The sequence below is a fragment of the Saccostrea cucullata genome, unplaced genomic scaffold (genome assembly GCF_032062105.1).
Source record: "Saccostrea cucullata isolate Sc308-1 unplaced genomic scaffold, CSIRO_AGI_Scuc_v1 ctg929, whole genome shotgun sequence".
In the NCBI taxonomy this organism is placed as follows: Eukaryota; Metazoa; Mollusca; class Bivalvia; order Ostreida; family Ostreidae; genus Saccostrea; species Saccostrea cuccullata.
In genome coordinates, this window is record NW_026940768.1 from 1 (window position 1) to 124965 (window position 124965).

The 124965-nt window shown below is 33.4% G+C and overlaps 4 protein-coding genes across 11 annotated transcripts; 1 reads left to right on the forward strand and 3 right to left on the reverse strand.

Moving 5' to 3' along the window:
• Positions 1-256: 256 nt before the first annotated feature.
• On the reverse strand, positions 257-6774 carry LOC134256265 (very low-density lipoprotein receptor-like; the record flags this gene model as incomplete). The annotated part of the gene is made up of 4 exons (XM_062738923.1): positions 6607-6774; positions 4001-4231; positions 602-832; positions 257-508 (listed from the first exon to the last, which is right to left on the reverse strand). Coding segments are annotated over exons 1-4 (814 nt in total), but the record flags the coding sequence as incomplete, so codon positions are not given.
• Positions 6775-15616: 8842 nt separating this feature from the next.
• LOC134256263 (receptor-type tyrosine-protein phosphatase F-like) lies at positions 15617-98801 on the reverse strand. Of its 8 annotated transcripts, none has more exons than XM_062738915.1 (36): positions 98241-98801; positions 86627-86737; positions 79360-79432; positions 76446-76561; positions 64160-64468; positions 59938-60120; positions 58296-58406; positions 56578-56838; positions 56040-56057; positions 44045-44145; positions 43686-43884; positions 39273-39560; positions 37572-37883; positions 34364-34675; positions 33612-33806; positions 33024-33116; positions 30995-31288; positions 30378-30665; positions 29992-30095; positions 29691-29907; positions 29187-29356; positions 27926-28114; positions 26808-27034; positions 25456-25574; positions 24792-25090; positions 24488-24586; positions 24064-24183; positions 22531-22685; positions 20985-21270; positions 20769-20862; positions 20598-20674; positions 20338-20472; positions 19979-20104; positions 19595-19749; positions 18526-18661; positions 15617-18115 (listed from the first exon to the last, which is right to left on the reverse strand). In XM_062738915.1, the coding sequence occupies exons 4-36, from the start codon at positions 76516-76518 to the stop codon at positions 18047-18049; spliced, it is 5814 nt and encodes a 1937-aa protein (XP_062594899.1). In that variant the 5' UTR covers positions 76519-76561; positions 79360-79432; positions 86627-86737; positions 98241-98801; the 3' UTR covers positions 15617-18046. The 8 variants fall into 8 exon arrangements, with proteins under 8 accessions (XP_062594899.1, XP_062594900.1, XP_062594902.1 ...); XM_062738916.1 differs by lacking the exon at positions 98241-98801 and adding an exon at positions 87061-87193; XM_062738918.1 differs by lacking the exon at positions 56040-56057 and having other exon boundaries at positions 98241-98800.
• Positions 98802-114245: 15444 nt separating this feature from the next.
• On the forward strand, positions 114246-120907 carry LOC134256262 (PCNA-interacting partner-like). Its single transcript, XM_062738914.1, has 11 exons — positions 114246-114369; positions 114753-114943; positions 115218-115487; positions 116926-117126; positions 117323-117487; positions 117685-117839; positions 118039-118195; positions 118466-118641; positions 119808-119886; positions 120011-120132; positions 120388-120907. Exons 1-11 carry the CDS (start codon positions 114246-114248, stop codon positions 120731-120733), a joined length of 1986 nt encoding a protein of 661 aa, XP_062594898.1. The 3' UTR covers positions 120734-120907.
• A 1285-nt stretch (positions 120908-122192) lies between these two features.
• On the reverse strand, positions 122193-124959 carry LOC134256261 (solute carrier family 2, facilitated glucose transporter member 10-like). Its single transcript, XM_062738913.1, has 4 exons — positions 124587-124959; positions 124217-124339; positions 123816-123948; positions 122193-123636 (listed from the first exon to the last, which is right to left on the reverse strand). Exons 1-4 carry the CDS (start codon positions 124921-124923, stop codon positions 123507-123509), a joined length of 723 nt encoding a protein of 240 aa, XP_062594897.1. The 5' UTR covers positions 124924-124959; the 3' UTR covers positions 122193-123506.
• Positions 124960-124965: the final 6 nt, after the last annotated feature.

The following is a 124965-nucleotide window of genomic DNA, read 5'->3' on the forward strand; positions in this document are numbered from 1 at the left end:
ACAGACATCTGTCTGTATTTGTATACTGCATTGACTTGTGCAGCTGTTTTAAGTCCTTAATCGACTTACTCTCCTGTATTAGAAAAGGTACATATATTTTTTGCTGACGAGTTCTGTGTAGCACATGTCCGTGACAGACGCTGGTGTGACTAAGCGGATTTTGAAAGAGGCCATCAGATATATAGCAAGTGAATAATTGAATATGACGGATAAATTCCTTTTACTTTTCGTTTTCAGCTTTAAGAACCAAACTAACCACATTCAGAACCCTCATCAGATCCGTCCACACAGTCTTTGTCCCCATCACATCTCCATGCTATGTGGATACACTCTCTACCAGTGTGGCACTCCCATTTCGAGTCGTCTGAACAAATAGATACATTTTTGGTTGCACAGTTTATTTCATCGCTTTGGTCGTTACAATCAACCTCGCCATCACACTGCCACAACTTGTCGATGCAATACTTGTTAGAACACTGGAACTCATCAGCAGTACAAGTTACATCAGCTGTCACAAAGAAGGGAAAATAAATCATTTACTTACATCAACTTATGGATATCTTTGATCATTTTTACCAGATTTTAATTAAAAAATACATACGACATGGTTTTTCATCGCTGTTGTCACCGCAGTCATCATCTCCATCACACTTCCATTTGTTGTTTACACACTTGGAATTGTCACATCTGAATTCATCACTATAACAGGTAATGGAGTCACACGTCTCGTCCTCACCATTAGAACAGTCGGGTGAACCATCACAACGCCAGCTAGCTGGTATACACTTTCCATTTCCACAACTGAACTGGTCATTAGCACAAGTTTTGTTCTCTGTAAATAAAGACGTTGTTATCAATATTATGCACCTTTCAATCTCTCAGTGACAAAAACTCAAAACATCCTAAAAAATGAAATAATACTTAATAAAATAAATAAAATTAAAAAGAAAATATATAAAATTTCAAGGCCGGTATACACGATGAGATTTGTAGTATAATACAAGTATTTTAATACTTTTGTATCATAATACTTTCTTGTACACACGCTAATACATATCTTATAAGATTGTAAGTTTGCTGCAACAGTCTCTTTCATACGATCCATCAAGACAGTCTGCTTCATTGTCACAGACCCATCTCATTGGCACACCTGAGCTGAAGGCTATACTTGAGTTTTTCTGATCAGTGTTCGGCGTTCGTCTGTCGTCTGTCGACTTTTTAGCTCTTCTGAGCCAAAGGCTCAAAGAGCTAATGCTATGGCCATTTGTGCGGTGTGCGGTGTGCGTTAACTTTTTAGAATATGGGCTATAACTCAAGAACCCCTTGGCCAATCAGTGTCAAATTTGTCACAGGGTATCCTTGGCCCAAGGGCTACCATTTTTACTAAAATAAGGGTTGGGACCCTAAAACAAGGGGAGATAATCAGGAAAACAAAACCAAAAGTACTGGTTGCTAAAAAATCTTCTTATCCAGAACCACCAGGCAGATTTTCACCAAACTTATATACAAGGATTAAGATATGTTGAAGATTAAAAATTGTTCAAGGCATGACCCTGGGGCAAAGGGCGTGGTCTCAAGGTCACTTCAAAGTTGACCTAAATTTACAATTAATAAAAACGTGTATATTTTCTTTACTATAAGGACTAGGATCATCAAATCTTGCATGTTGATGCATCTTACGACTTCACATCATGTTAACTCAAAAGTAGGTCACGGTGACCTACTTTTTAAATTTTGCGGGGATTTGTTTTCAAATTGATTTGAAGGCATATTTTGGACACTTTAAGGCCTATGATCATCAAACTTTGTCAATTGATGCATCTTGGGTCCTCAAACACTGTCAACTTAAAAGTAGGTCACCATGACCTACTTTTTGAACTTTATGACTTATCCTTTTAAAAACATTAAATCCCATTATTTCAGACACTGTAAGGTTTAGAATCATCAAATCTTGTACTTCGATGCATCTTGGGACTTTAAGACATATTTATGAAAAAGTAGGTCACTGTGACCTACTTTTTGAATTTTGCTGACTTTTGTTTTCAAATTGTTTAAATCGCATATTTTGATTACCTTCAGACCTACAATCATCAAACTTGGTCAGTAGATGCATCTTGGGTCTTTGAAAAATGTCTGCCAAAATATAGGTCACGGTGACCTACTTTCTACATTTTATGGTTATATTTAAGTATCTTAGGTATTTATTGGCTTAGAATCTTCAAACTTTGTGAGTCGATGCATATTTGGTTTTCGGAGAGTGACGACCAAAAAGTAGGTCACGATGACCTACTTTTGACATTTTATGGCTTTATTTATGTATCTCCAGTACTAATTGGCTTAGAATGATCAAAATTTGTGAGTTGATGCATCTTGGGTTTTCGAAGAGTAACGACCAAAAAGTAGGTCATAATGACCTGCTTTTGACCTTTTGTGACTAAAATTAAGTATCTCTGGTACTTATTGACCTAAAATGATCAAATTTTGTCAGTTGATGCATCTTGGGTCTTCAGAAATCGTCGACCAAAAATTAGGTCACAGTGACCTACTTTTGACATTTTATGGCTATATTTAAGTATCTCAGGCACTTATTGGCTAAGAATCATCAAACTTTGTCAGTCGAGGCATCTTGGGTTTTCGGAGAATGTCGACCAAAAAGTAGATCACGGTGACCTACTTTTGATTATCTCAGGTATGTATTAGCTTAGAATCATCAAACTTGGTCAGTTTAGGCACCTTGGGTTTTCAGAGAATGTCGACCAAAAAGTAGGTCACTGTGACCTACTTTTGACATTTTATGGCTACATTTAATTATATCTGGTACTTATTGGCTCGGAATTATCAAACTTTGTCAGTTGAGGCATCTTAGGGTTTCATTGAATGTCCAACAAGCAGTAGGTCACGGTGACCTAATTTTGAATATCTCGAGTACTTATTGGCTTAGAATCTTCAAATTTTGTCAGTTTAGGCATTTTTGGTTTTTGAATAACGTCGACCAAAAAGTAGTTCACCATAACCTACTTTTGACATTTGTTGGCTATATTTAATTATCTCTGGTACTAATTGGCTTAGAATCGTCAAACTTTGTAAGATGATGCATCTTGGGTTTTCAGAGAATGTTGACCAAAAAGTAAGTCATGGTGACCTACTTTTGAATATCTCTGGTACTATTTAATTAGAATCATCAGTCTTTGTCAATTTATGTATCTTGAGTCCTCAGCAAATTTCAATCAAAAGGTAGGTCACTGTGACCTACTTATGGTATTTTATAATTATATTATAATATCTTTAGTCTTAACTGGATAAATATTATCATACTTTGTAAGTTGATGCATTTTGGGTCTTATGATACTAATAGAGTTGGAGGCTCGTAATAGAAGTGATACATCGTACAATTTATCAGAAGAGCGATTCAAGGCCCTTGGGCCTCTTGTTTACATTCGCGACTTCTTCTCAAGAACCACTGGGTCAATTTTAACCAAACATGCCAGAAAGCAGCATTGGATAAAGGGAGTTAAAGTTTGTTTACAGGAAGTGCCGTACCCCTTTTCCAGGGGAGATAATTAAGAATACCTAATATCGCGAGTACCTCACTGTTATTTTACTTAATTAATACCGCTCATCGAGAAAGCTCTAAATCTTTCAATATTTCTGAGCTACAAAACATTATTTACAGTAGTGACAATCGAATGAATCGAACAATTTTATGCCAAAAAATACAATGCAGGACCAAGGATTGAACTCGATCCAAATCGTAGATTGTCAATTAAAGAAAGTTTAGAATATTTCATCAGCTTTAGGGGGGACCTATGTCGTTCTACGTCAAAGCAGCATTATGAGACGTCACAATAGCGACGTTTGTTTTTACCATTTGACTTTTGCAACTGTGATATAGGCTAAACATTGTCAGCTGTCACAAGAAAGGAAAAATAAAGCATTTACTTGCATCAATTTATACATATATTTTATCGTTTTTACCAGATTTGAATTAAAAAATACATACGACATAGTTTCTCATCGCTGTTGTCACCGCAGTCATCTTCTCCATCACACTTCCATTTGTTGATCACACACTTGGAATTGTCACATCTGAATTCACCGCTAGCACAGGTACGGGAGTCACATGTCTCGTCCTCACCATTAGAACAGTCGGGGGAACCATCACAACGCCAGCTAGCTGGTATACACTTTCCATTTCCACAACTGAACTGCTTATTAGCACAAGTTTTGTTCTCTGTAAATAAAAACGTTGTTTATATCAATATTATGCACCCACCTTTTAATCTTTCGGTGACAAAATCTAGGGACTCAAAACATCCTGAAAAAAACCTAATAATGTATATTAAAAAAAAATAAAAAGAATATATATATATAAAATATTAGCTTGCTGCAAAAGTCACTTTCATTCGATCCATCATTCAACTAGTCTGTTTTTTTTTTTGTCACAGACCCTTCTCATTTGCACGCAGTGACCAGATCTACATGTAAATTCATCTTCTTGGCACGTCTTGGAAGCTAAAACCGATTTCAAGACACTTCTTTGTTTCAGTTAAATTAGAAAAACTAAACTCATTCTATTGTCAATTCAAATTCCCAACAAATGTACATTACATATAATAATATGATTCTGATGTGTTTTAGTTCATCTGAGCCGCAGTATAGCCAATTTCAAAGCGATTTACAAAAATAAGAAAAGATATAAAGAACATTTAATAACATCCAAAACTACTAGTATTTCAAAATATGGTGATGCTTGAAAGTCCGATTACAATGGAAACTATCGTCTATCCCCCTTTTTTCAAGAGCTGGAGTTAGAGATAATTTATAATTAAGCGCTGATATCAAGAAAATTAATCTTTTTTTTTTAATTATTCTTTGTATTAAACAAAGAATTTATGGCCAGATTGTCATTTATATTAAATTAAATGGTTGCAAAATGTAGACGGGAATCGAGAGTTAGCGTGCGAATTAATGCATTTTCACTATACATGTATAATCAATAGAGCCCCACCCCAACACCAGAACCCCTGACCCTGGGGCCATAAAATTCACAATTTTGGATAAAGCACTCTTGCTCATCATAACTATGTACTTAGTTAGTTTATTTAATATCAAGGAGCAAAGAAGAAGATTTCCAAAGAATTTATGCATTTTCACTGTATAATCTATACAGCCCCACCCTATAGCTGCACGTCTGTAGCGTTATGGTTTTATGTATTTGTATTTGACCATATATGGTCATAGACAAATATATAAAACCACAACGCTACTGTAGCCCTTTTCACAAAAAATCTTAAGACTAAGACCAAAATTTCCTAATTCTTTTCTACTCAGCTAAATTGCAGCAAGTCACTCATAATCTTATATTTCTATTACTTAACAGTGTATGGTGAACTATTCTTAAAATATAACAAATTTCTTAATAAAACATAGGATTTACAGAGATGTCATATTTTAATCTTAGTCGTAAGATTTTTTGTGAAGCTACCAGAGAAGAAGCTTAAATGTTAAAAAGTTTACGACCGACCAACGACGACGGACGAAAACAGATAGCAATAAGTCACCTGAGTTTACTCAGGTGACCTGATAAAGCTATAATGTAGAATATCATGAATATATCGGAATTGAATTATACTTTAATGTACTTCCGTGAAAAAAAGCTTTACTTACGGTAAAGGGAGGAGTCATTTCAAATGGAATTTAAATAAAAGTAATGAAGAGAGATATCTCTTTGCAATAAAGATATATCTCCTTTGCTTGAGAGATATCTCTGTAAGACACTTTTGAAAGATTTCTCTTTCACTTTGAGAGATGTCTCTTAAGATAAACCATGAGAGATATCCCTTTGACTCTAAGAGATATCTCTAGAAGTACAAGATATATCTCTCTAGGTGAAAGAGATATCTCTTTAACGTTCAGATATATATCTTTTCACGAAAGAGATATCCCTCAAGGAGAAAGAGATATCTGTTCATATTGGAAGAAAAATTTCTGTTATAATACTGTAAAAGCACAAATATTCGTGGGGGATTAAATTTCGTTTATTTCGTTGTTAACAATATTCAACGAAATTAAATCCCACACGAAATTTTATATTATATTACTTTCTAAATGACCACAAAACTTTTTTTGAAGACAAAACAACGAAATTTTATGCCCACGAAAATTTGTGCTTCTACAGTAGATATATCTCTCTAAGTTGAAGAGATATCTTTTTCTCGTAGAGATGTCTCTTTAAGTTGCAAGATATCTCTATTTTCAAAGAGATATCTCTCTAAAATGAGAGAGACACCATTATAAATTATAAGATAAATTTTGTTTTCCGAATAAATAGCAAAAGGGATTGCCATACTTCCTCACCTCCTGACCTTCACTTGGGGAATTGACCTTTAAAAAGTTATCCCAGAGAAAACAAATGGAAATATTTTATCCTCCTAGGCACCTGATCCCACCTCTGAAATTCGAGAGGTTCGTGTTTTACACCCTGATTACAGATTTCTATTGTTTGTAGGATGATTGAGGTCGATCAGTATTCGCTATCTTCACCTTTTTCATAGAAATCTTCGAAAATAGATATTTTATATAGACGCCTCTAATTTTGAGACCAACCTGTAGGTCCATCCGGTACACTCTGACCAATAACTCCACTCAGAAATACCAATATAATAACACAATACGATAAGCAAAACTTCCTAGAAACAAATTCCATATTGTTTGACAAGTTTTCATCAAATATCAGAAATCCCAATCCTTCCCAGAATAAGAGAACAATGATCTCGATAGTTTGCTGCTACAACCTAGATAAGTTCACTGATATTATGATATCATTAATAGGATAATTGATTTGACTTATTATATTTCATTTGTCATTTGTATTCAAAGCAAGTCCTATGGATTTTTTTTTTTTTGTTTTGTATATATCATATTTTGAACAAAATGATTCAGAAAACCCTACGAGAAGAGGAGGCACAATTTTATCACCGGGATGCTTTGGAATCCGGATAGGGGTATGCAGTTTACTATATCGCATCATCAGGTGCACCATCGGGGTTTGGGTCCATATATAGTGCAATGATACGCTAATACTATATACGATGCTGCGATCGTCATCACATTGTCGTGGTATTGCTTCATCATGCCATCGGTCGACGCTCGATGGTGCGATAGTGAACTCCCTGGCCCAACCCTGATTTCATATTTTTTCTATCTACTATATAGAAACATGCTCTTTCGCTTTTTGAAAAGAATTTATCTAATTATACACGGAAATCTTATTATATCTGCAGATGAGCATTTCAAGTTGACCTTTTCTGCAACCCTCAAATTACCAGCAGGTTTCATTATTTTTGGAATAATCACCATTTACAAGAACCCATAACCTTTAATCAGCATAATGGTTTTACATTGAAAATGAAATGAAAATGTCAAATAGAAATTCTGTTTGGTGGAACCCTGATGAAGAAAATTCAATAAATCATAGAAACACTGTACCTTCATTCTGAAGAAAGAGTGGTTGAATATTCAAGGGACTTTGCGATAGTAAAATACTAGTACCCACTGCACGCCCGTCTGTTTGTACAAAAATCTACTCCTTGTACAGTTTTTGTCTCATTTTATTGATTGTATATTGTTAACGTCACACCGAGAATTTTTCACTCATATGGAGGCATCGCCGTAAGCGTATGCCTGTGAAGGGCTTCAAATTTAGACCTCTAATCCGGCCCTGAGGGCCATTGAGCAGTGAGGGTTCTTTATCGTGCCAACGCCTAGAACAGTCACTACCTATGTTACGTCTTAGGTTTGACGCAGCGCCGCAAATGAGAATCAGTCGGGCCTCCCGATCACGAAGCGAACGCTCTACCTGTCCCATTTGAATATAACCTGGTACACACGTATATTAAACTAAGATGCATAATTCTTCGGAGTTACAGTAGTTACTTGAATGATTGCTTAAAATAACATTTTCTTTGAAGTACTTTTAAAATCTCTCTTTCTTTTTTTTTTTTAAAATCTAGTTTTGTTCTAGTACATATGATTTTTGTTTTCTTTATCCTTAAAGTGTCATTTTAAATGGCTTGATTTAAATCATCTTTTGTTTTACTAACATTGTATATTTTTTACTAATATTTATCTTTCTGTATATATGTTAAAGTCGGCTAAAGAGCTCACCACAGCTCATGTTATTTTGTTGAATCGTATATATGTACCGACTATAAATAAAAATTACTTGACTTGACTTGACTTGAAAATGCTATTCCTCGTGCGATATATGGAAAATTTCAATATAACTTGGAAAAAGAAGTAGACTACATACACTAAGATGCATGATACATATTCAATGTGGTGTAGCGGTATGATTTCAATGAAAGGGGTTGTCATGGTCACTGAAAGTAGAAATGTCTAGAAGATTCTTTTCAAAATGCTACTTCTCCCACAGTTTATTTTCCAATTTCAAATGGTTTTCTTGTATCATCAACTTATTTGCCAATAGGTTGCCTCGTTCTGGAACATTGTTGTACGTAGAGCATGCTCCTTTGTATCGAATCGAACTTCTTATACAGGTGATAAGAGTTGGCTATATATGTAAGGAAAGTTGACAATTTTTATCTTCTTCTCAAGAGCCACTGGGCCAATTTCAACCAAACTTGCCAAAGTATCCCTGGGTAAAGAGAATCCAAGTTTGTTCAAATGATGGGCCACACCCTCTTCCAAGGGGAGATACTTATGAATTATTGATAAATTAATGGTATTTTTTCAAAATCTTCCTCTTCAAAAAGCATTGGGCAAGGAAAAATGAAACTCATTTGGAGGCATCATCATGTAGTGTAAATTCAAGGTTGTTCAAATCATGAGCCCCTGGGTAGGGTGGGCCACAATGGGGTATCAAAGTTTAAAATAGGAATACATATAGGAAAAAAATCTTTAAAAGTCGTCTCAAGAATCACTGGACTGGGAAAGATGAAACTTGTGTAGAAATATCCTCTGGTAGTATAGATTCAAGTTTGTGAAAACCATTACCTCAAGGGGTAGGGTTGAGCCACAATGGGATATCAAAGTTTAACATCAAGTACACGTAATTATTTTTCTGTCCAATCAGACAACAGCATTTTTACACACCCCAAAACATATTTTAAAAGAACAGAAAGAAAACACGTGCTTTTTTTCCTCAAAAAGATTTTTTAAACAAAAAATCTGTAGAAGTAAGATGAAAACTTTTGAAGAATAAGGTATTCCCCACATTTTTACCGTGAACAACCTTGACATTTTTATCTCCGTAAAGAAAAAAAAATAATGCACGATAGAATGTAATCGTTTACAGAGGTATGGAACGCACCAGCAAGTTTTTATCAAGTTTAATTATAACATTTAACAGAATATATCAGGCCTACATGATGGTAAAAATAATTTTGCTTAACCGTTCGATTTTCATCGATAATGCTTAAATTCCATGTGTAAAGATCAACTCACACAAGTGTTTATCGTATGGAGTACTAAGTATACACATATAGTTTTGCATTATCACGGGTTTCATGAGCGTCGAATACTTAGCTATGCAGACTGTAAATGGGCATAAGGAAAGGCGTTTAACGTGGAGAAAAGAGAATCCTGTAATTATACATGAATGCGTTCTATCCCAATATCTTACCTCGCATATCAGAAACTGCATGGACTACTAGTATTCTGTAATAAACATTCAAAAATAATAAAGACTGTTATCTTTTCGATAAGATTTTTATGTCAGGCTCTAAAAACTGAAAAATTAATGTATTTATATCAATTTTTTAACGTGAGTAAACTTTTGGGATTGCTAATTCCGAGAGACAGATTTTTTTTTATCCCACTTAAAACGTATTCCAAGCTTTCAAGTCGTGTTTGTTCACGGTAGAATTGTCATCAATATTATATTATTCCCAAATGCATATGAAGTTTACAAAAATTTTGTTCTAAAAAAAATCTTTTGAGCAAAAAACTTAAAAAACCACGTGTTTTATTTATTCTCTCATGGGTTTGTCTGAATGCTGTTATCTGATTGGTCAGAAGGATTAGTGCCTTGTTTATTCTGTGTATTAATGGCAATTCACGGTTATCGTTCTTGACTTCCATATTTAGAAATCGTCCAGACCTGTTCAAACTTTTGGTTTTCACTAGGATATGTACACCAATGTGGATTTTAACAATTATGTTTTCATTGTTATACCCGCACTTTCTAAAGAAAGTTCGGGTATATTGTTGTTACTCATGTCCGTCCGTCCGTCCGTCACACTTTTCTTCCCCGAACTCCTCCTACATTTTACACAGTAGCTTAATCATCTTTTGGGAGATGGTTTGTGGGGTCATGTAGATGTGCAGTAAGGTTTTGGAATTTCGATTTTGCCCCGGGGGGTCAAATGGGGGTCGAAAAATGACGTTTTTTGTCCAAAAAGCCCCGTCTTCCCTGAACTCCTTCTAGATTTTACTCAGTAGCCTAACCAGCTTTTGGGAGATGGTTGGTGGGGTCATGTAGATGTGCAGTAAGCTTTCGGAATTTTGATTTTGCCCCAGGGGGTCAAATGGGGGTCGAAAAATGACGTTTTTTAAGCAAAAAGCTCCGTCTTCCCTGAACTCCTCTTACATTTTACTCAGTAGCCTAACCAGCTTTTGGCAGATGGTTGGTGGGGTCATGTAGATGTGCAGTAAGCTTTCGGAATTTTGATTTTGCCCCAGGGGGTCAAATGGGGGTCGAAAAATGACGTTTTTTGTCCAAAAAGCCCCGTCTTCCCTGAACTCCTTCTACATTTTACTCAGTAGCCTAACCAGCTTTTGGGAGATGGTTGGTGGGGTCATGTAGATGTGCAGTAAGCTTTCGGAATTTTGATTTTGCCCCAGGGGGTCAAATGGGGGTCGAAAAATGACGTTTTTTAAGCAAAAAGCTCCGTCTTCCCTGAACTCCTCTTACATTTTACTCAGTAGCCTAATCATCTTTTGAGAGATGGTTGGTGGGGTCATGTAGATGTGCAGTAACGTTTTGGAATTTCGATTTTGCCCCAGGGGGTCAAATGGGGGTCGAAAAATGACGTTTTTTGTCCAAAAAGCTCCGTCTTCCCTGAACTCCTTCTACATTTTACTCAGTAGCCTAACCAGCTTTTGGGAGATGGTTGGTGGGGTCATGTAGATGTGCAGTAAGCTTTCGGAATTTTGATTTTGCCCCAGGGGGTCAAATGGGGGTCGAAAAATGACGTTTTTTAAGCAAAAAGCTCTGTCTTCCCTGAACTCCTCTTACATTTTACTCAGTAGCCTAATCATCTTTTGGGAGATGGTTGGTGGGGTCATGTAGATGTGCAGTAAGGTTTTGGAATTTCGATTTTGCCCAGGGGGGTCAAATGGGGGTCGAAAAATGACGTTTTTTGTCCAAAAAGCCCCGTCTTCCCTGAACTCCTTCTACATTTTACTCAGTAGCCTAACCAGCTTTTGGGAGATGGTTGGTGGGGTCCTGCAGATGTGCAGTTAGGTTTCGGAGTTTTGATTTTGCCCCGGGGGGTCAAATAAGGGTCGAAAAATGATGTTTTTTTATGGAAAAAGCCCCATCTTCCCTGAACTCCTCTTACATTTTATTCAGCACTCCTTTTTTTGTTTTAAACAGTGGTCTTATCATCTTTTGGGAGAGTTCACTCTTTTGAAATTTTGTTAAAACATCAAGGTCAAGGGGTAAAAAATCATAGCATGTTGGGAGCCTCTTGTTATGGGTAATGTTCACTTGAAATGTGAAAGTCAAATCTCTTCTCAATGAAAAGGAAATACAACATTAATGAAAACTAAGTTAAACTTCAAGGTCAAGGTCACAGAGTCAAAAAGTCATGATACATTTTGGAAGGTCTTATCACAGGTAATATGAATGCCCTTTCATTTATCTTTCAAAATGATCAATTCAAAGCAATTAATTTTTTAAGGAAATTAGGTCAAACTTCAAGATCATGGGTAATGAAAATAATAGTATATGTAGAATGGTATTGTCCCATTTAATACTAATACACATGTTTAATATAAAAGTCCTATCTCTTCTCATTCAAAATATACGACCATGATGACCAAGGTTAAATTTATTGTGACAGATGGGCAGATTGACAAACAAATGAGATTTAATGTACCCTACCTTTAGCAAAAATGGGGACAATAAATGTCTTTGCTGATTTTGAGAAGAAGATTTATGTTGGAACAAGATGTGTTTGTGAAACACTACGCGCCCGGCGGCAACAAAGTTAAAAAAATCTTCTTTTAGCATATTGATCACAGTCAAGGTCACAAGGTCATTGACCATGGTGTCATTCGAAAGAACTTAATCAGTGGAGTATGCGTACTAAATATGAAGTCCCTATCTCCTATGGTTCAAAAGTTGTGGCAAAAAGTGTAAAGAGCTATTTTTAGCATATCCGTCACAGTCAAGGTCACAAGATCATTGACCTTGCCGTCATTTGAAAGGACTTTATCGGTGGAGTATGCATACCAAATATAAAGTCCCTATCTCCTTTGGTTCAAAAGTTATGACAAACAGTGGAAAAAGCTATTTTTAGAATATAGGTCACAGTCAAGGTCACAAAGTCATTGACCATGGTGTCATTTGAAAGAACTTAATCGGTGGAGTATGCATACCAAATATGAAGTCCTTATCTCTGATGGTTCAAAAGTTATGGCAAAAAGTGTAAAAAGCTATTTTTAGAATATAGGTCACAGTCAAGGTCACAAAGTCATTGACCATGGTGTCATTTGAAAGAACTTAATTGGTGGAGTATGCATACCAAATATGAAGTCCTTATCTCTGATGGTTCAAAAGTTATGGCAAAATGTGTAAAAAGCTATTTTTAGCATATAGGTCACAGTCAAGGTCACAAGATCATTGACCTTGATGTCATTTGAAAGGACTCTATTAGTGGAGTATGCATACCAAATATGAAGTCCCTATCTCCTATGGTTCAAAAGTTATGACAAACAGTGGAAAAAGCTATTTTTAGCATATAAGTCTTAGTCAAGGTCACAAGGTCATTGACCTTGAAGTCATTTGAAAGGACTTTATTAGTGGAGTATGCTTACCAAATATGAAGTCTCTATCCCTTATTGTTCAAAAGTTATGGCCAAGGTTAAAGTTGACAAACAGATAAACAGACAAACAGACAAACAGACAGGACAAAAACAATATACGCCCGGGATCTATCGATCCGGGCGCTTAAAAAGTACCCTGCATATTTAAATGTAAATTGGTTGAAATTAGCCCAGTGGTTCTTAAGAAGTTAATGTGAAAAGTTTGCAGATAAACAGATGGACAACAGAAATCAGTACATTTCAGAAAACAGTATGCTTATAAATAGTTAATCAAGGTGCTTTGGGTAGCAAAATAAAGCTAAACTGGTATATCTAATTCATCCGCAGAGCTTAGTATATTTCAATATGCACAACCTTTTCAACTCTTATAATTATTTTTTAAAATTTATATCACCATGTCTCATTCAAGGGAGAACTAGAGATATGACCAGATGTATATCTGTTGAATATAAAATATGTACATGTATTCTGTGTTTTTTTTAGTAATTTGTTTGTTTGTTGTGACAGCAACTGTTATGACAGCTTTTGGCAAAGGTTGAAGTTTCTCAAATGTAAGTCAAACTCCAAGGTCAAGGTCAAAGGGTCTAAATTGTTGGTATCAAAGGGAAAGTCTTGTCACAAGGAATACACATGTGAAAAAAGGGAGAAATCCCTAGAACTTCCTCACCTGTTCAAAAGTTATTGCCAAGGTTAAAGTTAAATTGGATTCAACTCTAAGGTCTAGGTCAAAAATAATTATACCTGTTGAAAGTTCACAATGATTACACATGTAAGAGCATGAAAGTCCTAGCACCACCTGTTCAAAACTTACCCCAAGTTCAAGGTATTTTTCTTGTAAAATTGGGTCAAACTCCAAGGTCAAGAGATCAAGAGGTCAAAATTGGTGGTACCCATTAAAAGGTTTTGCCAAAAGAAATTTACCTATGAAATATTGAAGCCATGTGTATAGCCCAATCCACTTAAAAAATATGGGCAAGGTTAAAGTTTCCGTGGACAGACAAAAATACATAAACATAGGAAACAAAATATGTATAAATAGTCAAATGAAAAAATTTTCTACTATTATGGAGTCATAAGATCAATTGTCATTTCAGGTACAGGGAGTCAGTGGCTATGGAGATCAGACCCCCCCCCCCCCCTGGAATTAGCAGTTATTTAAATAAGACTATATATGTACTGTAGAGAATAAAAATGACTTTGGACATCCTCCCCCTTAGAAAACAGGGACTCCACCATCATTGTTTTTATTATTATTTTTTATTTCCATCTCAGGAAATCTTGGGCTGATTTTTTTGACTGAGGTGTGACCCCCCCCCCCCCCCTTTCTGAAAAAAAAAATTCTGGATCTGCGTCTGTTATATACTGAATGTCCGCAACGGGAGATAACTTGACAATGTGAAATTTGTCGACTGTGGCATGCGATGATCTTTGACCATGTTGACCCTTTTTGAACTTCAACCTAACCATTTGCATTTATTTATTTTTATGCAATCTATACTAAATCTTGTACTTACCGAATGTCATAGGTCGTGACAACGAATTCATGAAATATAATCCATATAATCCAATTAAAACACAAATGATTTTAACTGACCACACTGCATCATCAGCATACATGTGCTAAATAATCTCATTCGACAAACCTTTGCTGATTCCGTTGCCAGTATGAATTGGCCGAGGTGTGCCGAGAGGTGATATCTATAAATATGATAATGGGTGACGCAAACCCAATGTGAATGTAGAAAATAAAACTGTTTAGTACAAGAACAAATTTCAAACTATCATAATAAACTAAACTATGTTTTTTAAAAAATGTGAGGGTGAGAGAGAGTGTGTGTGTGTGTGGGGGGGGGGGGGGGGAGATAGGCATTTAAAAATTAATCGGGTTGTATTTTAAATGGGTTTTTTTCCCGACCAAAAAAAATCAGTTTGCACATTTTGATAAATTTACAAAAACGCTTTGTACTAAAATAATATTTTATGTCGCTGAGAAAGTAAATTTAAAAAGTTCCTTATGGGAAAATTATTTATTTGAATCTAATTAAGTAATTTACTTCAATCATTAATTAAATTCTGTTATTTCAGACTGGTTATGAATTAAGTATTTTAAAATACATATGTGAGGCTCAGAGTTGATATGGTCATCTGAAAATTTTATGTTCAATTTGACGAATACATGTACGGTGATAATTATAGAATTATTTTGACTTCTTCCTTGGAAAATCCAATATGAATGAGTGTATATTTAGAGGCAAACACCATAGTGCGGGTATTACTGTCTCATGACAGCATCTAGTTATTGTAGAAAACACCAAAAAAAAAAAAATTGAAATTCTTTTTAAAATGCAACTCTTTATACTATATTTTTTGTCAAATTGCAAGGAAGACTGGACCAAGGATTGAAAATGAGAATTGCTACAAGGTGCTGCATTAATAAATGTCAGTATTGATTATCAAATAAATCACATGTTGTAATACAAATCCATTAGGCATTTTAATCTTTTACTGGCATCCCCAGGAAAGAAAACACTGCAATGTGTGACAATGTCAGTAATATGTCTTTATTTACGACTGAATACTTCTGATCAGATCAGAGTAACACAACATCTCAGCAGTATTGTACAGGACAACGGTGCACATGATCGTGAGAGGACAAATAATGATCTTTGTGTAGATCTAAAGAAATATCAATCTTAACAATGTCTAGCAAATCTTGTAGAATAAATAGGAGTGAAAATACAAGAGGAAAAAATAGTGACTTAAAGCTGTTTAATTCACATTAATTTTTACAATTTTTAATCAACTTTATGTGAAAAAAAAAATCAATTGAAAAAATGACAACCATTGGTAGATGACTTTTGTAGAACAATAAGAATACTCTTTATCTAGTCTAATAACGTATATGGATTAAGAATGAGATTCTCTTCTGACAGTTAAGCAATGTAAAGAAATATAATAAGCAGACATACATGTATATACATTGAGACATTTAGATTCTACATGAAAGTGAGGGTGCTTCTATACGTATATATACAGCTTTTACATGAACATGGAGCATGGTGTTGAATGTCATGTCTTAGCATTTCAAATTTGGTCTATAGAACTTCTAAATTTCATCCCAATAAATTTTTACATTCCTATTTAATAAAATCTTGACATCTGATACCAGCTGTTATTTCCCTTAATTACATTAATGAGCGTAGTATCACTTAATCAAGTTTGAATGTTCAACAGTCTAGGTACCCTAGTAGGAACATCTATGCAACACCAATGAACTATATCACATGATGCAAACTAAAATCCTACACTGAATTCTGTACATAAAGCTGACTTTTTAATTTCTTTAATTAATCAAAAGAATGCAACAGAGAAAAAGAAAGCTGCATTCAGTTTTTATTGAATTTCTTTTTTGTGTAAGCAAAAGTCTCGTTAAATATAATGTACAAGATAGTTTGGAAATTAATTCCGTGTGTAGAAATAATTCAATTAATACCAAAATACCATGTCCCTGAAGTTCTAAGGAAAAAAATACCACTCAATAGGGAATTCATCACAGATCAACTTTTAACATTAAAAACGTCAACATTGAATATGGTCATTGAATATGTGATGTATGGATAATAGTATATGATGATGAAGATGATAAAGAAATGATCCTTGGTCTATTATAATGCCATGTTGTGTAAAAATGAACATTAAGTATATATCTATACACAATAAAATATGCTTCAATACTATCAGTAGGTGGGAAAAATTGTCTTCAATGTACATGTTTTTTTTCTTATATACATAAGTTAGCCATCTTTATCATAAAATTAAATATATATTTATACTTTCAAGCCCTTGTTTTAGTAGGCAGTACAACAAAAACATATACAAGTAAGATTTAACTTCATTTGCTGTAGTTCAATCAACTGTTTTCAACTTTTGTTGAGAGATTTTTTTTCAAATAGCACATAAACACACAACAGAACTACCATTTTCACAGACACTAGAATCCTACTAAGTTTCCTTATTATGCCTGTACAAGGTGTTAAGTGTTTAGGGACGTTCTTTTAAATAAACAAGCACTTTTTTCTTCTGTCCGAAACATTTAGATACAAAAATGTACAAAATCATCTCATGCTAAAAAGCAACACATATTTGTTCTCACATCATTAAACAAAATTATATTCTTGATTATCTAGAATGACAATCAGATGTGTTTGAATGATAATCTTTTATAGTCTCTATCACATCATAGTATGAAGCAAAAATGAAAAATAAAATATTACCTACCACTTCCTTTTAATTTCCTTTAATTAAAAACACCTCAATTTCATACCTTACAGCTCATAAGTCGTGTAAATTATTCAGTGACATGGCTTGTGATGTTTGGAATTTTTTTTTGATATTGAGCAGTTTTAAAAAAAATGTCCGAGCCATGACATTTTGCAACATGATAAATATCCCACAAATACAGCGAGCCAAAAACCAGAAAACTGAGTGAACTGGTTAATTTGTTTCTGTAAACTTAAAGAGTAATAGATTGTAACCTCTTTATAAGTAATGTAAATCAGATTTCTCTAGAGAAACGTAGACACGATGCATACATTTTTCTGACAAGATATAATGGAAGCAGTCTCTAGAACAAATATAACACACGCACAAGCACCATGGCTAATGATGACGAAATAAAAATCACAGTTTGGACTAAACTTCTCTGTATCGGAGAAGTAGACCAGCAATCAGTTTATTTCTTTGGCAACACAGATGTCAACATGATTTAGGTTTTCCATGATCTTCCTGTACTGGCCACTCGCTTATCACGGACATCACAGAAAGAATGGAGAATTCTAACTAAATGTTATTGCACATATAAACATAGAGCTGACAAGGTTCCTCGGGATACCCTAGCAAACTGTTCAGGTTTTTTCTCCTCCACAGAAAACCGATTTGCTTGAAGTAATTCACAACGCTATGATTCACTTTGTCTCTACGTTGCATAGTGGTCAAATGATCCCAGGTACTCAAAGGCAGCTCTATAGCAAAACTGATATTGGTCCTAAAAGAAGAAGCAGAAAAATTATATGTACTGAAGAGAACTGGATAACATTGTCTTGTAAGATTAAAATTTCTTGGTTATACAATGTATACTGATTTACTGGGATTATATTATGCTGGTTTGAATTTCAGTTCACTTTCAATGAACAATGTCATCATGAACATTGAGGACTTAACGATGTTGTATGTATGTATTAAATATATGGCATGAGAATTTCATTGACTATTCCAGCATAAATCTTAATAGGGAAATATCTGATTCATTTAAACTTTGATTTGGATGTTAAAATCTCTTAGTATCTCAATATTTCAATTCCTTAGATATCCCTAAAATTTACCATCCCAGAGAGTTTTAAATTATTGAATTTAACTGTACTCATTTAGGAAGAGGGACATCTGTTGTTTACATACCTCTGTTTGCACCATGGCCGGTCGTTGCGTTCGCAGCATCTTGACGGTTTGAAACATGTCAACAACTCCCTCATACCTCATTCTCTCAAGCACTATACTGAGCGTGATGAACACCCCGGTCCGACCCACTCCCGCACTGAAAAAATTATAAACAATTCAAAATTGTGTTCTAGATCCAGTGGAATTTCAATGTTTATTTCATGACCATTGGGTACATATACTGTAGAAGTATTTTTTCTGTGTGGTATTAATTCACCTTAAGTACGTTGTCACAAATTTTCCGCGGAAAATTGTCCAAGGGTACTTAATATAAATGTAAGGCATATAGTGACAGTCTAAGAAATACGCGTAATTTTCTACATGCGGATTAAACAGAAATTGAGATTCCGCGGAATTATGACCCCATGGAAAAAAGTACGTCTACAGTATTACAGATGTAAATTCAAGCACTTGCGTAGAAAGTAAATGGATTTTCCCAAGTTGTTTGAATTCAGTCTTAATTTTTTGGCAGCCTTCACCTGGATGGTCTGAATGATTGTTAATTATGGATGATCTGAATGATTGTTAATTACGGATGATCTGAATGATTGTTAATTACGGATGATCTGAATGATTGTTAATTACGGATGATCTGAATGATTGTTAATTACGGATGATCTGAATGATTGTTAATTACGGATGATCTGACTGATTGTTAATTACGGATGATCTGAGTGATTGTTAATTACGGATGATCTGAGTGATGAAATGATGAAATGATGTTCGAAATAATAATTAAATGATATTGTTATGCAATTATTACATGTATATTGTATAGCCTGTACAAATCTTATGTATGAATATTGTTTACCTATGAGATGTAATGTCTCCGGTTCAAATAAAATACTGAAAATACTGAGTGATTGTTAATTACAGATGATCTGAATGATTGTTAATTACAGATGATCTGAATGATTGTTAATTACGGATGATCTGAATGATTGTTAATTACTCATGATTTGAATGATTGTTAATTACGGATGATCTGAATGATTGTTAATTACTCATGATCTGAATGATTGTTAATTACCTGCAATGGACAGTGATGGGTCCCTCTTGGCCGAACTGTTCCTTTGTTTTGTGAACTTGACCAATGAAATCAATGAATCCATCCCCGGACTTGGGAACACCTTGTTCTGGCCAATCGGTGAACTGGAACTGACGGATAGTTCGGGACTGTCCATCCTGTTAACAAAATGTTAATATCAGACATCTAGTCCATTATAAATCAATACGATGATGAAGAACACATCATAAAATTATAAATAATAATTTTTCCTCCTTAAAGCCCCATTCATAGTGGCAAAGTTTACTTGGATAATATTTTTATTCAAAATAATTCTTCTACTTTCCCTATAAACTGAATATCAGTTACAAAACAAAATCCTTTTGAAAATCATTTTATTACACTTACCCTTGCATCTGTGACTTTAAACTCCCTCAGAATATACTGAGGCATATTATACTCTGCCATGGGATCAACGACAAAATACTGATATCGAGCGGACCTCTCACTGGGCCAGTATTGGTGGCATTTCTCCTGGTAAACGAAGAAAAAAAAAACCAGAGGATTATTAAATCAAGTCACATTTTACTGCCATCATCATAAATCAAAAACTTCCATATGTACAATTCTAGCAGAGAAAAAAAATATCTTGCATCTTGTAGCTGATAATGCTCAGGAAATTTCTTTGGCATTGTTTAGAAATGTGTGGATGTTATAAATTTCTTTGGAATTATTTATAGATGTGTGGGTGTTATATATGCACTTACTCTGCCCATTTCTCTAAGTTTTGTGAGCATGACTATGATTGTAGAGTTGTGTTCCCAAAGCATTCTCCAGAAATCCTCAGTGGTCTCGGCCAGACATCCTTGTGTGGCTATGTAGGCCTGGCGATATTTGTAGCCCTGAAGTGACACAGAAATGGAGTCAGGAACTAATCAAACTCAAGAGGTTAGGTGCTTATGCTTTCAAATTTACATTATATTTACTTTTTTAAAAAGACATAGGTGTTGATAATAAAAAAACTTACATCTATGAAGCTTGCATTGATATAGTCTGAGCCATCCACTCCCCGAATAGGTTGTAATGCTACTCTTGTGGATTCAACTGAAGAGAAAACAGATAGAGTATTAGATTTTTTTTCAACATAAAACATTTCTTAATTTCATAGCGTACAAAAAACACTGCTTCTGATACTTACAAGGTAATATATTAACAAGTCTGTTTTTGAATTTATTCACAGGAAGATTTGCACTAACAAAACGATTGGGACTGGCCTTCATATTTGCTAATCTCTGCAAGAACAAAACACAAACAATTAAAAATACAACTGAGCACAAATACCATTTATTAAAACAAAGAGTGACTGAATGTCTACTACATTATTAAGAGAAACACATGTAGACCGAGGACTTGCCTTGAATTCTAACTCCATTCCTGTGACCGTCTCCCCTGGTTCCGGCTGCATCAGTTTCTGAATGTGAACTGACAGATTGCGGGCAGGAACCTCCGTATTTCCGCACGTTACAGCCTCAAGGAGAGCATCATGAATGAAGATGTACTGGTCCTCTGTCTGAACCATATAGTTACGCTGAGCTCGTAAACAGGTCACATGACCATAAATGTCCACTGTCTTTTCATGTTTAATGCGTTCCAGCATGGCATCAATGACAATAAAAGCACCTGTGCGTCCAACCCCAGCACTAACAAGGAAAGGATTTAACATTGAACAGTAAAACAAAAAATACACTAACCAGAAGTCTCTGTCGAGACTGTAGCTCTACTGGTTTGTACTTATCAAAAACCATTGCACTATTTTATGTATCTTTGTGCAGTCTGATTGTGTGCCAACTTATTTTATAATCAAACTATAACTGTAGAAGGAGTAGTGTTTTAAAGGAATTTCACAGAAAATTCTATTTTTAGTAACCATGATAACACCGTTCATCAAAATCAAAAACCGATGCACTATTCTATGTATCTTAGTGTAGTCTACTTGTGTGCCAAGTTATATTGAAATCAGACCAAAACTGTAGAAGGAGTAGCAATTAAAATGAATTTCACAGAAAATTCAATTTTTAGTAACCATGGCAACACCGTTCATCGAAATCAAAAATCTATGCATTATTCTGTGCATCTTAGTGTAATCTACTTGTGTGCCAAGTTATATTGAAATCAGACCAAAACTGTAGAAGGAGTAGCGTTTTAAAGGAATTTCACAAAAAATTCTATTTTTAGTAACCATGGCAACACTGTTCATCGAAATCAAAAACCGATGCACTATTCTATGTATCTTAGTGTAGTCTACTTGTGTGCCAAGTTATATTGAAATCAGACCAAAACTGTAGAAGGAGTAGCGTTTTAAAGGAATTTCACAGAAAATTCTATTTTTAGTAACCATGGCAACACCGTTCATTGAAATCAAAACCCATGCACTATTCTATGTATCTTAGTGTAGTCTAATTGTGTGCCAAGTTATATTGAAATCAGACCAGAACTGTAGAAGGAGTAGCGTTTTAAAGGAATTTCACAGAAAATTCTATTTTTAGTAACCATGGCAACACCGTTCATCGAAATCAAAAACCGATGCACTATTCTATGTATCTTAGTGTAGTCTACTTGTGTGCCAAGTTATATTGAAATCAGACCAAAACTGTAGGAGGAGTAGCGTTTTGAAAAATTGTTTACAGACAGACGGACAGACAGACAGACAGACAGACAGACAGACGGACGGACGCCGGACGCATTACTATCGCATAAGCTCTTCTGGTCTCTGACCAGTAGAGCTAAAAATTAAGTGCAAATTTATGTTTATTTTTTAGCAATTTATGTGCATGACCTGCTTCACAATTTTTTTTTTTAAATTGTATTGAAATTAATTATTTCAAACATCTTTGATTTACTATGAAGCCTTTTGTTTCTGTGTCAACTCTTGGATAAGAACAGGTGAATTCCCTGCGTACCTGCAGTGAACGATTAAGGGTCCAGCATCAGGGGGGTTACTGGCCTTCACTCTCCTCATGAACATCAGGAGGGGGGTGGGGTGATCAGGGACACCGTGGTCTGGCCAGGCGGTGAACTGGAACTGTCTCACTTCACGCTTCTCTGGATACCCATACTGAAAATAGCAATAATGTACATGTATAGCACTGTAATCAATATCCTTCCGTCATACATGTGTATACTTTTGACAGTGTAAAGTGCATTCAGTTTCCTACTACATGTAATTTGAAACCATTCTAATATTACATGTATGTCTAGTTACAAGAAAGAACCAGAAGTCTCTGTCGAGACTGAAGCTCTACTGGTTTGAACTTATAGCAAAGGAAGAGAAAAGTACTTAAGCAGCTGGGATTTGAAACTTTACAGCAGCAATAAATAGAATAATGATCGTTGATAAAGTCTCTTTATGTTCTTAGTGTAGTCTACTTGTGTGCCAAGTTATATTGAAATCAGACCAAAACTGTAGGAGGAGTAGCATTTTGAAACAATTTTACAGATATTTCTATTTTTAGTAACCACGGCAACACCGTTCATCGAAATCAAAAACCGATAAACAGATTTATGTATTTTAGTGTAGTCTACTTGTGTGCCAAGTTATATTGAAATCCGACCAAAACTGTAGGAGGAGTAGCATTTTGAAACAATTTTACAGATATTTCTATTTTTAGTAACCACGGCAACACCGTTCATCGAAATCAAAAACCGATATACAGATTTATGTATTTTAGTGTAGTCTACTTGTGTGCCAAGTTATACTGAAATCAGACCAAAACTGTAGGAGGAGTAGCATTTTGAAACAATTTCACAGAAATTTCTATTTTTAGTAACCACGGCAACACCGTTCATCGAAATCAAAAACTGATACACAGAATTATGTATCTTAGTGCATTCTACTTGTGTGCCAAGTTATACTGAAATCAGACCAAAACTGTAGGAGGAGTAGCATTTTGAAAGAATTTCACAGAAATTTCTATTTTTAGTAACCACGGCAACACCGTTCATCGAAATCAAAAACCGATATACAGAATTATGTATCTTAGTGTATTCTACTTGTGAGCCAAGATATACTGAAATCAGACCAAAACTGTAGGAGGAGTAGCATTTTGAAAGAATTTCACAGAAATTTCTATTTTTAGTAACCACGGCAATGCCGTTCAATGAAATCAAAAACCGATACACAGAATTATGTATCTTAGTGTAGTCTACTTGTGTGCCAAGTTATATTGAAATTAGACCAAAACTGTAGGAGGAGTAGCATTTTGAAAAATTGTTTACAGACAGACGGACAGCATTTTGAAAAATTGTTTACAGACAGACGGACGGACGCCGGACGCATTACTATCGCATAAGCTCTTCTGGTCTCTGACCAGTAGAGCTAAAAACCACATTTGCTAGACTTTAGAATTATAGCTCATTTTCAAAATTTCAGTTAGCACTGTTCCAGTAAAAAGTCCTTTTGTTCTGATGCCTAACACTTGATTAGCGTTTCCTACCCTGGATATATGGAAGGTCCTGATGGTGTAAGTAGACAGTTCTGTGACGTCCACGAGGAGAACCTGCATCACTCCGTACGTCTCAGCTCCACGGTGTGGCCAGTACTGGTCACACTTAATCTGTATAAAGAAAAAAAACAACAGTATAATCATGTTACAACCAAGTCTGGATTCTGTTTGATGTTGAAAGTTTCACTTGTAAATATTTATATTGTTGTCCAGACGTATTCTTGATAAAATTTTGTTTCTTTGTTGTATTTATCAATAATATCAATCAAGCTCATGCAAGTACTTTATTTCAGTATTAGATTTTTATTGAAATATTTTCTGACAATTAAAGTTGAAGTTCAGAAAAGTACTATACACCATTGACAAATGAAACTGTATATGTTAACAATTCAACTTATACAAGACGACCCCTTACCCTGGACCTTTCTTCTAGACGGGTCATCATGACAATAGTTCCAGTCCTTTGTTCCCAAACCATCCTCCAGAAATCTCCAAAGGTCTCTGGCAATGGACCCTATAACAAGGTATATATCAATTATATCCTTCTGAAAACGACCAAGACTTTTAAATAAATAAATATTGAATTGTAATAATTTACACTGAAAACGTGCAATCACATAAAATTATTGTCAGAGATTCTGCATATATCTAAAACAATTGCAAAATACACTGTACTGATCATTTCCATAATTGTTTTGAGCCCTGATTTTTATTCTTACCTGTGTTGCAATGTATGCATTCTGTTTCCTGTACCCATCCATGTAATTTGCATTGATGTAATCACTACCAGGAATACCATTTTCAGGTTGTAGTATGACACGAGAATGGTCGTAGGCGATTACGTTGGCGTACCGGTTTTTGGGCTTATTAATCTCATAGTTGGACTGGTCCCATGTGAACTGCTGTCCTGGTTCTATGGACTCGTACTCCTGTGAGAACTTGTGATTATCGTTAGCCTTTAGATTGTCTATGTGCTCCTGTAGCATATGAATGGGAATGGGCGGGTGACTGATCATACCTGTGTTAAAAAAAAAGTGCAAAAATCATTTGTGGGAATAAATTTTAGTACATTTACTGGTCAACAATCTTGTACAGTGAAACTTGTATAATCCGGGCACCAATGGTTCCAAATAACTTGCTCAGATTAGACAAACTTCCCTTTTAAACGATTGAATTTTTTTTTAGAAAAGGATTTAAAGTTTACACCATACTAGGCAAGTTTTTTTTGGAACAGCATCCAGGTTATACCAGTTTCACTGTACTTTAATACAAAACCATAGTCAAGGGAATGAAATTCATGATAAATGCATGTGACCTGTGTCCAATATCAAGGGTAAAAATGTACAAGCATTACTCCTACAAAACCATAAGTGATTGTGGTACCTGGTGTCTGGTAGTGCTGGCGCCGTAGCTCCACCGGATCACAAGGATGAGAAGGAACATCCACGATCACTTTACCAGGATACGGCTCCGGACTCTTGGATTTCCTGTTAGATTTCCTCCTGCAAGTGTAAGGTATACAAAATATATATTTCTCTGTAAAATACAACCCACGTTATTTTAGCTTTTCCTTTAAAAAGCAAGTTCAGTTACTCATAAAGCCCTCCATATTCTTTTCACTTTTTAACATAACATCTTAATACGTTAGTAGATTGTTCACTAAATTAATATATCATTACAATTTCCATTTCAAAGGCTTGAGAAATCTGGCTTTCAACTAAAGTGCAGCTGCAGACAGCAACAAATTTACATTGAAATTTTCTTTTAATTGACCAAATAAAAAATTTTGATTAATGCAAGTTACACCCATTTTCATAACACACGTTTAAATGTATTCAAATAGTTCAGATTCAAAGTAAAATGAAAATTTCCTATTCAGATAGAAAAAAAATATACAAGTATGTATCTGATATGAATTCATAAATCTTGATTTTCTTAATTTTTTCCCCCTCTGAAATTACAATAAAATTTGCAACCATACTCTATATATAACTCAATTTAGCTGAAATTAAACAGAGTATTTGGACAATATCAAAAATGAAAACTAAATATACCAAAATGGACAACAAAGAGTGACCACCTTAAATCTGAATTTATCATAACTGAAACAAAAGACAAAATGTTTGGAAGCATCAAAAGAATTTTTCATGGAATCAAAGTCATACTGAAATAATATCAAGCACAGCCTTGGACTAGAAATATAAGAAAGTGAACTCAAAATCAAACACCCGAAACCTACAAAATCATATAAATCGACAAGAAGATCCAAAACTTTCAGTTAACTTCCCAACAACGTGTATTCTGCACAAATTTACAGTTTCTTTTGCTTTTCAAGTGCACACAAGTTGGAGAAGTTGTGCAAGACAAGAGCCTGACAGAAAAAAATAGTGGAAAGAGAAAATAATAAACATAAGCAGTACAACGTCATCTCTAGAAGTCACAACATCAATGGACCAGTTTGTCCTTGCATCGGACTACTGACCTCGCCAACCAGATCAAAAAGATTACAAAACACACTAGGACAAGCCCTGCGCACACCGATCCCCCCACCACAATCAGATAGTTGGGATTAGTGGGTGCGTCCTGGGGGGACATTGTATCCATAATCTGATAAGGGTTTCCGCCATGTCCTCCTTTAAATTCATCCGAATATATACTAGACGTGCAGAGATCCTGTTAAAGCAAAGAAAATGGCAAATGTAAGTAAAACTCGGCATACTTTAAAATAAACATACCTCATGTACCAGACCACCAATATACAGACGATGATAATGAAGGCAACGCCAGCACACACGGGAGCTACAATCATTATTATCATGACGCTTTTAGAGCTTGCGACACTTTCTTTCCCTATCGTAGGGTCGTCTTCTTTGGCACTAGGAGAGCCTTCATTGGGAACAAGGTATGAACCTTTGGGATGCACGCGCAAATACGCAGAATAATCACTGGATTTGTACAACGTCTGGAAAATAAACAATCATGGGTGATTTTATTCTAAAAAGTATTTATTCTGGTTTTAACACAAGCTCTGACTTGAATACAGAAATGATTAAAACTTCAGTTTTTTTTTCTTTTTTTGAAGAAACAAAACAAAACAAAACAAAAGAATTTCAAGATTTCTTGATCAAGATTATACCCACCAGTCATCCTGAACACATTTTGTGACCTTGAGATTAATTTGCTAAGAGACATATCCCTGGTGGTATGTATATTAAAAAAATTTTCGCTTAAATTTGTCTATATATAATTGAACATAACATTTCAAGCATTAAACTCTCCTAAGTGTTTTGAAACCGAATTCTGAACTTTCTTTTTCACCAAAGAAAATAAATAAATTAATGTATGTTTATGAAATTAATTTAATAAATTTGTGGCAATTCAATAAATACTTCTTTATTAATATCTGGTCTGTTATATTCTGTAAGAATTTTGTAATTTTATTATTTTAAAATTTGACTTCTGGAATAGAAAATCACTTCACTATATAAATGCATTTGTTATACATAATTCTTTTCAGTACTGTACTGACTGTTTGGTGCTAAAATATCAATCAATAAATAAATAAAATTGTTCCAACTTCAACTGTCCAATCTTTCAACTCCCCATCAATATTCAGTTTACTACAGATTTTCAAGAAAAATAGATGTTTGTTCATAGTTACCTCACCAACCCTATTCTTTTGCTGTGATCCAAATATTATTTTTTTAGTCATTAAATCTATGGCATGTCTGTACATTTTCCTCTAAACATAATGAGTTATAGGTCACTTTATAGCAGCATTTTTAGAGCTGTCTCTGTTTTTTAATCAGCATGTAATAGTACACAGACATTTTATTCCTATGATCTATCATACCATTTCCACTGTGTAGGCACGCAGGAAGACTCTATAGGTATTGTCCACCTCTAGTGGTCTGTTGGTGAAGCCTCCGTATTCCACGCCGTCACCCAAAGTAAACTCCTCTGGAAGCTGATCGGCCTTGAACTTGGCTGCGATGTACACATTTCTGGCAGGATAGCTCGATGGCATGGTGTCCGCATAAAACTACAATTGAAAATAATGATCGAATTACAGATAAGCAAAAAAATAAAGTTCAATAGTGCCTTGTTGTCCTTTGATAAATCCCTAAATGTCAAAACAAATCAGTATTAAATGGTCATACATGTACTACAGAACAAGTATAGATAGAAACTTTAATTTGTAAAAATAATCGTGAATTAAGATAATTCTAATGATGAGAGTTTCTTTAATAATCATCAATACATATAAAACAGGCTTATAGTAAACATGCTTATAATCTAATGAACTGGTGCTTATAGCTAATTGTGATTTTTATTCCTCTTGACTTTAAACATGTATTGTAAACTTAACAGATAAAGCATATTATGCTTTTTATGAAGCAAATCCTCCATTCCTAGCACTTCATTATAAGCCTGCTTTACTGTACTTTTTAAATTTGACCTTGACCTAGTAAGGTCACAATTACAGTGACGTTAACTGAAATCCAATCCACATTAAAGGGTTGTTGAAATAAGTTTTTTATGAAACAGGTGTACAAAATGACTACAAATCACATACATGTAAAAGTGTACTCGACAATGGTTACTTTACATGAAATCATAAACAATGGAACATGCTACATATAATTCTGGAGACTTTAGCATTTGTGACAACTTTGATAAATGTCTTTAAAATAAAATAATTCTTTTTTTCTGGGTAAACAATTTTTGCTCACATTAATAACCTTTTTGAGCATTTTTTTTTTTATCCAAGGTAAAAATTGCTTCCACAGAATAAATTTTATTAATTTCTTTTTGTCAAACAATTTTAACAAATATAGACAACACATATTGAATACACTGTAGGATAGACAACAGGGTCAGCCTAATACCAGCAATAGATGCTATCAGAGCATCATTTGTATTTACCGTTTTAGTTGTGGTGTTCAACTTCAACCCTATCTGTTGTACGCATGCAATGAAAAAATACGATCATGATTTCCATTAATTTTACACGATAAATGAATGAATTAAGTATTAAAAATAAAGATCCGTTAGGTTTTGTTTTTAAAAGCTTGCCTTTAAACAAAGAAATTATTTTCCAAATATCAACAAACCTCTGACTCTTTGAAATCTTGTGGATTCTTTTGTGTTGCGATATTCTGCGGTACCACAACTAAGTAGTAGTAACTTAAATCACCGTTTTCCTCACTGGCTTTATCAAATGTTAAAATCACCGAGTTTTTTCTGTAACCTTTGACCTGGGGTTGAGGAACTTGGTTTGGAGCTATAAAATAAAAATAAAAAAAATGATTAAACAAAAGCAATGGTAGTTCAAGAACAAAGCAATATTGTTTGGTAAAATGGGAATGTTTCACAAAACACTTTTTAAGCATTTTTACATATGTTTGAAGTACAGTAAGACAGGTTTATAGCGAATGTTTTTATAATGAATGTTTCCTTACAGCAAAGTGATTTTTATGCTCCATATTTTTGAAATATATTGTGAACTTAACATGTATTGCGAATTACGCTTATAACGAAGCAAAATTGCCTGTCCCTGGCGCTGTGTTATAACCGTCTTTTACTGTACAGATAAAAAGAAACACAGAAAAACTTACCAAGGAGTCGCGTGTAGGCCCTCACCATCTGTGGGCGGCCAGTGGAGCCATCACGGAACTTAGCGGTGATATTGAATGTATAGAAAGTTTTGGGTTGGAGATTGTTCACTGTATAACTTTTCTGGTTTCCTGGAATCTCAATAGGTTTGGACTGGAATTCTCTTGGTGGTAACAGCTGACCTTTTCGTCTTCTTGACTGAACTCCTCTATACTTCAACTGAAAAACAATGGAAATTTATCATTGTCCTTGAAAGTGTCAGGGATAATTCATAAAAGATAAATTTAGATATGTATCTCTTACTTTGTAATAGACAACAAAATTTTCAGGGGGATCCCAGCTTAAATGAACCTCTGTGGCTGTTCTTAAAGTGACCTGGAAATTTTTCACCTGGTCATCCCCCACATCTGTAGGAAATGACAAACAAAAGGATAGCAATATATACAGCACAGTTATCTTATTGAGAGAAAATAATTCTTAGGCATGCATATATTTTACAGACTTTGTTGCAAACACATTGGATTTGCTCTGCTGACTTTATAGTTTAGTTTTAAAAAGAAGTCAGTTCTTTATATATAAAAAAAAATAATCAATGGAATCTCATAGAAGGACAAAAGATAAACATTTATAAAGCAAAGTCAAGATTTTTTTAAATATCATGAAAATTTGAACAATGGAATTACACTTACAAGGAGAAACGAAAGAGTCAACAACAGATTCCGTCATATTTCCAAATCTTCCATCCACAGACTTGGCCTGGACTCGAATGACATACGTGGCCTTGTCTTCTGGGATGTCGATGTCCGCTATAGTGTAGGGACCGATGTCTATCTTGGACCAGTCTTCCATGTTATTACTCTCATAATCATTGTAATAAACCCGATACCCGGCCACGGCCATCTTAGGCTCGTCCCATGTCACCTCTATCTTGTGTCGACTCTTACGACGGGTGCGGACATTCTGTGGCTTGTCTGGCACTGAAATACAGGTGGATGTTTTAGTTAAATACAGGTATCTTTGATGCATTCAAAACTTAAAATGTAAAATACCTATGATCATTTGAGTTCACTGAAATGATTAACTAAGAGACAAATTGAGAAGATTTTAATTTTTTGCAAACAATGCTGTTTTTAGACACAAATAAATATCTTTTTTGTCTTAATTGCATTTTTTACTTTTGTAAAGGCAGATAAATTAAATTCTACAAAAAATAATCTGTGTGCAATAAATTCTAACCATACAAGATTTAATTAGCAAACAGAAATAATATAATTGAATTTGTCGATTTTGGCAATTGAAATATTACTTCTTCCAAATGTATGGTGCATATATTTAGGGCTCCAGGGTCCGGGTCCTCTGCTGGTAAAGGCTCGGATCTGGAAGACATAGTCGGTGTTCATCTCCAGCCCCTTCACCTCATACTGTAGCCCCGTGATGTTAAGATCCTCAGCATTGATGGAATCCGCCATTTTGTGGTACATCAGTTGGTACATGACAATCTCTCCATTCTGCAGGTGCTTGGCTGGTAGGTCCCACTCCAGTATCACACTGGTTTCTGTCAAACTCTCGGCTGAAAAATTCTGTGGGGCTCCTGCTGGGACTGAAATTTGACAGAATGAACATTAACAAAAGAGATCTCTTTATAAATAGATGAAGAAACCAGAAGTATCTAAGGAGACTGTAGCTCTACTGGAGAGCACTTCTCATTTTAGTTTAGTTGTGTACCAAGTCTTCAAATTGGAACAAAAACTCTAGAAGGACTGGCATTTTGATGGAATATAACACAGCTATTTTCAATAACCATGGCAACACATGTCTCTTGACCAGTAGAGCTAAAATTCTTATTATGAACTCCAGAGTAAGATATTCTATGTAAACAATGTACAGGCACTTTACATTAAAACTTTAAGATTCATTATGGACAATTAAAAGCAAACAAGAGGCCCACGGGCCTCATAGGTCACCTGAGTATTGTGTAAAAACTTTCAAACACTTGAATTTGGTTTAAACCAGAGGCCATGAAATTCACAATTCACAATTTTGAAAGAGGCACCATTGCTTATCATAATTATTAACTTAGCATGCTTACTCTATTTACTTAATACCAAGAGGTAGATCAGAGTAACAAAGAGAAAATGCACTTCCACTTTATGCCCAGTTGTGCACCTCACCCCAAAGGAACCACTGACCCAGGGGCCACATATTTCAAAATTTTGCAAATTTTAAAACAAAACGGTTGATTAATACCAAAGAGGAGATTTAAAAGCATTAATTTATTTTCAGACTATGTAGCCCCCCCCCATCCTCTGACCAAGGGGGCATAAAATTCACAATTTTACAGGAGGCACTCTTGCTCATCATAACTATGTGCTTATTTAGTTTATTTAATACCCAGAAGCAGAGAAGAAGATTTTCAAAGAATAAATGCATTTTCAGTATATGATCAATAGAGCCCCACCCTAACACCAGAACCCCTAACCCTGGGGCCATAAAATTCACAAATCTGGAAGAGGCACTCTTGCTCATCATAACTATGTGCTTAGTTAGTTTATCATAACTATGTGCTTAGTTAGTTTATTTAATACTCAGAAGCAGAGAAGAAGAATTTCAAAGAATAAATGCATTTCACTATATAATCAATAGAGCCCCGCCCTAACACCAGAACCCCTGACCCTGGGGCCATAAAATTCACAATTTTGGAAAAGGCACTCTTGCTCATCATAACTATGTGCTTAGTTAGTTTATTTAATACCCAGAAGCAGAGAAGAAGATTTTCAAAGAATAAATGCATTTTCACTATATAATCAAAAGAGCCCCACCCTAACACCAGAACCCCTGACCCTGGGGCCATAAAATTCACAAATCTGGAAGAGGCACTCTTGCTCATCATAACTATGTACTTAGTTAGTTTATTTAATACCCAGGAGCAGAGAAGAAGATTTTAAAAGAAATAATGCATTTTCACTATATAATCTATATAGCCCCACCCTAGAACTAGAACCCTTGACCCACAATTTTGGTAGAGGACTCAATGCTCATTACATTCATGTCAACAGTTTGCCTGCTTGATGTCCAGGAGTAAAGAAGAAGATTTTTAAAGATTGCACTAATTTTAGTGGTTTTGGCCCCATCCCTCAGGCCTCAGGGGGGCGGGGACCATGAAATTCACAATTTTTGTTCCCCTTCACCCATAGATGCTGTATACCAAATTTGGTTGAAATTCGTTCCGTGGTTTCAGAGAAGAAGCTGAAAATGTTCAAATGTTAACACACGACACACGACGGACGAAAACGGATAGCAATAGGTCACCTGAGTTACTCAAAAGAACAACATACTTCCATCAGGGGTAATTATTACAGCTGATGCTCTCTCGCCAAGTCCAACTTCATTTTTAGCCTTCACTCTAAATTCATATGTAGCCCCCTTATCTGAAATAAATAGGAACTTCAACAACATGCAAAAAAAAGTAGAAACAAAGATATAAATATTTCCAATGGTAAACATATAACATGTAATTTTTTCCGTATACATGTATTTCCTAATATTTACATTTCCAACGTCTTTGTGTGAGATAAAATTACAAATAGTCAATGTACTTTATTTCTCCATCAGTGTACTAGTTCATTGATAGGCGCAGTTAAAAATATCACTTGCAGGGTGGGACAAATAGAGACAAGAAGTGTAGCTTCTAGCACCCACATGGATTGGCGGAATCAATACCATGTAATAATAAGGAAACTGTCAGATTTTTCAATTTCATGACGATGATCAATCGATTGGCTTCCATGATAATTTTATGCATAAATGCCTTCGGTGTTTATGCAAATTATCATGCAAGCCAATAGATTGATCACATCATGAAATCGAAAAATAAGACAGTTAAACCTTAAGTAACTCTAGGTTTATTTCTTTTATTTACAGACCTAGGATATCAGAGATGTAGCTCTGTCTCATGGCTGGGAGGTTCAGCATTTGGTAGGACTCGCCCTTGCGGCCCCAGATCACCTGGTACCCCATCAGTTCCCCGTGGACGTCCTTGGGAATCTTCCAGGTCACATGAACTTGTGGGCGTTCCTCATCCAACAGGACTGCATTCAGATCCCTCGGAGGCGTGGGCACTATAAAAAAGCGCCTCTCATTAAATTTTCATTCACATGAAGATATATGTACATTCTTGAGATTTATATTTCCTGTTTATATGTGTAATTAGTATTCTCTTTCATACAAAATCTATATCAGTCTGTAACTATCCTATTAAGAATTTCAAAGCACTCTTCTATGAAGAAACTCTCTGTGATATTTCCATTTAACTAAACATTACATTTCTGAATCCAATAACTTTCCTTCTTCGGGATAAAAACAGCATGACAAGTTATGCAATATTAATTGTTTTCCTTCTTTATGTGGGAGACATTGAGCATGTAATATCTCTATCTCATCTAAAATTGAAAAGTTCAATACGGAAACATAAACAATTTAGTTCTCTGGTGTAACAAGTCATCACATTTGATCAATTCCCCAAGTTTTCATCATATCCATAAACTGCTAAACTCCACCCCCACCCATAATCTCTTTATAAACTGGTCCCTATCAGTCTTGCCAGGGAAGCAGACTTCAGAAAGTCTATATCTTAACAGGGAATGCTGTTTGATACACTCCTTGCTGAAGAACTTACCAGCCCCTTTTGTATTGACAATCTTCTTTTTGCTGCGTTTTCCATCTCCCCTCCTTGTGTACCCTGCTACCTGCACGGAATACTGGGTGTCAGCCTTCAGGTTCGTGATGACAGCTTCGTTCCTGTTTCCGTCGTGTGTATCGTGTACCAGCTCCTGTCCCACCATTTCATCTTTGTCGTTGGTCTCGTAGTAGTAGACGTAATATCCGCGGATAATTCCGTTACTACCTCTGCCCTCTGGTGGCCGCCAGTCCACAAACATGGCCGTCGAGTTAATGGCTTCGGCCGTCACCTTTGTAGGCTCATCAGGCACTATAAAATTGGGTTTTCAATTCATTCACATCATCACATAAAAGATACGACTCACAGCAAAACTTAAGTATGTAGGTCTTACATAATATATGGTTAATGAAAATTAATGATAAAACATGCCTCTAATTAATGTTATCTTTAGAAAGGTGCATTTTGACTAAAGAAAAGATTTTTTTTTCATTATGCTAAAGTTTAAGTATATAAAATTCTAAATTGAAAAAGAATTTTTTTTCCTTCTAGTTTATGCAGTGAAAAGATCACAACACTATGATCATCTGCAGTCAACGTAAGCATTCTCGTTCTCATACAACACACAGATTTCATTACAATCTTTAGTAACATTCAAACTTTCAAATGCAAAGTCTTTTCCTTCCAGACTGAAGCTGTGTTCATGCTTCGAGTTTTATTTTCACTTTCTAACCCTTGTGTGTTTTTCTTATCATTTAGATTTAAGATTGCCTTGGTTTTTGTGTGGTGAATAGATGTGGCATTGTGCCTTTCTCATGTCAATGTTACACGTTTTGCCATCTGTGTAGAGAAAATGTTATCTTTTTTCTACCGCTTTTTTTTTTAAAAAGAATGTTATGGAAGATTTCCTTCAAATTATGTTGTACAAAGGTGCAGACCTCTTGTTTTTTATTAATTGATTAAGTCGTTCTAAAGATCCAACTCTGTACACATGTTGTAGTGATTAAATTTTCAATGAAAACTCATGATCTAAACTTAATGTCACTGTGATAAAATAATTGTATAGTTTTTTTAACATCAAAATCTGTCCACAGCTGTTATTTTCCTTTGTTTTGAGAGAGAGTAACTCAAAATTAGTTCCAGGTAGTTATAAAAGAAAATCTAAAATACATGCAACAACAACCATGCAGAAATTTCTAACATGAAGACCACATCAAATCTAGAGGGTATAAAAGACTTACCTATAGATATGGAAAGTACTAGCATTTCAGTTTGTGTATAGGGGAGAAAATCACTAACGTTCTGAAGTCAGTACAAGTTAATTCACTGTAAAACCAACACCCAGAGCAAAATAACTGGTTAATAATCTGGTTAACCCACAGCAAAATAACCAGTTAATAATCCGGTTAACCCAGAGCAACTGCGTAGACAGGTTATCAATGTCAGAGAGTGTTACATGTTATTTGTTCTGATTCAGACAGATCAACTTGATGAAAGGTTCTGTAGATGATCATGTTGAATATGAAAAAAATAATTAATATCGACTTGATGAAAGGTTCTGAGTATGATCATGTTGAATATGACAAAATATTTCATGATTATAAAACATGCTTATGACAAACTGAGCATGAAAACTTACATACAACTGACTGATGATAAAAAGATTTTTTTTATGAAGAAATATTTCCATTTCTAATTTTTCTCTCTTGATAACTCTTTGAAAATTAGCGGAGTTAATTTCTTGATTATTCTACCAGAATGTAAATTAGGCAAGTCAAAAGGTCAGGAGCTAAGGAGGCCTAATAGTCATGCAAACCTTGTGCGCATCTTTCTCTATGTCTGGCGCTAAGGAGGCCAAATATGCATGTAAATCTCATGCGGTTGCCTTTGCGTTTGACGTCAGCGGACGAGGACTATTGAAATTGGCATTGGAGTCTTCATGTAATTTAAATCTATGTCTACATTTCAAAGGTCTAAATCTACAATTTTATTTCACAATGAAATAGAAATATAAGGAATCTCCGCCCGTTATGCAAATTATCCAATGTTTCCCACTATCGTTGATGCCCTGGCATGCTATGATAACTAGACTGTGATTCCTTAAACGTTTTGCTTTTTTACAATAAAAGAAGTCAATCTCCTGATGATTCTTACGCTCTCTGATCATATCTTCGTAGAGCTCTAATTAATTAGTGTGTACAACTTTTGAGAAAACATCCCCCCACATCTCCCCATGTCAATCCCCTGTATAACATACAAAGACAAGTTAAGACATATGTTCCCCGTCTGTCTTTATATATCTTTTCACGATTGTAAACCAACAAAGAGCAGGTTTTCCACATCCTTCGTATGAAATAAACATATTGCATAATTTTACTGGTATTACTTTAACTGTTTTTGAGTTCAGAGAAACAAATTTTCTACACACTTTTCTGTGTTTGACAACTAAAAATATCCATGTTTCTGTTATTCTTTGTTCTTGAAAACAATTCAATGATGATGAAAATGGTGATAAGGATGCAGGATGCATGTAATGAGAAAAGAAATGGCTAACTGGAATGATGATAAAATTATGAAGAAAAAAATTCTATGATTGATTGTAATTTCAATAAACTTGATGAACGTGAAGCATATTTTCTGACCCTACAGTATTGAATCAATTTTAAGCAATGCAACTCTCTTTCAAAATAATGAATAAACCTAATAATAAATGTGCAATGACAAAACGATAAAAGCAACGATGTGAAAATGTGTGACATTCACTTCAGAAATGTGACTTTAGCTTTAGTAAAACCCAACTCACGATTTTACATTTGTACAAAACTTTTAATTTTAATTTAATTTATGAAACTAATGCTTTAGTCACATGTCTGTTGGAATTGGTTCTCATGACACTGACACAAATATCTGTAATGAAAATGTATGATGCAACCATGAAGTCTTAAAATCAGGCAGAACTTTTCTTTCTTGTATTATTAAAATCAATTGACACATTACTCTATTTCATTTTTCATTTTATTAGCAAATGTTCTGCATGATTTTTTTTAGTTCAAATGACACAGGGTCAATCTGTCTAAATCCAAACAGTTATTGAAACATAACACCATTGAGGAAAAAGGAAAAAAAAAATTAAACAACGGAGTCATCCATGATCCAAAGATCTAGGTCAATGCAAGACGATGTTTTTAAATCCACGGACAATACCTACCGTCCTCGTTGGTCCACACTCGGATAGGGGGTGAGCTGGGACCGTCTCCTACACTGGTGAAGGCCAGAACCCAGATCTTGTACTCGGTAAAGATCTCGAGTTTGCCCAACACTATCTCCTGATTCTCAGCCCCGACGGAGGAGCTGGTGGCGTCCTGATCGGTCTGACTGGGGTCATATTTCACATAAAATATCTTATAGCCTCGGATCTCCCCATTTTGTTGATCTTTGGGGGGAGGTTTCCACGTGACTTTGATACTCCTGGAGTCTTTGTAGGGCATTCCGCTAACAGCTTGAGGGGCGGCACTTGGCACTAGAGTGAAGTGGTGAGGGTTGGGGGGAAAAGAAAATGAGAATAAATAACACATATATAACAGAAAATAAATTGACATGCAAACACATGCAATGAATGAAATAAAAATAAAATTCAGAATAAAGTGCTGATTTTTCTATTTTTTGCATCATGGCACCATTTATTAGCATCCATTATATGCTGACATGCATGGTGATAATTGAGAGTTTATGCATTTGATGCAGCTTGTATGCTATTTTACTTTTTTCCATTGCCATCAAAATCAGGCATGCTCTCTATCAGTATTTATTGAGATTTGAGCCATGAGTCAAGCTTTTCAGTAAAACTACATAAAGCAATCAATAAATCAACTTTTAAGGTATTTGCATAATGGTATTAATGGATATAATTGTTCGTCTAAGCTTCAATTTTCAGCAGTGTGAAACTGAAAGGCAAAAATCACTTCAAATACCTATATAACTATTCTGAAATTAGAAATTCTACATTTTGAAAAATATCCTATGTATGGATGCTAATATGGACCCATAATACAAGAAAGTACTTTTTCGAAATAAAAAATTATCTGAATTTTCAGCTTAACAATCAAAATTATGACAAAATGGATACTTTATGATGGAAATGTGTTGATGGCTGAATTTTCACAACATTAAGATAAAAATATAGAAAGTATACACAAATAAAAGAAATGATGATATGTCAAAACATTTAAAGCCAAAAACTTAGATATTTGATGGAAAAAAATATAACAAAATGAAGGAAAAATATTTTGACCCAATTAGAACTTTCCAATAAAATTAATTTCCCAACCCCATGATTAATGCATGCATTACTTGAATACTGTATGATTGCATGAGTTTTATTCCATTTTAAAAATGTCAATTCAAAATCTATTTTTATTACATAACCTGACCTTTCATGTATTGTATAGTAATTTATAAACATTGGAAACTCTATTTCTATAGTTTTTTTTATATAGAAAAAATGACCTTGACCTAAAATTAAAATCCAAACTACTGTTTATAACCAAATACCCAATCCTCTAACAGAACTATCCCGTACACTTACCCAACATTTCATGGGCTATCCAGAAAATCATTAAAACAGTCATGAATTGCAATTTCAGTGATTGATGAAGAAACAATGTTCACAACAACATATAAAAACACACAAATATAAAGAAATTTTACTACTGGATCTCATTCAGTGAGTGACTAGGGGGGAATACCACAAGTGAACAATATATATAAAATACAAAAAAAAAAGAGAAAAAGTTTTTTCAACTGTAAACACTAAGGTTTTTTTCTTTCCCAAGTTCTGTGATATTGTACACAGATTTGACGATGAAATTCAGTAAGGTCGTGTATGAATACGAGTTATTTATAAACATACCGAATGGCAGTGTCTTGGCCTGGATTATCCGCGTGGCGGCACCTTCACCTTTATTGGAGATTGCGGAGACTTTGATGGTATACACAGTGTCGGGGGTCAGTTCCTCAAGTTGACACTTGGTCTCTGTGCCCTGGACTACCAAATGGCTCTCCTGCTTCAGGTAGGTATCATTGTAGTACACAAAGTATTTAGTAACCACGTTCCTGGTCTGACTCGGTGGGTCCCAGGATACATCTATTGTGTTAGGTCCTGTTACTTCCGCAAAAATGTTACGGGGCTGTGACGGGACTGAAAAGTAGAGTGGAAATATCAAACATGTGGCCTCATCTTTTTAAATTAATCAGCAATAAAATTTTTTTAAAAAATTTTCTTCTGCCTAAAATGAAACAAACATTACTTTACTACTAGCTGCATAAGAAATTGCCATCGCTAATCAAGTTGCAGCAAAGCTTTGGGAAGAGTATCGCTATTGCTGTCAAATTTGCAATTGCTTTGCAGCATTTTGGCTTTTTGAAATTTTATGCTTCGACCATTGAAAGTTGCATTGCAGCAATTTCTACATCTATAGTTTGGTTATGTGGCAGTGCTATCTAGTATTATATAAATTTCACAATGTACAATTTTCTAGCTAGCAGTTCTTTAAAAATCTGATCCGCTCACCATATTTTTTTTTTTCTCATGGAAACAAAAGATTTTTTAAAAACTCTTATCAATATTTAGGAATAACGCGAAATCATGCATGTGGATAAATTAATCCATTTATGTGCAATATCTTATCACTGTTCATGCAATAACTGCAAGTATGAAAGTTCTATCTACTGGTAACAATAAATATTCTATATTATTTCTAGATTTTTTCTTATAATTGTTTTTCTCTTGTTCTCAGCAATCAATTTTTCATTTTTTTTTTTTTTCTATTCTACTTCACACTCATTTTTTTTATCCATTGGTCTTATGTCATGGCAACCATTTATTCATTGAAAATAGTAGAATACAAGAGTAAGTTGAGAAAAAACTTAACATTAAGCAATATTTTTTAAAAAGAAAACTTATTGGTCATGAATTTGCAGACTGACTAAATTAAGTGGGGTGAAATAGCCATTAACAAATTGCACAATTTCTGTGAATCAAAAAATATGTATACACATTGGAAAGTATATGTGATTAAATGAAGCATGTTCATTTTTGCACACAATTTAATGTTTTTATTTGTTCTTCCAATCAATTTGAACTTTAGTATATCTCAAATAGTGATCTCAACTTAAATGGATTTCCTAACCTCTTTTTCTACATATGATTAACCTGTTTTTTCTAGTCACATTTAGTTTCTCAAGATTACAAAATTTGAATGTAAATAGAATTCTCTGGATTTAAAAAAAAATTGAAATTGAAAAAAAGTGATTCAACTCCAAATAATACAGCATATTTGCCAAGTTGGGTTCCTAGGCTTTAGTAATAAAACATCACATATTGAATGTAAATTAATTTCCTCTGAGTGTAGTGCTACATTCTTTCTCATTTGACCTTTGCTTCTGGTAATAATGATCTATTCATCATGCCAGTATCTCATGTTCAAATCCTCTCAGCATATGTTCTAATACTGTTTCCATTAGTGGATCATGTTTTGATCATCGGGAAAATATCCCGAAGAATCAAATTTACTGCTGTTTGCAATGCTCAGATACACATACAATGTGAATTAACCTAAAAAAAAGCATTAATGTCCTATTCAATAGATAACATGCGAGAGCTTCCATGACAGTGTTTCAAGGTTTTAGATAGATCGATATCAGATACTCAACCAGAAAAAATTGTTTTGAAAAATGTGCAGATTTCATTCCCATGTGTGATCATACATCGCATTCACTTCATACAATAGTATTTGTCTTACAAATTCTCTTTTACAGTTATGTAAATACTAAATCCAAGTCTAGAATAAAAAGAAAATCTCATTTTCTCCCAAATTCTACAGGCATACAAAGATATACACCATTCATCCAGAATAATGGTGATTTTTTTCATGCATAATATTTATTAAAAACTTACGCGAGCCACCTGGAAAAAATACGGAAAATTCAAAATTAATCTTGTCCTTACGAGTTCTTTGAACATTCTGGTCTGGATTGCCACAATATTTGCTTGATAATACATGGGGAAATGTAGATACAGGTGAAACAACGATGTGAAAATGAACATATACTGCATTTAATCACAAAAATAATATATATATCTCCTAATATCAAATGTGCAATTCTTCCGGAAAATACACAAATCAACATTCAGATGATTCCATTGCATAATGCTCTTCCATTCTTGTCCTTATATAGTTAATTAGATCTGATTATCCAGATAAAAATTCTATATTTGATGACTGTGATCCAGGGAATTTCGTGACAAGGCTTTAAAGATTTAATACCCTGTCACATTAATTCAAGCCAGAATAAGCATTAGCAATGATCATTGATTGTATGGAATGTGTTAGGGGGGTAAATTGTGACCAAAAAAAACTTAAACATAGAAAAATAATGATCGCTTTGCTTACCCTGGAAGTTGCCTGTTGCACGGTAGGTAGGGGGGAAAAGAAATAAACGCTTGTTAAATATCTATGCATCAAATTCATTATAGCAGACAGCATAACTTTTAGAATTTGTTATAAATCATTTGTCGCATGCATGCGCATATTGCATAAGATAACAATTATCATAACATAGTAATAAATATGATTACATTTCCATCTTTCTAAAATATTAAATTTATCTTCGTACTTAAAATCAATACATTTTTTCAAAAAATCATGAAAACACTCAATGATACAGAAAAAATGTGAAGTAAAAAAAAAGGCGCTACACATTTTTCGCGCAGCAAAAAATGGATACTAGATAGCAACTACAACATGCTTAATAGCTAGACAGTGCGCTGTTATAATCATACGCAAATTGTACAACACCGCGCGAGCACATTATATATGGCAGACAAAGTCATTAGTAGAGAAACCACAAATATAACAAATATAGATATAAAATGGACAGAGTTAAAGGTTTTTTCACACTTTCTTACGTAAATCTATTTCCCAGATTTTGTTTTTTTGTGATAACACTTTACAGGAGTACACAATAAATGATAAACAATACATGCAGTTATATATATGTTAAACGACAGCAGAGAAATGCCGACTGATGAAAAAAAAAGGAATAACAAGTATGTGTCTGACTGAATCAACTTACTTGGAAAAATGTTTTTACCATTTTGTTTTACTGTTATTAGGCTGTCTGCAATGGAGGCATAAACTTAGACAAATCGGGATTTTTCCTTTACATGACTTCAGAGAGCAAGAAGGGTAACAAAGATTTTCTTCCAAATGAGAATAAGGGTATCCCCTACCCCCTCCCATTCTTCTTATGTCACCAATTTCTGTGTTCATGAATTTACCCCCCCCCCCCCCTACCTTAAAGCATACCTAGCGCAAATGAATGCAACCCAACCTACCTTCCTAAAGAAAACTAGAAAATGTGTAAATACATTATCTTCCCTTTCTATCCCTCCTTGGACCTCAATTTCTGTATAACCTGGTCAACCAATCAAAATTAAATTTCAAAGCCCTGAACTGATTGGATTTAAGGAAAAAACCCTGAGGTTCTTATCTCTTCTGACAAGAGGAATAGCCAAAATAAACATTTCTAGTTGGAGAAAAAAAAGTTGGAAAGAAGAAAGGATGCTTCTACATGTTGGTCAGTTCCTATGCCAAGCCATTTTAATTAGCTAATCTCTACAGAATGTTAATCAGATGCATGTCACAAAAAGGATGCGTCACCAACTGTATCACAACAGCCAAATCGTGTTCTCTAATCCGCACAACGGTTAGAAAAAACTCGTACAAAATGAATATCTGGCTGTTGCAATATTTTGGTATTTAAATACGGCATGCATTTTAGTGCTAAGTCACATGGATTCAGTCTACAGGGTTTTCACTCGCATAACTGCAAGACCTAACTTCATGCAAATTAGTCGTAGTACAGGCTACCAGCAAGTAAACATAACAAGATGTTTTACAGTTGCAATTGTACTTTTCTCAAAGATATCCATACCTTTTGTATGATTTACTTTTTCAGAAATAATAATAAATTTTGATCATGTTCCAGAGCCCATACATCATAAGTTAGTTCAACAAATATTGATTATTTGTTTAACCTCTCTATAGTGTACTTACTGCATGATAAACGCATGCTATCACCATGGTAATTGTGTTTTGATACCATGCACAGAAATATTTTTTTTATCAACATGCCATAGCATTTGTTTAGGTACAGCTCCATCTGTGATGGAACAAAGACATTGCGTGCTTTCTTGTAAAAGTACTGCACTTAAAAAATTCAACCAATGGATAAGCCACAACAGAGTCACATGACCACTTACTTCCTTCATTGGTGATGACAGTGATAAGCTGTGACACTGGACCCTCCCCTTTACTGGAGTAAGCTAGGACACAAATTGTGTAGGTGTCATTGGGCTTCAGGCCCGTTATTATCGTCTCATTGGTGTTTGATTGAAGTTCTTTGTTGTTCCAGAGAATTATGGGTAAATCAGCTTGCAGAGTGTAGAACACTCGGTATCCCTACAAAAAAAACAAGTCATGATCAAGCATATTTCTACACAGAAAACTGTTAGATTGTAAAAAGTATAATAATTGTTGAAAATGTATTTTTTCTTTTCTTCCTTTCTTTTTAAAAATTTTAATTTATTTATCCATTTTTTTTTTTTTTGCTGACAACAACCTGTATGACCCCATTAGGTTTCTCTGGAGGTAGCCAGGACACACTGACAGTGTTGGAGTTGAGGGCCTTGGCTGTAACGTATCTGGGAGGAGTTCCAGGGGCTGCAAGATAAAAAATCGAAATTCATAAAACAAGGTAAACTTCACTTAAAGAAGCACAGAATTCTTATTCTAGGACAAACGTAATTGCCCAACTTTGCATCTTATAATTTAATTAATCAATAAAATGTCTCTGCAATGTAAATTGTTTTTGCTTCAGTGAAAAATAATTCTTGGAAGCAAGATCTGTTTAATTGACCATATTTCAATTAGAAATGTGTTCATGCTTCCAAGGACAGAAGTAATACATAACTTAAGTACACATATCTGAAATCATGCAAAACTGTCAGTGAAAGTACAAGTATTTCAAAATATACATAAGTGATATATTAAAGTTAGAAGTATGTAAAAACTTGACTTTCAAGTACTTTTCATTTCAACTTTATGTCAACAACTTGAATACTTATGAGGACAGCTTTAGAAACTGGGTGACCTAGGAATATATTTTCACCAAAGGCCAGTTTCTGTGTGCACAGTAGAGAAAAGATGTGGTAAAAAGATTAAATCCAATCTGACTCCCAGTAAAGCTAATCAAACTCTCCCCATGATGTGCCACTGCCTGTATCCTGCCAGAAGCAAGCTAACCCAGGTGAAACAGTATACTCAAACTGACAGGATGTAGAATATCTCACATGATAACATCTTTTTTTTAAAAACCAAAAACCTCATACACAGCTTTTAAATACAGGCTGGCCAATAATGTATCAAATTCTAATGAATTCAAAACAGGCTTATTTACAGGGAATGATAATGTGAATTTGCTGCAGACAGAACAACTTCATTACAACACCATATGTATCTCCTTAGTAATGATCAATTAGGCATCTGGATGCTGGACATTCATTCAGTGTTGGAAATTTCAGAACATATGTACTGCATCTTAATTCTTATGGATTCATAATTTAAAACTCTAAAATTCTAGGACTACACTTTTATACTATGACTAACAAAATAACTAGTATATCAATATTGCCATCGTATAGGTTTACCCAAGTGATATTAAATTTAATCTATCTAGACTACTCAATAATTCAGAAAGCTGCCAATATTCTAAAATACTAAAATAGATATACAAACTTATTTTAATCATAATGTTGAAAAATACGTTATACACAGCAAGACACTACACAGCTGGAGGTGAGCACAATTTCAAACAAGACCTACATTCCCTCTGCTTGGCAACTGATAAAACCGTCTTAAATACCGGTACATGTAAAATCTTTGGGGGTACAAATATCTAGGATTGGAACATGAATTTATTTAAAATGTTTACATCTTATTATTATTTTTTTTTGTTTTATCACGAGTGTTGTTTGAAAATTCATGTTATTCTAAACTTTTCTTAAGAGATGCTTATGAAATTATCACACCCAAAAAATGGTCCCCAATTGTTTGTTTGAGTAGTCATACACAGTAAAAAAAGTTTTTAAGAGTAGTTTATGAAGTAGCTGAAGTGACGTTTTCACTGGTTTGACATTTAATAAAGGTCTGATGAAGTGTGTTCCTGTGAATGCTTCTCTTCATCTGTCAAAGTCTGAAGTTTTCCCTCCTTCTGCCATGGGGGCACTCCTAATACTGTGCAAGTCTATTATTAGAGGGTGACCGGAGTTTTTGAATTCTTTGAGTGATCTATATGCCCTTGACCTCCTACAAGGCACTCCCACTGTGTGATTTTAGTAAGGTGACCCAATTCTTGGGTTCTTTGAGTGATGTACATGTCCCTGATTTCCTACTATGAGTCTAGTAAGGGTGACCCAGTTTTTTGAATTCTTTGAGTGATGGACTTGTCCCTTAGGCCACCACTCCCACTGAGGGTCTGGGAAGTGTGACCAAGTTCTGTAAATGATGTCCTTGACCTTATTACCTACTGCCATGATCTTTTAGCACTTGGTCCTGTACTCTAACTGAAGATTTGGAACAGAGACATGCTGCTCCAGCAGAACTTAACCAGCCTTTTGATTTTAGATTTTACTACAGACACTCACAAGTGTCAGATCAGCAAGAGCTCTGTAATTTTTTTGACAGAGAGTAAAAAGGTATTACATTCTTTTGCTACCATTAATCTTAATTCAAAAACATAATAAACAGCTTGATAACTAGTACCTTCTTTATTTCTCTCTTTTATCTTGTCAGGTAAAGCACAAAGAGAATAGGAGATGCCAAATATTTTCATCGGCATAATTCTGAAAAACTTCTGAAACTGTAGAATCTGTATCTAGAACCCTGCTAATTTCTGTAAGACTTTGTTTTCTAAACTTTCCTCTAAACGCATCAGTACAGTAACCTGAAACTGGTAATCAGAATCTACCGTGGCAAAGTTACCCAAGATGTTGAAACATTTTCAGTGCATTTCTGCACGAAGGCACTGAGGGGATTTGGCCTGATAAATTCTACTCCTCAATGATCAGATAAGATTTTTTTTCTCCTCTCCATCTGAAGATTTGCTGGAAGCATGGATGATGAATCATGTTATAAGAGTTTAGTTTACATAGAATAACCTACCACCAATCCTAACAGGAGAAAAAAAGATTGACAAGTACAGATGTTGGGGAAAGAGAAAGAAAAATGGACTTCATTAAATAGAAATTAAATTTTACCCCTAACTTGTACATGTTGTACAGGTGTATGTATGGAGTATATACTAGTAATACATCACAAGACATATAAATGAAGAAATGAAATATCAGAATTATAAAATCTAACATACAAAGACAGAAACATTCCTGATAATTGACATTAGTGTACTCGTGACTCACAAAGGAATCAGCTTTTAAATCATTTCAGGTCATAAACCTTACAAACAAAAACAGATATTTCATCTTCATTTTTTAAGACCACTGACAATTCCATTTCTGGTAGCAAATTGTTATATTGATTACAAAATCTGTCTACAAAAATCACTTAAAGCTTGTACCTGGGTGATACAATCAATGTGAAAGCCATTACACCGTGATACGTAATTAACTTCAGAAAAAAATATATGTTTGATAGAAATGTTAATATCCTGCCTCACCATGCTTGTATAAGGCTTTTATTTCATTTCTTTGATCACTGTCAAAGACAACAAAGTAGCCATTAATTATATTTAATCAATATGACATCACTCACCATTACCTAACCGACACAGAACTTTGATACATTCTATAGGCAAAATGTCAAGATTATATGACAAGTTTTCAATATCACGAAATCTGATCATTAAATATGTAAAAATATTTTACATAATCAATTAATAAATCAAAGGTGTAAGTCAATAAGTTTCAAATTTCTATCAAGCCATATCATCCATTTTTAGCAGCAGCTAGATTGAAAAATTCCATTAGAGTGAAAAATTCAATGTAATTCTGAGAGAAAGTTATCTCAGATGCCCCTAATAGTGTTTATAGTAGTCTGATTATGCAATGTCAAATCACACCCCTTAACCCTCAGCATGGGAGGGGGGCAAGATGCATTTTAACCTCTTATAACACAGGAGGGGGTTAAGCCTGGTGTGTGGTAGATAAGCTCTTCAGTCTGCCCTATCTCTAGTACAGGATGGGTGATAGGTGATAATCAGTATTCGCAGATTGATGGACACTAATTACCATATGGCATGTCGGTAAATAACAAACTCTTACAATCCTAGCCATGCTCTAACCTCTATAACAACATGCATACACAGAGTGCACTGGGCCAAGTTCATTGCAGGCTACTTTATCTTAACAATTGTATACTTGTTTTGGATCAAATTTCAAGTGTTTGGCTAACTTTTTTATCCCAATAAATAATTAACAACAAAATATTTAAACATCATTCCTTAAATATTCTAAACGAAATAGGTTCTTCACCAGTATAAATGACTCAAAATCATTAGAAAGAAAAGATTTTTTGATATCTGCCAAAGGAAATGAATCATGCCATTTTCCAAAATTATATTCTGGTACTAATTCTGAAACCAACCTAGCTCTCCAGTTCGGACTTCAATGGTATCGCTGGCCTGACCACGGCCATAATTATTAACACCTACAACACGAAATTGATAAACCGTGTATGGCTGAAGACGTCTAACAGTGAAATCTGACTTTTTAAGAGGACGAGTTTCGATCCACTGAAAACTATCATCGTCCTTGGGTTTGTACTGGATCACCGCTTCGTTACTCCCAGCATTCCATGTCAGCCTCACAGACTGCGGAGTCACTTCCCAGTGAGTTAATCCCGTAGGTTTCTCCGGGACACTCTGAGTATTAATTCCACTCAGTAAGGCCAATATAAAAACACAACTCGCAATAAAACCCCTGTAGTATAAGCTCCGAGAAATTAGTTCCATATTGTTTGATAAGTTTTCATCAGGTTTCAAAAAATTCCAATCTCTCTCAGAACAAGAGAATAATGATCACATTATGTTGCTGCAGTAGGCCTGTAAATTAATTCCCTGACACTAAAGCTGTTTACAGAATTATTGATGAATATTATCCTTGATTCTCCTTTCTAATTAAATTGCATGTCACAGAGAAAACAATCCTTTGTATTGTTTTGCTTTCATTTTGACTTCATCACTTGCAACACAGGGAACCTCAGGCTCATCACTTCTGAGAGGTCATGTGACTCTCTACACTCACCTGATTGGTTAATCATTATCTGTGTGGAAAAAGGGGGGAACTTCTCATCATCCTGGTAATCTGGTTGTCATAGCAACTCACCATGTAACACTCTATGTCATGGTGTGTCAGTTGAGAAATACAGTGCATTGAATGTAGTCCAACATCTTTTGATATGTGCTAAACTTGAAAATGGCTTTTTATCAGAATTATCTGACAGATAGAGGGATAAAAAAAGCATTCAATAACATACATCTATGTGATAAGACAGAGATTAGAGAAAATATGAAGCGAATAAAATTTGGTGCTCTCCATCAACTGTTTTTCAAAGCTAGTTCCACCAGGAATACAGATAGGAATCTATCTCTTGCCTTCATACTTATCAAATGTTTTTCTAAGAAGCTAGTGCTCTTAAATTTTTGGTTTTGTAATTCAAAATTTGTGAAAGAAAAAAAAATTCTATCATTTAAGAAATGATTAAATAAAATAAACAACTTTGTTGGCATTAAAAAAATTCTATATACACATCAAAATATCTACACAATATTTTGTGCTCTAGAGTGTCTACTTGAGACTATAATAAGTAGAGTGAAAAAAAAAAGTTGCCCTAAGAAATTAATATATTTCCATGGTAATTATTACACTAGAGTCCATTCAATCTAATCAAAAAAACTATCTACCAAAGATGCCTAAGTTGATACAGTGGTCCAGAGATAATGATTAAAGGCTAGAGGGGCCCCAAGATAATCAACAGAGTAGGTTGATCAATTTTTTAATGACTTTCAATACCACCTCCCAAGAAAAGTATCAACAAACAGCACATGTAAACGATGCATGTTGTTTCGGCCTTTCTTCAGTTCGGCCCGAAGTTTTTTCGGCCTCAAGTTTTTTCGGACTCTAGCAATTTCGGCATTAAATACCTAGTCGTTTCGGCCTCAGTTGAAGAAAGCGACAAAAATGATATAGAAATGATGTGAAATAAATCTTTATTGAAATTATTATACTGTTGCTGTGTCTTTAAAATTGAATTTGATAAAGAAATCCTATTGATTGTTCAAAGCGGTAGAAACTTCAATGCATTACGGTGTATGTGTTAACGTTATATATAACTTAATTATTTTACTTTTGCTGCTAGGCATGATTAAATAAACCAGAATAAATAATAATTAAAAAGAAAATGAAAAATTTATTTGACAATCAACGTTTCGGCATCTCATATTTGTTTGCAAAAAAATTAATAAATAAAAAATACCTTATATATACCGGTAAACAGGTTAAATCTGGTCTGTATTCACTGTTACCGGTATCCATAAATAAGTAGTTCTTTTTGTGACAATTTTAGCAACAAATTACTTATTTGTTTTAAAATTGTTTTATACGGTGAAGTGTCAGATTCATGAGGGTAAAGACAAATTCCAGCAAACTCACATTGCGGTGACAGTATGTCACTTTCCCCAATAAACAATATATAATGCAAGGTGTCAGAAAATGAGGGGCCTCATATGAAGGATTCCACAAGATTTCAATGTATCACTTGTTCCTAAACATCACCAGAAGAAAACCAGCAATGACAGTTTTGTTTTGAACATATTTTATTGATAATCAAAAGGATAAGAAACAAGTTCTAACAACTTACTAGTTTTTTCAATAATAAATGTCACGCAAAATAATAGCAAAAACGTATACAAAATATTCAATAATATATCTAGCTAATTCACATGTGTCATTTATGAATTTATGAACAGCGGCAAAAATGTCAATGTTTAATTCGAATGAAAGGTTTTCGTTGCCCCAGAGCAGTAGGTGTACATCTGTGATGTCTAAATCTCTTCTCTTGCATCTGTATTCAATAAATTCCATTTTTTAACAGTATCAGGAACAATTTTCGTAGCAATATTGAAGTGAGTTCTGTATTAGCCATAGAAAATGATCTAGATAGACTATCTATTAATATTGAAAGTATTTGCAGGGATGATGTTACCAAAATAGCGAAAAACATTTGTGAAGTTTTTGTTAATTCAGCAAAAGAAACGTTTGGTATGAAAAAAAATATAGAAAACCCCTCAATGGATAATAAAAAGTGTAACAAACCCTGGTTTAACCAGGAATGTAAAACAGCAAGGAGAAAATTCCATTTAGCAAAGCGAATTTACAATAGAAATAAAACAATTGAAAACAAAGGCGACCTTAAATCAACTAGCAAACAATACAAGAAAACAATGGATAACTGCTTGAAGGGTTACAGAAATAAATTAACTCAAAAACTTGCCCATTTACGTTCAACAAACCCGAAAGATTATTGGAGAATTTTAAATGCATCAAGTCAAGATAAAAAATGCGCTGTTGAAATCCAAGATATGTTTCTATTTTTAAAAGAAATGAATGAAGGCAATACTAATGATGCTAACGATGACGAAAATTACGACTTTAGATTAGATGATACAAATGATAACTCAGACCATGTAGACAGTATTATCAATTGTGAAATTGTCGAAGAAGAAATAATAGCGGCTATTCAGAAACTTAAGAATGGTAAAGCCGCAGGGTATGATAACATTCTAAATGAACATATTTCTACAACATTGTCAACGTTTTTACCATTGTATAAGAAATTTTTTGATATAATTTTTGATAGTGGTTTCGTTCCAGATGAATGGTTAATTGGTATTGTTAGACCGATATATAAGAATAAGGGCGACCCAACCCAGCCTGAAAATTATCGTCCTATATCTCTGCTAAGCTGCCTAGGCAAACTTTTTACCCGCATATTGGCGAATAGACTAGAAATGTATGCAAACGAGGTTAACCTTCTAAATAATAATCAAGCAGGTTTTAGGAAAAATTACTCAACATTAGACCATATTTTAACTTTGCAATTTCTATCTGATATCCTTATGAAAAGAAAAAAGAAACTTTTTTGTGCATTTATTGATTTTAAACAGGCATTTGATACTGTATGGAGAAACGGTTTGTGGAATAAGCTATTCAGAAATGGTATTAACGGTAAATGTTTCAATTATATAAGGAATATGTACATGGGAATTAAGTCTTTAGTGAAACAAAATGGAATGTCCTCGGGATTTTTTGAATGTAATGTCGGGGTAAGACAAGGCGAAAATCTGTCACCTTTTTTATTTTCTTTGTACATAAACGATCTTGAAGAATTTTTGGTAGAAAAGGACATAGTCGGATTACAAACTATTAGTAAAGAAATTGAAGATGAATTATTACTACATTTAAAACTTTTGATTTTATTTTATGCTGATGACACTGTTATTTTGGCAGAATCTGCTGATGATTTAAAAAAGGCATTGAATGAATTCTATACTTATTGTACTCAATGGAAACTTAATGTGAACGTTGATAAGACAAAAGTCATGGTTTTCTCCAAAGGGGCAATGTTAAAGAGGAAATTTTATTACAATACCCAAAATATTGAAAATGTAAAAGAATTTAAATATCTAGGAATTGTATTATCAAGAACAGGTTCATACTGTAAAGCGAAGAAACATCTTTGTGAGCAAGCACAGAAAGCAATGTACGGGGTGATAAGAAAAATTAGACAATTTAATTTACCGATCGAATGTCAGCTTGACTTGTTTGATAAAGTAGTCACACCCATCTTACTCTACGGATGTGAGATATGGGGCTATGAAAATATGGAAATAATTGAACGTGTTCATTTAAAATTCTTAAAAACTATATTTAATTTGAAAAGTTCTACACCAAATTACATGATTTACGGAGAAACTGGAAGATTCCCTTTGTACATCAATGTTTTTACGAGAATGATTACTTACTGGTCAAAGATGTTTACATGTGCAGAAGATAAAATTGTCAATATTGTGTACAAGTATATGTATAACCAATTAAGTAACGATGGTATTAAATGTCAATGGATTGAATGTATTCAAAAAATTCTAAATAATTGTGGACTTTCATTTATATGGAATGAGCAAGGTGTTGTCAATGCTAAATGGCTAAGTGCTATTGTAAATCAGAATTTAAAAGACCAGTTCATTCAAAAATGGTCAAATGACATAAATAGTTCTTCCAAAGGCCAGATTTACAGAATTTTTAAAACCAATTTCGGATTTGAAAGCTACATTAAAAATTTACGCCCAAAACAAAGAAAGCTATTGATGAAAATGCGTACTTCAAATCATCATCTACCTGTCGAAACAGGGAGGTGGTGTGGCACCCCATTAAATGATAGAGTATGTTTAGTTTGTAACAATGGAAAGATAGGCGATGAATACCACTACATTTTAGAGTGTACAGCTTTTTCAGAGATAAGAAAAAAATTTTTACACAAAAGTTACTGCACCAGACCAAATGTTGTCAAGTTTTATGAACTCATGGCCAATTCAAATATACAATCTTTACAAAAACTATGTACATTTATTTCAAAAATATTTGAGACTGTCTGTCCTTCTTAGCTGTCCTCCTGGTATTTTCTTTTTGCATATACTTTATTATTACATGTACTATATGTACATCCTCTCTACATGCAGTTGTAAAATATTTATTTACGTATATATATTTATATTAATTATTTATATGTGTGTATATTTATACTAATGTACCTCTGACGACATTATAGACATTGTATATACTTTATGTTCCTCATGTACCATGCTGTATGGTTTGAGCGAATAAACTGATTCTGATTCTGATTCTGTTAAATATTTCTAACTTGTCTCTTGGGATCAGTTAAATCTTTATTTCGTGTATAGTATCTTGATGTCACAGGCACCTGACGTTACTTATTTTTCTTTTGATAAAAAATAAATAAACACATAGCACAGGCACCTGACGTTACTTATTTTTCTTTTAATGAAAAAAATATACATACCTAAATAGTTTATTATTAGGTATGTGTATATTTTTTTTATTAAAAGAAAAATAAATAACGTCAGGTGCCTGTGCTTGATGTGTGTTCTCGTTTCTTTGGGACTATATCTCGTATATATTCTGGTACATCACAATTATTATAATTAATATTAATTTTGAATATTGTAATCATTTTTGCCTGGTATAACGACGGTTTTTCAATGGTACCCACCTCCAAAAATGCATTCTTTTTTTTTGGGGGGGGGGGGTAGGAGGGAAGTTGTTTTGTATTCAATAAAAAAAAATATATAAACACATACCCATTATCATGTGGATTTATTTTATTAGTTTTTTTCCTTTTGTGTGTTATCTTATTTTTATGATAAATTTTCTGCGAGTACAAAAATTGTCACAGATATTTAAAAAAAAAAATATTGCTCCGCAATGATATTTCCGTTAAAATCATGATTGATTATTTTTTTTTAATTGAACTTAAAAAATTGATTAAAATCAAATGTTACGCAAATAGACAACAGAATAAGATATTACGATTGTATGCCATAGAGGTAAATTATAATTACAAAATTTTCGATTAATCACACATTAATATGTAATATTTTCATTACCCCTGCATCGTTTAGATGCCAGATGGGATTTTTTTTAACTGATTGCAATTTTCTAACTTAATTGTAATGAATATAGTCATTAGAGGTCATTTATTGCATGGGTTGCACCCCATGATCATTTAATTTTACAACCTAATTATATGACCTCGTGAAGATTCATGCAGAGCCTGCTGCTATGAATTTATTGCATTGAGATATATTATATATTTTTCTCAGTTTCACATTAATGTGTTGAAAGTGATAAAATGTAGTATAGATTAATGCCACCAGAAAGGCAGACTTTTGAACATCAATTAACTTTACAATTCATATATCTATATTATTATTATTATTATTATAATTTTTTTTTTTTTTTTTTTTTTTTTTTTTTTTTTTTTTTTTTTTTTTTAGAAATTCGGTATCTGCATTATTTATAACCTGTAAGTACTTCTCAATTATTGGAAAAATATTTCTCCAAAATAGATATTAAAGAAATCAGAATTAAAGAGCTTACGAATTCAAATATATAAAATCTAAACTAATTCTATTCATTTATTTAAAAAAAAAATCGGAACTTCAGAACTTCGTATAACTGAAATTGGTCGTCCTAGATTGAAATCTTACTGTCTAATGGATAACAAAGAAAGAGGTGTCTATTAAAAAAAAAACTTTAAAGATAAACTCATGTTTATAACAGATACTGGTATTTGATTCAGTCTCTTTGTTTTTTATTTAAGTAAAAGAAAATAAAATTTACATATGAAAATTATTGATAGCTAATATTGAATTTAAAAAAAAAAATCAGAGGAATATGATGAAATATACAAACTGCATAATACATTCAAATATTTTCATGGCATCTGATATACATGTATTCAGATAGGAAAAATACACGTTAGAGAATGTATTACTAAGTGACCAACTAAGTGAGGCCGAAACGACTAGGACCGAAACAACTTCAGGCCGAAACTACTAGGCACCGAAAATGCTTAGGGCCGAACTTGAAACAGGCCGAAACGACTAGAAATCCATGTAAATCTCATCACCTCCCCACTGCGCTACAGCTGTTTAATTAACCAGTGAAAATTGGACAGAGATAAAAACATCACATAAAATACTAGTACACAGACGAAAAAAAAAATAGTGTGTAAGAGTGTAAATATGTGTACGGGTAGGAGAAAACATCACATAATAACTCCCTTACAATTTAACAGCATGTTAGAAGGCAGTTCTGCAATCTTATGCATGTTCTCAATGAAAATACTGTAAAATCTTTAGCTGGGTTTTATAAACCACTTTTTAACAGGAAATTCCAATTAATGCAATAATCTTGAGGCAGATGTTGAATGCTAATTACCTACAGTTCATATCTTCGCTGTAGAACAGCAGTGTAAAAAGAAATGCAAACATGCTTCAAGAAATTTGATAAAAAGTATCAGACTTAATCGCATGCGAAGAATTGCATATCATGAACATTTTCTAAGAGATGTAATTAAGAAGTTGAATCTTGGAAGACAATTGTGTTCACTAAATTATGCTATACAGTAGATCTTCAGCAATTCATTAAAATTTTCAATAATCTTGGTAATGATAAGACAGTGCCAAAGAGCATACAAGATATTTTTCCTTTTATCAAGCTAGTGTAAATCAAGATATGGACAGACAGAATTTCAAAATTTTTAACCACAAAGTAAAAATAATCATGTGAATATATCAGCTGAAATATATTGCACAGAAATGTAAGAAGAAATTGATTATGTATAAAAACTGATATAGATTATATTATACACTGTAAGATGATTTTAATGACTTTTATATGTATGAATATGATTAACATCAGATCCATGCTGTTTTTGTAAGGAAACTATGTGAAATAGCATACCAGAACCACTACTCTTGGCTGCAGAAAAAGGAGATGGTAAAATAAAAAAAAAAATCAAGTGAATTTGGCTTACACAATCATATCAGAAAGTGAATACTTGAAATTATTGGAATTTTTTTTTAAGAAAAGAAAAATCTCTAAAATTGACATTGATCCGTTTGATGTTTTGTAATTTTTAATCTGCATTTCTTTTGTCTCATTTATCTATTGCTACACTACAATAAAATTTTAAAAAGGAAAAACTTCTGAATTTTGCTTGGATCGAATCTCTATTACAGTACTGATTACATGCATATTATGCATCAATGTGAATTATTAAAAAAATCAATTTGAGTGTAAAATTCATTTCATCATTTCCTTAAACTGAAATGAATCATACTATGTTCTAAAGGTGATTAAAACTGAATTCTTAATTATAATGAAATACATTCCAAATCAACATATTATTCAGGTACAGTATGAGTTAGTAAACTTTTGTTAGTACTTTCGGAGTGTAATTTCAAAAAACAGACCACATGTCACCGTACAGACATTTTACCTTTAACGATGACCTCCCCGACATGTTCGATGTTTCCTAAGTCAGATGACGCCACACACGTGTAGTTCTTACTCTCTGTGACGTTTTTAAGTTGGAGGACATTCTTTCCTATGACAGGCTTTCCGAGTTCCGTGGCACCATCCCGCCACATAACGTGTGGCATGGGGGACCCGACCGCCACGCAGGTCAGATTGACGCTGCCATTGGGGTCCACCTCCACTCTCTTTGGTGGGAGGGTAAAATGAGGGGGGACTCTACGTACTGAAAAAAAAATCAATTTATTATAGCTATGCTTTATGTCAAGTAAAACATAACATTTAAGTGTGGGCTTTTTGTAGTTTTTTGTTATAAATTCTTAAATGTAATACTGAAAAATGACAAAGAGACTGCCATTAAAATGTATAGGCTTCAAGTAGTAATAGAAATACTTCAATAGAGCAAAACTCTCTGAACATTCAGTATCTGCCACTGAATCAATCTTCAACAGTAGCAATCTTCTAAAAATTCTAAGATAAATGTTACTTAAGCTTTAAGATAAGACTACTTGGCATCAAATAATATATGGAGGTGTGTTTTTTAAACCGAAACCCCAAAAAGATATCATAATTTGATGATGGTAGATTCAACATAAAATATATTAAATTCAAATCAGCATGATCTATTACCATGTTGAAGTAGAGCTGGCAATATGCTGGAATAAGACAGGGGTGTGTTCTAAGATTACCTGATATTACCAGAGTCTTTGAATACACCTAGCATATGTTACATCACAAATAACCCCTGATATCTAGCACACTGTCTGTAGGATGCTCTGTTTATCTTAAGATCTGGTAGCATGTTAAGTGTTAACCCACTTATACTTTTCAAGTATGGGGAAGTGGACAAAAGAACAACCCATCAATTTTTATCTGAATGTGTATATAGGGTAATGTAGGAGAGAGAGGGAAAATTGGTTCTTAAATGCCCAGTAGCAAGAGAAAAAGAAATGAAAACTTTTTAGTAAGGAGTAACATTTTTATGATAAACAATATTCAAAAAACATAATTTTACTTCTTCAATATATGGTTTTGTTTCTCTAACAGAGTTCTTATTGTTTATTCTTTTTGTATTCAAGAGGAAGAGTTCTGTAGAACTACTTATGTCAAAACTGACATGATGGGTGTGATCATGAAACATTGTTGTCTACCTTTTATCTGATAAAGTCCGATTGTATCTAACCCCTAGGTTTAACAATCTTGTAGTCATAAGGAAAAAATGAAGAAAAAAAATATGAAAAGTCTGATCGTGATAGCAGACAGATGTTCCTTAACAATATTCTTATCTAGTCATCCTTCATTAAGTGTCATGCCAGACAAACAGAAATATTGGAGAATTGGTTCAATGTACATATTGCAAAGCTCTGTCCAATCTAAGGGAGGAAACTCCATAATTATCTCTGTAGCAAAATATTGGTCTACTGCCATTGGAATCTTATTCAACTTTAGCCCATAAACATTATTCGTTGTTTAACAATTCAGCCTAATTGACGGGATCAAGATTTTCATTCAGACTTTTCTCTCCCCCTCAAAGAAATAATCATTTGTTACGCAATTCAGAATTTTTGATTTCAAGAGCCAACTCTTGTGTAGTTGTAAAAATTGAGTTGTAAATTGGCATTCATTTTTTTTTTCTCTAAGGATTTCTCTTTTTACCTCAGCTGCCACTATAATGATACACACCTCTGATGTACAACATTGCAGCGTAAGAATAAGCTACTCCATAATCATTGGTAGCTACACATTCATACTTTCCATAATCTGATTCTAGGGCCTTGGCGATACGTAAAGAACCTGAAAAACAAATGGTTGTTCAATTAATAGAAAACAAACAGATTTCCAAATGTTAATGTTTCAAACAAGCTATGTAATACAATTCTTGACTGATACATATATTTTATTTCCTAAGGAAAGGGAATTTACTGTCATAAAAGAAAGGGGTGGGAGTAAAGTGCTAATTCTCCAAGGGCTTGATCTGAGTATCAGATATTATTAAAAAGGTGCATTTATTACATTTTCAACTGTGAAATACTGTAAATTATCCACTGAATAAAAGTGATATCCTGTCACAGTGTGAAAGGATATCAAAATGATATCCTGTCACGGTATGAAAGAATATCAGAAGTGCGGGAAAATTCTCGATCTTCCTTCCCTTCTACAAAAGTGTTGTAAAAATACTTTTAACCTGTTATAAGTTAGAAAACGAGTTTATAAATCATTCTGTCATAAAATAAAACTGTGAAAGTTCCCCAAATATGTTGCTGAAATTCATGTTTACAATGTTTTTCACTTAGCTATGACGTCTTAATCGTTCAACTATGACGTCATGTACTTAAGACTGCATAACAAAAAACACGTAGGCAACCGGAAAATCAAAGAAAATGTAATAAACAGAAAATTCAATGTTTTGTAGTTGAATATGGAATTTATTTCACTCATGAGACAGGATTTTTTTATATTTTCACTCGTGCTTCACACTCGTGAAAATATCAAAAAATCCTGTCCCACTCGTGAAATAAATTCCATATTCAACTACAAAACATTGAATATCCTCTATGTATTCTTAAACATATGAAATTTACTGTATTTAATAATGTAACTATCTAAGTGGTTTCATTTGCCTCTTTAAAAACAATATCTGTCCTTTACAATTTTTAACTTGAGCTATTTTTCTGATTTCTAAAAGTTAAAAAGGTTTCATGTTACTGAATGACCCACAAATAGATTTTAAAACATATATTTTTAGACAATGAAAAACAATAAAGATGGTGCCTATCCTTAAAGGTTACTGACTCAGTTTGATTCTACTGAAGTTAACAACCCACAGAATCATTATGAGTCAAACCCCTCAAGACATACAATATTTAACAGGTACATGCTATGCTTTGATATATTTACATTGAAAACAATTATCTTCTGGGGAAATTTTTTCTTTATTATTAATGAAAAGATCTACAGAATTTTTGTACCCTAAAACCAGAATATGTGTTTTAGGGGAGATTCCCTAAGATTGAAAATACTATGCCGGGTCACTTAAAACCAATAAAGGGTGCAAAAATTGTAAAATGTGACCTTATCAACAGATAATTTGACTCATCAACAGTTCATCCGTGGTTTAGATTTTTTCTGTCTGGTAAAATATATTCTAAGAATTTTCCCCAGAAGTTATAAAAGGTAGTTTATAGCAAAACAAAAATCCTTATTTAAAATCTTGTATTTCATTTTTCTGACACCTAAAAATTGTTCCTGATTAAAATTTTGTACTGATTTATTATTGTATTGATGTTACAGAGTACAATGTATCATTTTTCTGACACACAAGTACCTGTTTCTGTGATTGTGAGCCGTTTGTTGTCACCCAGGTCTACAGGGACACCATTTTTGAACCACTCGATATCAAACTTGTGTCCATTAGCATCCGCTTGACACTGCATAATGGCAGGTTTCTCTTTCTCAACAGATTTTAGCTCTGGATTTACAATGATTTTGGGATACCCTGCTGGAAATTCTGAAAAAAACATGAGGGATTTTAAAAATAGGTTATCTTTGGCTTTCTTATTTAATGATAAATAGTGAAATAACTCCTTCTCTAAATAAGCTAACCCATATTCTGGTGTTAACATTTTAGTACGTGCAAAATTCCACATTCAACTGAAAAAAAGGTGTCAGAATCCCTCCATCTATGACATTTGTTTGACAACTGAATGTTTAGTATCTCTAAAAAAAGATCATTAGTGAATAGAAATCTATATATTGAGGTATATATACCATTAAATTCATTTTTAGAACAAACTTAGATGAATAGTTTTGCACTCATCAATGATAAAACTCATGATTAGTTTAAAAATCTTGCTGAAAAATGTTTTCTTAACGTGATAACAAAATGCCAACTTGTAGGAAGAAAATATATACATGGAAGTAAGATTTTTGATAGGGATGGTCCAGAAGAAAGACAGAGAGCAGGGAATTATGGGTAGATTGGGTAGATGGGAGGATTATGGGAAGGAAAATATAGGCATCTCTACTTGTCAAACAACAGTGGAAAACTGCAGAAAGTATACAAAGTTTGTCTTTTACGGTGCAATTATATAAAAGACCACATCTATTCAAAATTTGAAAATATTTGAAAAAAGCTGAAATAGCTGACAATTGCTCACCTGAGAGTTTCTAACTTATGAAATTGCTGAAATATAAACCAACCAATTGCATAAACTACATGTAGTTGCAACAAATTTTATTTAGGAAAAATTACAGGAATTATTTCTCTTTAAATATCACCTATTTAAAACTCCACAACAAAATTTGGAATTTATTAATTATGATTTTAATGAAAAAAAATATTTTTATAATGCCTTAACTGTCTTGTGTAATGGGCACCTTTAATCTTTGTAGCTCATATACAACCCTACATTCTCAGGTGAGCAAAATAATCTACAGTACCTTAAATAAAGTTCTTGTGTTGAATTTGAGTTATCTCTCTTGGCTCACGACAGTTGTGAGCCAACTTTTACGTTACAACACTTATTCAAGATGCAAATGAAAAACAGATAAAGAAAATCGTTGTTTTTCTCCATCTTGGGGTTGAGAATTTGGATCCATTAGAATAAAAAGCAAAAAGACATCAATAGCTACCTTTATAAGTTTTTTTCCATTTAAGTATTTCACCTGAAATTTATAGCAATCTTTTTTCTAAGGATGAAAAAGCATTAGTTTCAAAAGCATTATAAAATTCATTAGGCAAATTAAATTATAACAAATCAATAGAAGTTTTATCCATATTCTCTAAATTATTTTCAAAAATCACATTTAGATCTATATCCAGGACAGCCATATCATAAACTGTAAAATGATATGTAAAGCATGTCATGTATACTTTTTTTTTTTTCCAGAAAGGCACTTGAAAGCATAATTTGTTAAGCCCAAACTTTCAAGCTTACTAAGATTATTTATAAATAAAAAAATCTCGCAAAATGTGCTTCTTTTGTGAGAAATCTCATTAGACAAGGTCATTTTACTTTATATAATAAAAAGTAGCTGCAATTTTTATGACAATTATACAATTTAACTAAGATTAGAACTGATGACTAACTCCTCTCATAACATTTTGTTCTATTCTTCCTCTAAAGAAGTCATGACTAGAGCTTTGATTTCCATGGTAACTGAGACAAAATCAATACATGGCGTATAGTGCAGCATAGGCAAGTTTGACAATGCAGAGAACAATTCTAATGACCAGTTCCTTTGTCTGCCCAGTGACAGACGGAAAACTGGGTTTCCTACTGGGACGGGGTAGGGCGTCATTTTGATAGATTTCATTCAGACCTCTAACACTGGCCAATAATATCTAAGAGTACATTCATAGAAAAGTTATTGCTTTACAGCCATATTAAACATATATTAAAGTGCATATAACTTCTATTTGATTTGGCCAATTCTAGTAACGGTGAACTAAGTACATTGGCACTCCCCTTGTCAACAAATTCTGACAAATTGATGGCCTTTTAATTGTCATAGCAGTTCCAATGCATATTTAAAAAGCTCAGCTGCATGACTAATGTGAATGCTGCAGAAACTGAACATTCAGGTCTAAATACCGGTAAATATATATGCAGAAGGATCACATATTGATTGACTAATTGCTCTGTTAACGGAAATAAAAATTTCTCAGTTAGTGAACTACACATTTATTGTTGCTGAAAGAAATCGCTTTAATTAAGAATCATTGATGTGTCAAAAATATCATCGGTGATATTCTCCTATAAGTTCTATGTGTGATTCCTTTACATATGAAATTTGTCCCTCAGGACTTCAAATTGTCAACCTTTCATATAACTATATACATGCTCTGTGAAATATTTTGTTACTGCATGTATACAAGCAAGAAGATGAGATGAATTGAAAGTTACTTTGAGCAGGTTGTGAATGCAAAATTTTGAGTTTATTTGTACAAGAATAAAGATATAAATTATGAATTCCATTTTACAGCAATGGGCATGCAAGCAAAAATTTTAAGTTTCATTGAAACATCATGAAGATGAAAAAAAAATTGAATTTCACTGTTGTTACGAAGATGCAAAAAATTTTTGTTGCAGGATGAAAATGTAGAATCGGTTGTTCCTTCAGAATTGTTAGTTTCTTAAGACTTTTGAAAATTATGGAGATGGTTGATTTTCAGTTTTTTGGTATATTAAAGATGAAATGGCAAAATATTTTTTAAAAAATTGCACATTGAAAAGATGCAGTTTTGAATTCCTTTAAAGAATGAATGGACAAGAAACACAATTTTGAGCTTCATTTGCTTCGGAATGAAGATGCAAAATTTTGAATTTCATTTGCTTCAGAATGAAGATGCAAAATTTTGAATGGCCAAGCAGTACTTGACTACAATTAAAGATAAATGCAATACAATGCTTACTTAATAAACAGCTGATGTTTTGCTTACTTAATAAACAGCTGATGTTTTTTTCTATTTTATGCAAGTGTATGATTTCTGTTAATGTTTGTACAAATCAATTTAATGCACAAAAAGAGCACCAGGAGAGTTTTCCCAAAGGGAGATAACTCCCAATCCTCATTAAAAAAAAGCTTGTCAAAAAATTGATTTCAGACGTTATTTGGTCATAAAAATCATAGCAATTTATACTCATAGGGAAAAAAATAAATAATTTTCAAGTAAATTCTCAATATTCTTCTCATTATATATTGAGCCAATGCCATTCTGCTGTGTGAAGATCTTTGACAAGACACACGCCTCATCAGGGTCAAAAGTTGATAAAAGAAAAATAATAATCCCCGCATATCCCCGATCATCCAGGAACAAAGCTACTCTCTTGAGATGTATAAAAAAAGATCAGGTCTTATAGTGCCGTCTGCTTCAGTGGAAATCAATCCACCTGATAAAACATGAAACACGAAAGATATTGATATTTTTACCCGTCATGTGTGCTTGTTTTTCTCTAGTTCTTAAGATTGATATTTAGCAATCATAAATGCTTATTTTTTTATTAATTTTACACACTTATAATAGAAGATTTTTTAGACTAAAAAAAAACTTTTTAAAAAAAACAATGTGTATTGAAGACAATTTTTCACCATTACTTTGGCCAAAAGTAATAAAAAAACTTGTGCTTAATCATACACATTGAATTTCTAATGTGTTTTCCAATTCTATAATGGGTATTAAAAACTTGAAAGGCAGCTAAACACAGCATCAAACTATCAGACTAGATCAAGGGATATTAATCCTCCAATTCTGGCATCATGATCAAGCCAAGTTTATATATGCATTTGGAGGGGGGTCTTAATAAACCAAGTCAATTTTTTTTAAAATTGTCTATCTATGAACTTACAATATTTAGATTGCAATATGGAGCAGTAAATATGCTGATGATTGAAACTTTCAACAATTTTCTCCAAAACCCCACTCTTTCTCAAAATAAAATTCTTATACAAAAGTCTAATTGGTATGAGATGTAGAGTATAGTGACCAAGCCACATCACAACTTCCAAACCACACAGTAATCAACCCCGACCTAATGTCTTCTTACCATTTCCTTCCCTGTCAATGGGGTAAACCTTCAGATGCCCCGTACTCCTAGCTGGATCCCCCACTCCATTCTCCGCCACACAGGTAAAGGAACTCCCACTGTCCTTCTTACGAACGGTCTCAATCCTCAAAACACTGCCATACGGCATATCAAATACTTTGAATCGGTTCCTCCTTATGTTTAGTTTTTTCCTGTCTTTTTCCCAGTAAAACGTAGGTTGTGGATTTCCAGAGGCTTTACAGACAAAACTGACCTGATATTCCTCAGCCACGGTCAGATTCCGAACCTCCTGGGTAATTTGTGGTGCAACTACAAAATACAATGGGAAATCATGGATAAGTTACGATTCTCTTGACATGATTCACCTTTGTGGAGACACTATACATACATGCTTGTTAAGACATACATGTTAAAAACACAGGCTCTAGCTGAGACAGCTTAAAACTTTCAAGGCATTTTCATACACCTTGAGGAGTTTTGCAAAATTACTATTATACAGTGTACATGTATTATGTATCAATCTAAAGTAGTCTGTATGCTGCCTGAATTACAACTGATGATTAGTTTGAGGTACTGGTTCTCTGTATACCTGTAGAAGTACTTAGTGACATTCATATTTAAACTATTCTCAAGATTTTGTCTTTACAATGCATTCAACGACCCCCTCCCACGTAAGTTTTATAGATTTTACTTTCTCTTTTTTATTTTACAAGTATATTCAGTGTATGAAAATGCCTACAACTGCAAAAACCTAAACACTACATCATCTTCATACTTTTATATTATTCGTTATGCAGCAGGCTACACTCATTCTCTTTGTTATCATTATATAATTTTCATGATGCCTTTCACATGACATTCACAAACTCAATATCTCATTACATAATACAAAACTGTAATCTAACTTTCTTTACATATGACATAATTTGAGAAAAGAATTGCAGCATTTTAAAACATGTAACAGCTAACAAAGTTACAAAAGAAGTTACTTGTTGTTATGAAAGAAAACTAGTTTGCAGTATGCAAAATCCAAAGATTACACTGTAGATTTACAATATAAAAGTATATGCAATAAAAAAACATAGGTATATCAGAGATTACAGAGCTCACCTCAACGAATGTTGTCTTTAAGTAAGGCAAAGTCACACAATTAACCAAAAAAAAAAGTGTACATTCCAAAAATGAAAATATTTAAGCAATTTTGATCTGATACTTTGAAATAGACCTACATAAAAAATTTAAACTAGTTCTTCTTAATGAAAATGTAATCAAAATCCAGCATCTGAAGCAAATTTGAGATTTTCATCTCTTGATGCAACATTTGTGCAAGTTCGGTTTATACTATGTTATATGAGCCTTATAGGTTTTTGGTAATAGACCTGCAACCATAACTTTTACCTGGTCTATTATCTGAAAAATGTATGTCAAATTCAGCATCCGAAGCAAGTCCATTAGTGTGCATCCTAAGATGTATCGTCCATGCAAGTTTGCTCATTATAGGGCTCATAGTTAATTGGAAATGAAACATGTATTAAAAACTAACATTTTCAGTCATCCACAAAAAGTAGGTCAGATTCAGCATCTGAAGCATGCCTGGTAGTATGCATCCTTAGATGTATCATCCATGCAAGATTGGTCAACATAGGACTTATAGTTACTTGGAAATGAAACCTGCACCAAAAACTTTAACCTGTTCACTCAACCAGAAAATGTAGGTCAGATTCAGCATCCGAAGCAAGCCCAGTAGTGTGCATCTTTAGATGTATCATCCATGCAAGTTTGGTCAACATAGGGCTTAAAGTTACTTGCAAATGAAACCTGCACCAAAAACTTTAACCTGTTCATTCAACTGGAAAATGTAGGTCAGATGCAGCATCCGAAGCAAGCCCGGTAATATTCATCCTTAGATGTATCATGCATGCAAGTTTGGTCAACATAGGGCTTAAAGTTACTTGCAAATGAAACCTGCACCAAAAACTTTAACCTGTTCACTCAACTGGAAAATGTAGGTCAGATTCAGCATCCGAATCAAGCCTGGTAGTATCCATCCTTAGATGTATCATCCACGCAAGTTTGGTCAACATAGGACTTACAGTTACTTTGAAATGAAACCTGCACCAAAAACTTTAACCTGTTCACTCAACCGGAATATGTAGGTCAGATTCAGCATCCGAAGCAAGCCCGGTAGTATGCATCCTTAGATGTATCATCCATGCAAGTTTGGTCAACATAGGGCTTATAGTAACTTGGAAATGAAATCTACACCAAAAACTGCACCAAAAATGTTAACCTGCTCCAAAAACATTAATCTGGTCATTCCTTTGCTGAAACTGCAGCATCTGAAACTTTGAATGGTACAATGAAACACAGTAGAACCATCTTCCATGCATGTCTAATCAATATAGGACATAAAAGTACTTAAAAAGAAAACTGCTCCAAAAAACTTGACCTTAACCTGGGACGCCGACGCCGACACGGACGCCGACGCCGAGGGTATTACATAAGCTCCCCCAACTTCGTTGAGGTGAGCTAAAAATGCTAACATGTGTCTACAATAAGACAGAGTAAAAAATTTATTTTAATATTCAGACAATGTTGACTTGTGAATACAACATCAACAAAATATGTTGCCTAAAATCATCCTTCAAAGAGCAAATCTAGTAATCAATCAATAGATTTGAATGTCATGTTAAATATACAGTAAAACAAGTAGCTTTATTCAGGAGAGAAATAGGTTTCTTCTATTCAATTAAATAAAGTCATTAATCAAGAAGCCGGCTGGGGCTCATTTTTTCGTTTTCCATTTAAAGTTGTAGGAAATCAAGCTGCCACATCAATGTCACATACATAAATGTTAGACTACAAACCCTGACAGGCAGACAGAGGGAAACAAATCAATTCAAATCTAACCCTATTCTTCTTCTTCTGCTTGGTTCTTTTCTTTCTAATTTATTTGATACACTGGATAAATCACTTTCATCTCCTGTTAGGGTGATGTTAGGGTGATATAGGTCACCACCAACATATGATAGAAAAAAGTTTGATGCCCATTCCCCGTGGCTCTTCCCAAAGGCGACTACCGGTATTGGCAAGTTCAGATCGACATACCATGCACTAAGTAGTACAACGGATGGGTGTATACAGTTCAATTTCAGGTGAATTCATTTCATTTAAAATAAAGAGAGACAAATTAGGGTAAGGCCCCAGTTTGACTAGCTATGTCACAGCTCCTGTGATACTGTATGTAACACCTAGATTGCATATGTTCATGCTCAATGTATGAGTGATTAAAGAAAATGTCATTGGTTAAATAGATATTGAATTTACTAACCTTTCTTCCAAGGCACTTCATGAGTACACAACAGTTTCCCATATTTTAAGCACATTTTAAAGGATTCTTATTTACAAAATATAACTGTGTATTTTAAAAATTGTACGTATTTCTGATACCCACCTCCCTTTAATTTAGTAACAGTAAATATTGCTTATAAGAACCAAGAAGAGAAATTTGGGATTTTGAGATGCTTGCCTCTGTCTGTATCGGGCTGTGCAATATAACATCTATATATCTATGACACAGACATGCAACCCATTAATGTGACTTTGTGTGCATTGAAATTCATAAATATTTAATGAAAATATTCAGCATCAAGTCACACAAATTGTAGCACTCAGAAAAGTTGTCCCCAGCTTAATAGAACGTAACTTTTGTTCTTGTGATTATCAAGTTCACCATAATGCAATAAGAGGAAAATAATAGAAAAAGCACTATGATGTACTGATGCCTGTTTGGTGTTTATCAAGTAACATATTACACAGAACTTATCAAATATTCATTTTTTACGTCACGGATATGACTACTGAAAATAACAGGAAACCTGATGTCTAAATTATTTTCATTGATATATATATTTTTCTAGATAAGATTTTTTTTAAAGTTTGTTATCAAAGTGAGTAACTAATTTTGATAGCAACAGCCCTGGAAATCTATATCATAAATTTTAAAAAATTGAATTTCACAAGCAATCTCTCAAAAGATCAAAAGTTAGGCTCTATCAATCAAGGAGGAGGTAACTCTCTGTAACTTACTTCCTGAACTAATTGCTATCATCTGGGACTTACTATTTAAATGAGGCAAAAAATGGAAGAAGCTGTACGTTCCTGTGGGATTCAAAAAAATATTCCATTGTATTTACCTATAGGTTACAGGGCTGCACAATTCTATGTACATGTACATTTGTTTTTAATATAAACTCGATCGACCTTGTATACAATAAAGTTGATTTTATGTTTTGTGACAGATATGACATAAAATGGGATTGCTAAAACTTAAAAATATTAAATGTACTATAAATGAATCGTAATGAAACAAGAGGTACTGTGAGCAATGTGCTCACTAAATGATACACCCGCCTCCCTTATATGAATGGTTATAATGCCAAAGTATGTTTTGCACTGGGAGACCCGAAATAAGTGTCAGCTAGATCAAGAAGTTAAATAGGATGTGCACAATGCATTATGTAATAAATATCAGGTAGCAAGACAGATTAGGCCAGGTTAAATTAAGTTTGTCCTTGTAAGCATCTCAGTTTTTTTAGATTTCAAAATATCATGGATGTCCATGGAATATATTTTGTGAAGGTGGATGAATCGGTCTCCAGCATCAGAATTTACAATGTGGAGGTGGACTGAACAGTAGAGCTTATAAACAGCACCATAATAGATAATTACCATAATTTTAAGAAATTAGACAATATCTACAGTATAGCCTATATATGTCTAGACAGATATTGACAGGTGACTTCACTACTGGTTGAATTCTGAATATGACCCTTTGGAATGGGAGGAGAGGGTTTATCAGGCTCATCCGACCTGTGTTCACAGATCATCAGAAAGCCACCCTCACTATCTTTTGTCAATATGATGAGAGAGCGAAACCTGTATAAACACAGTAATGAGGATTAAGCTAACAGATCAATTATTAGATCCATTTCAGCCATTATATATCTTTTGATGAAAATAAAAATTGGCTGCCGCTGCTGCAGGCTTTTGTGACAGGAACATGCATTGCTTATTAATTGGCTTGTTTGGTACTGCTACGGAAAAACGGAGACATAATATGTGTGAATTCATTTGGAAAGCTATGAGTCACGAGAAACAATCCATTCCTCAAATAAGTTACAAAATCCCAGTCACATACCTAAACCGTTTAAACGGAGACTCCTATCTAGACCACAAATCTTTTGGCCCACATAATATAATACTTAGGAGTTCAAAGCCAAAAAAATATTGAGATAAAATGCAAGCATTGCTGGTCTCCGATTCCATATGCAAATGACTCTGTCTAAATGCAAAAGAAATGTCAAGTCATTACCGTTAGTCAACAGACTTGGTGAGCATTATTCTCGGACCAAACTCTTTAGCATTTTGACAGAAATTCAATGATGGTCCCCCATTTCCGTTATCAAACCTAATCCCTTTCTTTAAACCCTCAACCCAATCTATAGATGCTTAAACTCAAATATTTCAGAACATTCCATGTGATAGTGAAACTTTTTTTTTCCTTTCAAAAGGGGCAAAAAAAATCAATGCTTAAGGGGAGCAACGATTAAATCGCACTGAAAGTGTATACATAAGCGTGAAAATTTCATCGAAGTTTTTAATTAATCCAATAAATAAATTGGTCCTCTTTGGCTACGTGTTCTAAGTATTGGCCCCGCACTTGTCATCTTGATTGCCTTGTCAAAGAAAATCAATGGATTGACCATCCCCCTGGGCTTTTTTATCCTTTCATTACTGCGTACATAGCTGAGGTCTGATGGACATTACGTTTGTATAGGGACTTTGACTGGGGAGATTTCTCAATCAATCAGCATACTCGAGAACCCTGCTCCTAAAAGCATTACAGACTATAATCAAACACCTAAACAGTCTACCAGGCCACAGTCTCTAAAGCCCTATGACATGATGGGTATAAATATGACTAATCAATTTGAAGGAGAAACTGTTATCAGCAACATGCATCTCTAAACAAGAAAAATTTAACACTTCTTATCATGACAATACACCAATAGATCCCAAATGATTGAAAAAATTCAATATACGGTACCTTGTATCAAGTTGTTTGGTGTGTTTTAAATCATTTATGCTGACAATTTTTTTCAAGTATAAAAATTCCAATGTTTTTGGTTTAATTAAATAATTAACATAAGGTGAAGCATTAAAACGTTTCAACCGTTGTGGAACTAATCTATATAAATGATGTAAAATTCATTATTGATAATCTGTGAATTCATTGTTGGACACTCATTGAGAGAAAATATGAAACTAGAGACACTAGTGAAGTAATATGTGCTTTAACAAGGAAAAGGGAGGTAAATTATGTATGACTGGGGATGGGGGACCATAAAGAAACAATAGTGTGTCATGTTTTATTTCAATAAATTCACTCTGACTGGGGATGCCATATCCCCCAGGAAGATTTATCAAATAACCAAATAGGTGATGCAGATAAAAACTAGAACTGTAATGAATAAAACCCCCCGCTGGGTTTTTCAGAAGTTAAGTTTTTTTAATAAAGATATTTATTACACACTTAAATAAATAAAATTTTTGCATATGCGACTATTTAAAAATATGCAGGCATGTAGTATTGTGATATGGCAGCCCTGAAAAATTATTTTGAAAAAAATCACACCCTTAGTAAATTAAACCACAATAACAGTACTTGTACTCATACACAATTTTTGGTGGGTTCATATTCTCTTAATTCTACTTTTTGAAAATAAGGTTAATCTTAATTTACAAATACACATATTAAAATATTTTCAAAAATCAAGATATATTGAAATAGAAATTTTAAAAAACCAAATTTTTTAAAAAACTATGTACATGTATGTAACATCACAAGATTTATATTATTTTCTTCTCAACTGTATTTTATTACTAAGTATGTAATAAATATAATAAAACATACCCTTTTCCACATCAACCCTTATGTGTCCAATAGCAAGGAGCCTGTTGGAGATAGCATCTGAAAAAAGAAGAAAATTTTAATGTAGAAAATTCTCTATGTATCAAAATATAATTTAAAATTTTTTTTGACCTTGAACTTCCCCAAATGACCTTGGGTCAAGGTCATTTGGGTCATGGGTAATCTTTGTATGAAATAAACCTAAAAATAAAAAAATGCTGGCCTTACAGAACTATAATTTTTCAAACACCTAAACACATGACCTTGGGTCAAGGTCATGACACACCCTATGACATGATGTATAAATAAAACTAATCAATTTGAAGGAGAAACTGTTATCACCAGTGACCATGCATCCCTAAATGAAGAAAAATTTAACAATCTTTATGTGAAATGAAAACACCAAGTTTATCCCAAATGATATGAAAAAATTCAATATCCAGTGACCTTGTATCAAGTTGTTTGGTGTGTTTTAAATCATTTATGTCATGACACATTTTTTTCAAGTATAAAAATTCAATGTTGTGTGAAATGAAAATTCTACCAAACTTATCCATAAAAGATATGTGTCAAACATGAATTTTGAAATTTTTCTCCCAGTGACCTTGTGGCCCCAAATGACCTTCTATATAATATTGATGTAACACATTATCATGAATCTTTGTGTTATTAATGGAACTCAAGTTTATCCATAAGAAAATATGAAACTAGAGAATATAATGTGACCTTTATCAAATGACCTTGGGTCAAGGTCATGACACATTAGGTTATGAGCAATCTTAATGTGGAGTAGTAGATTCTAATGTCCCTGTAAAGAAACAATAGCTGTCATGTTTTATTTCAATAAATTCACTCTGACTGGGGATGCCATATCCCCCAGGAAGAGGTATCAAATAACCAAATAGGTGCTGCAGATAAAAATGAAATAAATAAAAAAAAATATGAAATTTATTCTGATGGGGAAAAAAAGATCTACATGTATAAGTAAATCAAATATTCAGATCACTGTCAATATAAGAAATTCACTGGAGATACTTGTATTTGAGTGAAGCTATAGGACACAGAAGGGGGCTCATATAAATAAAAGAGAAATGTACAGAAATCTTAGGGAAGTAAAAAAAAAATCAATGGACAATGTCTGGAATTTGGGAAATATTTGCGCAACTCTTAGGGTCTTGATTGTAAGCAATGTCAATATTTAAAGACCAACATACAAGTCATCGATAAATATTCATGCACAACCAGAGTCGCAAAGACTCCCCGATATTGCATTGCTGGTATTTTTTCTATCTAGCTATCAAAAAGGACCTCTTGATAAAAATCTTCTCCATATTATTCCCTTCAGACAAATGATTCATAGGTTTGATATCGCTGGGGACAAGTTCAATAGTGGCTTGGCCGTGTGTCGGGAGATGGAACTATAATGTCTAGATCGGGCCTGTCAGTCCTATCTCAAAATACTCTGGATCAGCTCCCGAACTTTTAAGAGTGTACAAAACAGTTGGCAAGAAATAAATCTTTTATTTAATGCACTAAGATACTTCAGTAATCTGCAGTGGCATTGTTACCCTTATAATAAATGCAGTGTACAACCTTTTAAAGAGGTTATCTACCCTGAATTTAAAGGCATGTCACATAATCACTCTCAAATATGATAAATGTGCAGAATATGCACGTGTAAATGATTAAGTATTGAACTTATTAATAAACCTCATGATTATATGATCACTGAAAAGTGCACACCCAAAGATATCAGTTACTCCTTAATTCCTTTAACTCTTTAAAAATGGTCTCCATTTAAAAATTCCTGTTTGCAAACTATGCATGCTTTTTGAAGGACTTTGAAGTAAAAAAAAACTTATGAATCAGGTTTATGTACCTAAGGAACTTAAGTTGAAAGTCAAAATGTTACATGTACTGAATATCAATCACATAGGGTTTGGGTAGGAGGTACAACTTTGCTTTAACCTCTAGGTATGTTTCATCAATGATATGCAAAACTGTTACAATATTTTGGATGCCAAACTGTTACTGTATCATGTGTACTAATTTTAGACACTAAATCTATTGAATAAAACATTCCTCTTCCAAGGTGTACGAACTTCATCCCCAGAATGGTATACAGCAAAACTAAGTTATAACGAAGTTACTGGGACCTATGAAATTACTTTGCTATATTCGTAATTCATTCAGTATAAGGAATTCATTAAAATTTATGCAGCTGGGGGTCAAAGATAACTTTGCTATATCCGTGAATTCGCTATAGAATGGTATAAAACTATATCCTCCATATTTTGTGGAGGAAATTGTCTCAAACTTTTGACACTAAATCTACCGGGTACATGATCTAGTGGGAAAAACTTTCCTCTAAAAGGTAGAACTCCTTCCTTAGAATGGCAGAGGAACCTTATCCTCTCTGTAGTGGAGGAACTCCTTCCTAATCATGCTATCTGAAGACACTAATTAGTGAGGAAAACTTTCCTCTACATGATAGAGGAAATTCATCCTCAGCATACTGGAGGAAACCTCACTCTGAATAAGTCAGAATTAACTGTATAAAAATGCTGTGGAGGACCATTTTCATCATTTCATTTTCAGCAAGCTGAAGGAACTATATCCTCTGCATGCTGAAGAAAACCTCACATCTGAATCTGATGGATGGAAATATCAAAATTTGAATAAAAACTTGATTCTCTGAATGGAAGAGGAATAATGACCTTGATTGTGATAGAAAGTTGCTACAGAGATTGCCAGACAGAAATTTTATGTGAGACAAAGTCTCATACAACATTTACATGACCACCCCCTAGACCTCAAAAACACCTGAATTCCAAGCCCACTATTGACTTTTGTTGCTTTATTAGTTTGCTTTGTTCCTGCTAACAAACAGCACCATATGTCTGAGGATTCTCCATAGTCAGGAAATATGGCTTTTAATTAAAAATTTTCATAAAAATTTCATGAAAGTACTCATAATCACTCTGTTTCCTATCCCATTACCAGGTATGTGAAAGAGGCAGAACATGGCTTTTGAAGTAGACAAACAGAATTTTGTATTTGGCATAATCCTATGCAAGAATGTTTATCAACCCAAAAAAATCTTTGTGTCATCAAAGTACTATGTTCTGGTGTATTTAATTTGTATTTGCCAGTTTTGTTTTCTGGACAAGGTAAAATGGTAGCTAGGCCTAAAGAATGGAATGGATGCTGATGGGTAGCAGTTGATCAATGATATGATGATAGATATATACTGTAATTCCACTTAATTACAGAAATATCAAACAATATCAATGGATTGTCCATAAATATTTAATGTTGACATCATTCAAAAGGGAGATAAATCAGTGACCATCATAACATGCAGTCTCATTATATATTTGAATTTTAAAGAGACAAAGATTAAAGCTCCATCATTTAAAAAAAAAATAATAATTTGAATCAAAATATGTATCTGATTTATAATAGTCATGACCTTTTTGCAATAAAAGATGTATGTATATTTACTGGAAGAGGATATCCTACTTCTATGAAATTTGAAATTCCCAGAGGTCAAAATATTGAGCTTAAGTTGATTTATTGAAGTGCAACGCACTGAATTGAAATCTATAGCAACTACATAAAATGGTATCAATAATTCAGAAATATCTTAATGGTAAACTTCGGGAGGATTTGAAGCCATTAAAACCTTGATCTAGGGAATGTATCAATGATGCAAATATTGACAAAAGTTAGTTTTTGTTTGCTTTGATTAAAAAAATTGAAAAATTATTCTAATCGACCTAAAAATACGCATCATTTAATTATTGCATGATTTGTTCATACATTTGCAATGTAACAATTAATTTATTGACCCTTTTCTTTAATCTGATGAGTTTTCCATTTTTATATAGAAGATGATTCTGTTGTTTCTGCGTAATGCTTAGCTTTAAAAAAGAAAAACACCTTTTCCTTTCTTTCGTGTTTCCCTATTATTACCACTGATTACCTCTACTATTGTAACTTTTATGGTAAGCAGTCACTATATGAATGTGCAGGCATTTTTTACAAAAGTTTGGTACTTTATTTATAATATATCAGATGTCTATTACACTCAGATTGGCCGGTACAAAAGGCATATCATATGGCATATGGTGGGGAGTTTTCAATAAAATACTGGTACCCTCATACTTTTCCAGAGTTCAACAAAGAGATTTTAACAAACCTAGGATTCAGTCAGTACTGTAGCATATAAAAGTGAGACCAAGTCATACATTATACTCTATAATCAAGCCAATGCATTATGAATCTTTCAGTATTATGGAACACAGATCCTGGTGGGTAATTTGCATGGAGTATTTCCTAACACCCCCCCCCCCCTTAAAATAAAATTGGAATTCATTCAATGATTTGTTCTAGCCGCTGCATTTCATTTCCGGAAATATGCATAACATTTCCGACAATTTTTTATTTCATTTCCGACATTTTTTGTTTTCATTTCCGACATAATTTTCTTTTCATTTCCGGAATTTACCTGTGCGGCAATTCAATGTTTTCTAAGTAAAAGAAAATGGAATTTTAAAAGTATTTCTACCAAAATATTAATAAAAAAACATCTATACATATATATGCCTATATGTAGCTCTAAGTATATGTAAAAGTGTTCAATGAGCATAAAACTTTTTCACCACATTTAATGTGCACTAAATTAAGTGTCAGTGACAGCATCATACTTATGTTCAAGTCACTGATAGATTTACAAAATTGGATTTCAATGATTTATTAATGATTTAATCCTTTAAATTTTTCATAGGTGAAGTTTTTAAATCTGTTAATATAGGAACTTCATATGTATTTGAAAAATGTCGGAAATGAAAACTAAAAAATGTCGGAAATGAAAAGTTGATAATTACCCCAAATTCCGGAAATGAAATGCAGCCGTTCTAGCTAGGAGAAGGTGTAATTTACCTTGGAAGCATTAATGAAATCTTCACTATTATTGGGAATATTCTAGAGTTTATTCTTTAAACTTGTATGCTAAATACTGTTTATGTTAACAATCATTAAGACAAAAGATGCATGAACTACTTTCAAGTTTATAACGCAAACCACAATTCTTTTCTTGCAACTTGAATTTACCCAAAACTCCCAAATAATTTTTAGCAGAAGAAAATAAAGCTGCAACAATTTGATTACTTGGAACTTCAAATTCTATGAGCACATAAAATGCTCGTGACAGAAGGATTATGCAATTTGCCCTTATTAGTTCATACATCTTGGGTGTTAGGTGTGAATTTTAACATTTCCAAAATTAGTAAAATAAAAAAAGTGACTCACCATTGTTCTCTGCATAGATGGCCACAGTGCACAAAAGCACCGCTGCAGCAAAGGTATTCAGAACGTCATTCATGGTCAGCACAGCATTAAAGCTGCATGTACTAATTCTATTTTACCTGAAAATTGAAACAATACACAAAAATACAACATCAAGTTTTACCAACTCTGATTTTTTTTTTACCACCACCAGAAAATTTTGACCACCACCAGTTTCTTTGTTAGAGTTGTTGTTTCAGTCAAATTTTGTCCACATTGAGGTTAATTAGATTATCTGTTAGAATTAAGTGTTTCTCAAACAAAATAGCATCCACACAGTACTGATATGATGTAATCCTTATTAGACGCTAGCAAACACACGTACACAATGATAAAATTAAGTCCTCCAATAGGCAAAGTGATGAGTTAATTCTCTTGTTTAAATTTTCCTTCCATAAACTTTAGATTTATCTAACGTACACTGGTTTTTAAAGTCATCTTCCCCTCATAAAGTTAACACTTATTTTCCAGCTGGATATGACACTGGCCCATTCAGAGAACAGACCAAGAGATAACACAGTGAATCACTGGTAAAATATTAGGGGGACAAATTAATTACACCTCTCTCTCTCTTCAGGAAAAAGAACTTTCTTTATAGCCTAAAAATTCCAAGTCTCCCAAAAGGAGAAATTTAAGTTTTGACAGCAAAGCTTTTAAGTATAAAGGCAATTAAGTTACAGTCAGTAAATTTCATGAATGAATGAAGTCATACAGTGTACAATGGGACACTACAATACACAATCAGTGCCCACAGCCACGGGTCAATGAAGACACCTGGGATTTTCTCATTCACAAAAATCACTTTTTGACCATTACCTATGGTAAATAATAAAAGTAAAATCCTCTGAATTATGTCACAAATTTCCCATAATAAATATCCCTGTCTAAAAGTCCAGTGCACTTAAAACATCCTTCCAAGGGAAAAAGCCAGTCCTTCTCTTACAGTCCCAGGTACACATACCAATAACATTGCTTTTAAATGAATCAGCCAATCAGAGAGCTTGTTGCATTTCCTATGGTGCAAGTCTTGATGTGTCTTTTGTCACAGTACAAAGGGAGATAAAGCCTATAGGCATTCGTTCATGGATCATCACACACATATTGTTATCTAACACACTAAAGTTAAATATTTAACCCATGCCACCTTGTCATATTACATCAAAAGAGAACTGTGCAGTTGTGAATTTAAAAAAAAAAATCTGGTGTGTTTTGTAATATTATTTGCCTAAACGACAATAACCCTAGGGTGGTGGTGGTGGTCACAATAGGTACATTATAATGATGTAATATAATGACAAAATACATTAGACTGGAAAATGTAATTACTATTAACAGTGAGAACTTCCTTTATAGTCCTCCATGTCTTTATTTCCCATAAAATTCTTTAATGGATTTCATTATGTAATCTAAATTTCAGCCCTTTTGTTTCCATAAAAAAGAAAAAAAAAAATTGCATGTGTACATGCACTTTAATTTATAATTCATTGCAACTTTTGAATCATGCATTGTTTGAGACATGAAAAAAATGCTAGCAAATTTCCATGTAAATTAAAATTGATTTCAATAAAATTTTCATTGCGAGTATACTTCAATTATAGTAATATATTTTGGACCTAATTCAACTCAAAATAATATTATAACTCAAAAAGAAAAACCAGAAGTCTCTGTCGAGACTGTAGCTCTACTGGTTTGTACTTATCAAAAACCATTGCACTATTTTATGTATCATTGTGTAGTCTACTTGTGTGCCAACTTATTTTGAAATCAAACTAAAACTGTAGAAGGAGTAGCGTTTTAAAGGAATTTCACAGAAAATTCTATTTTTAGTAACCATGGTAACACCGTTCATCCAAATCAAAAACTGATGCATTATTCTATGTATCTTAGTGTAGTCTACTTGTGTGCCAAGTTTTATTGAAATCAGACCAAAATAGCGTTTTAAAGGAATTTCACAGAAAATTCTAATGGCAACATCGTTCATCCAAATCAGAAACTGATGCACTACAAGTCTACTTGTCATTGTGTAGAAGGAGTGGCGTTTTAAAGGAATTTCACAGAAAATTCTATTTTTAGTAACCATGGCAACATATATCAGAAACCGATGCACTATAATATGTTTTGTGTGCCAAGTTATATTGAAATCAGACCAAAAAAAATCGTTTTAAAGGAATTTCACAGAAAATTCTATTTTTAGTAACCATGGCAAATATCCAAATCAAAAACCGATGCACTGTTCTATGTATCTTAGTGTAGTCTACTTGTGTGCCATGAAATCAGACCAAAACTGTAGAAGGAGTAGCATTTTAAAGGAATTTCACAGAAAATTCTATTTTTAGTAACCATGGCAACACCGTTCATCGAAATTAAAAACCGATGCACTTTTCTATGTATCTTAGTGTTGTCTACTTGTGTGCCAAGTTTGAAATACACACATATTGCATGGGTACTTCTAAGTCTGTAAAAGTTTAAGAACACATATTGCATGGGTACTTCTAATGTCTTGCCTTAAATATTTAAATATAAGTAAAAAAATAATCAGGATAGAGTACTTTGCATGATCATTATTTACTTATAAGACAAAATTATTTCTATATATATGCATGCAGTGCATTTATGAACTAGCTCAAATGATTATACCAAAATATGAATTTACCCAAAATAAGTCTACAAATAAAAACTACTTATTTTGCCATTCCCTGTTTGATAATCACGGGAACTTGATGTCATATTTCTTTCTTATCTACCAAATTATAAAGGGGTTATATTTGTGATAAGAAAAAATATTGCACCAAGTGCCTGAAATCTAATGTTTGTTACAACTCAATGAAATATGAATGTTGAACAAAGAGAGACAACTGCTGGATTAGTCATTACTTACCAATTCATGAACCATTTAAATATAGCACCACATGGACAGATGGTTCTTTCGTGTCTACATTTTCTCAATCAGCCTGCAAGTAACAATATCAATAATAATGTCAGTACTAAGATAGACACAATATCATTACAACTGTTAAAGAAATCTTTGACACTTTTATAAATGAGTAATGCAATAAAACTCTTTCTCACAGTTTGATTTCTCTAATTAATTACAATTGATAGCAACCTCCTACTGATCGAATAATTTCATGTTTTAAATTTTAGCTGAAAGGTATCTAAAAGAGACTAAATAACCTCTTTTCCTGCCATCCAGAGAAGAAACCTGAAAACTGTACCATGAAATATAAAATTAATAAGAGCTTTTAAATTAATGCAAAAAAAAATTAATTTCGTTAATCTCTTCCAAGGGGGAAAATCAATAAAATAAAAACACCAAATCACCTCCCTTTTTTTGTTTACTGGAAACTGCTCTTCTTTGTGGCATTTGGTAGAGTTATTCATATATATAACACATATGCATTTGTTCAACAGACTTCAATTAAATAGTTTAATTTTCTTAAGTGTACATTATTTCCTCTATAACATTTGAGTAAATAACCTCACTTCATGTGAAATTATGTCAGAACAAGAGGCCTATGGGCCACATCGCTCACCTGAGTAACTTTGGCCATTCTGTTATTTAACAGATTTCCCAATGTAATACCTATCTTGACCTTGCCCAATCCCAAGGGGTCATGATTCGAACAATTGAGAATTATCTACATTACCCCAGGATGCTTCCAAATAAGTTTCAGCTTTTTTGGCCCAATGGTTTTTGAGAAGAAGATTTTTAAAGATTTTTCCCTATATATTTCACTGTAAAACTTTAATTCCCTATTGTGGCCCTGTCCTACCCCCCGTGTCAGGATTTGAACATTTAGAATCTACACTACCCTGGGATGCTTCCACATAAGTTTCAGCTTTTCTGGCCTAGTAGTTCTTGAGAAGAAGATTTTTTAATGACCCAACCCTATTTATGTCTTTTCTTGATTATCTCCCCCTTGTAAAGGGACTTGACCCTTCATTTTAACAATTTAAACTCCCCTTCACCCAAGGATGCTTTGTTAAATGTTTGGTCAAAATTGGCCCAGTGGTTCTTGAGAAGAAATTGAAAATGTGAAAAGTTTACAGACAGACAGACAACGAACAACGGGTGATCAGAAAAGCTCACTTGAGCTTTCAGCTCAGGTGAGCTAAAAACCTTTTGTCTGATACTGAGACTAAAGGATCACCACACACATTATCCAAAATTTTTCATTCTTTGGACAAAATGTCACAAGTTTATTGTGCTGAATACACATTAACATGCTCTTGTCTGTAATGCCTGGGGACAGAAGAAGAACTTTTTCTATATAATTTTTTTTTTTTTATGGGTATTCCTGTGTGAACAGAGTGGTGGATCTGTGTGGTTTTTATGTCACATGACATGGTCATATAAATAGCAGGTGCGTGCTTAAAAAAATACTTTTTAGGCACACACACACTATATAATCAATAAAGCCCCATTTTCACACTAAAGCCTATGACTCTGGGGACATAAAGTTCCACATTTTGGAAGAGGGCTCAATGATTATACAAACTTGCCCTCAGTTTAACTGCTTCAGATGTCCATGAGTAAAGAAGAAACTTTTTTAAAGAGTGCTTTTTTGATGGTTTTAAAGTGCTTTGCCCTTTAGACCCTAGGAGGGCAGTGATTGAGAATTTCAGGATTTTTGTTCCTCTTTGTCCATAAAATGTCATACACAAAAATTATAGTTGAAATTGATTCAGGGTTTCCAGAAAAAAGCTGAAAATGTTCAAATATAAAGAGGACTGAGGGACAACAAACTATGCAGTAAATCAGGTCGCAAAAGGTCACCTAATTGACTCAAGTGATCTAAAAATATGTATGATAGTACTATATATAATGACCATTGATTTCAAAATGTTTTTTTTTTAGGAGTGGATAAAGGAGTTGCTTCCCTTTCTCCACATCCACAACAAAGAATTTCATGCATGAATCTCAAACTTTAAATTGAGAAATAAAATAAAACAATATTTCTTATTTAAAGAAGGGTGCAGTTATTTCTTGTTTCAAGGCAATTATACAAGATTCTTATTGGTCTGACATTAAATCTCATGTAATTCAAAGCAGCATTCCATCCTTATGGAATGAAGATAAGTATCATCTTTAAAATGCTCCAAAAAGCATCATTTATTTATTTGCACACCCACGCTTTTGCAAAATCAATAATTTGAATTCAAATGAGGAACCAATCAGAACTCAAGATTGATGTGTTTCATCAATGATTGGTTGAATTTTCTGGTTTCAATTATTTTATCCATGCAATATGAAATTAATTTTTTTTTTAAAGTTGTAGAAATTCCTTCACACTTATAACAGATGTTTTCTGAATACCCACTGCCTGTAGAAAACATTATTCAGAAATGACAAATTTTTGATCAGCTGGGCACCAAATTTTTCAGTATCTTACATTAAATCTGCCGACATTCTGTGCTGTGATCAGCTGATAATGACTTTAACATAAATATGCCACACAGAATAGAACACAGACCTGAGTGTTAGCAAAGTGACAGAAGGCATCAAACAGATTTCTAGCTGACCTTTATTTTTAGATGTACACTTTTTACAAACAAGAATATCCTGTCAAACATCTCTGCACTGACTTACTCTAAATAAATCTCTTTGGAGATTTCCCAAAAGAGCTTCACACAAAATGATTTTCTAATTCTCCCATTCAAACTATAAAGACCTTGTCAAATAAATACCACAGAAATTTTTAAGAAATCAGCTGATTCTTCCATCTATACTTAGGATGCTTGTCTCTGGATAAGACATGTAATTAATCCAACAGTACATTCATTTTATAAAATTGTGTTTTCTGAATATCAAGGATGAAGATGAACATACAGTCAAACTCAATAATAGCAAAGTCCTGTCTGAAGATCACTTGTTTTTTCTGAACCGTGATTTTGTTCAAGTTTTGCGAATTTGCTGTATATATTTTCCTTCTTTTGACTGACTACTAAATATGTATTGTTCAGGAATTAAGTAGCAAATACAAAACTAGGTTGGAGAATTAAAGTTTTCTGTTGAATGAAATTCATTTTTTTCAGCCCTGAATGTCATTTTTATGCTGTAAAGAGTCCCTATATCATACTGTACTCAGCTGTATAGTTTGTAACCTATTCCAAGTACTACATGTATTATATGCATTAGCCTGCAACTGCAAGACTATATTGATAATCTGGCAGTCAATCTATTGTATATACTGGGGTCTACTGGGAGCCTCTGAAGCATATAAAGACACAAGAAGATTTTATGACAAATGTATATTGATAGTAAGTGAATCTCTATGGAATTGGTGTGTTTTAACCCTTGCCCATGTTGTAGCATTGATCAAAGTCGTGACATTATGGTGCTCAGTAGCATTACCACACAAAGATAACATGTCTGCTCGTATCATGTCATTGTGTGTGAATAGTTCTATTGAATTCTCCCGATATTGACAGCAACAAGAGATTTGGTTTCCATAGAAATAAAAGAAATCTATTAGCTATCAGATGAGACAAAAAATACCGGGCAGCCCGTCTGTAACAGAAAGCTGTAATGGCAACATGCTACCCTTTTATGCCTCCATCACAAATCAAATTGCGCATTGTGTGACATGAGCAAATATTTTAACTATTGACTTTTAAAGCTCTGCATCAATTAAACACTGCATTTAAAACAATTGCTTTTCAGTTGTTTTTTTTGTTAAATCTATAAGAACTTATTTTATGCAGGCTTACAGCTTGAAAAAATAGAAAAATAGTAGTAGTTTTCTTTCTTATTAACTGCAGAGCAGCACTTTTTTTGTTTGACAACTTTTTATGCAAGCCAAGTTGTCAAAGATCGTGAGAATCTTAAAAAAAAATTAATTTTTCCAGCATCTTGTTAACCTATTTTAAGTATATATGTACAAGCTAGAAATGTTTCCCTTTTCTTCGTGTATAGAATTAAAATTCCCATCATAAAAGGCTCCACTATTCAATGCATCTAATATTCATATTCTGCTACATACACTATGTACAGGCATGTATCTTAAGCTAATTATATTTGATTAATTACCTCCCCAACACTGTGGCAGATGGGGGTATGGTTTGTGTTAGACAGATGATCAAGATCCTTAATTTTCACAAGCCCATAATGATCAGAAGATGAAGCATTAATTATGCACAGTCAGATTCATTTGAAATGAAATGAAGACTTATTCAATGACATTAACTTTCTTAAATGTATTATTCTGGTCATGGGTCACAGTCCATGTGAAAATAATTATCTGCATAGCATAGGTCATTTATAATACAGAAATTTTAAATATACAACTTAGGAAATTTTGTACTTTTTGCAATTAAAAAAAATCATATTTTGCAAATATTGTCCCTTTCTGTATAATTTTTGAACATGTGTAATTTTGTATTTTTAAATTTGCTTTTTGGTGTACAAGCAAATACCAACTAAATCTTAACACCAGTAACTATATTCTATAAAACGAAAATATACATTCCGTTCCTGGATAAGCAGCCAACATAACAGCTGATTGTCCATGATTGATGTATCCATTAATTACCATTTTCTGTTTGCTAATCCTTCCGTAGGAGAACAAGGCATACAAAACACTTAAGGACAAATAACAACCTAAAGACACTTTTCCTGATCCGTACGATCTCCGTGGAATTATCGGAACAATCCGCGGGATCTTCCACAGAGACGTTAGCTATTTATTATGCAGGAATGATGGCATTCGCACACGGTTTTTTGCCTCTTCAGAGTATCGATCAGGCCTGGGTTAATAATCCCTTTGTCAGACACACTCACACACTTGGTAAGACAACAATCTTCTAAATCATGGATGAATTCAATCCTTTACACCTCATTTCCATGACCAGAAACAAGCCAGATTAATGTGTTTGACATCAGATGCTAGCTTTTTTCTCCCTCGATTTTTTTTTTGCATGTTCACGTATTGATACCCTGTAATGTGCCTTTTGTCTGGGAATCGGAGGAATGACTCAGAAGCTCCTCATTAAATAAATTACAGGAATTTTGTTCCCAAACAAAATTTAATTTTTCTCCATTATTCCATGAACTACAAATTCTGCAATTAATTCATTCACGGAATATCAATTAAGTCTTTGTAGAGATCTTGTGTTTGTTTTAGAGGGGCATGGATTCTTTGAATAATTTATTTTCAATTGTTTCAATATCATTCAGCAATTGTATTACTTTTTTTAAGAACAGCCTATACGATTACAGCAAATATTTTTCAATAATATTTAATTAATATATCAGCTGCAAAACTCATGCAGCCCTTTGGGGAAAAATTTAGAAAGCCATACCAGAGATCTACCAATCTCACCAAAGAAAAAAAAAATCTTTAATTTACGACACTCTTAAATTTGGTCACATTTTCAAAAGGCTCCACACGGATAGAGTTACATCCCTTTGGGACCTTTATCATAGAGCAGAGTAAAGACTGACATATCCCAATGCCACAGAAGGACTTTTTGATTCAGATAAAAGAATTAACAAGCACAAGAAATGATGGACCTAAATCTCCAGTCTGGGGGAAATTAAGAATGACGAATACAACAATCAAAATACAATTTGGAGGAATCAAAATAATTTCAACCAAAACTTAAATAAAAGAAAACAAAATGACATATTAATTATCTATGAATTTCGATTTGCCTCATAAAATAGATAGTTCATTTATACTAACCCAACATCTTGGGTTGTTTGCCCTTAAGATTCAGTGTAAAATGTCAATACCAAGAGAAAGCTGAATTTTGTGTGAAAGTTAACATTTTTCAACAGATGCAATGCTTACATGCCATATATATTTACTTGAAAACTTCATTTATTACGTTACACATCTGGACTGAGTTCAATGATATTTCACCATCTCTATCTCTACCCACTTTTTGTACATTTGAAATGTTTCAGATATTGCAATACTGTCTGACCCTTGCCTGACCGGTGGTTAGTCTTTAATATTTTATGATCAGCAGCACCATTATCAAAACTTCTATGCTGAAATTCAATAACTAAGGAAAGCTTAATTGTGTATTATAGAGAAAATCCCGATAATTATCCCGACATTACAGCATCATTACTTGTTCCGTTCTGTCCGTCGTATCTCGACTACCTTAACAGTTACACATATAAAAGACAACCTATCTCCTGCTTCATCAGGAAGCTAATGTTATCACTCTGACTCCAGCAAAATAAAAAACTTCACCGATAAGATGGCACCAAAAACAAGAACCAGGGGAAAAGTAAAATAAATTATTATTGAAGGTGGATGTAAAATTTCTCTGGTTTCATCAATGTTGTGATTTGTGATAATTCTCGGTATGATGGCAGTTTCTTTCATGTCTTTGCATTCCTTCTCTCACTTGAATGTGAACAATGTCTGCCATTTATTCCCTCCCTCACTCAATGTGAACAATTTCTGTCATCTACTTGTTTATACCCAAGCAACATATTAATAGTATCCCATGAACTTAAAGAGTTATGAATATGTGCCTGAATAAAGTGCATCGTTATGCCTTAATTTACTGAATTGCTTATTTTGGACCTGTAATTATCTCCCCTTTTTCATCACTTGTTTTTACTTTTTGTCCATTAAAACCAAAAACATTTCCTACTTTGAATCAGGAAAACTATAATTTCATTGATACATATGTCTCTATATTAAATTATGTACTGAATTGCTTAATTAGCTCTAAAATTACCTCCCCTTGTACATTTTTCGCTGTCCATTAAACCCATCCCCCTTCCTTAATTTTTCAGAAGCTGAGATTGACAGGAACCTATTACAGACAAGGAAAATTATGTGTGTTGTAAATGGAAGCAATTTAAATTTCATTTGATCCATCATTCCTCCTCGATTCAGAGAAAAAAAAATTTCTAAGACTTGATAACTTTTAAAATGACATTTTCCCAGAAAAAAAAATTAAACAGTAATTAAATAAAAATAAAAAATTTCAGTTGGTTCAAAAGAACAACTATCTACAATTGTAGATCTCCATTGATTAGTGTTTGATCATATACATGTATAAAGTGCCACGAGGCATTTGACTGCATTGGTCAGCATACTGCTGGGAGACCTAATGCATTTACAGATTTCATAAGAGACAGAGTAAAATCAATACATGATATTATACACATATCTCATTACCTTAAACTGATAATAAAATCCTGTTCAATGTTGTATAATCACAAGAGAATTTCTGTTCTGCAGCTTTTCAGTGACTAGAAACAATTTCTTCTGAGATCAGTATATCCAAGTCTACAATGATAAGGATAAAGGTTGAGACATTTAATAAATAAACAATACAAGATCATGAAACAAATATTGTGTTGAAATGGTGAATTCTGGACCAGATTGTTCATGTTTCCCAAGAAATAATTGTGCCCATCAAAAACTCCCATAATTTGGAAGCGTTTCTCGACAGATTCCGTCTACAAACAAAGACACGTACAGTCACATCATCATTCAATTCTAGCGTTTTATCACTAATCAAGTTAAAGCCTTCCACGATGCCCCTCTAACAAGACATTATTATTGATTCCCTTAAAAGAGAGGAAACGAGAAGAAATTAGGAACATTACTCCATTACTGCTTTATAAATCCCTCAAATTCCTTTCGTGGATGTTGAGAATTCATTAAGAAAGTCCTTAAATCCTGAAAATTCTCTGGAAAGAGTAAACTTTTCCCTGTGTCATGCGTAAGTTAATAATCACGACTGTTAGAATTTTTTCTCGGTTGCCTCAAGCTCTCCATACACAAATCAATAAACTTGGTATTCTTTTGTTTCCGACTGATGTTGTTTTTGCAGCGAATACAAGGGATTCAGAAACAGTGAATAGATTTATAATGGAAGTTAATTGATACCCTATATTACCTTCAAATCAAGCCCCTGGCAAGAAATCAATGAAAGAACTTAGTTACAGAAGATTTTTTTCCCGTTTTTGTGTCAACATCATTCTGTGTTTTAATCCTTTGGTATGCTTATGGTATCAAATATATGTCACAGTTTACAGTTCTAACAATGTTATTTCAAAGCAAATCCACCATCTGAAGCTCTGACAACCACTAGTAACATAAATTCTTAACACAGGAAGTGTTATGGGATCCAACACCAATAATAAGCTTTTTCAAATGATTTAAATTAATTTTATTTCTAGGTGCTACTTACAGCAAGGCAAAGTGCTTAATAATTTATAACATATTAAAATGTATTACACATCTCCATTCTAACTGCACTAGGCATTAAAAAAAAAAATACGGGAATACAAAAAAATTTATTCCATGCTTTCTGTAAAGCTCTGAATTTTGATGAATATTTTATCAAATGCATATTGACATTCTGAAATAAATAAAACACCAAGCTCTCTGATTCCATAAGCTTTTTAAAACTCTTTAATATACATTACATAATGTGTCAAGTTGGGTGAATGTTATTTGTGACATCTATTTATTACATCTATCAATGAGACTATCTGACATCAAGAAACTATCCACAGTACTGGGAATAGAGGAGTAAATTTCAACAAAAAGAAACATTAAATCCAAACATATACTTTTTAACTGATCCCCTTTGTAGAACTGAACCATCTAAAAGTCAGGTGTACATCTGCCCATATCTCTCAGTTCTGCAGGTTAACTCTCTTTCAAGATTTTTTTTTTGTTAGAAATTTTTTTGCAAACCAGGTTTTATTAACCAGTTTTTGTGACCTTTTTTTTCACCTGCATATAATTCTCCTCACAACACAACAATAAATTGAGTTTTAAGGTTGAATGACCCCTCTGATAGGAGAGATAACTCTCAGTAGGTCAAATGATTAATATTCTTTGGAATAAAGGTATGATAAACTTTTTAAAAATATGCCATGTGTTTGGTGGAAAAGTCCTCACATTTTTCAGAAGAGAAGAAACATTGACAGCCTTGAAATGCAATGTTTTTGCATTGATTTCCATACTCAATATCTTGGCCAAGAAATTTCAATAACATCCTGAATTTTTAATCATTTTATGATCTGTCTCTGGTCTCTACCCTTTTGCAATAATAATTACAAACATTTTTGCAGCTAATACCAAAATACCTGATTTTCAAAATCTCTGTCAATATTACAGAACTGATAACATCTTTATCCCTCTTCAGAGTGAAGTGTCAATGACATGCAAGCACCAATTCATAACCCATTTCACACATATTTCAGTTGCTGTAATAAGATCTTCAGGTATTGATTACACAGAGAAAATTAAAATATTTGACAGAGTTGTTGTATCTGTCATTGTAAAAAACATGACTATTTCTCTGAGTAAATAAAAACACTGATTAATTAATTAAATGTGGTTTTCCATCCCTTCCCTCAATACGAGGGGCATTTCAAAAGTCCTGGCAACTGGTATATAAAATTTAAACTACCTTACGGATTAAAATGACTCTGATACCACTGTAAAGCTTATACAAATATGCATTAGTAGTGACGTCATTTTACATTCAAAATGACGCATACTAAAAACGTCATAATTAGGTTTTTTTGAGCGTAAAAATGACTGACAAGGAGAACAATTTTTTTGTTGAGCAAAGAGCGTATTGCAAACTTCGCTCATTGCTTGGCTTTACGGCAACAGAAATAAAAGCCGATTTAGATGTTGTATATAGAGAACATGCTCTTTCATATAGATCAATAGCAAGATGGGTTGTTCAATTTAAAGAGGGTACAAAATCAGTTGAAGATGACCCCCGTCCGGGGCGTCCAGTTTGTGCATATGGCGAAAAAGAAATCGTCGCTGTTCAAAATACGATAGCCGATGATGCTAGATATACAGTTGAGGAAATAGCAGAATTAACTAACATTAATTCGTCAGCAGTTTTTCGTATTTTAAAGGAAAACTTAAAGCTTAAAGTCTGTGCAAATTTCGGAAGAGCAAAAGCGCATTCAATGGCTTCACAGTTACTAACAATTTATGAAGATTGTGACCAAAGGCAAAAAGATTGTAACTGGTGATGAAACATGGATATATTTTTTTGAACCGGAAACACCAATAATAAAGTTTTTAATAAGGCCTCAAATTACCAAAAGGCCATGAAAAATTAATCTTTAGAACCAATTTGCAAGTGATTTTTTACTTTTTATAATTGTTAAATTGTACAATAATGTCAGTATCAAACAAACCATGGACTCTTCGTACATATTGTTTTCATTATGTTAATGCCAATATGAATAGATTTTATTCTTTTAAATATTTAAAGAAGATTCTTGCTTTTAAAAAATTAAAAACTTGATAATTAATTAACAAATTATCAAGTACACATACCATACGGCACATCCTTACAAAATAAGGTGGGGATGCCAATAAATTGTGTATTCATAATTTCTCATCGGCCTTTCCCCAAATACATTTTAGTTTTTAACTAACAAATGATTAATTCCTCTGTTTTGTGTAAAATATCATAGATTTCCATCTTCCTAAAAAATTTGATCATTCGTGAGACTTGACATGTTCGACATTAAAATAGGCCATATTTGCAAAATCTATATTAAAATTTTCTAATAAAATATTCTACTGAAAAACCTAGGCCTGAACAGTTTTAAGATTTAACATTTCCTTAGCACTTAACATTCTCTAAGATCTGTCAACGATGTTTTATTTTTTTTATCTTCAAATTAAAATCATTTACAGCTAGAGCACTGACCAAGTGTCAGTCTATTTTAGTTATAAAAACTTGCTCATGTCAGTGAAGATACTATGTTTTGATGTTTTCTCTATACTGACAATTTATCCCTTCCTTCCACAATTAAACTGCTTTTATTGCCGATTGTTCTCTGTTCTTCTCTTGGCTCTTTTGCTATAAATAGCGACAAGCGACTTTTAATACGGGAGATAACCTTAAACTTTAAAGCTGAATAAAAATACATGAAAATACTTTTATGAACACCCAAAAATCAAAATAAAAAACACCGGGGCGGGACATTTTGAGACAACTAAAGATTAATTTTATTGGCCTAATGTACGCTTTATTTTTTGATTCTAGAGGCCCCAACCAGAACACAGCAGTGTTACTGGTCAATTTTATCAGAAAATGTCTTGTCTCAGGTTGTAGAGCACATACCAACTAACGCACATATATCAGAGGTAGTAACCAAATATTTAAAAGAGAATGGTATTGCCGTTTTGCCACATCCACCCTATAGTCCTGACCTTGCCCCATGCGATTTTTGGTTGAATGCCTACATAGTACATACGGCAAGTTGTCATAAAGCCGTATTCCAGTGTATGAAACGTATACCAAAAAACGGCATTTTCCACGTGGATTTACTGAAAAGTGTGTCCAGGTCAACGGACAACTATTTTGAGGGATTGGTATAATTTAATTTATGATAATGACGTTCATTAATTTACCGCACACCAGTTGCCAGGACTTTTGAAATGCCCCTCGTAGCTATAGGTGAGATAATAAAGTCAGTTGTGAGTTAATGTTTGCTCACTACAAAACCTGTTGTTTTTTTTTGGATCTCACTCTGTTTTCTTTTACCCATGATTTTCTCATGCAAATTCTTAGCACATTGAAGCCCCCCTTTCAATACCCATCCATTAACATAAAAACCTTAAGTGGTAACACTTGGCAGGAATTAAATTTGCTAAAGAAACTATACATATCAAATTTGATTCAAGTCCATTCAAAAAGCCAAAAAGTTAACTGCTATGCACGATGCAGCAACACCAATTTTAATAACCTAATACCAAAAGGTCAACCAATTGCAAATGATCCAGTCTTGAAAAACCAAAGAGAGACCTTGTTATAAAAAATACACACAAACATGAAATCAGACAGATAGGAGAAAGGTGCCAAAATACTCCTCATTCCAAATTATAAGAGTCATTTTCAGAATTGCATCAAAATTTCCAAGTCCACTGGTCTCTTGCTACATACCAACTAGAGCACTAAGTCTTACCATAAAACCCTTGCTACATCACAACTGCAGCATTCCGGCTTACTGAAGAACTTCTTACCAGACAACTCTTTGTTACATACCAACTAAAGCATTCGGTCTCTCAAAAGAACCTTTATACATACCAACTAGACCATTCAGTCTTACTAAAGAACCCATGCTACATAGTACATACCAACTAAAGCATCTAATCTTACCAAAAAACCTTGTTACATACCAACTAGACAATTCAGTCTTACCAAAGAACATTTGCTGCATAGTACATACCAACTAGAGCATTCAGTCTTACCAGAGAACCTTAAATAAAACATACCAACTATAGCATGCAGTCTTACCAAAGAACCTTTGCTAAATGGTACTACCAACTAGAGCATTCAGTCTTACCAAAGAACCTTAGCTAAATAGTACATACCAACTAGAGCATTCAGTCTTACCAAAGAACCTTAGCTTAATAGTACATACCAACTAGAGCATTCAGTCTTACAAAAGAACCTTTGCTAAATAGTACATACCAACTAGAGCACTCAGTCTTACCAAAGAACCTTAGCTAAATAGTACATACCAACCAGAGCATCCAGTCTTACCAAAGAACCTTTGCTGCATAGTACATGCCAACTTACCGGTAGCTAAATAGCACATACCAATTAGAGCATTTAGTCTCACCCAGATCTTGTGACCAAAAGAATCAGGTTCCAGCAGCCAGTGTTTGCTGATGGTAACTGCTTTCAAAAAGAGCACTGGATTAAACTAATAAATGTTTGGTAACCTTTGTATTTCATCCAACAATTATAAATAATGGACACCAATAAAAGGCCTGGGTAAACATTATTGACTGCTTCAGTTTGTAGAGGGTCTCTCATTTGCAGGACTTTGATGCTTTTTAGATATTGGTTTTTTGATCAATTTTTCATGTCCCTGGAATCAACTGATCTTACATTCTAGTTTATTCTACCTTGATGAGATTGATTGCTAATTAAGAATCAATGGCCGCACCAGATGACATGGTCTACATCGATGTTCAGAACTTCTAATTCTTTTTATTGATGAATGACAAATATGTAGATGAAAAGGGCTTTTGTAGATCTGGTTTCATTTGATTTCTGTATTTGCTGGCCTCTTTTTAATTTCTGGGTCTATACAGTTTTCATTTGACTTTTCTATACCTGGGTACTTTGAATAAAAGGTTCTTTGACAATTTTGCAGATTCAGTAATTAACAGATCCGGGTACGGTTTAATTAATTCTAATTTCAAAATTGAGGTCAAATAGGAACTTAATTATGAAGCAAGAGACACCAATATTAGATAAAAGTATGATAATTTTTTATACCAAATTTTCCTTTGTGAAAATGAAACAAAAGCAAACTGCTGACATGGAATTTTGGCCTTTCACCATCCTTGCTTGATGCTATTCAATGAATCACCCTTGAGAAAGTCCTTTTATGTTCTATATATATAAATTCAAATATGATTACTTCAAAGACCTGTTAGAATACTTTTAGCTTCTTACTGACATTTGAGCAGTTATTGTCATCATATATTTCAAATGTCACCATAACGATGATTTTTTTTTGTTCTGCCTAATTATTACACTGCACAAGTAACCACTTTATCATGAGGTAAAACTGAGCAATTTTTCTCTTCAGCCTGCTATGAATCATTTGACAGACCATCATAACACAATAGGGATGCTATCAGTCTTGTATTGGCAAACAACCATATGCTTTTTAATTTTCTAAAAGAGTCATAAATCAAAGCTTAGTGACAGATCTGCCAATACCAAAAAACTACAACAATCTACAGGAAATAATACCCTGTAAAACCATAATACTGGCAAATTAACTTAATAACTGTCAGATAATACCTTCAACATTTGTAATTTTACTTTTTATTAAGAATTTTTAGGCATAAGAATGGTGAGAAAACATCTAAGAATCTCCAAATATTAAAATGAAACCTCATTAATTATTTCCCCGATATAATGGAAAAGCCCTCATCTAACCTATTTTACCATGGCCATGACCTACTTATCAAGAGGAAAAATCTGCTATAGCCTATAGGCAAGGTCTGCTTTCGAGCTACATGCAATATATTTTGCTGCATAACAAAAATCAACATTAAAATCATCAGGATATGGAATTTTCAGCATAATTACATCCTGTGATGAAACTAAAGCAAACTAAAAATGATGGATACGTGTTTTAGAAGGCAATGGAGATTGGAGAAAACAAAAAAAATTATTAGAGAAATGGATGATTATTTATTCCCCAAAAAAGATTGTCTCCACAATCCCCAAACAATATACCAATCCAATGACTATATAACAGTGAGGACATCAAGTCAAGGTTCATGGGCAAAGAAACAAAAGCTGAAATTCTTTCCAACTAAAATTATGACTCTCACACAACTTTCTTTTAGACAACAGTGCCAAAACCAAAAACTGGACAAATCATGAAATTAAAACAAATGTTCCTGTAACTATATTATAGTTCATTTTTCACAAACCTCTTGCTTATTCCCATCAATTAAGGAAAAAGACATCACCCTGTTTAACTCCTTATCTTTAAAGTCATAGAAACATGTCTATGATTTGAAGTTACTGAGTGCATCTACAATGGCCATGATAGTCCTTAAATAATTTCACTCATATGTGAGAGAAATATATCCACAGTTACACAATCTTCTTTTACTTTTAAATATATCACTAATAGCCCACAATATTAAACTGTTTTCTTCAATTGAAGATGTTTTTGCAATTTCAAATACAGATTACAGCGAATTTTTTTGTGGTGACTTTCGCTTTACATTTAAAATAAAAATCTAAAAGGGAGATAACTCTTTCCATTTCTCTTGCTGGGATAAGATATCAAATTCTGTTCAAATAAAGTTTTTGACAAGCCTTAGTTAGGCATTCGTATTTTGAGAGACCATCAATTGATTTCTATATTATTTTACGATTAACCAAGGGTCTATAAATTAACAAAACCAACTCCAGGAAGTCTGAAATATCTAAAGCAGGATCAAATCTTGAACAAGGACAATGATGTTCTTGTATTTATGTGGTCATTTAGTGTTGTTACAACCAGTAAGCTAACCGAGTCGGAATTGAGAGGTAATTGTAGCCAGGCTAAAATGTTTGCTCATAAAGTGTCATTTTTATCCCCCTGTGTATAGAACAATTCTGAAACGGATCAATAAAATGCTTTTCTTTTAGTATGCGCCTGATCTATGTATTGTGATCCCTACAGTTTTCAATTATGCCTTCTCTGTAGCTAATATGATTCAACATGCTAATGCCATTTACACAGAAAACAATATGTTCTCCCTTCACAGCTCATTGGAAACTTGTCTCCAAGCTGCCTGTCGGGGATATTCTACTTCTCTAGATTCTGACTGCGAGTTAGAAACTAGATTACACCATTGGAGCAAGAGTTCACACCAACGATCTCAAATAGAGTTTTCATGTTATAAAATCTCAGACATTCCTGTTTGGCTTTCAAAAGATTCTCTGCTGAGAGATATAGCATTTTTCATTGTCACTTTGTCAGCAAGTGAAGAAAAATTAAGTGATTTTCTGATATTGTAATAAAAGAAAAATCATAAACTATCTATCAATTCATGAGGAAAATATCTTATGCCAATTGATTATGGATTACGCCTAAGGCACTAGATCGATGCAATGCCTCTAAGGTGAAGATAGCGAGTCTGTCTGTAAGAATTTCAAAACTACTCCGTTTTATAACATGTCTAAGAATATTGATCACCTCATTTTTTCAATATCACTCTATACTGGATGTTGGGAGAGTATGATTTACTGTGCACCTAATTGCCCATTGTAACAAAAAATCTAGGTTTCAATTTCACCCCTTATTCTGGTTTGAAGAATCATAACTTGTAGTTTGTACTTGAACCTTGATCCTTTGCATTCAAGAAGTGCCATGAAGTGGACACTTATCATATAATTATTTCTAAGCTGGGATGCATGATCAAATGTTAGTCAACTATATTTGGAAGTAGAAAGAAAACACTTAGTGTCCAATGTCACCAAAAGATTTAGAATGGGGATGTCAGGATCCCCCCCCCCCTTGGATTTTCTTCATAGTTATAAATGTGGAAAAATTTCATGTAAATTAAAAAGAAAATTATGGATGAACATCCCCATCACCCTATGATTAGAAAAATGGACTTCATGACAAATGGTATGGGAAGTAATGTATCTGAATAAATCTGAGCTGTTGAAAAAGTCACTAAAAAGTAACTTGTCTTATCCCCTAATGCAGTACTCTAAGCCATATCAACAAAAAAAAATTATGAAACAAAATACATTGATAATTAATGTCTTTTTTCCATTATCATGGATATTGTTGCCTTAATTTGATTAAATTCATAAAAAAAACACTGTAATTACATTTTTCTGTCACTTGATGCAATATAGGCAGAACCATTTAATTAACATCGGTACATAAGTTATGTTGACGAGGAACCCCAAACATTTTCTGGCAGTGTTCTAGTAATATAAAACAGATACAAGTTTTTGACATTATATAGAATTATCTTGACTAGAGATTCCACTTTGTATAATCTGCATTATATTACAAATGCATTGGTAAGTAGTTTGCGTAGCATAATTTGTTAATTGAATGTTTGTTTTTGCATAACACGCACCATGCCAAAATAAGCTAAAGGATCGTTACTTCTAAATTACCTAGAAGAAAATATATACAGAGCTTACACGCACTGAAAAAAATACCTATCACAAGTCTTCGAATCTCAGTTCCATGAGACAATACGCAGACTCAGGACCAGATAACTTGTGATGTGAAACACAATCCCTTGAAAAATGTTAAATGAAAAGATCAAGGACCACACATCCTTATAAATGAGGCTTCTGAAACCTATGTAATTACAAAAGCAGACAAAACATCAAAGAGATTTTTCTTGATGAAGGCATTTTGATAAATCAGGATGACAATGAAATTCAAAGCAGATGGTCAAGGAAATTAAACTGTGTCATTGAGTAAGGCGACAGTCATATATATATCTTGTCTCACAAAATCATTTTTTCCCCTTTTCCATCTTGAAACACTTGATATTGTTTAAAGCTTACTTTGATCACATGAATAATTCCATAAGATCAGACTTCAAAGTTGAATTAATGTGGAGAAAAAAAAAAATCACCAATTACCCAGTTAACCCATTAAATAATAGTTCCATCCCATGTACTGTCTGATTAATGGTTTATTGTCTATACACCTACAGCATATTGGTCTTAACCAGAAGAATTGCACATTCCGATGCCTCCCTATATTTAGTCATAAATGTGAATAATTGATTCATTTCTTCTTTGAACTGCTACATGTTCAATGATAATAGTAGATTACTTCATTGTCTAGCTCATTTTTACTTGGATTAACCAAATGCTTCACTTGGAAACAATTATCTAACATAGTCACCAAATAAGGACTATATACCTATCTTCTATGTACAATTGAACTTTGATATTTTGAATAAAAATATCCCGAATACTGTAGAGTACTTTTTTCCATGGGTTCATAATTCCGCAGAATCTCTATTTTTGTTCAATCTGCTGGTAGAAAATTATGTGGATATCTTAAGACTCTCATTATATGTTTTATATGTAAATTAAGTTCAATGGGACAAATTTCTGCGGAAAATTTGTGTCTGCGTACATAGCATAAATTCTAAAACCATGCAGAAAAAAGAACTTCTACAGTACCAAAGACATGTCAAACTGATTTTTAAGTCCCATGCATTTATTTTTTTAAGTACATATAAATTTATTGACAACCAAAAATGACATTTTCTTTCTCTCTTTTTTAAAAATTATTCTTTTAGTTCCTCTAATGTCCTGTGAAAGCCTTACTAAAATGTTGTCCCAATTATGGATACAAAACAACCTAAGCGACCATTCCATTTATCTATTATAGAATTGCCACGTTACAAAAGAATCATTGGGAAAACCTTAAAATTCTAAAAGGATGGAAAGAAAAATCTAAGAACAATTTACAGAAAAAAATATGTATGTTTCAAAGTTCTTTAATTCAAAATAATATTTACATAATTTTAAATATATGTATAGGCATAGAGTTACTGAAAAATGTAGAATGAAAAACTCCTTGAAAATTAACTGATTCAAAAAAGAGATGATTATTACAAAAGATAGAAATGTAGGACTTTAGCAGCAGTTTTAGGGTTTTCAGGGAAACTATCCTTCAATGAAAAATGATTGGAAAAATCAATAGCTAAAACGATGACTCACAGTTAGCAAGTCGTGAATAAGATGCACAGAGACTTATTTTTAAAAATATTAAAAATAATACAAAGAATATTCTTTAGAGATAATCAAAGCAATTAAGATATGATTGCAATTTACTCATTAAATTTCTGCAACCTCACTGTAGTACACGATAAAGGAAATGTCAAAGAGATTGGTTATTCTAGCTACTCTTTAAATTGTACAGATCCCAACAATATAGATTTCACTTCATTGATTTCACATTATAAGAACCAAATTTTCCAGAAAAATTCCTGAACCCTCAATTCTATCAACTTAGGTTTTAATTTTTCCAATACAATTGCAAAGAAGATTACAATTACAAACTCAATGAAAAAAAGTTTCATTAAAAAAGAGGGAATTTACATAATGAATTTCAAAATACCATTCAAAAAATTTAACACCATATTGTTCATTACAAATTTTGATCTAAAGACTCTTGAAATGGTTACAATCTAAATTTAATTTAAGACCAAATCTATAAAGTTTAGATAGACTAGAAGACTCTGAGGTGTGTTAAAAACTCAAACTTACCAAACGTTCAAAATCTGGTAGAAGATGTTCTGAACTTTAGAATTAAACTAGACACAAGGGGGAAAAAAATCAATAGATCCTCCTCTGCTAAAATGTGTCCAATTTTAACCATGTAATAAAGCTATAACCATATATAAGCAATGGTAAAAAAAAAAATCAATCAGGAAGCAATGAAATTTTCATGGATTTTTTTTTCTACTTCAAGAAAAAAAATCCTTCACAGTTACATATATTTTGCCACTGACTCAAGTACGAGACACTTAGGGCTGCACTCAGAAAATAATCACAAACAAATTATCCTTAATGATGCTCGTGAAAGCAAACAGTCAGGGTTTTACCAAGAAACACATTGTTTATGAAAACCTGCACACAGCACATAAAGCAAAGTCCTGTTTCATGAGTAAATTGAAAAATTGGAATATATCTGTCACTAAGATGAAAATCCGACTGGCTTTACCGAGATCTGATAGGCTGAGTAAGGCTTAGCCAAATAGTGATGCCCAGCGAAGCTTATTTGAATTGCAGATATCCATGGAGTCAATATTTGCCATCTTTGATCAATACACCAGCATCAGAATTCTTTTGACACATGCAAGTGAAGAAGAAAAAAAAATTTGCCAAAGAAGAATATATTTTCCTCCTATAACTTTTCCTGCCTATTTATAACTGGCTCTCTTACAGAGACCAAGCGCTCAAGGCGTACCTGGCCAACCTATGTCATTTTTTCCAATATCTACAAGACAAAGGAATTTTAACCCAAACCTTCTGTTTTGTGCTGGAAAACCTCGGCTGCCACTGACTATTGTGAAGCAATATCTGTCTTTGGTGTAATTAGTGAGTCTATAGGAAATCAATTTCCCAGAACCTAAAAGACTGAGTTTTTCTTTATTTAACAGCAGTTCTACTGCTGGGATATTTCCCTATTATGCATGCATGGGGAGTGGGAAGTTTTGCCAGGCAAATTATCAACATAAATGTTCAATATGAGTTATGTGTGACTGTACACAACACACAAGTAATTACAGCAAAATTGCAAGAAGATGGACCACATTTCAGAAGCTGACATGCCTTAGCTAACTCCCTCCTCCCTAAATTGGATAGTTACAGGGAATCTGTTGTCATAAAAATGCCATCTCCATACTTTTCTCATAGAGGTTTTAGTGGTTCTATCAATTTTCAGGTAGATAGAAGAGACTCATTATATCTAGATCTTCCTCATAATTATAGCTGAATTTGCTTCAGATGTTCAGTTACCTTCAGCTAAGTATCAAATAAACAGTTAAATTTGTACATAATGAACCTTTTTACAAAGTCAGTGCAATTTTTTTTTAATCTCCCCTCTTTCTCTCCCTCTCTTAAAAACAATAAAAAAAACCTAATGTGCAAGATTTTCCAGAAATATTTGAGACTTTCATTTGCTGCACTTCATTATAAATTAACTTTCTACTGGCAATTCTATACATGTCTGGTTTCTAACCTAGAGGTTTTTTTTTTCTAAAATAAAGGATAAAATGTAATTTATCATTGGACACAACAATTAATTGATATATAGCATCCTCATCATTTAATGATCATCATGAGGTCAAAAACCATACATAAATAAACAATATTCCTCTCATAAAAAGAACAACTGATACCATCAAATTTCTTGACATTTGAATTCTCTGAATAAACGATCTGGATTGTGAACAAAGTGCTTGATTTTCGAGAAGTTCACAAAAGAAGTGTAAGTTTTTGGTGTTGTTTATTATGACAACGCCTTATCATTGGAGTGGAGGGGCAGCAGAGCTGTCAGCACCAATCTCTGCCTCCGTCGTGTTCTATCTGACAAGAGTTCCCCCAATACCCACATGTAAACATGATCTACAATAAAGGTATTTGTGTAAAGCCCAGCTATAAATATCAAACTCTCTTTTTCTACCACTGCAAAGTTTCTCAGGAAGAAGTTTTAACTTGTCTAGTCATCTAAAAAATGAATAGCATAAACATACAGGCTCAACTGTATCAATTTTCCTCCCCAAATTTCTTTTATGTGGCTTACTCCAGCTAATAGTCAACAAATAACTGAGATCTCATCGTGAACCTTAAATACCTCTACCTAGTAATTAAAAATAATGAAGATGTTTCGGTTTTAATTAAGTAACACAGTATCAGAAACATTTGTGATACATCCCAGATGTTTTTCAACACCACATAGCTAAATTTCCAATTATTAATTAACAAGCAGATTCATCATGACATCACCCTTCAGAATCAGGGACATGAATGACATTGCATGTGCAGGAAAAAAGGCATTAATTTTATGCAGACTAAAATATTTTTAAATTAAACATATACTGAAAGAAAAGACTGTTAAGAATACACAATACCAATGTATGTTTAAACTACCTGGAAGAACAATTAATTTCAATATACAGACTAAGTGTCCACTGCTTCTGAATACTGGTGGGGAGGGGGTGTTTCTCAGTAATAAATTTATGAATGAATGAAAAGAAAAGCTTAAACAGGGAATTGATGCCCCCTGCTCATGGAAAGCATAAGTGGGTGGAAGGCCTAATAAGAGAGTAACTGATTACCTTGACCTTTTAATTTTGACAACAAAATCAAGAGTCTAGTAGTTTCATTCATAGAAAGAACTTCTCTAAGACTATTTCATCAGAAAATTAAAAGCATGCAGTTTTCTTTTTACCCCCCCCCCCCTTCAACCCCACATACTTTGACATCTCTGCATGGCTAAAGTTGTGACAGACCATCAGAACAATAAACTGGTACAATAAGAATTAAACCATCAAAATGTCAGAACCCTCTCAGAGAACTAGCCAAAATATAACTCCTAGAACAATAATGTTCTTGAGAAAGCTGAGTACCCCCTGATGATAATGAACACTTTCCTATTATTTTCTGCGTGTTCTTTGGATGTGAATCTTTCAGCACTTCTGGTCGCTAATAAATCACTATCTTACTTGCTAACAGCTACTGCTATAGTCTGATGGAACACTGAAGACAGATGGATGTTGTGTTAATTTCCCCAATTTTGAAATTAGAACAGTTTGTTTAAAAATTTTACATTGTTAAAATGTTTTAAATTGCAAACACACACCAGTTATCTTGGCAGTGATGATGTCATTATAAATATCATTAACAAAAGAAATCAAATTGATGGAGAAAGTCTAACATATACTCTTTTTTTTTTAATTTTCTTCTGAACTATAAGCTATGTAAGATGACCAAAGTATTTTAAAAAGGGTGCTGGATTATCTTCAATACATTACATGTTCCAACTACTACAGCAATATGTTCTGATAACTTTGCAGCTAGTATATGCCAGCAAAGTACTTCCTATTACTCTAATGTTAGGTCGACCCTGCCAAAAAACACGTAAAGTGGAATATATATAGGTATTTAGTGAGAAAACAATTAATGGTCAACAGAGAAGATCAACAAAGTTTCTCAAAACTCAAATAGAAATCTTTTATGATCTTTTCCTTATTCATAATATACATCTGTATTTTAGAATGCAAACTTTCTATATTTGAAATATAAAGAATTTTCTCATATTGCGTAAGCTTATAAATGATGATGCAGTGGGTGTTGCAATCCAACAACTATCATGACATCATTTCAATTTTTGGGGTTTCTTTCTGAAGGCCTGTAATAATTAATGAATATTTCCTTGCAGATGGAATACATATCATATAAATTTTGAATTTCTTTTGTTGCTACAACCTCTTGATTATAAACCATTTAATAGGCAAATTCTGTTAAATTATCGGTATGATTAATATGAGCAAAGAATAGATCATTTTCTAATTAAAGTTTGCAAACATCTATTCCATGCAGTCTTGTTTATTGGACAAATATCCAATCCAATTTAACTGAATTAATAAAATAAACTAACATTTACTTTGAATCTAAAATTTTCAAATGTCATATAACAACTCCTCCCAAACTAAAAAATACAACCTCCACAGTGGTATACAACTTCCCTGGATCCTATTATCTTGGAATAAAATGGCTCAGCAAGACAGACACGAGCCATTTACTCATACAGGTGCATTCAATTACTTTTTTTCTGCATTTTACTTCACCGATGCCAGTTCCTATAGACATTGTTTGACAGGCAAGAAAATGTATGCTTTTGTAAATTTGTTAAAATATCGTATACTAGAAGTCAAACAAGATGCACTGTTTAATCAAGAAACTGAATGCGGGGCTCGCCTCTGATAGTCAAAGTTTTGATCTTGCTTCTTATATGAAAAATAACTTGTTAGCGCTGATAATGTGAACTAATTTGTAATCTATCTTAAAGCCAAATCAGATCTATTTTGACAAGATCAAACTTCCTCAGGGGTGAGAAGATAATGAAACTATGTATACTGGTGAGCAGCAAAAACAACCCCCCCCCCCAAAAAAAAACATGCGTATTTAATCAGAATTCTAACAAAAATTCAATTCATTAAATCCAAGTAAAAAATTGTGTTTCTTCTCAGGACCGATCTTATAGCTGTTAACCTCAGCATCCCTGAGCCAGGACCCCCCTTTTACATTTAACATCCTTATGATCGATTTTCGAAAAAATGAAAATTAATGGATGTCAATTACTTTCAATCTAAATCTTTATTTCTTAAATTTATATATGACACTAAATTGAGACATAAGCAAAAACTCATTTATAAATTATAAATTTATATAAATTAAGAAATTAAGATTAAAGAAGGAGGTCAAAATATTTTTAGATTTACTCACAACTTGTCTGGATTTTTTTCTTTTAAAGAATGAACCGGCTTGCATTTACTAGTGTTCTCAAATCCGAAGTCATTGTTAACTTCACAGTTGGGGAATTTTTTCATTCATGTAAAAAGATAATTGCCAAAACTTTCCCAAGTTTAACCACATTTCATTCTTAACAAACAAACATTACATGCAGAAAAACACCAGTTTGTAGAATCAGAAGAAAGAATATGTAAACTTCTGGCATTATTTACAGAAAAACCTGTAGATTAGAATGTACAAATTGTTTTAACTGACAAGACTTTTTCCTCAACTCCAAAAAGATCTTGATCAAACGAGGCCATGGATTGCTTCCATATGGTTGTATTTGAGAGAAAGCCGATAGATTATCCCGTCTCTTCCTCTGCATTTCACATAAAAGAAAATGATGAGGGAGTTTTAAAAATTCTAATTATATGAATGATAAGTGATGTAATTTATACTCAAGACTGCAATGCATTAATCAGTGTTTCCTTTATGTGAAATCATTTGGGCAAACCAAAGCACACAGATGCTATAAAGCATATAAAAATGTCAATTTATATATCCCAAAAGTTGCATTAAATCTGAAATTTTATGTTTGTACTTGGTTATTTTATCATCTGGTATATTTAGTCTTTTCTTTGGGATTCTTTCTAGAGAGTTGAAAAGTACCAGTTCCAACTCACACAAGATAAATTCTATTTGCTTGTGAGAAAACTATTCATTGACATAAAATTTTGTTTGAATGATAATGATTTACTAAATCTTTAAACATATCATTAAAATGTTAAATTTGAAAGAAATGACCCTTTAACTTATTAGGTCACCTGAGTAACTCAGGTGACCTATTGCTATCCGTTTTCGTCTGTCGTAGTGACTCGTGTGTTAACATTTGAACATTTTCAGCTTCTTCTCTGAAACCACTGAACCAATTTCAACCAAATTTGGTATACAGTATCTATGGGTGAAGGGGAACAAATATTATTAATTTTATGGTCCCTGCCCCCCTGGGGCCTGAGGGGTGGGGCCAAAACCACTAAAATTATTGCAATCTTTAAAAATCTTCTTCTTTATCCTGGACATCAAGCAAGCAAAAATGAATTAATAAGCATTGAATCCTCTACCAAAAATGTGAAATTCATGGCCCCAGGGTCAGGGGTTCTAGTGCTAGGGCAGGGCTACATAGATTATATAGTGAAAATGCATGATTTCTTTGAAAATCTTCTTCTCTGCTTCTGGGTATTAAATAAACTATGTCAGTGCATAGTTATGTTAAGCAAGAGTGCCTCTTCCAAAATTGTGAATTTTATTGCCCCAGGGTCAGGGGTTCTAGTGTTAGGGTGGGGCTATATAGATCATGTAGTGAAAATGCATTAAATCTTTGAAAATCTTTCCTTTGCTCCTGGGTTTTGTGCCAATGATTTAAGAATATATATTTATGATAGCAAAATGGTTATTTTTTAACCATTTGAAAATAAATTAATGCTTTGAAATCTGCTCTTTGGTATTAATCAACCATTTTATGATAAAATTTGCAAAATTTCGAAATATGTGGCCCCAAGGTCAGTGGTTCATTTGGGATGATGTGCACAACTGCTTATAAAGTGGAAGTGCATTTTCTCTTTGTTACTCTGATCTACCTTTGGTATTAAGTAAATAGAGTAAGTATGTTAAGTCCATAATTATGATAAGCAATGGTGCCTCTTTCAAAATTGTGAATTGCGAATTTCATGGCCTCTGGTTTAAAACACGAACCAAATTTAATTGTTTGAAAGTTGTTGCACAATACTCAGGTGACCTATAAGGCCCGTGGGCCTCTTGTTTTATAAAGGTATATATAGCAACCATTTCTATCAGTGAGAGTTATTTCTCTTGGCAGAGGGTCTAATCATTATTGAACCTTAAGCCAGTCACTTAAAAATCATAAATGAAATTAACAAGAGGATCTTGGGCCAGAATGCTCAGGTAACTATGGCCCTCGTATTCTTCAAAACAGACTTTTCCCAAGCTATTCCCAAGTAAAACTTTGATAAGATATTCTTGCCCCAACCCCAGCGATCATGTAAATCTATACAACTTGAAGATGCTTCAATATAAATACAAGAGGCCCATAAGTCACATTGCTCACCTGAGCACATTGGCTAGTAAAAAGATCAAATCATTTCAGCATTGAAAATATTACATTAGGCAGGGAGGGAAGGAGGCTTGAATTTTAAACTACCTGAGGATGCTTCCAAATCAACAACAATGGCTTTGCTGTTCTTCAACAGCATACATGTTAACTCTACCGATTTATAAAACTCCCGCCTACCGATTTTATGTGTAAATCTACCGCTTTTCTAAAAATATTTCGTCTAAAGTATTTTTGGTTCGCTTGGGTATCCATTTTGAAGCCACTCGTCACGAAATCTCGTTAGATATCGCGTGATTTGACCCAGAATCATACAAACGCTTTTTTAGACCGATGTGTACATAGATTTCAAGCACGTATTTGACAACGACAACAGCACAAAATCAGTGATTACATTGGTTACGATAAATTTGTCGACATAACTGCCATGAAAAAGGAGATACGGCATTTTAGAATGGGATGAAAACCTTTGACATCGTCTATAAATGCACAGTAGTTCGCAATTTAATCAATAAATTCAATAGAAATCACTCTATTGACCAAGCCACGATGCACATCTCTACTTTCGTTTCGATCATCGCGGGAAATCCGATTTATTTAACGAAAGATAGGGACTAGTTTTAGATCTAGATTAAACTTTGTAATCATTTGTTGTGTTTGACAACTGAATGAACATTCAGAATTATTGCTTCTTGGCTATATATAAGCAAAGACCATTCTTCAAAAGGCTAAGTTAGGGACAGACGAGACGTTCCTTAATAATAGATAAATTTTTCTAAGAGTTTGTCATTGAAGTATTGCTACTACAACATGTTTACTCACAGTGGCATTTGATATCAGGGGTAGTTTTTCTATATAATCCAGAAAAAAAAATTTCAAATGTTAAAGTGTTTGGATTTTTTAAAAACGTTTAGAAACTGGTTTAGAAATCAGAATGTTATTAAAATTTTGAATATTTTTCATACATTACGAAGATATACAAAACAGATTTTGAGGAACGCCTCATCTGACCTTAAGTAGCCAATCACAGCACAATGATGAACATTAAAAAAATATTTGAATACATGTATGTATAATTTATGTCAAACTTAATGTGTTTCTGTCTATTTCTTTGCAATAAATATTTAAGATTAATAATTGTATTTTCATGTAAAACCATACATGTATATTACATGCAATATATCTTCATAAATCCATGCGTAAAACAACGCGCGCAATGCTCCCGCTTTCGTGGTCGGAATCTCCCTATTTTTCATCACAATAGGTTAACATGTATGTCAACAGAATTTTTTAAAAAGATTTTTCCCCCTATATATATTCCTTTGTAAAAATTTGATCCCCATTGTGGTCCCTTCGCTACGCCCAGGTCATTATTTGAACAACCTTGAATCTACACTAGACATTTCCATATCAATATGACTTAACATGGCTTTCTGCTCTTGATTTTTTCTACATATTCCAATGTAAACCTGTGGCCACACCCTTCCCCCAGGTTCATGATTTGAAAAAAAATTGGAATTTTCACTACCCAAGATGATTCTTCATCAATGTTACTAATTGTGGCTTTGTTGTTCTTGTGAAGAAGATTTTTAAAGTTTTTTTCCCTATATATTCCTGTGTACAACTTTGATCTCTAATTTGTTGCCTTATCCAACCACCAGGGGTTCTGATTTAAACAAATCTGAATCTACACTACTGTGGATATTTCCATAAAAATATGACAAATCATGGCTTTGCTGTTCTGAAGAAGTTTTAAAAAAAATTTCCTGCATCATCCTATGTAAAATTTTGCTCATCAATTGTGGCCCTGTCCTGCCCCTTGGGATCATGATCTGAACAAACTTGAATCTACACTACCTGAAGATGCTTCAATATATAAATATGAACAATCATGGCATTGGTGTTCTTGAGAAAATTTTAAAGATACCATTAATTTATCACTAATTTATAATTATCTCCCCTTGGAAGAGTGTATGGCCTGAACTTTTGGCACACATGAGCTTGAAACATTGTCATGAAGAACTTTTAATTCCATAATGGATCACCAAAATATGTTCTTTTTATATTACTTAAACTAAAATATAACCACAGAATCTTTTGTTTCATTGCAGATTGCTGTAATATCAAGGGCAGACATTCAGTGAATCTCCCTTTCCATTTTGAAAATATTCATAGATTTAAAAAAGGGCTGCTTTTGCATTATATATGCTATGACTTGACTAAAGCTAGGTAACTCAGGTGCAAGACATACTGTTCTAGTCATCATTGCCAGGCATTAGAGCTATAGTCTACAAAAAATGTTTCTGAAAGTAGCCAAAAGTGCAGCAAATTTTACAAAAAAGGCTTCTGCTTTAAATATTGCCTACATTAACCAATTTTTACATCTCGTTATCATGCATTTTTTTCTCTCCCTGCTGTTATCATAGTGATCCCAGCATCCCGTGGCGGAGATAGTCCTTATCAGACAATATCTCTCCACACTTGCCTCTGTGATACTATAACTCTGTACTCAAATCAATCATTATCCACAATCACTGGATTGTCATCTAGTCCTCTAAGTCTTAATTACACTTTTACTCTCTGTCAAATAATCAGTGTTCTGGCTTTATCGGCAGATAATGTTCAATGAACAATTATTATGACTTGTGCTATACTAAAGCCCAGGTCAAACGGCACAAGAACGGTCTCCTCATGTACATGCAAAATCAGAATTTTTATTTAAAAATATTATGAAAATGTTTGGAGTGACAGAATATGCCACAGGCTACTGTTTTCAATTTTATTTGAATCTAGATTTTCTTAAGGTTGATTTTGAATTTTATTCATGCTCTGATGCGGGAAATAAAATGAAATTCATGCAGGGATCATTTAATTAAGTTGAACTTCCTTTATGCATGTATTAGTTAGTAATTCAGATCATTCCATCATATACTTTTAAAAAAAGCAATATGCATTAGTGTCTCATTTTGCAGTTTAAATAGAAAAAAAATCAAAATCTCAATAATCAATTCAAAGAGGTTTCAAAGAATTGCAAACCCACATACTAGTAATAATCTGATATGGGTGGTGTCATAAAAGAATCAATTTACAAAATTTCCGTATAACTGTTTTGCTTATATACTACCGGGTACATTTTAGCATGGAGATTAAATTGGTTCAGTGCTAAATTAAAATTCATATACATGTATTGTGAAACATCTGAAATAAGTTTACAGTAAAACTCATTTAGTACGAACACAAATATTGCAAATTTATGGATATAGTGAAGTTATCTTGAATCCCCAGCTATATAAATATAACAAATTCCTTATATAGATATAATAACAAATTAAGGATATAGCGAAGTAATTTCATAGGTCCAAGTGACTTCGTTATAACTGAGTTTTACTGTATTAGGTTACGCAAATAAACATACACAATAAGCATTTCATGATTTTTTTGGGGGGTGGGTGGGGTGGTTCATTATATGTTCATTAAAAGTTCATAATTAAAAGTAATTATTCTTCAATTTAATACCTTTTTATTATGAAAAAAAAAACAGAAAGTGCATGCTCATTCCATTTAATGCTCCTATTATTTTCATTAGTTTCTGAGCTGCAGCTGCGAGGTTCATGCAGTGTAGACTGGCTCCACCAGTTTTTCTGCGGCAATGTCTGTCAAATAGCTGGTCATTATGATGAATTCATAAACTACCTTTTTATCGATTGCCTGATAGGTGCCAGCCTCATGGAATTAAGCATGCTCATATGGCAGAGTACATTGTTTTTTGCTCAATCGCCAGTTCATGTCATAATTCAATAAATATATACTAGCCACTGGCTACTCTGTTTGTAGGGCTAAAAGAATTTGGGCCAGAGAACATTGCTCTTGTATTTATTGTATCTTTTCTAAAATTCAGTGGGAGAATTGAGTGCATGTTTTATTAATCATGCATGTTGTACAGGAGAGGCAAACTTGAGGGATATGCATATGCATTTGGAAACATAATTAAATTGCTAATGTCCTGTTAAATTATTAGCTTGATCATTGGAGTGTAATATTGCTTGCTTAACCAAGTATTTGAAAGACGACCCTAAAATTGTTCCCATGGGTGCACCGCAAGGGAGACAAATGTCTATCATCCATTACACTTCTTCCAGAAAATTCCAAGAACAAAAGTATATCAGTCAGAGAGAAAACAAGTTTATTAGGATGGGCTTTTATAGAGAATTTTTCATGTGTAAATAGTAATTTCAAGTGAAAATTTGTTTAAATTACTTGAAATACACATTATCATTTCAATATTATTACTATCTAGAAAAAAAAAATCTTTATTTATCCAAGGTTGGAAAATTCAATCAGCCATTAATTACAAATATAAAATTAATTGATTATTTGATTCTGCAAAAATATTCATCTGAAATTAAATAATTAAATTCTTGAACACATTCCAAAGTCCATACACACAAATACATGGAGTGCCAATTAAGTGGATGAACATCTAAGCTAATAAATCAAATTCACATAAAAATTGATTCATTTTTTTGTATAAAAGATTTTATCCTGGCATATTCTTACACTTTCTTTGTTGCCCAGTTTTCCATGTTTACCAGTTCTTGTGAAAATTGGTTGACAATGCTTAAATGACAAGATGGCTAAAACATTAACAATCTCTACGAGGATGACTCATGGTCTCTTCGGCTTAAAAATCAATTTCTGCCGTCAAGCCCGGAATCTGCCGTTTCTCTCAGGGTGGTGAAAATGGGCTTAAGTCAGGCCTCAACTGATAATACTGAATATTATCTCCAATCATACTCCAAATATGGTCAGGAGTATTGATCGCGGGATGGGAGAGCACAGAGGAAGTGAATTATGCAACCCTGAGCCAAAAAGACGTCAAGAACCCCAAGAAACATGGAGGGCTAGAAGATTTTGGACTTCTTTTGACAAGTGACTCATCTCTACACTTTATTAATGTTTTTATTTCTTCCAATTTGGAAGTTTCCGTGGTGGCGGCTGTCAGAAAGGACGGAAACGTGCAAAATCTTAGAAAATAAACGCTAGCTGGTTTCATAACATTGAAAATAATATACTGGTCCGTTTCATGCACTAAACGCCAATAAAATTTCAATGAAGCATCAAAAAAATGTTATAAATAACACTTTAAATAAATTTTTTTTTACAGAATTGTTTGAAAATAGTCCTTATGAGCTTTCATTTATTTAATCTGCTTGAAGTGTTTATTTCATTTTTGAATGGAAGCCTAAAGCACAATGTTTTATGAATAAACTCATTATTGATATACATGCAGTAGCACTTTAATCATTTATATGACATAATTTATTTATACCAGTACTTATAAAGTCATAAATGATGAATTGATAAAATATATTAATTATATTTGAAAGAACCTACAGAAAATTCTGGTCCAATTTTGAAACACTTGTGAATTTTTCATGTAATTAAAATTATATTTAGTGATTTGATCTCATTGAAATAAGAACTTCACAGCATTTCTTTTATCATAACTTGAAAATATCAATAATCAAAGTGAAAGTTGAAAAGATCCATCAGTAACAATAATGCAATTGATCCATCCTTATCTTTGATAATTGTTCAAAATAGAACAGGAATAATACAGTATAAAGGAATCAGGATACTAGGGCTAAATCTTCAACCATCACTTTCCCGCCGAGGGGCTTGGTTTCAAGTCAATCTGGGCCAATATACTTGTTCCTTTTAATTCTCTTGTAATTTTAAGTCTTCCTCTCCTAGGCCTTTGAGGATTTTTTTTCCCCCCAGGAATGTCCTTTATGTGACTTTTATACATTTTGCCTTTCCATATTTAAAAAAAAATCATTACTCTTCCGTTTAAAAATATATCTGTTTAAAAATATATCTGTCTTAGAATATATAAATCAGTGTGAATTGGTCCTGACCACATGGTCAATTTTTTTCTTCAGTGGTCACTTTTACTCAATAGGTTATGTGGGGTCAAATTCCGATAGCTCTTCGTATAGAAATGATTAACCAGCCATAAATCGTTCTCTCTCAAATATTAAATCCATCAAGAATGCTTCATTATCAAAATTGCTGATGAAAAATGAAGATCCTATAGTTTATTTATGTGAGGGCACAATTTACTCTACACAGAAATTTTAGTCAAAGTACAACACCCTTTAAACAAATACTCATAATAAAACAATTTCTGAAGAAAATACATTTTATCTCAACTCCCTGGTATGTTTTTATTTTATCCCCCCCTTTTTTAAACAGGTTTTTTTTTTTAACTTTCACAGCAAATTATGCTTTTTTTTTTAAATTAAGTCATAAAATTTACAATTATCTTTGTCTCCCTTGGTTCTCTTCAAAATTAATTACACAAGGAGACTGAACCAATCATAATTAATTCATAATACAATATACCAAATTGATTTTCATCCAATGTCTGCAAACATTTTTTTTTTCTAAATACACAAAGACCTCTCTAATATTAATTTTCTTACCTGAAAATGTGTTCTTGCTTTGTCTTTCAAAGTCTTCGTCAAAGATATGCAGGCATCAATTTAGGCAAGCTCTCCATATGGAAGATTTGCTTCTGTTGAACAGCCAAATACAGCAGAAAGACCACATTAATGGAAACTCTTTAAGTAATCAATAACAAACTTTGTAGCATTCCATACAAAACATGGAGGCCTTTTTGCATCACGATTATAAAAGTATTATATGAAGTCTTCCAAAATCTTGATCCAAATAATCAATTTTTATCGGCCCTAATCATGAAACTGCATTTTTCTTTTTGTTATTTGGATATTTTATGGCCTCAGCATCTTTTTAGTCCTTTAAAACAATTAGTGGGGTTAAAATTAAACTGATTGAATACTTGTGTGTAATTAGGATTTCCTTCTTACAGTAATAAATCTCCTACCTTTTTTGTGTAATTATCTACCACACATATACCATAAAAATTCATTGTTTTATATGCTGCACCTGTTTTTTGCCAATATGAATACATTATACATACATGTATATTGATTGTCTGTATATTAAATCATTACATGTATTGTATTGATAATTTCATTTTGTCTGTCACATTTTTGTTAATATTGCAAACCTAATTCTTTTAAATTTTAATTCAATTTTACGAATGTTTAACTGTACTTTAAATTTTCAAAATCAAACACCTTCTATTTAAAATTCCCTGAAAATTATAATTTACATGTACAAATTTGAATATATTTTATTGCAATAATAGAATATAAAACATATATACAATGGGATTGGGCACAATTTTGTTCTGACATTGAACAATATGATTTACTTACCTCTACACTTTAAATAAACTGTGAACTCCTGATTTCAGTGTATTATCAGTGATGCTATGGCTTAGGAAGTGGGCTGAACTACATATAAACATGGCACTTTCAAGCTTTTTAAATAACCACAATAATATGATCCATCTAAAATGAGATGTACAAAATGTAGTCAATCAATTAATGCCAAATTAATAATTTAACATAACTCAAATATAATGCAAACACTCCAGTGTAAAAATTCTGCTGAACACTTATCTTTTGGCTTTATATTAAATGTATTGACTATTAGCTTAAATTTAAACATGGCACTTTCAAGCTTTTTAAATAACCACAATAAAATCCATCTAAAATGACCCCCTCTATATATATATAAATGTATATATAATCAATTAATGCCAAATTAATAATTTAACATAACTCAAATATGATAAAATTTCAGGTGCCTGTGGTTTAGTGTAAAAATTCATAGCTTAAATTAATTGTCTTTTGGCTTTAGCAAAAAAATTATTGTATTCACAATGTTACTTGGCTGACAAATAGATTTTTAAGGCACTTGAATTTTTAGGGCAAGTACATGGTCAAGATGACTTGCCCTACCTGAATTTTTGCTAACCCCTCTATATATACATATATAAATACAGTATATTATATATTTCATAACAAGAGGAAGACAAATATTTAGTGACTAAGCCCCTATGCCCAGCTTTATTGATAAAAATTACATATTGATTTTACTTTTGATAAGATATTTCCACTTCATTGCTTAAAATAGTTGTCTCTTTTAGTTTTGGCAGCAAAATCATAACGATTCACAGTGTTACTTTTTATTATCAAATAATTTAATTTTCTTTTCTTACTGCAACCCCTTTTATTAATTAGGCTAGTTTATTAGCCTTTCTCTCTATCTGGTTTTGGACTCCCACAACTTTGGATTTTCATGATAGGATTTAGTAACTGAAAAGTAAATAATCAATAATATTAGAAGATAAGAAAGAGCAATTAACCCATAAATAATACTTCCTGTTAAACCAGTTTGAAATTGAAGATGACCAGTAACCTTGCCTTAAGAAACATGCCTCGTAGTGTACAACCAAGACGTTTTAATGGACATAAATTAGAGCAGAATATTGATATCTAAAGTCTAAAATAATCCTACCTTAAATTTTGTCTGATGTAAATGGACTAACGTTAGCCGTCTCATACAGATGACCGGATCAAACTTTTCCCGCGAAAAATGTTGCCATAATCTGGATCTTAAAAACGCTTATGATATCACTGTTTAAACTTATTTGTGTGTGTGTATTTATCAGAAAAACTATGATTTAGCAATATTATTAATTTCTATTAACTTGAAAATATCTGTGTGAAAAAAATCTGAGCCACATGCTAGTGATACGATTATGTTGAAAATTGTTCGCTTACAGTTGAACCTACTTTTACCCGATTCATCATAAACTAGGTTCTAGCTGTTGGAGTACCAGTTTATTGCACGGGGTCAGCTGACAAGTGCGCGTAGTTCAAACGGATTTGTTAAACAAAACAGGTAAAAATGAGATTGTTGTTACAAAGTTAATCAGACAGATTTAAAGATTTCTTTCGCTAGAAGAACTTTAATTGTTTCACTTAATATCTTTTATGTAACTGATATGTTGACTAATGACTGTTTAATCGTGAAAATCGATTCGCAGACGGAGTATTCACACTCAAAATAAACAATAATTTGAATAAAACAGTTTTCCTATTGTGCCGTGTGTTTAAAATAATAAAAAAATGAATATAGATCTAATATTTACCTGAAATTTTATGAGTTGTTAATATGATTTTAGGATGATGACCAACGAAGCAGGATGTTTTGTGTTAAACTGTTGTGACAAAGAAGTCAAAAAACATTTGAAATCGATCCAAGATCACATACAGAATCATGAATCAGGAAGGTTTAATCCTCCTTCAGGTAATATGTTTTCTGTTATAATGAATAAAAAATATAAATTATAACGTATCATAATATAGTACTAAAGCCACAGTACGGTCATTATAACTATTCAGATACATTCATGGTGATGAACATGTGCTGAATTCAGATACACCTAAAATTAAGTTATCCAGGTTGAAATATATATTATTATTTACAATGTCTTAAATTTGCCAGGATATATAAACCAAGTCATGCACATTTTTTTTCAAAGTGCATTAATATTGATGTTAACATGGTTAAGGCACCATGAAAATATAAGTATTATTTTTTCAAACGTGTACGTTAACATGGTCCCAACAAATGCAGTGACGCCATTTTTGCCGGTGACTTATGGCACATGTCTGTACTTTATTCTTTAGATACGGACATGAAAAAGATTACTATCATCAACTGTGAAGATATGGTGTGTGAAGATGCTTACAGTATATCAGAGTACTTCATATTTCTGTGTCGGAAATATCACCTTTTACACAATGAAAGAAGCACTCTCCTTTCTTCAATGGATCAGCTGATTGCTCTGCAGCTTTGTCTTGCAGAGAAGAACAAGGAGGTACAGAATTTATTGGAGTTTTAGTCAATGATACAGGATTCTAAAATTTTAAATATTTACTACTGCCTCAGGAGAAAGTGAAACTGCATGGGTCATGTCAAATTGATAATCATCAGCTAATGTAAAATTTCTGTAGTTTATATTGATACAGTGTATATGAAAGAAATGAAATACAGTTTTGAAAGCAAAAAGAAAAACCCACTTAAATGAGTATGCAAAGTATGAATTTAATTTTTTTTCTGGCAATTTAATCATGAACATTTTATGATTTCAGGAAAGGGGAGAATTTGACATAGAAACAAGCACAGTCTTTGAAAGTAATAAAGAAATCATCAAGGCCAAACTTCAGTCATCAGACACTGTGGAACTGCCAGAGATTTCAGAGAGTTATCAGAAGTTTCTACAGCATTGTAACTATGTGGACACGTGTGAAGTGGTCAACCTAGTACAAAAAGCATGTGCTGATAATACATGTAATAATTTCCAGGAAGATCTGTCCAAGAACCATTACCTATTTCTTGGTTTACCAAATGATCCTGTTGAGGTAACAGTAGTATAGTGAAGTAATTCAGTTAGATATTATTTTAAGCAGTAAAACTTTGAAGAACCCAGTAAAACACAGTATAAAAGAATACTTATTAGGAATAATTTTAAATTCATTTACCATTTCTTTTGCATGTATGATCTTGGGGACAGGAGGAAGGATGAACTTATTTCATTTAAAGTTTATCCCTGACTGACCCCGAAACATTATCCCTAATGAATTTTCAATTTAGGGAGTTTTACAAGAATTGTCCATATGGACTCAACTTAAAATAACAAGCTAATTCAGAGAATTCGTGTCCCTCGCTTAGGGAAAAATGTGTTATTTCAGATCCCCCTGACTGAATTTGTAGAATTATTAAAAGTATACATGTATACTGAAGCAAATAAAATACATGTATGTCAATATGCATATAATGATTTGATTGTTTATTCTTTATTATGTGTATAGTAGATTCTTTATATATGGAATATTTATCACACTGTAATGATGATTTTATAACCTCATAAATTTTTCATTTCACATGCTGAATACTATCATTTAGTAAAAAAAAAAAAAAAGAAAAGTATTTAAAAAAAAAAAAAAGGATCGTCCGAGATTCGATCCCGGGTCCTCTCACATGTGAAGCAAGAGACATACCACTAGACCACGGAATCGCTTTACGTTGAGTGAAGTATATGCAGAACTGAAGTCACATACATGTACATATTCATGTTCGGTATTCTCAAAATTTTACACAATTCATGGTGTTTGATTTATTTTGCCTTTATTAAACAGTTCTAATAGATGTAATAAGAACATAAAGTCCGTCGAGAACCTGTTTTATACGCAAGAGCTCTCCTCATGCCCCTGTGCTAAAAATAGCGACATGTAATACTATAAATACTAATAAAACAAACGGGGCGGGGCACTTTGAGAGGGGTGAGAGAGGTTCTAGGGAGTTCTGGTATAAAATTACATTCCATAAGCTCAAAATCTACTTGAAATATCGCCCAGAAATGATAGTGTTACACACAGACAGAATGTATAAATTTACGACCTTGAACTTTGACCTTTTGACCTCAAAATCGATAGGGGTCTTCATTAGGCCACAGGAAGTTGTTATGTAAACTTTCATTGTGATAGCTCAAATGGTTCTAGAGATATCATGTGGAAACGAAAGTGTTATTACAGACAGAATTTGCTTATTTATTACCTTGACCTTTGACCTTTAGACCTCAAAATCAATAGGGGTCTTCTTTAGTCCATAGGGAGTTGCTATGCTAAATTTCATTGCAAAAGCTCAAAGGGTTCTCGAGATATCGTGTGGAAACGAAAGCGTTACAGACAGACAGAAAGACGGACAAACCCAAATTAATATCCCCCACTTTTCAAGCGGGGGACAAAAAGACAAATGACTATATTTCCATGGAACTGAACAAAAAACGTGTTATTTCAGATTGCCATGATCAATCTGCTTTGTAAGGACAAGGCTGTGTACAAAGTGAACATTGAGGTGTCTTTAGAGGAGGAGGGGCAGGGGGGAGATGTGAACGTGTGCTCTACAGCTTCCTCCCTGGACAGTCTGATTTCACAGAAGACGAAGTGGAGGGGGATCGGTACTCCTGGTCCCTCAAAGTCTGTTGTGTCCATAAACCAGGTTTGTCACCATTTGAACTGCAGATGAACTTTTTTATCTCATAAGTCTCCAATTATTTTGGAAAATATCAAGTTATTCATATTTTTGATGTGTATGGGATATAAATGTGTACAGAGAAGAGATTATCATTTCTTAATACAGTATTAATTTTGGGGGGGGCTCATAGAATTAATCTTTGATCCATTTTAATTGACAGATGTATGTCCAACTAGTGTTTGTGGCTTATTTGGAACTGCTAGTGAACTCCAGGTCAGAACTTGCCCTAGCTAGGTCCTTTAATGTACCAGAGCGAGAGCTTGGGTTATCTGCCTTCACCGATCTGAAACATGAATCCCAGAAGAAGAATATGCCTATGTACCAGGTAATCAATAGCAAATACATGTACAACTTTTACACAACATAAAGCTCGCTAATGGACCAAGTATATGATAATAATCTGTGACCTAAAAGGATTTTTTGGGGAGAGGGGTGTTCACAGGCAATGGCATAATTTCAAAAATTGCAGAAATTTTGTGGAAGTAATTTTTGTTTCAAACATTGAATGATATTAAATTTCAGACAGCCACCTCTTTTATTATGAGAGTCAGACTTGGGGGTAAAGGTTACAAACCAGATCCGTCCCTACCAATAACCCAGCATACAAAGGGACTGAGTGACTTTATCACCCTGACACATAAACTACAGACCATAGTAGAGGAGGAGGAGAATACAAGGTAAAACCTACTGCTATCTCACTGAATAATGAAAAGCTCTTCACTGATGTGCCAATCTGCTGATCTGTAAGATACATACATCTTTCATTGCATGTCTGACATTCTCTTTGAAGATCTTAAAGGAATTGAGGAGTTGCATATACTTATCAGATGTTTATCACACTTTGATTATTTATGAATTTACATTGATGGTTTACAGGGTCGCCTGTAGAAAGGTGCTTAATGTTTTGAAGAAAGAGATCAGTAAATCTGAGGATAAGAGGATTCAGAACTCCACTGTTGAGACAGTTTGTGAGACTCTTCAGAAGAGTGCAGTGCAGGTCATACAGAACACACAGATAAACAGTCCTCCCAAGGTACATGTACTAATATAAGGAAGTCTGAAGTCTGTCATAGTCTCAGTAAAAAGAATAAGGGGGGGATAATATACTGTTTGAGCAATAGTGTGTTTAATTTTACAATATTTGACAAATATGCTCAAGGAGAGCATTTCCTTGTACACATATATCAAATGTGTGAAATTCAGATAAAAAATTGACCATTTTTTCCCTTCCCATCTTTCATTAAAGGGACAGTTTAATTTTACATTCAAAATTAAATGCTTATTTTGGCCTTTTATTTTAAAGAAATCAACAGGAGGCACCCCTTTGGGTTACAAGACATTGAGGGCAATCCATCACTTGGTGGATAAACTGGTCACTGGTGCAGATGTCCTCAAAGCTAACTCCCTGGATGTCCTGTGTGACAGTTTCTCTAACCAGCACACACCTGTCAGGTTTCCCTGTCTCCTGTCACAGTTCAGGTAAGTATATTTGAAGCCAAGCTTGAATAATTGTGTATTTGTTTTAATCATCAATCGGCATGTACTACTTAAGTGATTGGACAAAAAGCAGTGTCAAGGGTGCCAAAATACCGTATAACGGGTATTTTTTACGTGCTGCTAAATTTTACTAATTTTTACGAGTTTTATAAATCCGTAAAAAATAAACGCGTAAAATTTCACATAATTTATAAAACGGCTAGTATAAATTTTCAACATAGTATTGTAAAAGTAATGCTAATTGTCATTAAGGCTATATATTATTAAGGTACTGTTGGTATTTTGAGCACTTTTAAGTCAATCATCAATTGGGATCATAAGGGTAAATCTCAATTAACTTGTATAAGTTATACAAACATCGCCAATTAATTAATCAGGTAGACCTACCTGGTTACTCTTTTTTAAGTATTTTTACGAGACGCATGACTTCTGATAATGACTTAATAATTACAGGTCTTCCAATTATACCCATGCATGTTTTCAATCTTTGACACTTTCTTTTGTTTCATGTGCTTTGAATTAAAACTTCGACTTCTTAATAACACTGTACATATAAATACTTTCACTTCAATTATGATAGTTTGAGTTGTCTTTCTTTGTTTTCGGTAAATACCAGATAAGCAAGTGGTGTGCCTATAGCTATGTTTTTATAAAACATGTATAAATGAAGGGCACGTGGTTCGTGTATATAGAGGTAAATGATAACAAAAATTAAATATTATGTAATTTGTTGCATTGTTTATAATTATTGTTAAAATTTAATAAATATCTCTCTCTCTATCTCTTAGATCGAGTTTGCGCAGTATTTGTACGTAAATGCATTCAAAGTGCTAACAATCAATGATCAAGGAATTTTACATCTGATGATTTTTATTTTTACGGACATATTCAATTCGTAAAAAATTAACGCATAAAAATTTAAATCACCCTTTTTTGACCAAAATTCGTAAAAATTTACAGCAGTAAAAATTACCCGTTATACGGTATGACAATCAGGGTACCACTACAATAATTTTTTTACAGTAATAATCAGCATTCACTGAGAAACATCTTGTAATTTTCTAGCCGGATACTGAAGGCATTGACAAAGTAAATTTAACTTAAACATATTGGAGATTTGGTATTAAAATCTTCAAATTTTTTTTCAGAACTCCTTGTGATGATATAGACAGCCCTGAATTGAACAAGTCACTTGCTGAGAGACTATTAGAGAAACAGAGAAAAGAGGTAAACTTATCGACATTTACCACTGAAAATAAAACATATGCCCAATAGATTTATAGCTTGTAAAGATGGTCAGCTTGTTGTAAGTGGATTTTGAGTGATTCTTACATATAATTCTTTCCGTCAGACTCCATTACATGCCAAGTGGTACAAGGCCACGATGGACTGGGCAGCTCCTCTCCATGACGTCCAGATGACAGACGAAGCTGAGTCATATAAGTGTCAGAAGTCTACTTATGTCTTACCAAGGTAATGATTAACAGTTTGGATCACCGTGGTATAAATGTCCATATCTTCAAGAACTGGAGGATAGGGGGATCAAAAAAACATCAACACCAAGATCAACTGCATTTCAATAACTTGATAACTTGACATGAAGCCTGTTGGTTCTTTAGAGTTATAGAGTTAATTATCTACCAAACATAAAAAAGAAATTGAATCTTTTTTAAATGAAAACCCTGGTATTTGAAAATTATTAACCAAATGAATTTTTTCACTGAACAGCAAGACACTGGTGCAGCCAGCGAGTGCTTCCAAACGAGTGGAACTCCCAGGTCTGAAAGAAAGAACCTCCCAGGAATCTAACAAAGACAAGGAGGTGGACTTGACCAGTGATCTCAAAGACAAACCGCTGAGCCAGGAATCAAGGCAAGAAGAACCTGTCTCCAACAGTGATGATGTAGAAAATCATAAAGAGGTTGGGGGTAAAGCCAAGAAAAGACCAGGACCAGAACCTTGTGAAAAAGAACCCAAGAAAAAGAAAACTATAACTCAGGGGAAAAATTGTCGTAGGAAACTGTTACCTCAGATCAAAGGACAACAGCAAATCAACAGGTTCTTTAGGATGTAGATACAGAGTAGACTGGGTTGTGGGGGATATTTTATTGTCTCTATTTATTACTTTTTTTAACTATTTATTTTATACAATATTGATATTACCGATACAATTGCTAGATATTGATGGGAGTGAATTTGTAACTATTGCTTAATGGACTTGTGCAATAAATAAAATTAGGAACTTTGATTTTAGCACTTCATTTTCTTAATAATATACCCATACCTGCATAGTGACCCGCACTCGGTGGGTCACACCCACAAAACTGACCTCTCACTAATGACCCATGGTGTGTCATTGTTTTCACCCTCAAAATCAACCTTCCCCATTTTTTTGACCCAAAAAGCAAAATTATACCTGCATGTCTACAGCAGACCTTGACTTTTCCAAGACTTTGATTTCAGGTAACAGAAATAATCCTATCACGTACATGTAGGGTGTATCAGAAAAAAGGTCTCTGTATGTAACAAATAAATACAAAACACAAACAAACAAAATACATATAAAACATACCAGTAATTGAGCTTCAGAGAGCAATTTTATTTTGAGTCAATGCTATTGAATGTAATACTTACAGATTTCTAAATTCAGAGTGAAGAAAACAAAAACAGATAATCACAAATCATTCAAATATTAAAGTACAAGTAAATGTTCTTTATAGAGCCTTTATCTCTAGCTATAAAATGAAAACTACACATCCTTGGTGTTTTACACGTCTTCAAAAGATATACACATGTATATACAAAGTTAACAAGCACATGTAAATTTGATCATTTGTAAAGAATACATTTTCAAATATAGATAAACTACTGGCTTTGTTCAGAAACAAAAACAAATCCCATTTCTGATAAAACAATAAACAAAAATTCTGGGAATTTTTAGACAGCCATTGTATTTCATGCATAATTTAAGACAATCGATCAAATAATTCAATGATAAGACAAATAATGTTAAAGTTAATTCATAGAATAAATACACTGTAATCATAAAGCAAAACTCTAATTCATTACCTCCTTGAATTCCTCAATAAATGATCAATACTTTTTGGACAATATTCAATATATGTATAATCTCCAATATAATCTACAATATTCAATATAATCTACAGGTTAGCACTTTATAAATACTACATTAATCTATCACAACTCTTAATATCTGATATGAAAAATCATAAATTAGTACTCTCATGTCAAATGAGTTGTATATTATGCAAATTATCAAATTATGAAAAACATAAATCTCTGATGAGACTGTAGCTCTACCGGTTTGCACCATATCAGAGGAAGAAAAAAGTAACACATGGATTTGAACTCAACTGCGGGAACCAAAGTACACTTTCTGTTGCAATAAGTAACCATTGCGAGGCAATCAGATTTTAAAAAGAAAATCTACAGTAATATGTATATTTGTTTAGTCTGTATAAATACTTATTTCAATAGTCTACAGCCCACAGGTACTTGTGGACAGGACCCCCCCCCGATATTCAACCCCGGGGCTTATTTGACATTTTTTTCACAATTTATATTTAGTACACTTATTCAACATGTTTGCAATAGGAACAAATCATCAAAACCCCAAAATAATCGCTCCTCAAAAAATACCCCACTATACATTATAAGAGAGAAAGGTAAGCAACTTAGGTTTGTTTACGTTTAGGTAAACGCAACGGAAGTGCCTATTACCTATTATGATAACACCCAAGAGTGATTATTACGTCAGGCAAAAACTCTCTCGGACGTTATCGTAATAAGTGTAACATTCTCTATGCACTTCCGTTGCGTTTACCTAAGGAAATTTGAACATTCTAACTGGAATGCTGTTTGTGGGATTCTTACGTGATGCGGAGTCAATTCGATAGCATTGACTGAGACAGAAATATATGTAGAGACAGCGTGGACTGACATTTTAGGTGAAAATGAAATAAATACAAGTTTTTAAATCCAAAGACCAGTGGGGGTACAACGTAAACAAACCTAAGTTGCTTACCTTCCCTCTTATAATGTATAGTGGGGTATTTTTTGTGGAGCGATTATTTTGTGGTTTTGACGATTTGTTCATATTGCAAACATGTTGAATAAGTGTACTGTAGTCTATAAATATAAACTGTGAAAAAATTGTCAAATAAGCTCCGGGGTTGAATATCGGTGGGGGGGGGGGGGTCCTGTCCACAAGTACCTATGCTACAGCCCTAATAATCCTGTCAGAGTAGTAGTGTTTTGATATAATTTCACTAAAATTTCCAGAAGGCAACACTGTTATTATCTTGATGAAATTCAAGTTTTATTGAAATCTGTTAAATAACTGGAAAGAATATTGTCTTAAAGAATTTTTTATGGCAACACTTCCAAGAAATAAACAGAATTATATACTAGTGTAATCCAGTGTACCAAGTTTTCTTGAAATCGGATCAAAACTGTAGGAGGAGTAGCGTCATGAAAAATTGTTTACCCAAGTAGACAGACAATGGACACTTTACCATTGCAAAAGCTGGTTTCTGACCACCAAAAACTGAAACATATTATACCAAATAAAGTTACAAACAAAAGCATGAACTCATGTAGATATGTGCTTTAGAGTATTTACTCCTGACAAAAATCAGGATAAAGTCTAGTGTAAAAGAAAATTCTAATGAAGCTGAGCTGCAATAATCATAAAGCAAATAAAAATTTTACCCTGCAGTAACACTACTTTTATTAAGTGTGTGCTTATTAATTTGGGGTGTTCTTAAACACTTGGAGTGTTTTAGTCATGTACAAGCCATTTATTTTTGAATGTTTCAGTCACACAGTCAGGAGATTTCATTGAAGGAATCGGTACTTAGTACCCTGTGGTAGTTAGGAGACTTCACAGGAGAGTTGTACAATGGCTGACAACAGTTAAGTCTTTTACAGTAGGCTCGGATTCCTGACTTGAGAGATCTGTAAAACACAAAATACATGTTATCCCCCTTTAACTTGGTGGTCAGTAACTTCCTTATGAATATGACCTGACTCTAAATACTTTTAACCGCTATGAAAAAATGGAAAATAGATTTTGAAAATTCAGCATAGATTTGAAAATTTTCTGTAAGATTCCCTCTGCATTCATCACCACATACCGGTTATTGAGTTCTTTAGAAATTTGTTCCAGGGACTTCCCTCTGGTTTCTGGTACAGCAAAGAAGATAAAGATCACAGACAATGCACAGACAGCACTAAACATCACAAACGTCCAGGATACACCAATGTTTTCTACAAATACAAAAATATATACAGAGTACCTGATAAGAAAACGTTATTTCAAAAGTTTCAGATTTTTTTCCAACCCTAAATTTGAATAAAAGATGGGACAATTTTTTTAGCAAAAACTCTGGCCTATCAAAACTCAAATATGTTGTAAATTTGTTCTGACCCTAAATTTGAATAAAAGATAGAACAATTTTTTAACAAAAATTCTGGCCTATAAAAACTCAAATATGTTGTAAAGAAAATTGTGATGTTCAAAATCTTTTAAACCTACCAAGGATATCCAGAAAAGTGAGTGAGACAATAAGGTTGGTTCCCCAGTTGAGCACAGTGGCAAGAGAAATGGCCCTCCCTCTCACTGAAGCTGGGAAGATTTCACTCAGGATTAACCAAGACACTACAAATTAAACAGTTAATATTAGCAATGAATTAAAATATCACACAAATATACACACTTGTAAGCTTAAACCTAGACAAAATGCATATACACACTGGTATATCTTTTTGAGCATCTTGTACAAATACTGCTATAAATGCTGTTATTTTACTTGTTCCTATACAATCAAGACAACTCTAATTGCTGAAGCACAAAATACAAACCAATAAAACATTTTGCCCAATTTCATATACAATCTACTAATTACCTGGACCAAAACTGAATCCAAAAGCAGCCACATATAACATGAGAGCCGTGAAGGCTGCTATTTTGCCTATGGTAGATCCATGGATGTGTACATGAGGTTCCTCCGTTGTTGTAGCAGTATAGTTATCCATAATGTAAGACAGCCAGTCTGCCTCGGATAATGTGTAAGAATCGTTTATAGAGAACATTTGGGGGGTTGTAGTGTAAAATACTGAGATGTTCCGATTGGCTTCAGTTAATGCCTCTAAACACTGAACACTTTCCTGGCAAGGATTAGATCCATAAATGTGGTCATTTAAATGAGAGATGATCCCCAGGAGGAGGAGGGACACACCCATTAATGTGGCGCCCGCCAAAAGGAATCGGCGACGGCCCCACTT

Excerpts from the sequence above, each read along its gene's own strand:
- LOC134256263 (XM_062738915.1), bottom strand. The coding sequence starts at position 76,518 with ATGAATGACGTTCTGAATACCTTTGCTGCAGCGGTGCTTTTGTGCACT. Across the intron at positions 58,407-59,937 it reads GCTCACAATCACAGAAACAG|GTTCTTTACGTATCGCCAAG; the intron begins GTACTTGTGTGT and ends TTTGTTTTTCAG. Across the intron at positions 28,115-29,186 it reads AAGATTTCAAAGAGTCAGAG|TTTTATGCGGACACCATGCC; the intron begins GTTTGTTGATAT and ends TTTCAATTGTAG.
- LOC134256262 (XM_062738914.1), top strand. The coding sequence starts at position 114,246 with ATGATGACCAACGAAGCAGGATGTTTTGTGTTAAACTGTTGTGACAAA. Across the intron at positions 117,840-118,038 it reads GAGGAGGAGGAGAATACAAG|GGTCGCCTGTAGAAAGGTGC; the intron begins GTAAAACCTACT and ends GATGGTTTACAG. Across the intron at positions 119,887-120,010 it reads TAGAGAAACAGAGAAAAGAG|ACTCCATTACATGCCAAGTG; the intron begins GTAAACTTATCG and ends TCTTTCCGTCAG.
- LOC134256261 (XM_062738913.1), bottom strand. The coding sequence starts at position 124,923 with ATGGGTGTGTCCCTCCTCCTCCTGGGGATCATCTCTCATTTAAATGAC. Across the intron at positions 123,949-124,216 it reads CACTTTTCTGGATATCCTTG|AAAACATTGGTGTATCCTGG; the intron begins GTAGGTTTAAAA and ends TTGTATTTGTAG. Across the intron at positions 123,637-123,815 it reads TCTAAAGAACTCAATAACCG|ATCTCTCAAGTCAGGAATCC; the intron begins GTATGTGGTGAT and ends TGTGTTTTACAG.